This window comes from Centroberyx gerrardi, chromosome 13, assembly GCF_048128805.1.
Source record: "Centroberyx gerrardi isolate f3 chromosome 13, fCenGer3.hap1.cur.20231027, whole genome shotgun sequence".
NCBI lineage: Eukaryota > Metazoa > Chordata > Actinopteri > Beryciformes > Berycidae > Centroberyx > Centroberyx gerrardi.
The window spans coordinates 3,398,430-3,542,608 of NC_136009.1; the positions used below are offsets into that span (position 1 = coordinate 3,398,430).

The 144,179-nt window shown below is 39.7% G+C and overlaps 5 protein-coding genes across 9 annotated transcripts; 1 reads left to right on the forward strand and 4 right to left on the reverse strand.

Annotated features, from left to right (window-relative positions):
* Positions 1-9,751: 9,751 nt before the first annotated feature.
* ptbp2b (polypyrimidine tract binding protein 2b) lies at positions 9,752-42,007 on the reverse strand. Of its 4 annotated transcripts, none has more exons than XM_078287584.1 (18): positions 41,941-42,007; positions 40,000-40,021; positions 39,580-39,631; positions 36,308-36,471; positions 36,025-36,096; positions 35,839-35,910; positions 35,379-35,537; positions 34,693-34,803; positions 34,318-34,489; positions 27,507-27,619; positions 23,376-23,409; positions 21,397-21,489; positions 19,557-19,673; positions 18,807-18,906; positions 18,581-18,658; positions 16,244-17,333; positions 15,225-15,268; positions 9,752-9,955 (listed from the first exon to the last, which is right to left on the reverse strand). In XM_078287584.1, the coding sequence occupies exons 1-16, from the start codon at positions 41,946-41,948 to the stop codon at positions 17,204-17,206; spliced, it is 1,497 nt and encodes a 498-aa protein (XP_078143710.1). In that variant the 5' UTR covers positions 41,949-42,007; the 3' UTR covers positions 9,752-9,955; positions 15,225-15,268; positions 16,244-17,203. The 4 variants fall into 4 exon arrangements, with proteins under 4 accessions (XP_078143710.1, XP_078143711.1, XP_071771510.1 ...); XM_078287585.1 differs by having other exon boundaries at positions 9,752-9,984; XM_071915409.2 differs by lacking the exon at positions 15,225-15,268.
* A 695-nt stretch (positions 42,008-42,702) lies between these two features.
* dpydb (dihydropyrimidine dehydrogenase b) lies at positions 42,703-67,771 on the reverse strand. Of its 2 annotated transcripts, XR_013507107.1 has the most exons (26): positions 67,570-67,771; positions 65,202-65,312; positions 64,899-64,981; positions 63,119-63,206; positions 62,773-62,934; positions 60,875-61,071; positions 57,711-57,792; positions 56,997-57,084; positions 56,282-56,389; positions 55,724-55,893; positions 55,428-55,638; positions 54,487-54,671; positions 53,459-53,674; positions 49,884-50,048; positions 48,908-48,976; positions 48,692-48,775; positions 48,328-48,448; positions 47,869-47,988; positions 47,284-47,426; positions 45,915-45,969; positions 45,275-45,396; positions 44,884-45,033; positions 44,664-44,726; positions 44,130-44,207; positions 43,374-43,794; positions 42,703-43,342 (listed from the first exon to the last, which is right to left on the reverse strand). XR_013507107.1 is itself a non-coding variant. In XM_071915408.2 (25 exons), exons 1-25 carry the CDS (start codon positions 67,597-67,599, stop codon positions 43,630-43,632), a joined length of 3,066 nt encoding a protein of 1,021 aa, XP_071771509.1. In that variant the 5' UTR covers positions 67,600-67,771; the 3' UTR covers positions 42,703-43,629. The 2 variants fall into 2 exon arrangements, 1 of the variants encoding a protein (XP_071771509.1); XM_071915408.2 differs by having other exon boundaries at positions 42,703-43,794.
* Positions 67,772-69,171: 1,400 nt separating this feature from the next.
* rwdd3 (RWD domain containing 3) lies at positions 69,172-74,639 on the reverse strand. The gene is made up of 6 exons (XM_078287516.1): positions 74,483-74,639; positions 73,326-73,558; positions 72,195-72,200; positions 71,155-71,385; positions 70,187-70,305; positions 69,172-70,014 (listed from the first exon to the last, which is right to left on the reverse strand). The coding sequence occupies exons 1-6, from the start codon at positions 74,565-74,567 to the stop codon at positions 69,900-69,902; spliced, it is 789 nt and encodes a 262-aa protein (XP_078143642.1). The 5' UTR covers positions 74,568-74,639; the 3' UTR covers positions 69,172-69,899.
* Positions 74,640-75,348: 709 nt separating this feature from the next.
* LOC139924385 (holocytochrome c-type synthase-like) lies at positions 75,349-85,899 on the reverse strand. Its single transcript, XM_078287804.1, has 8 exons — positions 85,881-85,899; positions 85,327-85,422; positions 84,842-84,942; positions 84,423-84,533; positions 82,966-83,114; positions 78,441-78,560; positions 76,413-76,499; positions 75,349-76,205 (listed from the first exon to the last, which is right to left on the reverse strand). Exons 2-8 carry the CDS (start codon positions 85,415-85,417, stop codon positions 76,004-76,006), a joined length of 861 nt encoding a protein of 286 aa, XP_078143930.1. The 5' UTR covers positions 85,418-85,422; positions 85,881-85,899; the 3' UTR covers positions 75,349-76,003.
* A 21,923-nt stretch (positions 85,900-107,822) lies between these two features.
* LOC139924387 (tissue factor-like) lies at positions 107,823-114,888 on the forward strand. Its single transcript, XM_071915427.2, has 7 exons — positions 107,823-108,067; positions 108,954-109,068; positions 109,155-109,244; positions 110,202-110,302; positions 111,028-111,203; positions 113,214-113,379; positions 114,242-114,888. Exons 1-7 carry the CDS (start codon positions 108,001-108,003, stop codon positions 114,379-114,381), a joined length of 855 nt encoding a protein of 284 aa, XP_071771528.1. The 5' UTR covers positions 107,823-108,000; the 3' UTR covers positions 114,382-114,888.
* The last annotated feature ends 29,291 nt before the right edge of the window (positions 114,889-144,179 follow it).

The following is a 144,179-nucleotide window of genomic DNA, read 5'->3' on the forward strand; positions in this document are numbered from 1 at the left end:
ATGGTGGCACTATAACAAGCAACTTTACATTTTGGCCAATAACTTCTGAACCATGTGTCGTAGACTGGAAATTCTTGTGTCCATGGATTCTTTGGAAGATGCCGAGTCCAACCTATATATCACTTTCAATGTCCACCATATTCTATTGTCTGCCATTTTTAATTATTTAGGAAACACTTTTTTCACAACTCCTCCTAGGCCGTTCATCTGATTCACATGAAACTTGGTGTGGAGAATCTTGGGACGGTCCTCTTTCAAAGTTGTATAAAGGTTATTGATAGGTCAAATGGTTTGGCTTTTATCGATCAATACACTTTTAATGAAACACGGCCCAACGCTAAATTGGACATAACTCATTAACCGTTCATTTAATCAAGCCAAAATTTAAAACGCATGTTGAGGAGTGTTGCTTGAACACACCCACAAAAGCATTTTGAGCTCTACTGTGATCCCACAGTGTTGTCCTCCTAAACCGTACGTTACAGGAAAAAAACATGATTTTTGAAATCGTCATACCTGAATTAGTAGCCAAAAACATTATAATGATATCTTGAAAACTGAGCGTACGGTAGATGGAAATGTGCAGCTGCAAATAGTTTGATAAATTGACAATGTGATATGTTCAAGATAGATTGATCAATCTTCATCAAACTAAATACAAGATGTCTGTAAAGCCATGTGTAAATTGATTCATGTGGGGCACTAATACAGTTCTAATATTCTTTCTGAGGCTTTCAATATGGGTTGGACTAGCACCTATGATGAGTCGAGCAGCTTGGGGGATAAAGCGGTGGTAAAAGTTCACCATGCCGAGGAACTCCTGCAGGGACTTGATCGTGAGCGGGCGCGAGAAATTTGTGACGGCGTCCACCTTCGACGGGAGGGGGACTGCCCCGTCTTTGGTGATGCGGTGACCAAGGAAGTCGATGGTGGTCAGCCCGAACTGGCACTTGGCTGGGTTGACGATCAGCCCGTGCTGGCTGAGCCGCTTGAAGAGAGTCCAAAGGTGGGACAGGTGTTCCGCTTTGGAGGTGCTGGCGACGAGGATGTCGTCCAGATAGACAAAAAGGAAAGGCCGGTCCCGTAGCACCGAGTCCATGAGGCGCTGGAAGGTCTGTGCGGCGTTCTTAAGGCCGAACGGCATGCACAGGAACTCGAACAGTCCGAATGGGGTGATCACCGCCGTTTTGGGGACGTCCAGCGGGTGGACGGGCACCTGGTGGTATCCACGAACGAGGTCCACTTTGGAAAAGATTACTTTCCCCGCCAGGTGGGCGGAAAAGTCCTGGATGTGCGGAACCGGGTAGCGGTCCGGCGTCGACACATTGTTGAGACGGCGGTAATCGCCGCACGAGCGGCATCCGCCGTTGGGCTTCGGGGCGATGTGGAGGGGTGACCAGTGTAGAAGTGGCAGGAAGGTTGAGACAGACAACTTCTCTCGTTGACTACACCAACTCGTGTGTCATTTATTTTTTACCCACAGAGCAAGACAATTTACTTTGCGCTCAAAAACACAACATACGTCGAGCTGACGTCAGACTCAGAAAACCAGACTTTCTTAAAGGGACCGTGTCTCCTTAACCCTGAGACACACCATTGTACTCTGTATTCTTTAGTCAACTGGTCATCATTATCCATGCGCAGAGCTTTGCATTGGTATAACTTCATTTATAAATCCATTCTTGGACTGCTGCCCCTTTATTTATCCACTTATATGTCACGTAAACAGTGCTGCTATAGCCTGCGCTCCCAGGGCTTCATCACTCTCTCCATCCCCTCAGTCCGTACTGAATTTGGTAAAAAGGCCTTCTCCTACTCTGTCCCCTCAACCTGGAACACGCTACAGCAGGAACTGAAGCTGTCCAGCTTGATTCCCCTAGGGGATTTTAAACTACTTCTAAGAAATATGAAGAGAGCGTCTGTGGGGGTTTGCTCTTGTACATAGTGCCTAAAATCTGGCTACCACTTTGGCACTTTTGCACTCATCACTTTTATGATTGTGTTCTATCTTGTCTCTGTATTGAATGTCCTGTCTGTCTGTAACTTTGTGTTGTACTGCTGCTGTTGCCCGACCAGGTCTCTCTTGTGAATGAGACCCCGTGTCTCAATGAGATTACCTGTCTAAATAAAGGTTTAATAATAATAATAAAAGCACACAATATAACTGTGCGTGTTAAACATACCCAAACCACAGATTATGGTGAATAATGTCTATAGAGTCCGCCACACTCTAAACATAACCTTAATAAAGTGAAACAGCGTTAATGTTAGATATTAGGTACCTTTGTCCCATGTTAGCCCAGAGTCAGAGGCGGATATGCAAGAAGATGGCAAAATGATGACAAATGAAGAGGCAAAAACAATCGTTAGCTAATGTTAGTGTTCGCTAGCGTTAGCGATCGCGCTAGAACCTGTAAAACCTGTGTAACTGGGCTTGCTATAATGTTACTGTTGATATTTTTATTGATTCCAGTGTAATAGTGGCTCTGCTCTGGAATTGATAACTTGTAAAAATTGATATTTAAAAGTTTAAAATGTAGTGTTTAAAAATAAATTAGCTATTGATTATTGATGATTAGGATTATTTTTCTAAACGTTTTCCAACATTTTGTTTAAGAATGTGGTTATTATTGCATGTTTGTATGATTTGCATTACCAAATCTTGAATGTATTGTGAAGAAGCCCTGCACATCCAAGTAATTTAACTGTTTAACTAGACATGTGTAGTCTACTGAAATCGCATTTATACAGATTTTACTGTAAGGAAACATGAAAATAATAACCTATTTATGAGATAGAAATGAACCCAGCGTTCTAGTTAATATGAACCAACATTTGGATTGAATACTCAACCCATCTTGCTGTGTTAGATTAACCCAGCGTGTGTTCTGTCCAATAGTTACCAAGCGGTGTAGTTGGAAACTGCCCAAACTGGGTTGCTTTCAATTCAGCAGTTTGTGCAAATGTTAACAATAGCCTACTTTGGTTTTACACTGGTCTGTTTGGTCAAATCCAGTCGGTTTGAGAGCAGTCATATGATTTTCTTGCAGGAAGTGAACAATAAAATATAATTACTGTCATTGTACTTTTGTTTGTCTTTCCTTTGTCAAGTCATAGCAACAAATGTCTTACTAAACATTAGCAAATGTTTAATGAATGTTATTTGCTGCCACTTTAGATTGGGGGCTGCAAAACGTCTACAACTGTTTAACAGATTGTTAATAAATATTCTAACAAATATTTTTTAATAAATGAATAAAACCTGTGTAAATACTTTGTCGAGCATTTAGATATCTGTTGATTGTTCTTAATGATGAACAAATTATTTGTTCATCATTAAGAACAATAATGACTTCACATGCTCCCTAGGAAGTTACATGTAGCCTACACTACATTAGGTCATGTTTTACAAATGATGTATTAGCAAAGGTATTCTTGACTTAAGTACAAATTAAGTACAAAGATTTAACTAATGTTATTACTAATTATGTACTAACTTGTTATAAATGATTAAGATATAATTGATGAATCATTGATAATAATAAATTGATGATTAATTCCACATGAACTCATCATGAATTCATCAGTAATTCATTGTTTATAATGGGCTTATAAACATTCATTATTTTAAAGTGTTACCAAGAAAAGGAGACACAGTTAATCAAGCAACATAACTGCATTAGTAAGGTAGTTAAACTGTTTACAGATAGTCATGCTCCTGCAGGTGCTGTGGAAGGTGGGCTGGTGCAGACAGAAAAGCAGCCATCCTGTCTCTGATTTGATTTCCAGTTGTTTCCTGTCTGCCTGGTGCATCATGGTAAGGAACCTGGCGATCTCCATCAGGGTTGATGTTGTCACCTAGCTCCATGACATCATTGGTCTTGAGGTACAGATTGTGTAAGAAGGCATCACAAGCAATGATATCTGGGGCAAAGGCTGGACTGACCTCCAGTGCCTTGAAGAGTGTGGCCCTCCATCGTGTTTTCATAATCCCAAAAGCACGATCGACCACTGAACGAGCCCTTGAATAATAGTGACTGTAACGCTCCTGGCCCCGTCCTCATCGAGGGACCTTGTAGGGTGTGATTATGGTGATGTTTTTTTCCAGGCACGGATATCCACCATCTGCCAGAAGGAAAAAGCCGGATGGTGGATACAGTGCTTGGCTGAAGAAGGGGCTGTTCCTCAGGACCCTGGCATCGCGTACAGACCCTGGGTATCCCACAAAAATGTCAAGGAATATGCCTGTTGCATCACAGATGGCTTGCATTTGGATGAAAGGAAACAAATTGTAGTTGATGTAGTTGGTTTGATGCAGATTCCCTGGTGATTTGACGTGAATGTGACATCAATGAAGTGCACCAGCTGCATTGCTGAAGGCTGGACTTTGTGCAAGCTGGCAGAATCCTTGACTGATTTGTGCTAGTTCATCCTGAGTTGGCAGTGAAATCATAGTTTAGCTTTGCTTTGATCTCACCAGCTACCTGGTGCACAATGGACCTAGGAACCCCAAATGCACGAGACACCACTAAGAGAGAAAGCCCATGCCATATCACTTGATATCTGTTTGAAACAGACATATAAATGCCCAACCAAATCAATCTGTTTGTACAGCACATTCCATATAATAGAAAAATATATATATATTATATATTTCCTTTATTTAAACAGGTAAGTCCCATTGAGATTGAAATCTCGTTTTCAAGAGAGACCTGTGTACACAACAAGAAAACAAAACAAACAAAATTCTAGACAATGTATTTCCAGACAATCCACATGCAGACAAAATAAGAAAGTCTGCTAAGAAAAACAAGAGCAATCCCTATATAATGCATCACCCAGCAGCACCCTAAACGTCTCTAGGGAGACAAGTCGGTCCAATCTGAGTGAGTCTTGAAGCCTATTCCATCTATTAGGAGCGTAAAAGGTGAAAGCTGTCTTTCCTGACTGTGTTCATACGTGGAATGTCCAATCTAATGTATGCTTGCGAACGTGTATGATATCCTGTAGCACTGAAACTTAAAAGCGACGACAAATACAATGGTAGCTTGCCACGTAAGGCTTTGTAAATAAACAAAAGGTAGTGTTGTTCTCTTCGAGTGGTAAGAGATGGCCACCCTACTTTCTCATAGAGAATAAAATGATGTGTTCTAAGCATGTCACCTGTTATAAATCTAAGAGCACTGTGGTAAACAGTATCAAGGGGTTTGAGTGTATAAAAATATAGGCTATTTCAAAATGTATCACTGAATGACCTCTGCCCAAATGGTCAATGATAGTCTGTCCTTAAGCACTTTCTCCCTACTCTTCCACTTTATCAGGAAGTTGTTGTCTTTATTTATCCCTTTTGTTCTTCTGTCCTTGCGTTTATTGCCAAAAAATATTCACTCTCACACTCAATACTTTATTATATTATTTCATTTCATTATGTATGTACACTTGACACAACGTGCCAAGTGATTCAGAAAGTCTTCTCTGTGGAGTTTGTAAGTTCACCCTATGTTTGCAGTAGATAGTTATAAATCAGTTACCAGAGAATAGTACTGCAAGTTACCATTTTAACAAAATGCAATTTAATTGTAAAGCTTCTTCATTGGCTCCTCTGTTCAAGCAGATTCAGGGGCAAAAGATATTCTTGGACATTAGACCAACAAAGATCTCTAAAATGCATCAGCTTTTCAAGCCATGCACTTGTAACTAATCATAAGGTCTTATGTTTCTCATTTTTGGACAAATTACCATATTGTGCTTGGACCCCGCCAATTGCCGCATGCGGCTGTATTTCTTCTTCCTTTTGTTTTTCTTTCTTTCTTTTTCTCCGTGATAAGTGTATGCAGCGTACTTAAACCCTAAGTCCTACAGCAACCATATTTGGCAGGTGGGCTCCTATGCCCCCCCACTACTCAGGCAAGGCAGCCCACACACATTGGCCAGATGGTGGCGCTACAACAAGCAACTTTATGTTTTGGCTACAATTGCAAAATGTTAATATCTCATAATTGACTACATAGATTTTAATGAAATTTTGTTCTAGGATGATGTCCAAGTCGATCCATGAAATTTGGTAATGATTGATGAAAGTGGGTGTGGCTTATTGCATAATAACCAAATCTTCATAGGTATTAAAGTCAAAACTTCAAAAATTCATAAAAAATCTGCCGTATATCCTAGAGAGCTTAAATTTTCAGGACATATTGGCTGAAGTGAGATAAATCTTTCGTAAAGCGGTACCTACCCCCGATTCTGAAGTTTCCCCCCTCTGTTTATAGCAACAAGACTAGGTTGACCTAGTGCAAGCCGGGCCCTTAATGTCTCGCCTCCTCTTGGCTTTCGCACCCTAGTATAATACGTGTTCTGGTCTATAGGTAACGAGTATTGAAAACCCGTTAGCCACAGTGAAGTTACAGGTGTTTCTGTCAACATGGAGACTCGCCTCTTTGATCCACAGTAGATGTGGTGTTCAGAGTCTCCTACTGGTAAAGACATGAACAGCTTCACTTGGTGAACCACTAGCTCTCATATAAACAAGGCACAATAATGTCATGAAAGCGGCGTAAAAGAAACAGGTACCTCACCTCTTTTTAGCGCTGAGCGCTGTGAGCGCTGGACCTGTTCTCAAGTTGAAATAATTTAAACTTTGTCTGAAGCGCACCACTCATCAATGTCACTTCAGAGTTCTACCAATCAATGAGGATGAAGCAGGGGCGGGACCAAGAGCCGGCATCCTGACGTTTTGTAGCTAACGTTAGCTAGGCTAACGTTTATCATAGCAACACCACCCGGAGACATCCTCTCAGCGCTCCCCACTCCAGCACTCACCTGATGCTGCCAAAGTGCTCAGCACCAGTGCTTCAAGCACTCAAGAGGTCGCTTGGTGGACACGGCCCCTTAGTGATTCTGCCAGCTCCTCTCTCTTTTGCTGCAATTCATGAACCCAAAGCCTTCAGCTATGTTGTTAATAGCGCTCCGCCGCGGGCGCGTCATGGTCCACGTCATATTTGTGCTGCCTAACCGGAAGTCAGACAAGCACCTTGTGCCTTGGGCTTCGTGCCAATGTTGACAATGAATCACTCACCATATCCCAATATAAATGCCAACTCCAGCCCAGCAATTTTAATACCAGATGAGGTTCTCGGGGCAAAATTCACTGGTGAGGTTGAACTCCAAAGCACACTGCAACTAAAACGATGGTTACAGGGCCGTGGACTTCCGATGAAAGGGAAGAAAGATGAATTAATCCACAGGTTAGTTGAGCTGGCACAGCAGCTCACGGCACTAGCAAGATGTGCCATATTCACATCTCCACAGTACGATTTGGTGACAATATATAAAGGAGTAAGGTGAACTTGTTGGAGAGGAAAATGCCTTGTATTTCCATTTTTCATTTTTGTTTTTATGAAATGAAAATCAAATCACCATTCATTCTTCATTTAATTAATTTCTGTTTCTGAAAAGAAAATACAAAGACCAAAAAATACACGGTAACCAGTAAACTTTATTTCTGATAGAAAATATGTTCAAAGACCATTTTACTAATCCATCGTCCTGTCTGGAATAACTTCACCTTGCTATTCCTGCTGCGAAAGCTCCAACAAGTTCATCTTCCTCCAGGATTTGTATTTTAGCGCAAGTAAATAGGTTTAGGTAGGGTCTCTCTCTCTCTCTCTCTCGTCCGAAGTGCGCAAATGTTTCAGAGCGAAAGAGAAACAGCGCGCCCCTGTAACCATAGCAACTCACTCTCCCACTCCTGCTGTGACAGCACGAGGGGAGACGCTGCTGCGCCGACTCTCTGTGCAGCATGCATGGGAATAAATGACAATATGATAGAAAGTTATAGATTAAAATTTTCAAGCTTGAGTTTATCAAAATGCGGGACATACATTTTATGTATTTTTGTAGTGACTGAATTAATGAATGTTAAAAAGTCTTGCCATATGAGACTTAAATTATATTTGTAGGCTACTTTCAACCCTCATGTGGACGGCCGCAGGCTCGTGTCCACAGTAAGCACTTGTCCACCTCCCTCTTGGGTTTCGGGGAATTTATAAAGCTCACCGGCCATATGCGGTCGGTCCATATACCTAGTGTCACTGTTACACACTCCATAACAGCAGTGTTTTATTTACACCATGACTCCAAAAACAAAAATCTACTGTAGGAAACGAAAAATGACATAAGTGTGGGTTTTCCCAGTTTCTCATTGACTCCCTATATTGAGCGGGTGATTCTATGGCCCAATCCCAATGTCCGCACTCACAGACTCACAGACTTTGACGCGCGTTCCCGACAAGTCCACGAGGGTTCAGGACTGTCCCACTGTGAAATTGGTAAGTGCGAGAGGGCTCACTGGAGGACTTTATGAGCCCTTTATGACTTTGCCTGACTTTGCTTGAGGGAATTACCCACAGTTCATAGCGTTTGTGACGTTAATATTCATGTATGTGGAAAATTTCTGCCAATACACCCGATACAAAAGAAAAAAAAACATAATTAAGGAAAAAATAACCACAAAAAACAATTAACAAGAACTTAGAGAGAAACAGGCATGAAAGGATCAAACTACATGCAAGATACAGTTAAAAGAGAAAACATTGCAACATTAAAACAGAATAAACAGCTCATTTGAGAAAAAAGAAAGTTAAGTTTTCCTAAACGTTTAAGAAGGATGTTAGATGCTGCTAATATACGCAGCATGTAATATAGCCTTTCTTATGTGCTTATTTGTGCTCATTAAGCTTTATTAAAAGTACCTTTTGCTTTCAACGTACCTCCTACTGTTTCTTTTTCTTTTTTTTTTACATATTGTAATGATGTAGTGCAGGTTAACCTCTAGTAGAATGACACAGTATAAACTTTGCAATGTTACAAAACATATACCTAGGGCTATTTAACATTATTCATCAACATTTTTTTCATTTTAGCTTAATAATGGTGTTTAGACAAAAGCGCAAACAAAGAGTAAATTACAAATTGATTAATTGACGGGAGATAGTAACGTCTGACGTCGTCAAGGCAACACGTGATACCACAAAGTGCTGTCCCATTCCTCCTATACCATTTCGAGCCCTCATGACTTCTCGCACTCAGGCACTATAGCTGCACACAAAGGTGACATCAAATAAGTCTGTGAGGGCTCAGGGCTCAGTCCATAGGGGGGACATTGGGATTGGGCCTAAGTCTGACTTCCAGCTCGCGCACATTTTTGACGTCATAGCTGGTGTGCTAAAAATAGCTCCACGGCGGAGCGCTATTACGTTCGAGAGCAAGTATAATAAAAGCACGTCGGTAGTCATCATGCTCCATATTTTCTCTGAATATTCGGCACCGATGATATCATTGTAGTGTGAATGCTTGAGCATTGAAGTTATCTTTATAGTTGTCGCTCTAGGTGTGAATGAGCCTTAACAGTGCAAACAATGCGATATCACGTATGCCACCATAACTGTGCAGGTCTTGACGCCACTTCTCGCGCAACTTTCAACAATGGGTAGTCCGTTAGCTACTTTCACTCTTCTAGGTCGGTCCCAGGGGCCCGGCAAAAACTGACTGTGATCCCACAGCATTGTCCTCTTTTTTAAAGCAATTTTTTAAATTGTCATACCTTGATTAGTAAACGGCCAAAAAAATGTAATATCTTGGAAACTGAGTGTACGGTAGATTGAAATGTGCAGCTGCAAATAGATACATTGACAATGTGATATGTTCAAGATAGTTTGATCAATCTTAACTTCAATCAGGAGAGACTAGGATGAATGCTCGAATGAAAAACTTTATTCATGACATGAAACAAGATGTAAACTTTGGCATAAGCTCCATGGAGGAACTCCTCCCATTCGTGAAGTTAGGAGTACATCCGGGATAGACGTAGGAATTAGGATGTCCCCCCGGGGAGTTCCTCTGGAGCCTGGACATTGGTGGTGATGGGGTGGTGGAGGGACGAAGGTAAGCACAGCAACTGGAATGACAGCAGCATACGGCATAGATCTGAGAGAAGGGCAATAGCATAGAAGGTGACGTGTATATACTCCCGTCACTTAGACAATTGGCTCTTTGAAAAGGCTTTCTGAGGCTTTCAAAATGGGTTGGACTATCACCTGTGACCAATCACTTGTCCCTTTGTTTTGTTTCCCCACTGTGGCACAACAAAGTGGAAGTTGGCAGAGTGGTTAAGCTCAGGTTTTTGGACCACAAGGTTGTGAGATCAGGTCCCTCATCAACTGTGACCATTTTGAAGTTTCATGAAAAGTAAATCAACACTACGGCCCAATCCCAATGTCCCCCCTATGGACTAAGCAATGAGCCCCCACAGACTTAATTGATGTCACCTTTGTGCGCAGCTATAGTGCCTGAGTGCGAGAAGTCATGAGGGCTCGAAATGGTATATGAGGAATGGGACAGCACTTTGTGGTATCACGTGTTGCCTTGACGACGTCAGACGTTACTATCTCCTGTGAATTAATCAATTTGTAATTTACTCTGTTTGCGCTTTTGACAAAGCAGCATTATTAAGCTAAAATGAAAACAAATGTTGATGAATAATGTTAAATAGGTCTAACATTTAAAAGTTTATATACTGTGCTAATGGATATAGAAAATACTCTTCATTCTACTAGAGGTTAACCTGCACTACATCATTACAATATGTAAAAAAAGAAAACAAAAAAGAAACAGTTGGAGGCACCTTGCAAGCAAAGGGTACTTTTAATAAAGCTTAATGAGCACAAATAAGCACATAAGAAGGCAAAAGGCTATAATACATGCTGCTTATATTAGCAGCATCTAACATAATCTTCTTAAGCGTGTAGGAAAACAACCTTTTTTCTCAAATGATGTTTATTCTGTTTTAATGATGCAATATTTTATATTGGGTGTATTACCTGATATTTTCCCACATACATGAATATTAACGTCACAAACGCTATGAACTGTGAGTAATTCCTTCAAGCAAAGTCTACAGAATTGCAGACTTGCTGAAAGTCTGCATAAAGGGCTCATAAAGTCCGCCAGAGAGCTCTCGCACACTTACTGATTTCACAGCGGGACAGCCCTGAACCCTCGCAGACTCGTCGGGAATGCGCGTCAAAGTCTGTGAGTCTGTGAGTGAGGACATTGTGATTGGGCCTAAATCACACACTGCAGAAAACTCAAGCAGGTGTTTGGCATCATCTGTCAATGACAAAATACCTGATTGGCAACACTGGTTGGGGTGTGGCCAGACGTTTCAACCCAGAGAGAGCAGTGCAGCAGCAGTTTTCTGGCCCATGTGACTTACTATTATTTTATTAGTTAATGGAGAGCACTACAATGTTCTATAAAGTGATTAGCACTGTCAGTCATAGGCTGCAGTATCGCAATACTTCATACTTTAATTTCTACTCCATAATAGGTGTTTGGCTCAGTAGGTAAAATATCAGCTTTTCATGTGGATGATTGTGGATTCAAATCCAGGCTTGTCCTTTCCGAAGTCATTAGTCGTCAAGAACAAGGGGCATGTTTTCTAATAGAAAGTTTGGCCATTGTGAAAAACTTCAACAATGTGGTTGCAATGAAATGATGAACGGGCCAACACAAAAGCATATAGGGGAGAGCGGGGTGAGTTGAGCCAGTTTTTACTTGAGGCGTCTTTAAAGTGAGAGCATGACAGTAATGTCTCTAACTAAAATATGTACATATATTTCAGGATGTGGTGCATCCCTGGGAATAATCACTTTGGATCTAAAATAAACAGTTTTCAAAATATGACTTTCCAAAAAAAAGTGGTCTCTTGGCTCAACTTGCCCCCGATGAGGGGTATGTTGAGCCTAGGGAGAGGATAAGTTGAGCCACATGCGGGTAAATTGTGCCATTGATTATGTTGAAGTAAAACTGAACATTTTCACCTCATATAATGCTATATCAAAGCAAGACAAATTCAATACCAAATGACTTCTTAAAGGTTTTATTTAAAGTTTACAACTTCAAAGGCCAATTTTCTTCAACAAGGCCTATTTAAAATTTTCAGAACAAAATCAAGTTCAAAATGAAGAGCAAAATCGACTGCAATTCTCCTCACAGAACCGGGCTGCTACTCAACATCCCACTTGTCAATGCTGCAGGGGAATATGAACTTCTGCTCCCTTCTGGCTGTTCCACCGAGTTTTTGCAGTTTGGGTAGTTTCTTGAGCACATCACCTCTAGGGATGAGTCCTTCATCATTCTCTTTGAATGTGAAGGTGGGCTTTCCATCCACAGAACAGTGGACAGAACAGTTGAGCCACTGGCTCAACTTCCCCCAGGCCTTTTGGCTCAAATTACCCCACCCCTGCCATTTTAACAAACTTTTATTATCCAGCAGTTTAGAGCTAACGTCATGCTAACAGTATAGCCTCATATTGTAAGTTCCTAAAGCACTAACACGTGTGAGATTTTTTCAAACTTGTCTGTAATTGTTCAGACACAAGAATCATGACTCCTTGAACATAAAAAAATCACTTTCAATGGCAAAAAACAGTTTTTTGAACTTAAATGTGCTTACCACTTATTCCATGGGCCTCTCTCCATCACAGGGTGAGTAAAATGGATGACTCTTCAAAAATGTGTGGTCACATGACCAATTTTGTCTATGGTTGCCTAGAAACAAGGGGTGGCTCAACTTCCCCACAGGCTCAAATCACCCCGCTCTCCCCTACTAAGCCATAACTAATAGACTGCGTGTCCGATCTTCACAACTTGTCTATTTGTGTGTCTTTCTACCTTCTGTAATGTTTGTCTGTCTTTTCAAATTGTGCTTGGACCCCGCAATTGCCGCTTGCGGCTATATTTTATTATATCATTGTTTATCATACCATGTAGGCTACACAGTCTAGTATGTTTCTATTTTCACTGTTGAACTTTTAATTTACATACATTACTGTTTTTAACAGATTAAAACATCAATTACATGATGTTTAATGTTCTCTTCATTCTGCTGCTGCAGTACAAAATAGCTCTGTGCCACTAAAAACAAAACAAAAACTACTTTTTTTTTTTTTTACAGAATCCATTTTGCCATTTATGACTAAAACCACTTGAAGGGAGAACAAGATGCATTTATAACTTCTGAACTTGGAAGTAGGGGTTTACGAGGAGCACCCGAAGACAGCAAGAGATAAGTAAAAAATATTTTTTGGAGGCTGTACAAATTCAGATTTTGTGGCATAGATTTGATCTTGTGTCTGTTTAAACGGGGAGGAACACACTGCGTTCTCACAATCATCATTTGAAGATCAGTTCTGCAACAAGGTTAAAACTGGCTTGTGATCCTGTCTATATGGTCTGCATGTCCCGTCTGCTTTCATGTCTCATCAGAGAGGACAGCAGAACGACAGCAGGAATGAAGAGTAAAGAACAGAAAAGCTAAAGGAGGGAAGTGGAGAGAAAGAAAGAAGCGAGAGCAGAGAGAGGAGTGAACAGAGTGATAGAGAAGTTTATTGAAAGACAGATACAGATGAGAGCAGAGGTCTGACAATACACACACACACACACACACACACACACACAGACAGAAACCATCAAACATGGACTTGTCGGTAGAAAAGACATTTTTAATTTGTGCCAATCTGAACTCTTGTCACAAAAGAAACTGAAATCAAATAGAAAATATACAACAATGTCCCAAAAGAAAAAAATCAATCTCTGTAGCTGCAGTAAGAACCAGACGTGTGTAAAAATAAAAAGCTGTTTGGAGTTGTCCTCTGTTTGAAACAGCAACAGAGTTTTCTGTGCATCTGTACTTGGTAAATTATCTTATTTTATTAGAGAAACAGAGGACTGGGGTGAAGTGGATCATATCAATAAAGTTCAGAAATAGCAAAATAATCTGTTTCTACGGGGTTAAAATGCTGCACTCTACATGAGGAGATAAACGTTGCAAGTAAAATAATGTGTAGAAAAAAAATTCAATAGTAAAATCAGACTATAGACTAAAGGCACATGTACTTTGGTCCCAACAGGTCTCCTCTCTAAGCCAATCAGACACCAAGACCATAATCACATGTTCAAACCTTGTCCAAACATACGTCATTAGCATGCATTCTGTGTGTGTGTGTGTGTGTGTGTGTGTTTGCACACATTTGTGAGAGCAGTGGTTTTCAAAGACTGGGTAGGGATGCAAATGTGAATCATAGGAGGATTAAAATGCACCACCTACATATTTTCTTAAAGGAACCCCAACCTCGTATACTCTTACACTGATGTACATCATCAATCTGCGATGTTTAATGCATTCCAGGAGTTATTGTTGTAATTTACTTTTTTGGTGTACCCACTTTCCCCTCAACCTGTCTCTCTTCTAGCTCAGTTAGTGATTTCCTATGTTTCCCACAATGCCTTTCAACAAACCACAGAGAAGGAGCATGAACTTGTTTGCTTTAAATCAAAGGTGGGTGTATGGGTTTATAAATAGCTTGAAAGTGTGACCATTCAGCTGTGGGTTATATGTGTAGGTAGAGAGAGCATTAGCATTGGAAGAGCAAGAAAGCGCTATCAGTTGAGAAAAAGTCAAAGTGGACTGCGCGTTGTTCAAGTGACAAAAAAAAAACGCTGTTTTGTGGCTGCATTGTGTTATGGTCTATTGCTGCTGTTGATGCAGAAATTGGTCTCTCTGCCTCTTCTATTTCTCCCTGTATGATTGTTGAACGTCTCTTGGTGCAAAATGGCGGCTCTAGAAAGAAGCCCTCGCTCTTTGATTCTGAGGGACTGACACCAAAACCTGACTTTTACCGCTGATTCTTTAGATCGCTGAAATGTTTTCTACCATTAAACTCCATTGTAGCTGCTGGAAATATCTTTACTTGACATTACATCGTCTACATTTGACCAGTTACCTACAGGAATAAGAACAATACACCATCAAACAACAAAATGGACACAGAAATGCAAGGTGCCTCACCAATAGCTATTTTAGGGTGTTTTGGGGGGTGTATTTTTCCATTAAAGCTGCACTAGGTAATATTATATGTAAAATATATGTAAAAATTCAGCCCTCTTATCAGCCTAAATCACATAGTGGGGCTGCAACAGTGAAGAGTGTCCCATTCCCAGTAGTTGACATGCTGTAGATTCACCCTATTTATCCAAATGAAAGTTTGGTGTTAGTATGTTCACTGGTGGGAAATCTTCTTCATACGTGAAGTGGCGAAATGAAACTTAAGAGTAAAATCCAAAAGTGTTTCCTAAACAGCAGTGAGCAGGAAAGCTGGACTCACCAACAATGGCTGAACCTCTTCACCACCTCCACTCCCGCCACACCCTAAGAAGATGACATTTAGTTTACTGATATCACTTTACAGGATTTTCTGGGTAATGAAGTCTTCAAAATTAGTTACCTCTCGCTGCCATTTGGGGCTGCTGACATGCCAAGTTGCCTTGTGCCGCTTTAAATTGGCACATTTAAGAAAGCTATGTTAGGTTGTGCAAAGAAAAAAAAAACCCTGCAAAGTAACATAGGCTGGTAGGTTAGTAATCTAAAAAAACAGGATATTCCGTTACCTAACCTGCACAACTGTCAGCGAGTATCGGGTTTGATTTGTGTTAAAAATGTGGGTTCCCAGGAAAAGTCTGACCACCACTGCTCCACAGAGTGATAAACACCGGAATACAACATGAACATAAACAGTATCAACAGTGACAGAATATGCCTTGGCCCTGCCTTGTGCTGGGGCGATAAGCGAGGCACATTCTGACCTGAGGAGAGGACGGTGGGAATCCCAGTTCGACCTTAGGTGCCGGCACCGTCCTCTCCTTCTTTATCCTTGTAGCTTGGAGATAAGAAACATCCAAGTTCAGAGTTTTCTTGAACGCGCCATCGCGCTCCACTAAACAAGAAGTGATGACGAGGGAGTGAATCAACACAGTGAAACAAAAGGCGGGACCTATGTCGCACTGTGCAACAGACGTCGTCAAATGAGGGCTGTTGATGACTGCCTATCAAAAGGCTCTAAAGGAAAGACAGGGTCGCATAAGTGATGACAGTGGTGATAAGGGGGTGGGATTATGAGGAGAGACAGGTCGGTGGGGGGGTTAAATGGTGGCTCTCCAGGAGAATTAACAGCCTGGTTTTCTCCCGTGCCACACTTAATGCTCTTCATTATGCGAAGGTGCATCAGCGCATGAAAACACTTGGAAGGTTTCTAGAGGCTTGATGGCTGCTACTTTGATTCAGGGTGTCATTTTGGAAGAGTAGGAGTTCCTATGGGGTTTGTGTCAAATGTGAATTTTAACTGACCCTGGAATCTGCGTCCCAAGTAATAACGTTTCCATTTTGATCTGGTCCTCCACCAGTTTGGAAAGAATTTGTCGTTTTCTAGAAGAGACACAAAAGGTCATATAAACAACTGAGAATATGACTGCTACTAATCAAGTGAGCCCATGCACAAAGGTAAATCAACATGAAATTTTGGAGGGTGTTTGGAGAGTTAAAAAGTTAATTGGACTTCCTTGGATTTAAAGTAATAATCCGCAACATTTTCATATAAATAAATGTCCATTTTGCTCCTCTCTACATGATTGCTATAACACAATAGTGATTCAAGCTATAGCCAGTTCATGAAAGCTTTTACATTTGCTGTACTAAACATGGAAAAAATGGGAAAAATTCTCTGGCGCACAGGAAGTGATGCGTTTTCCATTTCAAGCAGCAGCAACAGCGGTTTGTTAAGAAACAAACAGAAGAAGAACTGGGTAGTTAGCATGAGCAGTGATAGCCACCATGGCTGAACAGACAAAGAAAAGAGAAACTCAAACTGCATCAACAGAAAATCCAAGGAAAGAAACGTCACAGTACTGGACATACTGTTTGATTGACAGGTGATCTCTGGGAAGTGCAGTGCAGAAACACCACAGCAATGAGACCTTAGCACCAAAGATGGAGACAAAATGAAAAAAAGGAAGAATCTCACGGATTACTACTTTAAGAGAGTCATATGGGTCATTTAGGATTCTGGGGAATTAGGATTTTCTTTTTGTAATATTTGAATTTGCAAAACCAAATTTGAATTTTGTACTTTCAATTTAAATGTTCAGACACTGAAGCAAGTTTCTGTAATAAAATATGGTTGTTTTGGACACTACAGTATTAACTTAAGGTGAGGGGATACAATAGGGGTTATGGAAGAAAATGGTAGATTTAGAAAAGGTAGTCACATCCTCCCATGTCATAGATTTTCAGAGGAGTTGGGTGTGAGGGTTAGATGGTAGACTTGGAAAAGGAAACTTTAAGATGGTGATTCCCTCCCATGTCATAGTTGTGAAGATCGATCAGGCCCTGGATCGCTTCCTCTACTGACGACATCTGGATCAACGCCATCTTGTGGTCTCTGGTGGAGGAAAGAGGAGGGAGAAAAAGTTGATCAAAGATTCAAAGAACCATTTTCTACTTGTCGACCTAATTATATGCAGCAACTTAACAGTGAAGCATCTGTCTATTCATGGGGCATTTCTCATAATAATCTGACTCATTTGAGAACTTACAGACTTATTTGACATGGCCGTCTTGTCTCAAACATGCATTACGTATTAGAACAAACAGACTTATCTTAGCATCAAGACAAAGTACTGGTTGGCCTCGTTGATAATTGATGAGCTATTATTTCCCTCAGTAAAAACATTTTTAGCCAAACACTTTGAATGAGGTAGATTTGAGAGAAATCAAATGGCAAGCTTCTTTCATACATCCAAGGTATCCAAGATATTTTGCACAAAATAATCAAGTCCAAGGTGTCTGCAAGTTTCATCCAGTTAAATTTCAGACTTGTTAAGACCTTGGTAACAAAACAACAGAAAAATGCACCTAAAAAAAACACCTTTGCAAGTGTAGTGTTTCTTTTGTTTGTTTTTTTGTAATTTTAATTATGGTTGCAGACAAGCACTATCTCTTATGCGGTCATGATTGTTTTGTGATTGTCCTATTTGTCTTGTCTGTACACAAATAAAGTAATTTGAATTGAATTAAGTTTGGGAGGAAAGAGATCAAATCTCTGGAAATTCAAACCATCACAAGGAATGACACGTCGCACACTCCTCCTAGTGAGTGACAGGAGGAGTGATTGGCAGGATGGAGTCACGCCTCCTGCCTCAGCCTTCTTCTCATTGGTCAGATGGGTTTCCACACACTTTTGAAATGAGAACAACAGAGTTTCTGTTTCTGAGACTCTGACATATTATCCTGCTCGTCTTTGGATACCAAACGTGGCGATTTGTTTTTATTATTTATAAATAAATGCAAATCCATAAAAGGTACCCTCTGCAGCTTTAAGTTTTGATTCATCACTTCCTGTGTGGAGAAGACTTCTTACTAGTGTCCATACTGGCAACAGAAATGTATTTGGTCAAACGGGGTGAATCTACAGTGTCTCAATTACTGGAGATGGGACGCTCTTCTCTGTCTCAACCCTACTTTGTGAGTTACACTGATAAAACGGGTTCAAGATCAGTTAAGGAATTGCGTTTAATGTCAAAGTGACAAAGACATTTTAAGACTTTTCAGGACCTGCAGACACCTTGGACTCACGGAGAACTGATTAACAGTCATATATACAGAGCTTCACGGCAAAGTCTTTCTTACTGGAAGAACTTGAAGGCCTTGACGGTTCCTCCGTTGTTAGAGAAGAGAAGACGTAGATCCTCCTCCGTTACTCCCTCCCTGGACATCCAAAGACAAACTATTATTATTGGCTTGAAGCAAAGCAGCAGGGAGCCGGAGAAATCTCTACACTAATAAAACAATATGCTTGACTGAGAGAAGAAAAGAAGAGACTTTATTTGTATAATACAGAGAATGTGTGACTTACGGTACATTAGAGAGGTGAAGCGTTGCTGAGGGAGGAAAGATGTTCTGAAAGTTCTTGGATCCTGGCTTCTTAAAGCGATGGAGTGGTGAGCCAGAGAAATCTATCCAATAATAACAAGAGCAAATTCCATACTGTAGCATCTTTAAACCATAGTATTAATGCAAATGTGTGAAAGTGATTAACAAAGTGATTTCAACAAATAAAAGTGAACATGTGCTAGATAAAATTATTTTAGTGCTAACATTTATGAACATGCTTTAATATGATTTTGCAGGTTTGAAAAAGCCAAATTCAAGACTTTAAGACCTTTTCAGTGCTACATGGAATTGAATTTTAGAACAATTTAACAACCAAAATAAAGAAACAAAGCTGGTAAAAAATATTTCTGATGAAAGCTGTGAAATTATAAATGGTCAGTATTAGAAAAAGGACAACAGGAAATTAATTGTTAAGGGACATGAAGTCCAACTGTGTTTAGCAAAGCAGATATTTTAATACTTTTTAGGGCCCTATATAGGATAAGATTTTTTAAGGATACTCTGGTCTTGCATTTCAAATACTGTAAATTATTAACATAACAATCTAACAGGCAACATCTAAACTTCAGTGCATCATACGTGATTTCAAAGATACCAAGTAGTTACCTTTAGGCAGGCACTGGTCCGGACATTTATGAAATTTCATAAAAGCCTTTACACAATATTATAGAAGCCTTTATAGTACTAGGTTATATAACAAATCCCGGCTTACCTTTAGTGAGAAGCTGGTCATCCAGTCCTTCTCTAGGCAGAGCAACAGTTTGGTGTTTAGACAGCGTCACTCTCATCACTTTCCCAAACACCTTCTGACCATTCAGATGGCTCATAGCTAGAGATGAGAGAGAGAGAGAGAGAGAGAGGGAGGTAGTGGCAGGTCAGAAGTCTACAAGCCCAACAACCACTGTCACAAAAACTGGATTTTTTGTTCTTGAATTTATAACTACACTATTATAAATTATATACTTAAGGTTAGACTGATTTATTGCATTGCCGATATATCTACCTTTCTTATGTTTGTTGGAGTAGAACATTAAAGACAGTTACACCCAAAGACATCATTCCTGTCACTTAAATTTTAAGTTGAATTGATTTCTTGATCCTGTAAACATGCGCTTAGGATTTGGAATCATGTCTCCACTTCTGTTAGTGTCATAGTTATGGCTCAAAAACAATAATCATCTAATATACCAGGACTCATATTCATCTAATATACCAGGACTCCCTGGAAAAAGAGATCCTGTATCTCAATGGGACCTTCCTGGCTAAATAAAGGATAAATAAAAAATAAAAAATATCAAAAATCCCAAATCACTGCCTCTGCCTTTGGTGGCCTCTCTGTCCATTAATAGGTTTTGAGATATCCTGCTGACAGACAGTGGCGATGCCTTGGAACCTTATAGGCTCCGCCAAGGAGGTTGCCATATGATGGAAGAGGTTAGCAGTGTTACCCGTTGTGATTAACACAGGCTGTCGACATATTTTGTAGGGATGTGCCAAAATATTGTATCGAATTCCGTGATACAAAAGAAATGCTGAAATGACTCGTGACCCTGTATTGCGCAATTAAATTACCATATGACTGAGATTTAAAGAGTAACTGAACCCCAAACCCAAATGGTGATGTCACCACCTGAAGGTGACATCACCTGTCACCAAAGACAAGCCAATAGCAGATAACCAGTTCAGCACCCTACTTTTCACCATTAGGCGTCAGGCTTTACCACAGATTTGGGTGTGGTTTAGTTACTCTTTGAAAATATATATAATTTGGATCATATGAACAATGCTGACTTGATTTAGTAGCCTACTTTTCATTGCTCATTGTACACACACGGCACTGTTCTTCTTTATAGCTACTGTTTCTAGGATAGCAAGTGTCGTATCATGCTACGTTCATGACAACTGGGAAACTTTACAAAGAAAAATCCATTTGAATGGCTCTCCAACTCAACTATTTAAAAAAAAAAAGTCAATTATGTGTTTATGTATTTTTTGTTCTTCATTCAACATAATTTTTCTAAAAAGGAGTACGATATAGTGAGAATATCGTATCGTGAGCTTGATATTGAGATATGTATCATATCGTGTGCTGAGTGTATCGTCTCACCCCTAATATTTAGCATAGAGTATTGCTCTGTGCTTCGTCAGACTTGAGATAGCCAAACCATTTCCATATGATAGAGGTTGTGTATGCTACTACTCTGTTGTGGTCGCTATCACTGTTGCTTTTCTTCTCCGGTCCACTAATTTTTATGTGTAGATCTACTTATCACCACTTATTGTATTATCTTCTCCGGTAACTCAACAAGCGAGGTCACTCTGTATGGTGCTGTTAGAGTGAGTAGGTGTGAACCTCAGCAACATGCAAACTTACTTTTTACATTTTTTCTTTTATGTGTCTAGATTGAGTAGATTGAGAAAAACAGATGCAGAAAATTATTTTTGTGCAAATAAATCCCAAAAGTTTATCATCGTCAATGTGGGAAATTTTATCATGATAATTATCAAGATCGTTTTATCGCCCATCTCTAACAGATACCGTCGTAACTCACCTAGCTGAGCCTGGTTGCCATCTGACAACTGGATCAGAGCGCTGTCCTTCTTGTTGTAGAGGATCTTCACCCTCTGGACATCACCATAGACTCCTGAAGATAGACAGAGACAGGGAGAGAGCGAGAGAGAGAGAGAGAGGCAGAGCAGGGTGGAGGAGGAGATGAGGAGGAGGACAGGACAGACAGAGCAGGAGAGATGGAGCCGACGAAGAAAAAAAGGAGAGGTGTGAAGGATGGAAGGAACAAAGTTAGTGCTGGAGAGACAAACGAAAAGAAAAGATGGAACCTTCCCATGTTACTTTTACTAGAAACTAAATCAGATTCTTCTATGTGGCCAAGTAGCTTTGTGTTGTGAGAAATTTTCAGATACCCTAGCTTTAGCTGAGACCTCAAACTGACCTCAAACTGGCTGACCTACTGACAAACTGAACGCCTGTCTGGCTGAGTGGTTGGTGTTTTGACTGCATGGCATTTCAGAAAGCCAAATTTACCATACTACCAAGAAATTAATTCAAAACAAATTCCAAAACCAAAATAAATAAACAATTTCTAATTCTGGTTGCACAGAATAATAAAAAGGGATACCAGGAAATTAATTGTTAAGGGGCATGAAGTCCAACTGAGTTTAGTAAAGCAGATAAGATGCATATTATACTACTTTTTCAAGGATCCATGGATACCCTGGACTGGTTAACAATCCGACTGGTCCACTAAATGACTAAAAAACGGACTAAATGACTGGCTGACCATCTGATTTGACTCTTGCTGACCTGACTAGTTTGTTGAATGACTGAGAGGCAAGTAACCCAAACTGTAAATATCTAACCATTTGAACTTGTCTATAAAATTAATAGGTGCACTTTGGCTGTAGTGGATATTTACAAGTCTAGAGAGAGAGATAGAAGGAGAAAGAGAAGATGTAGAGAGATATATAGAGAGCTAGAGTGAGTTTTTAACAGAATTCACTGAGTTTTTGGTAGATTGTCCTGTTGGCAAACATTGCTGTTAAGTAATGACAATGTAGACACCAAAATCATCCATGTGTCCCTAGTAGATCCAGTGATTAATGCTAATGCTTTAGCATACATTATGTCAAATGGTAGGAGGCCACTAGCACCATCTAAAAAGTGAGAAAATGGGAACTTGTAGCAGCTCTGAAGCCAAAGTGATCTTAATGATAGGCAACTAAGTCAGGCTGTTTTGTGTGGGAGATTGGTAAAATTTACACAAAGTATGATATAACAATAATGTACTGTTTTGAACTACCAGGGACTACTGCATCCATAGGAAGTGAAGGTGGTGGGCCATGGGAGACTGTGTACAGCTAAAAATCATTGTGCAGTGGATGAATACGTTGCTCATATGAAATAATTCCAAAAATAAAGTTGGCTACATCACTGATACTGACTTAATGACATTTCATTTAAAAACATGTATGAATCTGCAGGCCATATAATAAAAACCGCCGACAACTTTTTATTACTAAAAGCTCAGTCTTCATACTTTGGATAATGCTAGTGGCCCACTATCACTCAACATAGTGTATGCTAAAGTGTTAGCATGGAGCGTACTATAACTCAACATCGTGCATGTGAAAGTGTTAGCATGGAGCCTACTATCATTCAACATAGTGTATGCTAAAGTTTTAGCATGGAGCCTACTATCACTCAATATAGTGTATGCTAAAGTCTTAGCATAGACCAACAGAGCCAACGATCTAACAGGGACACCTGGATAATTTTGGTGTCTATGTCCTCATCACTTGATGGCCAGGTTCACCAACTGGACAATCTACCAAAAACTCAATGTATTCTTTTAAGGTAGAAACAGAGGTAGGTAGAGGTGTAAACCATGATAGAGAGAGGCATAGAGATAGACTGAGAGAGAAAGAAATAGAGGTACTGAGAGGTCGACGACACTGAAGAGAACTGGATAGACAGATAGAGGTAAATAGATAGAATAGTAGAGGTTGAACATACCGAAGAGGGTAAAGAGACTTTGAGGCGTGACCATCTTTAGAGAGAGAGACCGCAGAGCAGAGGAGGACAGGAAGAGGAGGAGGAGCAGAGGAGGAAGAGGAGGAGAGACGGAGGTAGAGATCAGACCGCCCAGCGACGGAGAGGGGAGGTGGTGGTTTCCATGACGATGGAGGGATGGAGCAAAGATGGAGGGTGTGGGGTGGGGTAGGGAGGGGTCAAAACGGCAAAGCCAAAGTCAGGTTAGACCAATCACATAACAGAGAAGGGAAGGAAAGAGGAGAGAAAAAAGGAAAGGAGCAAGGAGGGGAGAGGTAGAGGAGGGTTGGATGATATTGGGAAAGGTGTACCGACATTAAAGGATTGTATAGAGGGAGGGAGGGAGGAGTAGTAATGGAGATTGACAGGTGGAAAGGAAATAAATGGGAGAAGGGAGGAGCAGAGGAGGGAAGGAAGGGAGAAAGGAGGACAAAAACCAAAGCAGAGGTCAGTAAACAGAGCATCAGTGGAACATTAACGGAGTCTGAATGATCGTTGGTTCGATTCCCCCAACACACACACACACGCACACACACACACGCACACACACACACACACACACCTCCTCCAGTCCTGTTAACACACACACTCCCTGCTGGATGCATTTATCAATGAGGGAAGGATGGGAGGAGGGTAGAAAAGAAAAATATAAAGAATGACAGAGTAAAAAAAAAAAAGAAAAAAAAAGCAGGAAATAAATGAGTGAATAAAAGAGTGAGTGGTAATCAACCTCAAACCAGAAGGGGTGGTACCATGCAGCAGATGGCCAACCAGATCAGATGTAGCTTCTGCCCCGAGAAAATGATAGCAGGCGCTGGGTTAGAGACAGTTTATGGTCAGATGAGATAACTGTTGCCAAAATGACCACTCACTAATAGGCCAGTCAGACGTATGGATACAGATACTGAGCTGCTGTATTTAAACAACAGCCTAAGATGGGCCTGGACTTGAAATTTGACTGCTTTAATTCCAAAAAATTTACAAGAATTTCATTCTTGTCGGGGTGGAAAAGCCTCTGAAACAGAATTTAGACCTTCATGAGACACAAAAACTCAAAGCCCCAGATCATAATATCTTCATTCAGAATCCAATCAAAACGTTACACTAAAAGCAATTCAGGCTAGACAACCAGTGTAGTATTGATCAATTCTACAATAAATATATAATCAAACAAACTGCAATATATATCCATTATATCAGAGCTGGACGACACTGACTGTACGATTATTTAAAAGGTAAAATTCTACCCTTGGATACACTTGTACTGTCATACATCAATCTGCGATGATCAATACATTCCAGGAGTTATTTTGTGGTGAAGTGTTGTAATTTACTTTTGTGATGTACCCACTTTCCCTACCTGCCTCGTCTAATTCAACGTCAGTTAATGATTTTCTACGTTTCCCAGAATGACTTTCGACAACCCCCAGAGAAGGGATGTGAACTTATTGCTTTCGATCAAATGTGGGCATATGCGGGCACTTTAGGCATACATCACGTCCCTGCTTTTTTTGGGGGGGAAGACAAATGACAAGCGCGTAGATCGCAATACTAAATGACATTTTAAAATGCTGCCGTTGCAGTACAAGATCCGTGGACATATTGAAACTTCACTGTATGACATAAGGTCATACCATTATTCCACAACAAGCATCGCTGAGCATGTCCTTTCAGTCTCCTGGCAGAGGTGGTGCAAGATTTCCTACCTACGCACGTACATGACACATGTACTTCAATCTGCCGTCAGTCGATTTTGACAAAAATGTCGTCTTTGCAAAGACAATATGTTGGTTAAGGGGTGATTTCAACAAATCTACTCTGCTGAAACGGCAATGAAAAACTGTTGAACAAACGGTTCAAGCTTATTGACTCGATTGTTTCTCCGAGCGAGAACAAGCCATTGCCTAGAGCAACACCAGACTCTCTGAATCACTCGTCAAAATCTGAAAAGTGGGCGGGACACAATTCAGGAATCTGGAACCAGGCTAGGTCCAGAGTGACCGACAATAAAAAACAAAACTTCCCTCAGACTGGAGGGCAAATCGACACCCTTTTAGGACGTGAGTAACGCATTGATGCTTTTTTTTTTTTTTTTTTTACATTTTTAACGTGTATGCTATGCATTAGCCAATAAATAATAAAGGCTTTTTACTTTTTGTATGGGAAGAGTGCCTTGGATACACTTTTTCTGCCAGAACTAAGATCCATGTGTCTGGCTTGCTAGCCACTGGATGATACTGAGCATCCTCCCAAGGAGATGGAGGGGACTGCTGTGTGTTATTATGTGGCAGCCAGGATTCAGCTGTAGCAGCAAGAGATCACCACAAGGGGACAGAGCCGTGAAAACCACCACTACACTATGGAGTCCATCTCAAAGAGAGAGAGAGAGAGAGAGAGAGAGAGAGAGAGAGAGAGAGAGAGAGAGAGAGAGAGAGAGAGAGAGAGAGAGAGAGAGAGAGAGAGAGAGAGAGAGAGAGAGAGAGAGAGAGAGAGAGAGAGAGAGAGAGAGATGGAGATTAAACACAGAAATAGAAACAGACTACAGATAGGTCTAGAAATACAGACGATAGAATAGATTTGACAAATATAGATTAAATAGAAAGACGACAGAATATACACAGATTCAGAGATCTAAGGTAAAAAGGTGTAGAAACAGATGACCGTATGTAGAAAAACACAAGTCTACAAATACACATGACAGAATACACACAGGTCTGGGAATTTAGATCCAACATAGACATATAATGTGCTCTAACAGAAAGATGTAGAACAGAGATTAAAACAGAAGAGTTTAGGACCTGTGACAGTCCATGGACAACAGAAGGAGCATCTACACACACACACACACACACACCCACCCTAGGACAGGACAGGACAATTCAAAATGGTGACATTCATTTGCAAATGACAGAGCAATCAATCTCAGTTATATCTGACTATTCAAAATTTCAGTTTTGAAGAAAAGACAGTTGCTGAATTGAAAGCTGAACCCAGTCCTGACCACACACACCCTACATCCCCCTGGCTCTATCATGCATCCCAGGTGTTCAGATTGGATTTGGATTTGTTCGCCTCTGGATCCAACGAGCAAGCGCCCGCAAAGCAAAGAGGGAGCAGGGAGCACAGATAGCAACTTAAAACTTAGCTAGGACTATTGAAAATATACTAACTTATAAGAATGGATGGCCAGAATAACTACGGGTGGGAACAGGGAACTGCTGTCAGTTCAGTCTGATGCAACTATTAACAGTAATGACAATTGTGTTCCCCTGATGCTGAGAAAACCGCTTCCACCATTTTGAAAAATGAAAAGCACATCTAACAAGGAAATTTTGCACATGCTTGCCATCTTTCTATAGGATGCAAGTGCTCCAAAGGGAAAAGGGGCCAGGGTACGTTTCAGAAAGTCAATTTTAAGACTTTTTAAAATGGTACCTGGAGTTGAATTCAAGACCAATTTTAAAAAACAAAATAAAGAAACAAAGCTGTCAAAACCAGCCTTTGTCTGATTTTTCCTTTGCCTTTGTTTGATTGAACTTAGCTAATGAAAGTTGTTAAACTATAAATGGGCAGCATAGGGAAAAGGACACCAGGAAATCAAGTCCAATTGAGTTTAGTGAATTTAGCAGATAAGATGCACATTGTACTACTAATCCTGTTCTGTACTAATCCAGAAACCTGTCATCACATGGTGAAAAAATAAGACCTAATAGCCATATTTAAGACATTTAATATTTCTTAAAGCCTTAGATACAGCTTGGTTTTAGATGCCCTGTACATTTTATCCGGCTACATTTTATATTGAGACACCATCTGGATGTGAGATGCATGATAATGCCAGGTGTAAAGACTAAACACACACACACACACACACACACACACACACACACACACACACACACACACACACACACACACACACACCCGCTTCAGGTATTCACTTACTTCACTTTCCATTCAATAAATTCAAATGAAGCACAGTTTCTACTTACTTATTTGAACTGAGTGAATGTAAGTGAGTGGAGCCAAGACCTGAGACACTCACACACAGCTAGGTTATGGTTAGGGTTTTGGTTCTAGTTATGGTTAGTGTACCTCATCATTAAGGTTGGATGCCAGCAGGACTCCTGACACTCCGGACCCAGACAGAGCAACACGACCAGCAGCTGCCGCCGCCGCCGCCGCCGCACTCAGAGGACTGATGGCTCCTGTTAAGAAAGCATAAGATAATAAATACATCAGGATCAAATAAACAATACCACAACATAAATCTAGATTAGTTTACAAGGACAACACTCAGGACTGATGGCTTTTGTATCAATGTCAATAGGGCTGCAACAATTCATCAATACCACTGATTTCATAAATTGATTAGTTTTGCATATTCAACATCGCTGCACCAAGCCCAATCCAAAGTGTGTAAGAAGAAGAAAAAAAAAAACTCTGACTCATGCCGCGTTCAAGTCATATCAAAAGATGAGGAAGAACAAGATCTTGTTGCTACAACTTACAAGTGTTCACGCTTAACTCGTTGGAAGGCCCATATTCAAGATGCCGATCATAAAGTCAATTGTGGTGTTTCTTGTTATTATAAGGTATTTTACAATCAACCGATATTATCTTCTTCTCAAAGACCTCGAGAAGCAATTTGTACCTCAAATCCTCAAGTACATTAAATACCGTAAATCACAGCAGGAACTGGCGTGCATGAAAACTCGAACACACACACACACACACAAAAAAAAAACTCCCAATCACGCAAGCTGATGTGCTTGACACCATAGTAGTATGGCAAGTGTTATTTAAGCTAGGTTAGCCAACTAGCTAGAGAGTTGGCTAGCTTTTCGGCATCATTTTGCAAGGAAACCCTAAGCTATTGTGACTTTATCAACACACAAATTACCGTTTACAGACACAATGTTGAAAAAGACATATATATACTGACAGCGTCAACAAAAAGGGATCCAGAAGCTGCTTCAGTAATGAAAATGTCACCTACACAATAATGTACAAGCCACTCCTTAGGGCTCAGCAGCTTGATCGTGATAGTTCAGAACTGGACTGACAAATCAAACTCTTGTTAACTTCTTCTCATATATCCAAACCATGCATCCTATACTGCCTCAGAGTAATTTAGACCAGGTACTGTCCCAGCTGAATAAGAATGAGATGACATATAAAGACAACCTGGAAATAGGCAAGAGCCTGATGACTTTTTAGGAGTTTCAGATATCTATTAGTCATTGCACAGTGATAATTTGACGTTTCTTTCGAGAGAGGAAACGTTCCTAGATGGAATATTAGCATATTGTAATAGATATACAGTAAAGATTAGTTTTGTGTTTTTACATAAAGATACATTACTGATGGGGATATTATGCTTATCTAACGACATGATTCAATACGTGATATGGGCTTCCCAATTCGATACAACCACAATACGATGTAATAAATAAAAGTTCAATGACAACAAAGCACAACTGTGCAGACGTATGTTCATATCTGAGCCACAAATCTTTCTAGCAATGGCATTGGCTTGCTAGAATGTAAACAACAATTTTAAAGTGTCATGACAAAGTGCAAATAATATAATTTAGATGGAGAGCTTGTGAAATTGTGATGGGCAAGCCGTCTCATTTGTGATTACTACAGCAGAATGTTTGCCTGATGAAGGTCCGATGACCAAAACGTCGTATTAAATTATCATGCAAGTATAGACAGTGTGCGGGACTCTATTCCTTACTACAGCAGAATAAAATATTGGTAATATTGCGATTCATTTTTCTGCCCCCCAAATGTATTGTCACTTTTTTATATTGCAAAATATTGAATTTCGATATATCGTCCCATCCCTAATTACTAATAAGTGTGATGTGAAGGGAGTGGCCATGCTCAAACAACAAAACCAAGGCAATAAACATTAATACAACCAACAATAACTTCCCATTCACATAGAAAAACACTCATTCACTGCCTACTGCTCTCCTCCTGGAGATCTGAGTTTTTGCAATCACCAGTTGTTGTCTTTTTCAAGGCTTGCAAATTTGATCAATTACTGTTCTGTAAGTGCACAAAAGATCGCACCACAAAAAAAAAACATTCTTAACTAACTGCAATTTTTTTACGATTACCACTTTAATCAAAGCACTTCCAAAGAAGTAAACTCATTTGTCTCATTGAGATAATTATACATTTCATGCAACTTTGCACAGGAAACACAGCAAATTGTTTCATTGAAGTTATGGCTAAAACAAGTGTTTGTGGCCACAACAATCCCAAACTCCCAAGGCAAACCTGGAGTGTCTGTACTGGGGGAAATTACCACCAGCCACCAACCAAATGTTGGGAAATGTTTGATTGTGGCTGGTAAATTTATACACTCAAGAAACCAACAGGTTTACAGGCTATTTCAAGGCCTATGCAGGCACTGAATATTCATGAATTTGATCGTTTTCATGCCAAAAACAATCCAAAAATTCAAGTATTCAGTGTTTCCAAGAATTTGAGTCTTGTCAGGATGGAAAAGCCTCTGTGTTTAGACCATGGGACATACTGACGTTAATATGACTCACGGTATGCAACAGATTGAAGCGTACTTGTGGAATCCGATCAAAATGTTTCATTAGAATCAATCCAGGTGAAGGGCTTCCCATAGACAACCAGTGCAATATTGATCACCTATATAATAAATATGTAATCAAACAAACTGCGTCATATCCATCCTATCGGAGATGGGCGACACTGACTGGTCGATTATTAATGAAAGTATGTCGTAAACTAATATCAGCACAATATATTGACTAACCGTAGTATCAACCAACCTCTGAGGCTGGGTGATGGAAAGTTAGTTTCTAGCCCTGATGCATTCAGATAACAGCCATATCAGGACAAGACAAGAGACAGGACAGCAGCAGGACAGAAAAAGGCAGAGACAGAGTGAAGGGACAAAAAGAAACAAGAAAAAGGAAAGGATAGGTACCTCCACCCTGCGAGAGGGAGAGAGAAGACGAGTAACCTCCTCCACTAGAGTAGGAAGCTAGCGCTCCGGACGGGGTACCTATAAGACAATATAACAACTAGATTTATACCACAGAATGCTAATCTAAACTAGCTCCGAAAAGCACAAGTATCACAGGAAACCAAACCAGACTGAATGTTAAAACTTAAACAGTATGATGCTCGCAATCAAGATGGGACTAAATACTGTCAATACTTCAAATATCAGTCTAAACTACACTTATGTATGAAGCTGGTGTTATAGACTGGGTAGCAGAGAGACACTCATTTAAACCGAGTTCAACTAACCAACTGACTCTCTACAAACTACCAGCAAATTATCGGATTAGACTATGTAACAAGTAAAACTAGGTGATAATTGGACATAAATGCCCTAATGGGACCAAATCTAATGAAAACGTTAAGTGTTGTCATGTGGAGACCCATGATCCATATTGATTCCCAACACACAGTTTAAGAAACCAGGTACTGGACTATTTAACTAGAATAAAAGGTGTGGCTTCAATGTGAGGAGGAACACACAACCTGTTCACACTACTGACCCCAAACCTGAAAGAAGTGATCTGGACTGGACTGGACTGGACTGGGGTGGGACTTGGCCAGAGATAAACATTAAACAGTCCATTTCAGTTTTAAGTGGAAGCCATGTTACCTGCACAAAAATTGCACGGTAAATCTAGGCAAGCTGGTGTTCACCGCCTCAGCATGGCCATGTAAAGATCCAACACTTCCATCGGGCATTACAAGAAACTCTATATCTACATTTGCGCCACATTTGCTTGCCCATGCCCCGTTTTGTGCCATAAAGCAATCCAACAAATTTCCCACCAAATCCGACCTGGTGGCACATAATGTAAAATGCAGTGTTGAGGCTGGTAAAGGCTGCCAATCTTCTCAGTGATTGTCCACATTGTTTACGCTAATTATACTAATGTCTCAAAATTAATGTTGTAATGATTTATTGATAGCACCTTAAAGTTTAGTTTTGCCTACTCTCAGCCACCAGAATAGTAGTAGTCCCAATGGAAGAGCTAATATTAGCATTCTAAAACAATGTTTGAGAGATTAATTCTCTGCTTCTTCTTTGCCAACCTTGGATCACGCCTTTCAAGCAAGCTGTTCATCTCTGCCAGTTGTTTTTGATGCTGCTAGAAATATAATGGGTGTAACGATGAAGACGTGCAGAAACAAAGACAGTATGATCAAAGTCACCAATGCTTTTCTACCTGTGTAAATTGATGTCAGTAATGAGCTAAAGGCAGAAATATACCACTGCCATGCTTTCACAGGAGGAACCCATGCAAAACACTTGTTGGTTCTGTTCTGTAGTCATAGGGAAAACAGGCCTAATAGAGGCCAGTCCAGTCTAGATTGGTTTGGTTCATTTCTGTACTGTGAACAAGGAAATAAAGAAGAGAAAAAAATGGAAACACAGGTAGATAGAGATGAAGGGATGTAGAGGTAGCTAGGGGAAGAGAGAGAGAAGAGGGATGAAGGGATGAATAGAGGAATAGTACCCCAGAAAAAACAAATGATCCTCCTTGCCTTTGCCATGATTTCCAGCTGGTTAATCTGGCCTGGTTCTTATCATTTTTCTATTATACCATTACATTATGCTTCACATTATGACTAACCAGTTTATTGAGGTCTATACTAATTAACCCAGTACTAACTTACTGCTAACTGACCCAGTGGAGGAGGGAAGAGAGGGATAGAGAGGAAGCAAGGGAAGAATGGAGGGATAAAAGAATAGACAAGAGTTATATTTAGCTAATAAAGGAGAATAGCTGTTGTTGCCAGTCTCTCTATCTCAGGCTGGTAAATCAGGTTTTGTGTAATGTCTGCCCTTATTTTATTACACAGCTTTGTTGAATCCTCAATTCTGATTGGCCAATGAAGGCATTGTGTGGTCTGTTAATTCTGAATAATCAACCGCTGTTTCACATTTAATCACAGAACTTGAATGGATAGAATGGTCCTTACACTGTTTGCCATGGTAATTTGGCTAGTACAGCATAAAATGCAACTGTTATAATAGGGTTAGTTGCTATGGTGACAATGCAAGTCTGAGTATGAAGGCCGTAAAGTGTGTCACACTTGCTTGAGAACTGTGCAGATGAGTCTGAGTGCTTAGCAAACTGTCAAAACTCAACTGAAGCTGACGTTAGCGACAAGGTTAACGTAGCATTATCAGAGATTGTACTTCTCTCACTAGCTCTTCTTGTCAACATTAGCATATTAGCAATCCATGGCAGCAAGGAGACAGAAGCTCCTTTGTTCCTTGCTGCAAAACCTCTCGCCTCAGCGACTTGCCATCAGTCGGTTTATACGGAAGCTAGCCCAATGGTTCACATAAAAATGGCCACTGCTCCAACCATCCAGGAACATTGATTTGAATGGGAATGACCGTTCTATCCATTCAAGTTCTGTGCATCTAATCATATCAATCAGCAGTCAAGAAGTCCAGTCCATTTCTTTGATTTCTAATCAAATTAACTGGTGACACCTTGCGCCAAAACATTGTTATTAGTTGGTTAGTGCAGACAGTCCTGCTGGACTAGTTTGGAAGAAGTTTTAAATTACTTCAGCTTGTAATAAAATCATTTTAAATCAATATTTTGTGAGTTTGGTAAGTAGCTGCGTAACAAGCCGGATGATGTGTCTCGCTGTACATTAGGGCTGTCAAAATTGTCCAAAAATGACGTTCGATTATTCCTTCTAAAAAAACACATAGGTTCGAACCATTCGAATATCTATTTTTGCGCATTATGTCCATAAGAGGGCAAACCAATACAACGAGAGACATAACTACTTGTATAGGTATATTTATTTCAACATAAACATGTCTTTTAAAAGATCTACATACCTACACATTACAAAATAAACAAATAAAATAATGTCCTATACCGTAAAACTTCATTTAAAGACCGTAGATATCCGATTGCTCGGAGGGGGTTGTGAACTCTCTGCCATCATTACCACACGGTTGTTGTTGAATTATTCGGTCGTTTCAGCTTGACCTACATTTCATTTTCAATCAATGAAAGTGACGTTGTGTGACTTCTGTCCGTCATGCAGTGCATTCAGTGCAGCGGCCCAGGCCCACGCGAGAACTCGCGAGGCAGACAGCCGCGGTAGTGCTGCTTTTTTTTTTTTTTTCACAATCGAATATTAATTTTCACAATCGAGTGTCTGTTTTTTTTTACAATTCGATTATATAATCAAATTTAGAATATTCGTTGACAGCCCTACTGTACATTACGCCTTACATAATATAACATTACTGAAGTCTGTGCTACCTTACTGCTTACTGACCAAGTGACGGTGTAGGGTATCTGCAGGATTCAGCAAGCCAAATTTAAGACTTTGTAAGATCTTCATGCTACCTGTAATTAAATTTAAGACACTTAAAGCTTAAGCTGGCAAATCAGCCTATTTCTGATTCAACATATAGCTAATGAAAGTTCTGAAACCATAAGTGGGCAGTATAAGAAAAGCAACATTAGGAAATTAAATCTTGTGACCAACTGGAAGTGTCAGTAATGTGAAACAAAATAAGAAATTAAACCACTATTCACATCTTTTGGTGAAACTACATGACATTTGCCTTTTTTCTTTTGCCTTATTTTTCATCCCTGCTTTGACTAGATATACTGATCTAATTTCACATTTGCGTCAAGATGAAAATTAAAAAATAAACCAGTCATTACAAGATGAAAAAATTAAGATGTCTAAAAACTGTATTTAAGACATTTCAATACTTTTTAAATTATTAAAACATTTTTAATTATTTTAAAATTAAACACTTTTTCAGCTTGTCAAGGTACTGCAGATACCCTGGAGGGAGGAATGGATAGAGTGCTGGGTAGACAGATAATTGCATATTTACCCAGTAAAGAAGAATGATCCTTGTTGGCCGAGTCTCCGTCTCCAGCTGGCAGGTCAGGTCTGGTGTAATCTCGGCTCTTATCGTTGTTGTACTTGACGTTGAGGCTGACCAGTTTACTAAAGTCTATCCGCAGAGTACAGCACGAATTATAGATGTTCTGCCCATCCAGCGACTGGGGAGGAAGCAGCGAAAGAGGGAGAGAATCAAAATTGCGTTTTTAATATTGTTTTATGCAAAGAAACTTTAAATGGGAAAATGGTTCGATTTTTATTCACTCATATGAGTGTTGTGAAACAGTATAAGAGACTATAGGAAATTAATGTAATGTGGAAATGTGAAGGGTCATCAATACATTTCAGACGTATGTGATCCTACCAGTTTAGCTTGCTGTGCATTGACGGGGTCGCTGAACTGCAGCAGAGCCTGAAACTGGTTGTTCTTGGTGAAGGTTATAATCTTCATCACCGTCCCGAACTTACTGAAGATCTGTGAGGTTTGGTGAATAGAGACAGAAAGAGATAGAAACATATTAGTCAAGCTATATTTGGAAAATGGTTCACCAATCCTAACTTTAACATCATAAGACATAGCTACACAGAGAGGTGATGATGACGATGCCAAGCTTGCCTAAAATCTAGTTTTATTTGTTTTAATATGTATAAAACTGTTATAGTATATACACAATGTGACACGGTAGAGCATGAAGGTAAGAACTAGTGTTGTCACGATACCAGAATTTTGACCAATACTAAGTTTAATATCTAAAAATTGAATACTACTACTGCAAACAAGGAAAAACATCAAGCAATGCCACAGAACAACAGCCACTTGTGTTACCGCATTGACTTTGTAGCAACTTTTACACAGTGTTTATGTTGGTTTGTCGGCTCTGTAAGTGAATCAGTTCCATATTTGGCTCTTGGTACCAGTTTGTCAACCAGTTTAGGTGGACTGGGATCCAGGTCAAGACGTAGTGGACTGTTTGACTCGACTGTGGGACTACTTGAACCTACTTCTACCAATCTGATCGGTGGATTCAAATTAGGCGTTCCAAGTTTTACCTGTTGTAGCACGTCCAGTGTCACGGGATAGAACATGTTGTCGATTATAATGCGCAAGACGGGGCTGGGCGGTGGAGCTAAGTCCAGAACTCCAGGGTCGGAGGAGGGAGAGCTTCCATCCTGGACTGCTGACACTGCCTGCAGCACTGCCTGGGCCCTCTGGGAGGAGAGAGCAAACGCACCAAATGGATCATGGGAAAGGGCAAATGTTGACAAATGAGAGTGAGAACTTAAAATTCAGTTGTAAATTACTCTCAATGGGGAAAACCATAATCCCATAATCTAGATGCTGTTTCAGAGGATTTTCCAACCTGGCAATAGTCAAATTCTGGGTGAAACACTGAATACTTGAATTTTTTTTATTTTTTTTAAACATATCTGTTTTGGCCTTCAAAGCCCATATCAGTCTGACCCTTGTGTGGGGGGAAGGATAGTGTTTGGTGTACATCTGTGAATATACCTGGTTCAGAGCAGAGTCAGTCTTCAGTTCCTTATGGTTTGAGTACTGGATGAAGACAGGAGTGTTTCTGACCTGAGGGTTGAGATCCGTGTTCATTTCATGTCATATTTAACAAACGTGCAAATAGATTGTATAATTAGAATGTATAATATGAAATATAGAACATGAAACTGGGGTGTTTCGAACCTGGGGTGTGACAGCTGTGTAGTAGTTCACCATAGTAATGGCTGCTTCCTCCGTGCCCAACTCCAGAAACGCCTGCAACACAAAATATTCAACACTTCAAATTCCTCTATTCATCCCTTCATCCCTCTTTTTCTTAAATTTAGATCATTTAAGACTTTCTCAGACTTTTCAAGGACCCACAGATACCCCGATTAATATTACCAGTTGTTTTTTTCATTTTCACTCTAGCATATCGGCTGCCCCAGAAGCAGTCTTTTTTTTTTTTTTTTTTTTTTTTTTTTACCTGGTTCTTCCCCTTCAGCATCAGTATGTTGGTGACTTTTCCGAAGGGCAGCCCCAGAGCGATGACTTCAGTCTCTGACACTTCATTGGGAAGTTTCCTGATGTGAAGAACTCTGGAGGGAGGAGACTCGTCCAGGCGCTGTTTCTTACTGTCGCTGCCGTTCGCTGAACACACACACACACACACACACACATTAAAACCAGAGCTTGAAATTCCCACTCAACGGCTCATATTTTTATGGCGTGACTGTGAAATAGGGATGCACCGATCCGATACTGATATCGGATATCGGTCCGATACTGACTCAAATAGCTGGATCGGGTATCGGTGACAATGGGGCCGATCTATTCAATTCAATTCTATGTTTATGTCTACGTGCGCATACTACGTCATGCGTCAGCAGCGCGCCGGTAGACCCGGCCATTTGCCTTCGGTCCGTCCGGTGGCTCCTCCGGTCCAGCAGCTCCGGAGGATCCCGCCTGCCGCGCGCAGCGTCTCGCGCACTGAATTCTCGCTCGTGGGGCGCGAGCCTCCCGCAGCTAGCATCCAGGCTAACAAGCTAACCTGGCGCCCAACCCTCATAACAGAGCCGGGGTCGGGGTGAGCTGACCGGGGGTCGGGGTGAGCTGACCGGGGGTCGGTGCTGATGCTCGGTAGTTAAAAACACACCTGCATGAATACTTTGTCTCGGTTATATGTTTAAACTCTCCCGGGTCACCGCGCGGCCGAGCAGGCTGCCATTTAACCTGCGAGGTAAAGTAGTTTTCCACCAATTATACAATCGGCGCGTCCAGCCAGACTCCATTCATAAATCCAAGGTTTACGGGGACTCGGCTGTAGGTCAACGTTGTTTCCTGCCACAACACGATTTAAAGTGTTTTCCGTGTTCGTCAGGTACTGCTGCTCAATTCGGCCGACACATAGTCAGACTAACATACCTTGATTTTTTTTCTGAGGGCTGTTTCATAAAGCAAGATTACCAGTTAAGCCAGAGTTATTTCAGTAATTTAGGCTTATTCTGCATATTTTGAATGTTTTGTTTTTACCAAGTTACTTGTTTATACTACTTGTGTGAATTGTGATTTAATTTATCAAGTTTGTTTGCACTAGTTTGTGACTTAATTATGATGTTTACATTTTGTTCTCATTTGATGCAGTTGTATTGTTTTATACTGGAATTTTAATTCCTGACCAATTTGTTGCTGCATTTAAAAGGTTTACACTTGAATTGTAATTCCTGTTAATTTTGAAGATGTTTTACCAAGTTGCTGGAGCACGATTATTTATTATTTTAATAATAAATAGCAATTGAGTACATTTATATCTATGTATTTATTTGTTACATTTTGTTTTACAAAGTTAGGAAAGCAATGTTAAAGTCAAGCCTGATGTTGCTTTACACAAAAAAGAATGATCCCAGTCTCTTCCACACAGTGAGGCATAGCCTACAGTTTATTAAATAAACACTGGTATCGGATCGGTACTCGGTATCGGCCGATACCCAAAGCCCAGTTATCGGTATCGGTATCTGGACTGAAAAAGTTGGATCGGTGCATCCCTACTGTGAAATGTTTGCCTCCCATCTTAAAAATTAAATGACTCATCACTACATCTGTAAATTGGATACATTTGCAGAGGTGAATATTTTTTAACAATGCATGTCACTTTCTGTACATATGTATGGCCTTCTGTAAACCTTCTGAATATGACGCACATATTGAAAATCCTGTATACATGCTGTAAATTCACTTTTTTTTTTTAAATATTCGCATTTTTTCTCATTTCATACAGATCACAAGTATCTTTAGATTTTAATTTATCTTCATATATTAACATACATAGGGCTGTCACGGTGAAGGAATTTCCCCTGCGGTGATTTAGGGTGGCTCAACAGCGCGGTATGCGGTGTATGCGATAAGAAGTCGCCGGATGGCGTCACATGCTATTTTGCATATCAATATATAACTTACAGTCTCCGCTCGCAGCGGAGGGAGGGGGGCTACGCTGTGTGTGGGAAGCGCTGTGATCATCAGACCTCTCTGGATGACAAGCAAGTAGAGCAAACCGGCATCAGCCGTATCAATTTATTGCCAAATGCTTTGGGATTCAACACTTTAACATTGTTCCCCATGGTCAGAAAAAGTCGCCAGATTTGTCGCTAGTCGCTTTTCTGAAATAAAGTCGCCAGGGGGTTCTGAAAAGTCGCTAAATCTAGTGACAAAGTCGCCAAGTTGGACTGCGGTTACATGAGACATTTTTTTTAATTCTGAATGAAATCATTCTGAAGGAAGATTGCTACGCAAGTGTTTACATGAGCGCTAAATATAACGATCGCATTAAGATGTGTGTTTACATGCTCCACAGTATGTGATCAGAATAAAAGTTCCTGACATGCGCAAAAGACTGAATCCAGCACTCTAACATGGGCTTATGTTTTTAAAAGATGGACCTGCGTCGGTTATTTCTTTACTGCTGTTCTTTCTGATGAAGCAACAGTTTTATCAAAACATACGACTCGTGTCAGAAAAGACGTTTTGTTTTGCCCCCGCAATGATTGGGTGCATTTGTAATTTTCACCGCTGTAAACCGAAACTGGCCCGGAGAGGCGGAGTCAGGACTTGATATAAAAACGGGCTGCACCGCCTACATCAAGCCCGAGCGCCCCGGGGTTAATAACAAGCACATCCATTCGAATCCTCCCGGAAAAAAGGGTAACGTAATTGATGTGACTTACGTTAAATGCGCGAGCGTGTACAGAAAGGGGTGAGATAAAGAAAGTGATCGGAATGAGTGTTTACATGATGAAATTGTATCCATCGACCGGATTATGAAAGGGTTAAACCACCCCTCTCAAACAGAATTAAATTTCATTCGGATCGGCCAGTTTATTCTGATTGAGGCGTTTATATGAGGCATTTTTATTTTGATTGGGCTACTATTCTGATTAAAAGGCTCCATGTAAACGCTGTTGGTGGGAAACAATACACTCTTATTGTTTTCATTATGAATTTATTTAATATTCAGTACACACGCATTGAAGTGTAAAACAAGAAGTGCCTAGCCTCATTAAAAAAAGAAAAAACGTGAACATAGCGCGGTTGTGGCGGTTGCTTGCCATCCACCGCGGTTGGCTTGTCTATAGCGCGGTATTGCAATATTGCGGTTATTGTTACAGCCCTAAACATACGGTGCCCAATTTTGACATTTTTCCATTCATTTTTCTTTGAGTGTGTTCTACTTGACAATCCCATCCAGTTTAAAGCTGAACTCACCAGTCATGGAGTTGGGGCTGCTACTGTACATGTTGAGCTCATCTGAGCCTCTCTGAAAAACAAAACGCAAAAGGGACAAGACATTCAATGCTTTCATTCACTTCTCCTCATTTTTCACAAAATCTACAATTACATTGACATTTTACTACCAAACACCTATGAACCCGTATATATGGCTTCACAACACAGCAAGACAAAACACCTGACATGTTACCGTTCACCATAACATTTACGAACACTGGAAAACCAGGTCACAAACTAATTTAAATCACTTTTATGAGCTCACTTTTAGTTAACTGGGATTTCACCAATATGTTGTGGCACTTACGTCCAACACCTATCATATTGTTTCTACTATCATACTGGTTTCTGCTATCATACTGGTATTGTTATTGCCATGTAGAAGTTAAGACTGCTTACCTTCACACCGACCGCAACATCGCTGCCAATGGAAAGAATGAAGAAAAGAGAGGAAAGACAAGGAAAACAAAAGGAAATTATTATCCAAAGCAACTTACAACTGGGACATTTAAAATTCATGAGAAAAATTTAAATTGCAATACTGCCTAGTGCAAATTCTAAATTGCAAGGAACTGCCATTATTTTACTCAGATGTAAAAGTATTCTGGTACTGTACAGAATTTAGCCTAAATGTTGCAAATTATTACTTTATGTGAGGTACAGCATAATAAGTCAGCATTTATTTTGTAAATCCATTACTGCATAGGTGCAATTGTTGCTGCGACCTACTGAATAGCTGGCTTATTCATTATTCTTATTCGTGTTTATACAGCAGATTCTGTTATGTATTCAGTACAAACATCAGCAAGGGGAACTTCCAATGGGGAGGGGGGGTCCCAGGAGTTAGAATGGATCGTTAAATATATCATCTTAACATTTATAGAACTGAGATAAAAACAAGAGGCACTTGAGCTGAGCTGCCATAATCACAATAATATATTAAACATAACCAGTTATGCAAATGAGTGCACCAATTAAGATAATGAATTAATTAATAAAATAAAAATATTTCAACATTCTTTCTTTGGTTCTGAATGGGCTCCTTTCGCCTTCTGTAATTTTGATACATTTGCATCTAATCAAATATCTGCACAGTAATGAAGGCCATTTGCCGTTTTTCAATAAGGTTATTTTATTACTTTGTACCTACTGGTATGTGCCAATTATTTATTTAGTGACTGGATTGAATACAGTCACTAAATGATTGGCACCACCTGGAGAGAATGGCACCAACTGCCAGAGTTTTGAATTGCGTTTGACGCGACTGTCTTCCCATACGAGACTACAGAACGTATCCTCCATTAGCTAGCTAAAGCTGGCTTCTCCGTTTTCAACATTACGTTTACCCCGTTCACTTGCCGTTTGCGCATTTTCGTACGCCATGTATTATTTAACTTAAGTAACTGGTAAAGTCATCTGGCAGCTGCGCTCACGATAGCATGTAAGCTAAAAATTAGTGCGTTATAGCAGGCCGGCCGACAGGGGTAGCATGTAGCTTCAGAGTCAGACAAAAGAACCTTGCAACAGTTAGCAATGGCATTAACAAAAGAGGTGACAGATGGGCTGTGGATAAAGGCTTGGTTACCCGGCTGGCAACGACAACTCGTAAGACAGGTTTAGTAAGCTATTCAATAATCGACGTCATTTTATTATACAAGCACTCCGTTAAATTAATCTGAATTTAAAGCCTGCCGGACAGCAACCTGACTGCAGCTAACGTTTGCTAGCTCACGCAAACGCAGTGTCAACAACCCGGGTATGTTCTATTCGAGCGTATGGTGAGAAGGTTACGCCAAAAAAACTACAATTTAATGTTGCCTCCTATTTCTACAAACTTACACGTCGTGGAACAAAACGTAAGACCTTTAATGAATCGTTAACTGTAACTCTTAAATTCGGCATACATCAAATAAACCAAGCAGCATTTATTTCAAGAAAAGTTCAACTTTGAGAATTGGTCCTCCCGTCAACCCTACAATCGTCTTCGACCAAAATACACCGTGGAGGGTGGTAGCATGCAATGTGAACCAGTTATTAATATTGCATGGTGCATTATTATGATGCCGCACTTAGCAGAAGACCCTAACGATTCGTAAATGACTTAAGACATGTTCTGCCAGGTATGTGCGTTTACAGACAAGCAAGTCAACCCTTTCACTGCCAGATTTCTGAATGGAGTTTGACGTTATCTTCTCTCCATTACAAGGATCTCATTGGGGCTAGCATGAATCAACGATGAGCACGGCAGCCGGTCAAACGAGGTCTGTTAGCTAAAGCCTGATTATTTAACAGGCATACTTATGCCAAATGCACCCAGCAGCGTAATAAAATAGAATTTACCCGTCCATTGCAACTCTTTGTCCACTTCTGTCTCTGTTGTTATTTGAGCACAGTTCGCCTCGACAGTCTGAGCAAAATGGGCGGAACCTCTTTTCGTGTCGTTTTCTTCCACCTGGAATCCAACGTTAACATGCAATAGCGCCACCTACTGCTTCGGAGTGTGAACCGTAGACGATGGGCTACTGCATCAGCTGTTTCTTACATGAAATAAAACAAAACCCTTGATAACATCCATAGACAATTAATTCCAAAATGTTATTTAGCTTAAATTCATTTAACACCACGTTCACTCAACTCTGCTGTCATCATTCCTTTCTCTGAGACATCTTTCATCTTTTAATAACATGTTCACATTAACCTGTAGATTAGATTTGATTAGATTTTTGCTGCCCCACCTGCTATTATTGCATTTTGGTGCAGTTTTTTTTTTTAAAAACCTAGATTATTCTTCTTTGCCTGTCAGCATTTAATGTCTGTGTCTATAGTTAAGGTAGCCTTATAATCAGAAACATTGACAACTCGTGGATTATCACTGTAAGTAAATAAAAAGCTTTACTTGGTGACCATTCTTTCCTACACTTAAATTTCAGTGAACTTTACTCCTATTATAACTGTATTTATTCAAAATTGGCTGTGCTCTCGAAGTTCATTAAAGTTAATAATTCCTGGTTCATTGCTTGGGAAACCCGTTACTGTATCTGATTATTACAGAAATCACGTCAGTCCATTTGTCTTCCAGTGTAAAGGACACACAAGGCTTGCTGCATCAGAAAACCTTTATTTAAATCAGACCATAGAGATGCTTTGTCTTTCACAATAATAATGTAAATCGTGTACAGAGTGAGAACAAGGCAGAATCCACAATTAAAATCCCAATGTGAATCAGACCTACACTTACAGCTCTCAGAGAAAAGTCTGCTAATTTTATTTTGCAATTTTTTGATTAATTTTTACATGTGACTTTAATTTTGTCTTAATCTTTTGTTGAGCTTCCCATTCCATCCATTACGCTACTACCACATTTGTTGTAGATTTTGCTCCTAGTGACAAAATGGGGCAAACTTCTGGGAATATGTAGTGCTAAAGTTTGCGGCAAATATGCCACTGTTTTAACGAGTACAGTAAAACAGAACACTAATCACAGCTGTTCAAAACCATTATCTAACCATTATCTAACCTTCACAATTACAGAAACTTGTTTCAGTGATCGCATTAATCAACATTACTTTTATTGCAGAGCCAAACGAGAATCTGCAATCTGCTCTATCAGAGATTAAAGGTGCTATGTGTAGCATGTGTTTCTCAAAATTAAGACTACATTTCCCATAAACCCTGCCACTCCACCTCCCTGGCGTCGCTCCGTAAGATGAAGGATAAGAGACAATAACAGCCAATATTCATTCTGACCACGTAAGATAACATTTAGTTGAAACTATGCAGTTAGAAGAGTGGAACTGGGATACAGTTTGTGCAGTCCTGGCAAAGTAAAAAACATTTCACACAGTTTGCTCTGGAAGAACAGCGCCCTCTTCCTGTTTTGTGCCATAAAGCAATCCAGCAGATTTCCCTCCAAATCTGACCCAGATTTGGGTAATATTTAGCATCTGGAAACTGAGGTAAACTGTAATGCAGCATTAATCTGGACTAACATGTAACAACAGGTGAAGGGTTTTGATTGGACGGTTTCCTCTAGCAGACAGGGCCGATGGGCACGCCCCTCTTGGGTTCATAGGCCGTCGTCCTGGTAACCATCGTGATGCAGTCTATGATTGGACAGACGCTAAGGCACAGGGTGCAGCCGGTGCAGCTGTCAGTCACTAAAGGAAAGTGGGTCTCTGGATCGAAAGTTATAGCCTGGAAAGGACAGAGACCAAGTCACATTAGAGGACTGAGGTGGTGGAGATGGTAACAGAGAGCACACTAATTGTTCTAATAATTCTAATTCTAATAATAAGAACTATTATAAGCTTCTGAAACAGCATTCAGACCCTGGGACACTAAAAATATCATCATGATCATCATCAAAAATGTAAAGGGACCACAACATAAAAGGATAAGGCTGATACCAATATTTTTTTTTTTTTGACTGAGGCTGCTGATAGTCTGCTATGGTCTATGTTGTCACACTAATGAAGTCACAGACAGATATAGATAAATAGATAGATAGATGTATAGATAGATAGATGTACCTGGTATCCAGAGTCATTACAGGTCATGTAACATTTACCACAGTTGATACACATCTCCTCATCTATCAGAGCCTGGACCTGAGAACACAGAGGAAGGCCAAGGTTAGAATCGGTTTAAGTTTATTGAATTTTAAAGTAACAGTCTGTGACATTTTCATGTAAATAAATATCCAGTTTGCTACTCTTTATCTGATTGCTATAACACAGTAGCGATTCAACCTATAGTCAGTTCATGAAAGCTTTTCCATTTGCTGTTCTAAACAGCCGGTGTCTGGTAGCTCTTTCCTGGGAAAAATCCTCTGGCGTACAGAAAGTGATGTGTTTTATGTTTCCCGTTTGGAATAAATAGAAGAAGAACTGGGTAGTTAGCATGAGCAGTGATAGCCACCATGGCTGAACAGACAAAGGAAAGAGAAACTCATTAACAGAAAATCCAAGGGAAAAGACGTCACAGTACTGGACACTTAGAAGTCTGCTTCTATGACTTTTAGGCTACAAAATAAAAATACAAAAAAGAGAGAACGCCATCTGTACCTGCTCTTTGTTGTCAAGTTCCTGGTATGCTCCAATGTGGCGCAGCGCTCTGGCTATCACTTCCTACACACACAGGAAAACACATTTACTTAAGTAGTAAGTAAAGATAGTAGTAGTAGTAGTAGTAGAAGTAGTAAAGATACTTAACTCAACATCATGTAGCCTTTGGAACAATGACACTATATGAATCTGTGTGTGTGTGTGTGTGTGTGTGCCACACCTTGACGGCTGGAACAGGTTTCTTGGGCGTGCCGACCCTGGCGCCGTTGGCTTCCATGACATTGTTGTCGCCGGTGTCTCTCAGGAGTTTCTTGTACTTGGCGATGGCCTCCGTCTTCTCCTGGAGGAAGGGACCGAAGCTAGGGAGGCTCTACACACGCACACACACACACACACACACACACGCACATACATATGTACATAAAAGCATTAGTGCACACAAATTAATATTTTAGCAGTTGCACAAAAGGAAATAGTAGTAGTCGTAGTAGCAGTAGTAGTAGCAGTATTAGCATTAGTATTAGTAGTATTAGCATTAGCAGTAGTAGTAGCAGTATTAGCATTAGTATTAGTAGTATTAGCATTAGTAGTAGTAGTAGTAGTAGCAGTACCTTTCCCACTAGTTCCTCCAGTCTGGGAACTGGTTTTCCTTTCTGATGTTTCTCTGTTGGAGGAGACTGGCCATCCCAGCCGTTCAACTCCAGGCTCTTCAGATACAACAAGGCCTTCAGACCTGAACAGATAGATACATGATTAAAACTATTCATAATGACATTATCATTGTATATATCAATGATATTATCCATCGTATTACCCTTACAAGCTCTTTAAACAGAACAAAGCTTTAAGGTCTGGGCTCACAGGTTGATTTTTAGGTTAGGGTTAGGTTTAGGGTTGGGTTTAGGGTTTGGGTTATGGGTTATGCAGGGTTTAGGGCATGGAGAATGGGTTCCAACAATGACTTAAGATGTAGATAGATAGGGAGGGTTAGAAAGGCCTGTTTAGCTGAGCAGGTTGGTAGTTAGTAGTCTGTTAACTTTAGTGTACATTGTATAGTCTACTGATTGAATTTTGCCCAAACTTGTGGGAATGATGCATCTCACTGCTGTGTTCATGCGTTTTATTGGTCGATGTAAAAAAGACATGGTTCATCACTTTTCTTAAATCTATCTACCAAGTTTTGTGGTGATTGGACCGACAGTCATTGATTTAGACTTGGGTTTGTAGAAACACACATTGAGAGACACATACCCACGCAGTAATCCTCAATCACTGTGAAGTCCTGGTTCTGCACCGCACTACACACCTAGAGTAGAGAGACACAGAGACAGAATCAACACCAACCAATGAAAGACATCAGACTTGTTCAAAATCCTGACATCATTGTGCAGATATGACTAAATTGCTGTATATTTTTGTCCAAATTTTTGGTTCAAATTTCCATTTAATGGATGAATGAATGATGTTTGACATAATTGCATAATTCTTATTTATTCTAGCCGTGTTCAAGTCTCTGGTAATCAGAACCCCTTCTTTGTTCTTCTTTACCCTGTCACACTGATCAACTTCAACTGAATCATAACAATGTAGTACTAGTAGTAGTAGGGTTTGACTGATGTGATATGGGTCTTTGAAGGATGATATGAATGGCGATATTTTTGGTTTGAAGCAGCCAATAGCCAATATTTTTGAGCCAATACTCAATATCTTGAAATTTGACCATTTTGATTCCAATTTTTTGGTAAATTACAAGTATTCAGTGTTTCCAGCAGAATTTTATTTTTTCCCCCAGAATGTTACTACTACTACTAATTATAATAAAGCATATTCTACTATTGGAGTGGAATCCAATCAAAATGTCTCATTAGAATCAATTCAGGTAAAGGGCTTCACAGTGGTATTGAACAATTATAGAATATGTAATAAAACCAACTGCATCATATCAACACTGACTGGCTGATATCAGATTTTTAACAAAAGGCGAAGAATGGCCCCATGTATCGGCCAACCATTACAGTCTGACACTAATAATTTGTAATAGTAGCATTTTTAGTAGTAATCAGTCCCTCCAGGAACTTGCGATTTTGCGATCGCAATAATTAACGTAAATTCAAGAAATCTCCACAATATTTGCGAGAGCTTGCAGTTTTGCAAAATTGCTGCAACTTTTCCGCATGAAATGGCCAAATCAACAGACCGCTTGTGATTTGGACCAATTGTCGTATTCGGTGTCGTGGTAACTTACGTCATCGCAGCGCGCATTCGGGGGGAAGATGAACAAAACTCACCAAGAATCGAGGTGAGTGCAAAATTCAAGCTCTTGGAAGAGTTAATAGCTTAAACGGAGAGTGGGAGAGAATAGGGGGAGGCTGTGTGTGTGTGTGTGTGTGTGTGTGTGCGTGTGTGCGTGAGAGAGAGAGAGAGAGAGAACATTTTTTTTCCTTTGCTTGCAATTTTTCCCAATTCCCACAATTTTACCGCAAAAAGAGCACATAAAACCTCGCAAATTGTATCGCAATTTTTGAGAATAGCCGCAGCAAAATCAAGCATTTTTGGCCACAATAATCACAAAAAAACTCTGCGAAATCCTGGTGGGACTGAATAGCAGTATTTTTGTTACCTGTAAAACTGAGGCTCCAGCATGGAGGAACTGTAGTCCGGTCTCTGCTGAGTCGATGCCCCCAGTGGCCAGAATAGGAAAACCAGGCAGCGCTCTGCCGATGGCCGACACTGCTTTAAGAGCAATGGGTCTGATGGCATTACCTGCATAGATAAATAATATTGTTATTTTTATCAGTGGTATGGGAGAAGTAGTAGTAGCAGCACAGAACTTGAATCGATTGAACGGTCTTTCCCATTAAAATCAACGTAAAATCAATTGTATTCACCTGGCATCCCAGGTGAATGCAATTGACTGACTGGATGGATGGATAGTGGGGATGCACAGATTTACAGTGGATAACAAAAGGCTACACAACCTTTAAAAATGTGTACTTTTTATTGCCTTGGGGCCTGAAATGAAAATCAATCACAGAACAAGTTGGATAATCAAGTCATTTTGCTTTGATTTCTGACTTGTTACAAATGGCTCTTAGAATGAGATTTCAGGACTGGGTGAATTCTCCAATAAATGAAGCGTGTGTGTGTGTGTGTGTGTGTGTGTGTGTGTGTGTGTGTGTGTGTGTGTGTGTGTGTGTGTACTGACCAGACACCCCTCCGTACGTGGTGCGTTTGCCCTTTCCCACGCCCGGCCAGGGGGAGCCGTCGGCCTTCAATCCCATCATGCCTGACACCGTGTTGGTGGCTGTTACTCCATCTGCCCCGCCTACAATACAAGACAACAACAACAACAACCACCTCATCAGGAACAATAACAGCCACACCATCAGCAACAACAACAGCAACAACAACATCTGTGACAAAAACAACAACATCAGGCACAAGCACAACAACATCAGCAAAAACAACATCAGTGTGGTGTGGTTTCAAAACTGGCTTAGAACTGGGTGAAATTCTCGATGTATTTTAAGTAAAGAATTAGGGTACAAATCATTGGTTGCATTTTTGTCCCAACATGACAGATAATGAAAATGATAGAATTGATAGAGAGGAAAAGGGAAAGAAAGGGGAGGCGTACAGTAATGTCAAGAGGAAGTGTGTTTACCTTCATAAGCAGCCGTGGCGATGTCGACGATGTTGGTGACGTTTGGTGTCAGTTTGGCAAAGAACGGGATGGAAGTGGCTGCGCGCACCCAGCGACAGATGTTACGCACCAACTCTGGGTCCTAATGACACACACACACACACACACACACACACACACACACACGCACAACATTTAGCATATTAAATTGTGTACTTTTATGAGACTGTAATAAGGTTCCAACTGAGAGTAGTTTTCCCAGATATTAACCTCCATAGCTCATTACTGCCAGTAAACTGTACATGTTACCTCTGTGCATATATATGGATGTATTTATGTATCTTTGTGTGTGTGTGTGTGTGTGTGTGTGTGTGTGTGTGTGTACCTGTCCACAGGCCAGTCCCATGCCTCTCTCTCCCATCCCATGGGGACAAGACAGATTCAGCTCCAATGCATCTGCTCCCGATTCCTAAACACACACGTTTTTTTTTCCATTATTTCTTCCCCAAAAAGCAGAATTTTAACCTCTGTATATATGAGGTTATATCACCAGTGATGTTTATGAAGTGTGTGTGTATGGTTGAGGTTATGCTGTTCTCACCTCAGCCATCTTGGCTAGTTCTGTCCAGTCAGCGTTGTTGTAAGCACACATTATACTGGAGATCACCACCTGACAGATAGACAGTGAGACACAGTGTGGGGAGGTAGAGGGGGGGCATCAAGGTTAAACTATTGCTCTTTTTTCCTAACTTTTTGTTCCCCACAAGGAAAGCCAGAGGTGGGATGATGAATTGGTCTCCACCCGTCCTTCATCCATCACAAATAATATCTGACTCAGACAATACTGATTTTAACTTATGAGAATGATGCATCTCACCACTGGGTTCCAGCATTTTCAACATTACACTGTCTGGACAAAGGAGACACTACAATTACAGGTCAAAATAAAAACAAATTTTAATAACCATACACATCTCACACAAGGCTTTTTCATTTATTTACTGATTGGCCCAGGGGGTGACTGCATAATTTGTACAACCAGCCAATAGGGGGCGCCACAAATACCAAAAACAAACTTCTTATGAAAACAAGCACAAAGAAGCAAGAACATACATTGAGAAAGAGTCTTTGACCCCTTTCACATTTGTAGAACTGGTTACTGATTGGCCCAAAGGGGGACTGTATCATTGGCAGGGAACAACATGTTTACTATTGCCTTGTTTATCATTAATGATAATGGCCAGCGGCTGCAAGGTGGACGGAAAGCATCAAAGTTCAACTTTAACAGGTGACGTGAACTACATTTTTTGTGAGCTGACCAATCATAACAAAGAAGAGGCGGGGTTTGACACTATGTAGGCAGCTAACTGGCTCCCCCGGCTCCTTCACCAAAAGTAGCAGGCAGTCTTCTCTGCCACAAACCCAAAACAGTGGTAAATGCAACATGTATGTATGTATCTGTTGATCATTTATGAAACCTACATCTACATCTTCAAAATGTTGCACACCGTCAACAGCTGAGTACAGCATCTGACACGCTTTGTCATAGACCAGAATAGACCAGATGTATAACTTACATTGTTGGGGAAGTCCTTCTTGAGCTCAGCGACTGACTGACACCAGTAGGCCGCCGTTTTCTCACTGATGAGTTCAATGTTGAGGAACGAGCCCTGGCCCGGTCCAAACACGTGACCTGAGGTGGTGCCGCGCACAATACGAGGAGACACATTGGTCACCAGGTCCTGCAGAGAGACAGATGTATAGAGGGCTTTCAGGTGATGTGGCTCTCTGGCGGCCATATTGGAGGTCAACAACTCTTGCCAACAATGGCTGTGTACAGCCGATTGCTTTTCTAACCTTATGACTTGGCTGCCTGAACAGTATGGAATACACATGGTTAATGTCTGTGCTGTTTTTGACTGGGAATAAATATATAGGATCATTTTTGTGTTTAGACAATGTCAGCTTGTTAGCTAGCTAACCACAGTATCTGGTCAGCTCACATTCTTGTTGTAAACATATCTGATTTGCACACTAGCTAACAATACGTAGCTACTAGCGAGTAGCGGCTAGCAGTTGCATGTTATAATAATAATAATAATAATAAGAAGAAACTTTATAGCACTTATCTAAAATAATTTACTTTTTTTTTATTTAAGTGCTTTATAGAAAGACATAAAGACAGGAATAGTAAAATACATAATACATACATAACATACTTGAATTGAAAGTTTACAAGTTAATTTATGTGTCGAGTGAATTTTATGACACTTGGCCCACATTAAAAATACATAAGAGTCTTTTCTTCACATAGTTTCAAAACATAGTTGTAGATATGTTGTCTGGTTTGGCAATGTATCTCTTGTCCAATTAATTGACTAAACCCTGAGGTATGGCAAAGATGTGGCTACATCTGATAGCATTTGCCAAGAAAACTTGCTTTTATGTCCACTTTGTTCTAGGGCTGCAGCTATCGATTATTTTAGTAATCGAGTATTCTACCGATTATCCCATCGATTAATCGAGTAATCGGATAAGAAATACTTTTGCTTTATTAAAGAGCAATAGTAAATATACAAAAGAGAAAAGCTGTCCGCACGAAGCTGTCCATACGACACTGTGATTTACTGAAAACGAGGTGAAATAATAATTATTATTGATATTTATTACTAGGCCTAAATATCATACAAGTTCATAAGACTGGCTAATGTACATTTATTTACTATGTTGAAGGGTTGCCCTACACCTGCTGACCCTACTCACTGCAATCAAACTAAACTGAATATACCTGCTGTATTGGACTGGTGCATTTTAGGCTCCAATTGCTACTTACACCACCTGATATTTTGCTTTCTGGGGTATTTTATGCATCACTGTGAGGGGAGTAGGTGTGTGTGTGTGTGGGTGTGTGTGTGTGTGTGTGTGTGTGTGTGTGTGTGTGTATGTGTGTGACTATCATAATAATAACATGAATGAAGCTCAGGCTTTCACAAATTGACTGCAGCATTTTATTTTCTGTGGTTATTTTCTTGAGCAAAACTTAGCTAACTTAGGGACATCATAACTAGCCACCATATTGATTTACGTTCTTAACTAGCCATTACATATAGCCATAATTAACGTGCATTCTTTACTAGCCTTCATCTCATCCCGTTTTAATATTAAGTGCTGACTCCGCCCACCCGGCCAGTTTCGGCGTACGCCGGTAGCAATTACAAGTGGACCCTATCCTACAGTCCCTGCTCTCAGCGGAGGGAGGGAGCTACACTGTGTGTGGGAAGCGCTGTGACCGTCAGACCTCTCTGGATTAGACAAGCAAGTAGAGAAAACCGGCATCAGCCGAACCAATTTATTGCCAAATGCTTTGGGATTCAACACATTAACATTGCTTCCCATGGTCAGAAAAAGTCGGCAGATTTGTCGCTAGTCGCTTTTGAGAAATAAAGTCGCCAGGGGGGTCTGAAAAGTCGCTAAGTCTAGCGACAAAGTCGCCAAGTTGGCAACACTGGATCCGAAACTTTGGATACTTTCTGTCGTTTTCTCTGGCCTGTCTCTTCTCTTCGCCCCTCGCTATTTTCTCTCTCTTTCTCCAGCGCGTTGTGCAACAGTAATAATCATCCGTGCGAATCACTGAGTGTGTATATAGTTATATGGATTAAACGAAGCTTCGATGCAAAGAATTTGCATCGATGATTTTTAGTAATCGAGTTACTCAAGTTTCTCGAGGAATCGTTTCAGCCCTACTTTGTTCCCACCATTCCGGGAACAAAATGGAGCAATGACCAGGGTTGGGGAGTAACGGAATACATGTAACGGCGTTACGTATTTAAAATACAAAATATGAGTAACTGTATTCCGTTACAGTTACAGTTTAAATTGGTGGTATTCTGAATACAGTTACTGTCTTTAAAAATAGATTACTTGAAGGGATTACTTTATTTGTTTGTTTTGTTTTATTTGCTCTAAAATTCATATGAGGCACGCATTTCCCATAAACAGATTTAAAAAATGTGCAACAATTTGTGCGCGCGCAGTGCACCTGGCACACACCACAAGACAATGGCAATGTCGGAGGAGACACACAGCCAGGACACTCTCAGGAATGCGTTTTTGACATGGAAATATAAAGAACATTTTACTTAGAAACATGGTCAAGACGGTCGCAACATTACGGTGCAGTGCAAGCTTTGTTTGCCATCAACCAAGCTGCTAATTTGAAGAAGCACCTTGAGGTAAGTTCTTTTTTTTGTCATGCTAATTTACTCGTTAGTTTGGCTAACTAGTTGCAGGACAAAACATACCACATTTGTGTTTACATACTTGCATAACTTTTCCTCTGAAGACAGTAATAAGGTCATTCCTAAGCAAGTGTTAACTACATTCAGAGTGACCCAGACAAATGGGCTCAGCAAGACGATTTTGAAGTATTCCAAAAGTAATCCAAAGTATTTAGAATACGTTACTTAACTTGAGTAATCTAATGGAATACGTTACAAATTACATTTTAGGGCATGTATTCAGTAATCTGTAGTGGAATACGTTTTAAAAGTAACCCTCCCAAGACTGGCAATGACTGATCATCAGAGAAATATTATTTGGTCAATGTGATAAATTATTAAATGGAAGGACTGTCTAGCAACTGAAATACTGAACGAATTGAGCAAATCGTACGTATCATGCTTGCGCTATGAAGTAGCATGTTGCTTGGGTGTCAGGTAATGACAACAATGAATGAATGAGCAAGGAAGTTTGGGAATTGGTGAGTTTGTTGTGACTGACTGGTTGATTAAGCCCATTTTTGGAGAGTAGCCAGCCAGCATGTCATTGCCATCACTTCGAACTGTACAGAGCGCAGTCCAATCTGCCAATTTGAAATTTTGATTCAGTTTTGTTTGTGAACCAATTTACCAATCCAATTTAAAGTATTTACATGAATGATTGATACATGTATCAGCCCATCAGTGCCACACCTTACCATACCCAACTGACCGTGTGACCAATGTAAACAGCCTAACCAGTGCAAATCCCCCACTTGTTTCCACATTTGTGCAAACAGGTGTATGTATGTGTGCATAGGCATGCCTAGGTATGCCTGCATGTGTGTGTGTGTGTGTGTGTGTGTGTGTGTGTGTGTGTGTGTGTGTGTGTGTACCTTGTCCAGTCCAAATGTCTTGGTCAGAGCAAAGCCCCATCCCTGTTCAAATGCTCTTCTGATCATAGCCGTGCTGGTGGTGGGAGGGGCGGACGCCAGGCCAAACGGGTTGGGAAACTTTATCCCACAAACCTCGACGCTGATGTCCACCTGATCTATAGCACTGTAAAACAATGGCAGCTTGGGAACTGAGTCCACCGTCTGTCCATACAGGGACTAGAGGAGGAAAGAGGAGAGGGGACAGATATTGAACTTATGTTTCTTGAAGTTCATTTCATCCAAAACATTGATTCATTAATCTTTGGATGTTTTCATACAGAAAACAATTCAACTTTAGTTCACTGTCCCAATACTTACACTTCCCCAATTGTTTGGCTTTAAAAAGGCCAACTTAAAGGTGCTATGTGTAGCATTTTTAAACATAAATATATAATTGTCAAATTAATTGTGATGCCTTGGTATGATTACTGTAAACACATGGGACCACGGTGGAGACGATTGGTAGCCTCTATCTCACATCAGTGGTTTCTCAATATTAAGACTACATTTCCCATAAACCCTGTTGCTTCCTATTGCAAAGAAGATGTTGCTTCTTCGGTCAAAGGCTCTTTGTTGGCTCTTTGTCTTTACTGAAGAGAATAAACATGTTGGAAGTGATTTTTCCATCGGCCTTTCACTCCCTCAACCATCTGCCGTTGCCAGAAACTCTGAAAGCTTTAGCTCTGTTTGCTCTGGAAGAACAGCGTCCTCTTCCTGTCTTGTGCCGTAAAGCAATCCATTCCCGCCAAATCCAACCCAGTGGCACACAAATCTTCTTGTCATTGGTTTTGCTTGTTCATAGTAATTATACTAATATCTCAAAATGAATGTGGTAATGATTTTTTGATGTTAAAATGCTATACGTTTTAGCTCACTGACCCAATACTTAAGCTTTAAAAAGACCAACTTTAACTCACTGTTGCAGTACTCAAGCATTAAAAAGACCCACTTTCATTCAATGTCCCAAAACTTTGGCTATCCAGATTTACCTGTATGTATCTGTGAATATGCCAGGAGGCCTGTTTGCCATCATTAACTGATTCCACAGTGGTGTTAGCCAGACCAGCAATGTCTCCTCCTGCAAACACCCAGGGTTCACTGGTCTGCATGGTGTCTGTGTTCACTTCTGGAGTACCCCAGCGGGTCAGCTTTATAGGAGCCATGGCCTCAGTCACTATAAACAGACAACACATGGATCAGGTTAAAGTTAATGTAGAAATACAAGGCAGCAGTAAACATGTCGTCCCACACCAACAATGCAGTCACCCTCTGGACCAATCAATAACGTCCTACAAACGTGAAAAAGTTTGTTAGGTAACAATGCAAATACATTTTGTACAGCAGTTTGCATTGTCTGCCCATCCTTTCTTTTTGGCAATTGTGGAGCCCCCTATTTTCAAGAAACTAAAAATAGTGGAAAATCCAATATGGCGTGCATTGATGGTTCTGTGGGCAAATTTGTAGAGCAAGGATAGCTGGATATGTGAACCAAAAATGTCGGAATGCAGTGGTAGATGCATAATTTCCCCAAGTTTAATCAAAAGCTCATCAGTGGTATCTGAGATATCACATGAGAGACAGACAAACAAATGAGTGGACACTGATTGGCTTTTCCACCCTGACAAGAAAAAAAAACTATTATGGGGACTTTTTTGGCAAGAAAATTATCAAATTTAAACATACTAAATATCGGCAGCTTCAATCAAACAAGCACAGATCCTGTGCAGAAGCGCAGGCTCCATGCAAACCGTCCATGAGTGAGTGAGTGAGTGACCTGATGTTGCCACTTTCTGCTCCCGGCTGCATAGCGCGCCGTGGGAAAAAAATTGGTATCGGCCTTCAAACATCCATATCAGGTGAACCCAAATAGACAGCTAGACAGGTAGATTGTTAGTCCGTTAGCCCGCTAGTCAGTTAATTAGTTAATTACCTTGCGGCTCGTTAAGCATGGAACCAAAGGCACTGATGATGTAATCGGCCTTCAGCCTAACGATTTGCTCCTCGTCTTCCAGCCAATCCCCTTCCTCGGTCTGCTCGGTGCGACAGAACTGTAAGGCGGCGATGCGGCCATTCTTCATGATGACCTCACGAGGAGACAAGAAGGGCAGGAACTCACACTGCTCCTCCTTAGCCAGCTCCATCTGACAGAAGACGATTGATTTATCTATCCATCCATCTTTCTATATATCCATCCATCCATCTATCCATCCACCCCTCCCTCCGTACCTCCTCAGGAACAGCCCTGATGTTGGTGAATCCCTTCCTGAAGCAGACGAAGACTCTTCTGGCTCCGCAGCGAAGAGCCGAGGTCGCACAGTCGAACGCAGTGTCACCGGCCCCCAATACTATCACCACCCCACTCAGCACGGGCAGGGACGAACGACACCGGCACATACCTAGAGAGAGAGAGAGAGAGAGAGAGAGAGTCAGAGAGAGAGAGAGAGAGAGAGAGAGAGGGAGAGCGATTTGACTGAGGGTGGCAGGTTGGGGCATTTTTGCCATTCTCTGATTTTCTACCTGTAATTGGGAGAAATTATGTGAATGCACCTTTAACAAGTCAAAACTAGTTGTGTATGTGTATGTGTGTATCAACTTAGTTACATTATTACATTACTGTTTATCAGAGACAATATTTCCAAAGCAATTTACAAAATGTAATTGTTTTCTTACAATTTTTCAAAAACCAACCACGTTTAGGTAGAAAGTTGTTAGAGTTTATGGGTACATATTTGTGTGTGTGTGCGTGTGTGTGAGTGAGTGTGTGTGTGTGTGTGAGAGTGTTACCTGGTTTGCTGGCAGCCGCCACCATGGGCAGAAAGTCTTTGGAGGTAAAGAAGCCTTGTTCCATGGTTAAACCCTGGAAGATTTTAGCTCTGTTGGCCTGAGGGAGACCTGGATACACACACACACACACACAAAGAGAGTGAGAGAGAGAGAGAGAGAGAGAGAGAGAGAGAGAGAGAGAGAGAGATGAGAGAGAAGGAGTTCTACAATTATTTGGACAGATTATGATTATTCATTGAGCAGTCTTCTGTTGTATGCTGTCACATTCATTATGTGCAATGACTTCTAAAAATTAGAAACCCATAATCATTAGACTGTTGACATTGTATTGTCAAGTCCTTCCCAGCCTTTTTGCATTGCATTATACCTCTAAGCAGGGATGTAGTGGAGGGTAAATCCATTTCGACTCAGTTTGAGAAGAAAGATAGAAGAAAGATAGGGAGTTAGGGAAATGAGTCAGGAGAGAAAAACCTCAAAGCTGTTGTCGTGTGGAAACCTAGTAACTCTAATTTTGGTGTTTTTCATGTTTTAACTGAAGGATTACATCATTCCTCCATGGTTGGAGAAAATTCAATGATCCTTGGTGCCAATGAAACCCCAATGGTTAACTAGGATAAAAATGCATGGCCGTCAAGCTAAAAACAAGGCCTGACACACAAAGTTGACATGTTGGAGAGGCAAGGTTTTTCACTTTTGATTGACAAGTGGCACTGACCTATCCCGATGAAGACAGCCTTGAATCCATCTTCTTTCAGGGACTTCATTGTCATGTCGTTAACGCCTAGACCCTTCTCACACACCACCTGGCTCACACACACACACACGCACACACACGGAAAGCATGTTTAAACAGGGCTGTGTAGGTGAGCTCTTAATACAATATTATTGTGATTCTTATTATTCTGCAATATCCTCAATATGATGAAACAACACTGCAATACTATGATTCTTCCTTTTTTGATTTTCTTTCATTTGATCACAACAGCAACAAAAATGCCTGAATCAATAAACATATCAGTAAAAAGCCACAAATGAATTTCTAAATAAAATTCAAAGGCGTTTAGCAGAATTTATTTACTTGTTTTGGTGGAAAACTTTTAATCACCTGTTCAATATTTACTATTAATTTTGGTGTAACATCGGTCTATCATCTAAACAATTAATCAAAAAATGTCCCTCAAATATGGAACTCAAAATAAATCTGACAGGTACCCATTAGGCTGCTACTACCATTAGTCACCAAAAGAATGCAATAATATAAAAATAACCAACATAAAACGTAATAATGTATACGTTATCTGCCAAAAGATTGTTATGTAATGTATTCCAGCATTTTACAACTTTATGGACACTTCATTACATTTTTTACATGTTTTTTTTTTTATAAAATATGCTCTGCTGTGACATTATGAGCTGCTACAGCCATTACCTTGACTCCCAGGTCCTTCATAAGGTCGGTTTCGAACTGGACGACCTCATGGGGAAGCCGGAACTGAGGGATTTCTGATGTGCTGCAGGGAAGCAGATGAGTAAAACATTGCTTTAGAAATGGTATCATGACAAAGGTATGGGCAATGTTATGAGCATCATTATCAAAACATTTAGATAGGATATGATATTATACAATATGATATGACATGATGAGATATTAAATAATATGATGTGATATATCATATGATGTGATATATGATATGACATGATCTGATACAATATGATACTATACAATATATGATATGATATGATATATGATACAGTATGATCGCGTGATGTGATGCAATGCAATACAATACAATATACTACGATACGATATGATAGGCTACAATATGATTCGATGCAATACAACACGATACATTCTGATGCAATACACTACTATACTATACGATACGATACGATACATTCCGATGCAATGCAGTACGATACGATACGATACAATTAGGGCTGCACGATATATCGTTTCAGCATCGACATCGCGATGTGCGCATGCGCAATAGTCACATCACAGGACGTGCGATGTCAAGTAAGGCAAATTAACTCAAACACGTCATGCTACAACTTTTTTGCTGCTTGATACAAAAGGAAAACTCACATGGTTCTCATTTTCCATGACTAATCTACAAGAGAAGTCGGTCTGATATAACATAATTTACTCCGATTTAAGGGTTTGTTGTAAGAGTAGCGTATGTTACCTTTCCAGCTGTCGCGGCTCTGAACCGTAGTTGGGAAGCCTCTGGTGTTGTGCTAGCCTACTTTAGCTTAGCCTGGCTCGTAGCTGGTAACAAGCTTTTTACTAAGAGTCCGGACCAACTCTGCAGTGGAGAACTGGCACTTTATTTCAGTATAGCAGCGAACATAATGCACGGCCTCTCGGTGACGTTCTAAGCTCTTTTCTGCTAACTATGGTAACTTTACTCACTTAGCATCCTGCAAGTCCCTCTGGCTGCGGCTAAAAAAAACACACTCACTTCCTACTACGTCACCCGCGCAGGTTACCCACAAGGCCACCTTCTTAAAGGGGCAAGGCTTGATAGAGCTATTCAAGTCATTTGGTGAAAATTCCTGTATTTTTTCATATTGCAATATATATCGCAGAAAAAAAAAAATTGCAATGTCAGTTTTTTCCAATATCGTGCAGCCCTAGATACAATACAATACAATACGATACATTCCGATGCAATGCACTACGATACGATACGATACAATACAATACGATACATTCCGATGCAATACACTACGATACGATACTATACGATAAGATACGATACGATACATTCCGATGCAATACACTACGATACGATACTATACGATAAGATACGATACGATACATTCCAATGCAATGCACTACTATACGATACGATATGATACAATGCAATACAATACGATACATTCCGATGCAATACACTACGATATGATACGATACGATACAATACAATACATTCCGATGCAATACACTACGATACGATACGATAAGATACGATACGATACGATACGATAAGATAAGATACGATACGATACAATATGATACATTCCGATGCAATGCACTACGATACGATACAATACAATATGATACAATACGATACGATACAATACAATACGATACACTATGATACGATACAGTATGTATCAATATGATTCAATGGGCTGCAGCTATCGATTATTTTAGTAATCGAGTATTCTACCGATTATCCCATCGATTAATCGAGTAATCGGATAAGAAATACTTTTGCTTTATTAAAGAGCAATAGTAAATATACAAAAGAGAAAAGCTGTCCGCACGAAGCTGTCCATACGACACTGTGATTTACTGAAAACGAGGTGAAATAATAATTATTATTGATATTTATTACTAGGCCTAAATATCATACAAGTTCATAAGACTGGCTAATGTACATTTATTTACTATGTTGAAGGGTTGCCCTACACCTGCTGACCCTACTCACTGCAATCAAACTAAACTGAATATACCTGCTGTATTGGACTGGTGCATTTTAGGCTCCAATTGCTACTTACACCACCTGATATTTTGCTTTCTGGGGTATTTTATGCATCACTGTGAGGGGAGTAGGTGTGTGTGTGTGTGTGTGTGTGTGTGTGTGTGTGTGTGTGTGTGTGTATGTGTGTGACTATCATAATAATAACATGAATGAAGCTCAGGCTTTCACAAATTGACTGCAGCATTTTATTTTCTGTGGTTATTTTCTTGAGCAAAACTTAGCTAACTTAGGGACATCATAACTAGCCACCATATTGATTTACGTTCTTAACTAGCCATTACATATAGCCATAATTAACGTGCATTCTTTACTAGCCTTCATCTCATCCCGTTTTAATATTAAGTGCTGACTCCGCCCACCCGGCCAGTTTCGGCGTACGCCGGTAGCAATTACAAGTGGACCCTATCCTACAGTCCCTGCTCTCAGCGGAGGGAGGGAGCTACACTGTGTGTGGGAAGCGCTGTGACCGTCAGACCTCTCTGGATTAGACAAGCAAGTAGAGAAAACCGGCATCAGCCGAACCAATTTATTGCCAAATGCTTTGGGATTCAACACATTAACATTGCTTCCCATGGTCAGAAAAAGTCGGCAGATTTGTCGCTAGTCGCTTTTGAGAAATAAAGTCGCCAGGGGGGTCTGAAAAGTCGCTAAGTCTAGCGACAAAGTCGCCAAGTTGGCAACACTGGATCCGAAACTTTGGACACTTTCTGTCGTTTTCTCTGGCCTGTCTCTTCTCTTCGCCCCTCGCTATTTTCTCTCTCTTTCTCCAGCGCGTTGTGCAACAGTAATAATCATCCGTGCGAAACACTGAGTGTGTATATAGTTATATGGATTAAACGAAGCTTCGATGCAAAGAATTTGCATCGATGATTTTTAGTAATCGAGTTACTCGAGTTTCTCGAGGAATCGTTTCAGCCCTAATTCAATGCAATACAATATAATGCAATATGTCACGATATGATATGATTATGATTTGATACAATATGATATGATACGGTGTATAACACATTATGATACAATATGATACAGTGCAATACAATATATGATATATGATAACCCACTGTTATTGACATTATACCAGTAATTAAAAAAAATATATTACCTCAGCCCTCCAATGTACTTCTGTTTCTCAAAGATGGTGATGTCATCGTATCCGAGGCGGGCCAGGAAAGAAGCGCAGCTGATTGACGCAGGGCCGCAGCCAATCAGAGCGATAGGGGCATGGTAAGACTCTGGCATCTCATTGGCTGGTGGGAGCTCAGGGTTCCTGATCTGAGGGATGCCCATCTTACTAAACACCTGAGAAAGAAACATACACGTTTGAATTACTATACTTGTGACCTTTTAGAGACCTTTTATTGAGTACATTCTTTTCCTAACGCCTACCCTAACCTAACTACATGCCTAACCTTAACCCTTAACCTAAACTAAACTTTATCCTAATTCTAATCTTAACCCTAAACCCATCCTAATCCTAAACTAACCTTTAAGGAACTATACCAAGTTTCTGGCACACTGTCCCATTGGTCAACTTAGCCGTTAAGTGATGAGAACATAGATACTGTATGCATACACAGTCTATGTGCATATGTTAAGTGATATTAGGACACTAGCATTATGTCAAAAGAAGAAAATGATCATTTGTAGCAGTTCTAAAGCTAAACAGTAAGCAACCTGACATGATATGCAGCTAAGTCTGGCTGCTTTGTGTTGGAGACTGGTCAAATTGACTGTTTTGAACTACCTGGGGCTACTTTTCCTGTTTCTATAGGAAATAAAGGTGGTGAGCGATGGGTGACTGTGTACAACTAAGAATCACTGTGCAGTGGATGAATTCATGGTTGCTCACCTGAAATTGTAAAAATAAACCTGGCTACATCAGCTATATTGAGTCAATTATATTTAATTTCAACAATTTCTGAATCTACAGGCCATATAATAAAAAAACTCAACTTTTTATTTCTACGAGGTCATAGTCCTAATACTTTGGATAATGATCAAAGACATGTATGTCAGGGTTAATACTCCTGTCAGTGCCCCTGACCAAGGCACTGGCAAAAGAACTGGAGTTGGTTGCCCACTGCTCCTAGTGTGTGTATAGGATGGGTCAAATGCAGAGGACAAATTTCCCCATGGGGATAATAAAGTATACAAATACAAATACAAAATAATGCTAGTGGCTTAATAGCACAAAAATAGTGTATGCTTAACTGTTAGCCTGGAGCCTACTAGCCTATCACTCAGAATAGTGTATGCTAAAGTGTTAGCCTGGAGCATACTGTCGCTCAACATAGTGTATGCTTACTGTTAGCCTGGAGCATACTGTCGCTCAACATAGTGTATGCTTACTGTTAGCCTGGAGCGTACTATCACACAGAATAGCGTATGCTAAAGTGTTAGCATGGAGTCTACTATCACTCAACATTAGAGATGGGACGACATATCGAAATTCAATAGGCCATATGGTAATACAAAAATGTGACAATACGTATCGTGGGGCAGAAAATTGCAATATTAGCTTCATTTTATTCTGCTGTAGTAATCACAAATGAGACGACTTACCCATCAAAATTTCACATGCTCTCCAATCAAATTATATTATTTGCTCTTTGTAATGACATTTTGAAATTGTTGTTTACATTCGAGTGAGCCAATGCCATTGCTAGAAAGATTTGTGTCTCAGAAATAAACATAATTCTGCACAGTCATGCTTTGTTGTCATTGAACTTTTATTTATTACATCGTATTGTGGTTGTATTGAATCGTGAACTCAATATCGCGTATTGAATTGTATCATGAGATAAGTGTATCGTATCGTCCCATCCCTACCTGTAACTGAGTAGTGTGGGTTGGTTGGTGGATTATAAACTCTGCTTTATATATATTATAAACTTACGCTTTTCTACACAAATGCTCAAATAAGACCATGTCAATGCCATTTCCTTGTGTGTTATATGTGTCTGGTAGACTACTAGACAGATGGACAGATAAATACTGTACCTCGGTGGCAAACTGTTGTAACCCCCCTATGTTAATGGGTCCTTCCTCAGAGGCGTACAGGTTGCAGCCCCCCACACACAGCTCTGAGGTGGGACAAACCATTCCACAGGTCAGACCCAGGGGGTTGTCAGATAGGATGGCTCGCGCTGCCCCATAGTAGTTCTGGTTAACACACACACACACACACACACACATAGAAGAGAATGCATTGTGTACTAGCATGTATGTTACCTAGCTTTACAATTCACTGAATGTGATGTGTGATTTATTGCAGTACAGAACTTTTCTAAAACCTCAGCATCACAACACTGGCATTCGGTGTATGTGTGTGTATATTTTACAGTACCTTACTGGAGATACTAGTAATGAATGACTTGATATCCAGGTTAGTAGGACAGCTCTTCTGGCAGGGAGCATCGGCACATTTTAGACACCTAGGCACAGATTTTATTGTAAATGTAACATTCATTTGATGGTTTGACCAAGCACAGCCATTGAAATGAAAAATCCAACAATGTACAAAAGCAAAACCACGATTAAAATCACATAAAAAGTCACATAATTGAAGTGCAAAGTCAAACTTTTCTATGTGTGTACTCAGAAAGCAGTAGTCAAAGTTCTAAATCATTGCAATCATTATAATACTGTATTTTATTGTTATATTAAATAACCTATTGGTCAACTGGAGACAGAATACAAAATAATTTCTGATGAATAATTAACTGCATGAACTTTACCAGAACAGCATGTTTTAATAGATAAGGCTACAGACTATATCCTTAATAAAAATTTGTTGCAATAAAACTTTGTGAAAAGTCAATTTTGTCTTAAGCGGCCCATATTTTATTTTTTTAATTTTATTTGTTTATTTGACAGGGACAATGCTCAATAAATACATTGTGCCAGATATAGCTGTAAGCTAATTTCCATCCGTAGTCCCTGGGCGGAAGGCAACAGTAGACAATGTGGGAGCTGTGCGGTCGTCAGTCGCACACCAAAAACTATTTAAAAGACACAATGAAATTACAATCTAGAATGTAAACATTATAAAAAAAAACCCAAAAAAAACACAGAATCAAATAAATTAGATAAAACATTTCGATCACATACATCATCAATCCATTTCATACCACACACACTCACCCGCACACACACACACACACACACACACACACACAAGCAATAAGTAGAAATCATATCATTGCATGGGGTCATTACATACAGTAACTAATGGCCGCAGGACTGTTTTCCTTTCAACCATTTTTTAATACAAAATTTAAAGTTCCTAAACACACTGCACTCTCTGGTACTAGTCGGCAAGGTGTTCCACAGCTCGGATGCTTTAACTGAGAAAGCCGTCCTGCTAAACTTTGTGGACCGAAATTTTACATAACAGTCTCCTCTTGCGGAGGATCTTGTTGATATTGTACCAGTGTTAGAATGTGTTACAAATTGTTTAAGCGGTGATGGGGCAAGGCCATGGAAGATCTTGTATAGTAAACAGACATTAGCCATAAACAGAAAATTGTCAAATGTCAATAGATTATACTTACTGATAATATTGCAATGATGATAGGAATTGGGTTTTTTGTCCAGTACCTTCAATGCCTGTTTATAGAGTTTATGAAGTGGTTGCATAGTTGTATAACTTGCCTGAAACCAAGTTGTGACACAGTAGGAAAGTTGGGATAGTATCATAGAGTGCATATACAGTTTTGCTGCATCTGTACTTAGTTGGTTGCGGATAAATTTGAACTGAGCTAAGTTGTGTTTGACAGTCCCTATAATTTTTTTATATGTTTTTTAAAGGTTAAGTTACTATCAATAATGACACCTAGATATTTAAAGTGGTGGACAACTTCCACCCGCTGTCCTTTCACTATAATGTCAGGTAATGTAATTACAATTTATGACCATTGTTTTTATATGGAAAACATGCTGCTACACTGATGCCATATTTCTAATGTAATACCCTATAGAGAGGTCAAGCCTCTTCTCCACCAGGGGGCAGCATAATGGCACATGGTTTGATTATAGCGAATTATGTTTCAAGATACTATCCAGGATGTGGTATTAAGGTAAAAAAAATATCCACAATACTGTGCACTGTTCATTCTCTCTCTCACCTCAGCGCTTCTCGTAGAGCTCCGCGCTCGCTCAGCGTTGTGTGTTTGATATCATCAAAGTTGTTCTCCAACTTCACACAAGACTGAAAGAAAGAAATAGAGGAGGGAGGAGAAAGATGAAGAGGAAGAGGAGGCAGAAATGAAGGGAAACGGAGTGAAGAGGACAGGAAGGGAAGAAGGGGGAGATGAGGATGGTGTAAAGGAGAGTTCAATAGATGAATGCTCTAACTTGACAAAAGCCAGCAGCAACAAAAGCCAAGTGTGTGTGTGTGTGTGTGTGTGTGTGTGTGTTACGTGTCTTACGTCACAGCCCTTCTCGGGGTTCCTCTTCCAGTGTTTTTTTTCTTTCTTCTTGGCTGCTGTGGAGACGATCTGGGCGTGAGTCTTCACTCTGGGATTTAGAGCCAGGATGCTCTATATAAAAATGAAGTTAAATAGATTAGCAGATAAATGACAACAGAACAGGACAGTATAGGACAGGACAAGACAGATCGGGACAGTATAGGATAGAACAGTACAGGACAGGGGGATAGGACAGGACAGAACAAAAATTAGATATACCACTAGGGGACTAGGGGCTCATCTGACCAGTTTGCTAATAAGTGAAATTCAATATATCGCAATACAAAAATGTGACAATATGTATCGTGGGGCAGAATTAAGCTCTCCATCCAAATTATATTATTTGCACTTTGTAATGACATTTTTAAATTGTTTACATTCTAGCAAGCCAATGTGCTAGAAAGATTTGTGGCTCAGAAATAAACATAATTCTGCTGTCAGACTTTGTTGTTATTGCGGTTGTATCGAATCGTGAATGAGATAAGCATATTGTCCCATCCCTAGAGGAACCTGTTGCTTTTCACCTACTAACAGGTTAACTGTTATCTCTCTCTCTATAACATACAGGCTAGCATACACACACGCACACACATACGGGTCTGCTGACAAAAACATGCTATGATGTTATGGAACATTCTAGGAAGTGCGGTTGTTTGCGGTTGGGGTCAAGGTGATAAGATACCGACTGGCTGCCAGGTCAATGTGCTGAGCTGATGTGACCTGTAGTATGAAAACATATCAGTGGTGGAAGAAACTTACAAATGCTTCACTTGTGTAAAAAAGATAATGTAAGATAATGTTGTATTTGCAGGAAATGTAGTGATGACTGATAGAAATGTCCCTTTAAATCCACTGAAAATGTAAAAAAAAATAGTTACTGTAATAAATAACATCATATTGTTACATTAACCTGTGATTACTACTTCAAAAGTGTCTGATGAGAGTCTGGTGCCTCTTCAGTATTTGTATATAGAAGAAAAAACACTTCCTGGATTGATTAGAGTGAAAGTGAATTCATTCAAGCCCTAAATTAAACCCACAGAGAATAAGTTCATATGGCCAATTAAAAACAGCAGCTTTCCCATTGGTAGTTTATAGGCAAGTACTTTACACCTATTCAACCATATTTGTGGGTAACATGTAACTGAGAACATCTCAACAGAAAATTAAACAGATTACCAAGACTTTAGCTCTAATGCTGCAATAATCAGCAATAAATTATGTTGCACCAAATGTTAAACCTAGTTTAAGGATAAACTAGTTTAAATATAAACCTTCTTTTACATCTCAGTTTAGTTTGTACTTTAAACCTAGATTAACTTAAATCCTCCTTTAAGTTAACCTGGAGTTAAATTTTAACTCCAACTTTAAACTAACAGTTGATGAGATATAACTTTCGTAATGGCAGCTTTGAGGTAATAATCTTGGTTTAAATCATACATCTTAGATTTACTAAACTACGGTTAAATTTTACACAGCACAGCTTTGGTTAATTTGAAATCTAGGTTTACTTATTTTAAATGTAGTTGTACTAAATTGTGATTCTCATTAACCTAAGCCTGCAATGCTTGATGTAAGCTGTGAGGATGTTTACTGCATAGCAAGCATAAACTGAAGTTTTGGATTCTAAATGTCATGATTTGTTTTATGCTGGTATTTGGCTTCAAATTAAAACTGCCTCACTTATCAAATGGTATGTCGTTGCAGATAAAATGCATTAATCAGCTGCAGATAGTGGCATGGGATGTTCATTCACAACCATTCAAACAGAATTAAAAAATAAGGACCCTTGACAGGATCCTAGGGGGACCTCAGAAAAATGAAAGATAGTTACATTTCACTATTACTGTTATTTCATTCACTAGAAGTTAATATAATGGGAGAAAGCAAATATCAACACTTATGTCATTTCTTTCTGAGTAAGATCTAACAGCCAAATCCCTCTCAGAGAGGAGTTAAGAGATAAACTATGACCTCCAGTTGGTGAAGACTTTCAGAAAAACATTCGTTTTTGCTTTTTCTCCTTAAAAGAACCCACCTTCATGTAACTTACATTAATTTGATGCGACTTACTATGATGTATACTATGAATTTATGTCATAAACTAAATCATATCAGCTTAAAAAGGAGGTATAGTCCTCAAGTAAAAAGGTGGGTGCATTGACTTTAGGTGCGTTCACCCTCCACTACACCCTTTAGAAACTAATTGCATTACCATCAGAACCATCAGATACTTCCCTTCGTATAGGCTTCTTAGTTACCTGCAGATACACTGTAGGGTAACTTTGGCTGTCCTGCTAAAAGTTAGACAGGAAACACAAAAAGTTACCTCGATGTCAGGAAGATCTTTACTCAACATGATGCTCCTGTCTGGTTCTGCAGGGTAAAAGGTTTCGGACAGTTTCCGATGAGCTTCTGCAGCTTCAAAGGAGGTTTCTGGATTAGAGGTCCGAAGCACTGTCCGGGACGGCTCCGCACCCAAGTGGAAATATCACGCCGACGGCTGACTGATCTTATGAGGCCCGGTCCAACCAGTTCTCTCGTCTCTCTGACTGTTATCTGTCGGTAAGATATGCAGATAGAGCTGATAGTACTGTTTGAGGGTTGAAGTTCACTGGCGTTGGGGAACGGGGAGGCCGCTGGGCGCACGTGGGTGAATCAAACACTGACCATGGTTAACTTTTAGGTCCAAACTCCACTGTTCACTCTCATAGGGAGAGTAAACAGTGGTGCCGTGGACAGATTTTAACCAGGGGGGCTGATACGCCAAGAATTCTAAAGGAAGTTAATTCACTAAACCCAGCAGCAGATATTACTATTTGGTCAATTTGATAGACTAGTCCATGCCCGGGGATGCGCGCGCCACAACTACATGCAGACTTCCGGGGATGCGCGTGCCACAACTCCGCGCAGACTTGCCAAAAAGGCGCATAAACATCGTAAATTTGGGAAAATGGAAAAATCCGCTCCATCAGTCCCTGCCTATGCCAGTGCTCAATGCCCATGTGCAGTTTCAGATTGATTGGCCAACCCGTTGAGGAGCAAAATGGATGCGGACAGACGGACGGACGGACAGAGTATTCCTCATTCTATAGTAGGACTATAGTAGGATGGACCATTTAGAGGGAACATTGGCCCTGAATGCTCCCTGATATGTTTTAGATACTGCTTCCAGTCAGGCTCCTAGCAATTCTTTCTTGATCTTTGCAAGAATTAATGTTACTTTCAGTGGAAATTGTTATTTATTTTTTCTACCTTAAAGTCTATCTTCTACTGCTTTGAAGACTTTTGCTCATTGTTTTAAAGCATTGTATGACAGTTTTGTAGTATAGTGCTATAGGCAGTAAATAAAAAGTAAATAAAAAGGGAGGTAAACTATGACCTGTTGGTGATGATTAAGGCAAACAACCACCAACATGAACAAAATCATTTCATAAAAACATTCGGGTTTTTTTCCTCCTTAAAAGACCCTATCCTTACTTCCTTACTTTGTCAGCACCTTTTAAAAGTTTTTATACAATCAATACTCAAACATTTCAATATAATATGAAGCAATAGTGAAACAGCTGTGTACAAATCCAACATACACACTGCTTGGTGTGAATTCCCATCTTTTAGCATGAATTATTAGCTTCCTACTTCCCAAATTCTGACGTCAACAACAACAAAATACCTGTAGTCAAGTAGCTAATAATAATTTACTTGTAGAACACTTTTCAAAACTAAGTTGCAAACTGCTACACACAGTCATTGATACATTCAAATTATTAAAAGAAAAAAATAACAAAAGAACTGGGTAATGCTTTGTTTTCCGGATCTGCAATTTTCTAATAATTTCCTAGAAAGGAACTTTAAAATTAGGAATTAGAGGAAGGAATTCAACACATAACTATATTATATAATTATAGGAATAATGACAGAGGTTACCAAATAAAGGTTTGAATGAATGAATGAATGAGTTTAGTAGTTTATAGTTTTGCAGTTCTTTCCAGAAAACTCTTTTAGAAATGTACAGTATTTTATTGACTCACCAGACTGACCACTTCTATTTTCTATAGAACTCCTTCTTCAGGGTGTAGCCCTCAGCACATAGATTCCCCTTTGGTGCTACGCGTGGGTTGTAACCCAGTTCTATTTTAACATGCACAAGCTTTGTCTATGTTTTTAAGAATTTCACCATGAAATAGCCATCTGAATAAAGGCTTTTAAACTTTTTGCCAGAAGAGTGCCTTGGAAGTGTCAAGTTACTGTCTGGAGCAAATTGTAGAATGTCAAGTTTCACTTCCTCTTTCACAACAGCCGGTTCCAGCCCTTTGATTGGTGTGTGTGTGTAGTGTGCGTGTGTGTGTGAGTTCAAATCCAGCCGTGACAGGACCCAGCTTGCTGGAGGCTTGGTTTGTTGCCATGTTTGTTTTGCTGAAAAACATGAACTCAAATGTATCACTCACTAAGTCCTAAACTTAGTGAATCAATCAGTCATGGCATCTTGACAAACTCAAACGAGTTCAAACACGTCAATGCTTCCAAGTCGTTGCATTGAACCATCCGATCTTTCCGACAGGGTTTTTCGTAGGACCTGAACGCACCGTTACAGATAGAAGCATTTAGCAGCAATAGCTCCTGAAAAGCTTTATTTCAGCCCGTCAGTAAACCAGTCAGTCAGTCGGTTAGCGATGGCAGTATCCGCTGGTAAAGCTCAGTCATGTTGATGTCCTGGAAGGCTGCTTTCAGCTCTGATACTGACTGGTACTCCTTCACTAGAAAACCTGGTGGACTGACAGAGAGACATGGAGAGATAGAGACAGAGAGAGAGCGAGACAGAGAGACAGAGAGACCATAAGAAATGCAGTATTACCATAGTGTGATCCAAGATTGATGATTAAACCAGGTTCACAATACTGTTTTTCTGCTACATCTACTCAGTGTCATGTGTCTGTGATCCATACCCATGTTTAGAGGAGGATGATGAGGGGGTTTCACTGAGAATCTTCATCATCCTCTCTTTGCACTTTCTGCCTGAAGAATCAACATCCACCTTCACTGTCTTCAGGAGGTGGCAGAACTCCTGAACAGAGACATTATTAGAGGTAGAAGAATCAGCACCCACTACAGACAGAAAAATGTACTACAGTTATGAGATTACGCATTGATATCTAGTTTTTAAGAACTGAGAGAGATTTGAAATCAATGTAAATAAACAAAGCTGTCCGAACCAGCCTATTTCTGGTTGAGCAAAACAGAAATAGAACAGAACAGAAAGTTGTGAATGGGCAGAACAAGAAAAGGGACACCAAGAAATTAAAGTTAAAGCAACATTCCACTTAGTTTTAACATGGGGGTTATTTGGCACTTGACCGCCATGAAAACCAGAATATAAACTAATCACCAAGATCAGATGCAGCTGGAAGAGTTTGTAGTGTTCAGATCTTTGCTTCCAATTCATTTGAATGAGGCCACGAAAATAGCCTGAGAAATTATTTAACACGTTGGTGAACAGATTCAACAACAGATCCTGCTGCTGTGATTTTCAATTGACTGTGGGTCCAACGTTTTAGAACATAAAACATAAAAATTAGCATTTTTCTTGATAGAAGAGAACACAGCGGAGGGATACCATTTAGGAGAGATAGTTCCTGTTTGGGAGACCGGATCTACTTTTATTTTTAAATACAAATTTTAGTGTAAAGCAAGAATAGAAATGCAAAATGACGACCGACCAATCACTGCTTTGTTGTCTTAAAAGCAGGATCTGTTGTTTTCAGGATATTTTCGTGGCCTCATTCAAACGCTACAAACTTGTCCCAACCTGTCACTACATGGTGAAAAAAACCTCAATAATCTTAAATTTAAATACAAAAATAAGCACTATCTGAATTATTTCCTGTGAAGCAGTGTCATACACACAGGCCCGTACCTTGATGTTAGGTCTGGCTCCCTGGAGGAGAACCAGTATGGGTCGTCCCAGTAATAACCTCCCAGTTAGCTGCAGCTGCTGGGTCCAGCGCTCCAGCAGCTTGACGTAGCGGTTTCTAGATCGGATGTGGTCCAACAGCAGCACTGCAGTCCACTCCTCCTCCTCCTCCTCTTCTCCTCCCTCCTTCACCTCCTCCTCACCTCCTCTCTCCTCCTCTGTCACCTCCCCAGACTCCTATTGTGAATAAGAAAACACATTCTGCACATTGTGTGTATATATATATATGTTATAAATTCACATCATTGTTTTCTTTATATTCCGATATAGTATCTCATGGTATATTTTCATATCGTCCATATTTTTCATAATTTTCTTCGTCTCAGTATTTTCTACTGCTTTAATTTTGCACACCCTCATAACGATGTAACTTGGACTGCAACTAACGATTATTTTCATTATCGATTAATCAATTGATTCTTTTCATTATCGATTAATCATATAGTCTATAAAATGTAAAAAATAATGACAAATGCCCATCACAAGTTACCAGAGCCCAAATTGATTCTTCAAATTTCTTAGTCTATAACCAGCAGCTAGCAAGTATTGATTTTATAATGATATGAAACAGAGAAAAGCAGCAAATCTTAGCATTTGTGAACCTGTAACCAGCAAATGTTTGGTATTTTTACTTGATAAAAAACGATTCGTTGATTATCAAAATTATAATCGATAAATTTTCTGTCGATCAACTAATCAATTGACTGATTTCAGCGCTAGATGTAACCAATTTACTCACCCTGTAACCATGTAACGCTACACAGAAAACCTAACAAACAAACAAAATGCCTGGCATCCTACCTGTCTGTATACAAGTCAACTCTGTGTCGCTTCTGAGCCTTTCGTCTCCTCCAGAGGGCGCCAGCGAGGAAAAGCAGCGCTGATATTCACTGTGTTTTTGATCTAGTCGTGTCTGCTGCATGTTTAGCTTCGCTGTACTTTATTTTCTTACTGCTTTCCTCCATTGTTGTTGTTGTTGTGACCTCCTGCTCTGTGGCTGCTATAGCCTCACCTTGATAGATACAGTCGGCACAGGAGGAAAACGTCATTTCCGTCAGCCGACGTGGGGGAAAACAAATCACTGGGAAGTACTGGGGATCTTGGCAGCGCGCTATGAAAATATTCTTTAGTTTTGCCTTTTCTAAAGTCTAAAAACAAAGAAGGTTGCCGAAAAGTTGCTGTGTCGTGCACTGCACGGCAAATAAACATAAAAAATCCTGAACTTAAATTCTATGTGATTCCGAGAGCGTACACACCTGTGAACACACGCCATGTAGTAGTGAGAAGACAGGCAATAATAGCAAAGGAAATGCACCCTCCTATAACATATTTATTTGTCATGGGCCAGCAATGTGTTCTGTAAATGCATTAACAAGATTGCAATCAAATTTGCTTTATTGGCATGGCTGCATAAATTCACAATATTAGCCATAACCATGGAAAGAATAACTATCACCACACAAGGCATGACGAGGTTTGTTCCTGGCAATCACACTAGCATTTTATACAGGAAATGCAATTTTCTAGTTGTAAATCTAAAATTCCAATGTGCTAGCTTACCGGGCAATTCAGTAAGGTAGCAGAAAATGTCCAGGAATGACACATCTGGCCATTGTGTAGGATCATTCCTCCATTCTTTCATGGAGTAAGGACAAGTTTTGCGATATATCTAGCCAAGTCCTTTTGACCTAGCCCTTCCATACAACTTTTTATTCTTTTCCATTATTTGATCAGTAGTTTTCGCATTTTACAATGTCAGATTTGGCGCTTATACCATTAGTTTCAATTGGGGGGGACCCGTTGTTTTCCCCCACGATGACGCAACGCCGACTGTATCTATAGCCAAAACTAGCTCACAGCTGGCCACGCCCACAGCAAATGGTATATACCCTGGTATATATGAAGTGTCCCAACATCATTGAAAAGACTATTTCAGGCAAATGAGGGATTTAGGAATGAACACACAGACTGATAATGTAGAATATATCCTATTTATTTATTGTTATTTTAATGTGAAAAAAGTTGCATATTGCCACTTTAATTACATGTTACTAGCCGAAATACTCTGGGTACCTGTGGTAAAGTTACAGCTCATTAGTTAGTTAGTTATTTACCTGTAACCAGACAACCAACTGATGCACCATCGGTTCCTGTTGTAAGGCTGCAGCTTGATCCAGCAGCTTCAGTCTGATGTTATGACACTGACCTCTGGATAGACCGGGGGAGGAGACGGAGATGTCAGGGGGGCAAGAGGGGTAGCCGGGGGGCAGACGGAACAACAGACTGACCTCCACCCCTCTGTCTCCTCCAACAGCGGTCTTGATCTGGACCACTAACCCATCCTCTGCTACAAGACAAACAGACTGATGTTACAACAGTCCTATGGCATTTACAGACAGCATGTGGTATGGATGTGGACACACCAGTCCTCCCAATATGGACTGACTGTATGCAACAAAATTGCAAAGAGACAGTATTAGATACTGGACTATAGTGCAAAGTTATATTGGACTTAATATTCACTTTACAGGCAAAATAAACATATATTCATTGTGACATTAGTCACAGAAGTGCGGTAAACTCTACTCCCACCCGGGCGGACCTAGGTTATAGATCAAACGCACCAAAAGCTTCAGCTAGCCGGTCGTTCTAAAATGTGACGTATTCGCCAAACATTATTCAAAAATGTGTCAATTTAGTGATTCCTTGATCGACAAAAGCTACACAGCTCGTAGAAACATGACTAAAGACATTGATTAAATCGTTAAGATCTACCAGTAAATTCAGCATACATCTGATCCTCAACGCAGCGCTTATTAAAATTAAACTTCAACTATTGATTCACACCGCTCTATTACCTTCCACTTCATTTCTGTGGAAGAAGATTGTGGGAACCAAACCTAAACGGTGAAATTTGATTGAAAATAGTACTGCTTAGTGGATCAAATGTAATTGAAGAGTGGCAACTAGTCACAAGACAGTAAAAGTCTTAAGTCATTTTTATTCATTATGTAACGTTTTGCATTTAGAAAGGCATCATTACACTGCCAGATTTTTAATGGAATTCGGTGCAATCTTCTCTCCATACAATAACTACACATATCGAGGCAACTAGCTCTACGCCATAAAACACGGGAGCGAAAAGTTTCTTGTCAGTTGTGACTAATGGTTTATAAAGCTTATATTTATGTTCACACAATTCGCTGTACGTTTATGAGTCTTTGCCACAATGGTAGCGAAGACTTAGCGTTAAGTAATAAAACCTTCCTACCGGACTGTTGTATCAGCTGGAACTCTCCCTCTCCGCAGTAAATGGAGGATAAAACTGAAACCTCCTCTAAAGCCGCTTCAGACATTCTTTATGAACCAACATTATACTGTTACCCACTCTACTGTAGCTTTAAACAAATGACATTTCACTTCTTTCAACTTTCTGTCATTAATGCATTTCATAAGTAACGTGTGCTGTCGTTGACACGTCCGACTAGCTTCGCGTATGGCGCATATTAGTTCCGCTGGACAGTTTCTCCTCTTTCTGTAGGCTATTTATAGACTTTATTCCTCTATGTGGAAACATAGAGCGTGTGCTTTGAGTGGTTTCCTGCCTAATTTATCCATTATCTTCCATAGTAAAATCAGAGCAGTGGCCAAATATTACCATATTAATCAAATAAAAAAACAATTTCTGAAGCAAGATTCAGCCCATCAACACCGTGAAATGTATTATAGAAACCTGATCTCAGATGATATAGCCAAAAAGACAGAATTAGTACAATCTTGAAAAGAAACATCTATTCAAAACCCCAGACAAAGTCTGAGTATTACACACTGAGACAAGGCAATGATAACTTTGCTATCGATCTGCCTCACCCTTGAAATACATGGATATGCTTTTCTGAACTGTGTATAGAAACTCAAGAAACTACTACAACTAAGACAGAAGTTAAATCCTTCAATTCAGTGAGTGGATTTTATTCAAAAGTGTTGCCATTTAATTCATAGTAAGAAATAATCGAGAACGGATGCTCCAGAGTAAATAAATTACATTTTAAGCTGAAAGTGAATTCCGGCCCAGCTACAAGCCAACCATGAAATGATCCTAACATCAATAAACCACTCAGACACCAGAGACGCCAAAATAAATATATTTAATTACTGGAAGCATCATAGCATCACTATCATAGTTAACAACACTCTTTACAGTAAAGAATAATGTGCAATCTGACACTAAAAGCAGCTCTTTCTGTGTGTGTGTGTGTGTGTGTGTGTGTGTGTGTGTGTGTGTGAGTGAGAGTGAGTGTGTGTCTGTGTGTGTCCAGACTCGAAGGTGGTGCAGGTCCTCCTTCATTCCCACCTATCCCATCGCTTCTATGTGAAAACATTGAGGCGACTGGAACTATTTGAAACCTTCGGTGAATCCATTTTTACTTTCTGGATCCAATTTTATTCAATATTAGTGAAGACTGCGTATTGGCTGGAGTTTATTTTGCCAATTAATATTATCTTATTTACCATTTTACAGAGAAGCTTTGGGAACTACTGGGACATTAATGATTTCTATGGCAGAATACTGGAAAGCTGAAACGGCTGTCACATCTACCCAATGATGAAATAATAAAGAACAAATGATTGGTCACTAAGAGATGAATTACAGTTTCTATTTACATGTGGAGCGGATTGAACTGAAAGTGAAATCGACCCAAGGCCTCGTTAGGGGATTAAGAGGAATCCCGCCCAATTAAGAATTCGTACATGTTATTGTGGATGTACAGTAGGCGTGAAAGGTCAAGCGTTAATGTGTCCACCGCCACCAGGCCACTTTCATTCTGTCCCAGACGGCCCCGAGCGAGTCCAGAGCCGGCCGGACGTCCAGTATGGTGTTGTTCTGGTTCCGCTGGTCCAGCGAACCGGCGTCGTAGTAATCTATGACGTAACGCACGTCGGTTCCACAGCGGTTCACGATCCAGTCGTGCCGGTCAAATGGAAGCTCGTAGCTAGAGACGGGACACACACACACACACACACACACACACACATCACATTATAGAGGCTTTGAAGTTGCGTCACAAATTTCTTAGCGATCATGTCTGGCTCCATCATGGAGGTCCAGTGAAGAACTGTCTGTTGTCTAAATATATATCTATTTAATCCTGTTGACATGGGCAAGTTGCACACACACACACACACACAGCCATTCTCACCCCATCCAGTGTCTGAGTCTTGCTCTGGGCGTCAGCTCTTTGGCTTTTCCTCCAAAACGTACCAGAGATGGACCGCATGGACATTCACTTTAGATGAAAACATATATTTTATTATTACATTATATTACTTTCTTTCATTTTATTCTATTTCTGGACACAAAATGTATAAATACAGAAGTGCTAGTCAGTTCTTTGGCCTTTCCCGCCAAAACCAGACCAGAGAGAGACAACACTGACAGACCCTAAGTGGAATTTTTCCTTGAATCAATCACTAAAAATCCAGCTTTTAAAGCAACATAGTAATGACAGGATGCTCTGATAACTGAGTTCTTTACATTGAAATGATAAACGTCTTTGTTTCTGTATCAGTTAACATCTAGAGGTCGACCGATAGTGGGTTTTTAAAGGCCAATATAATAATGATAGTTTGGAGCAGGAAAAAGCCGATAGCCGATTAATCGGCCAATATCCATCCCCCCCCCCCCCACGCCCCCACCCAGTGAAAAAAATTTTGATACTGTCGGAAATGAACAATCTTTGACTTGAGAAACTGCATAACTGTTGAACTGAACATCTAAGTCAAAGTAATAAATACCTAAATAAATAAATAAATAAATCTGGATCACTGAACATCAAACTCAAAGTAATAAATACCTAAATAAATCTGGATCACTGAAGTTCAGTGATCCAGATTTATTTATTTAGATTTATTTATTTATTAGTAATTAGGCCTATATTTGGGGAAAAAATGCAAAAACACTATATAATTCAGCAGACACAACTCAAGTAGCATCAAAGAAGCTACCATAATAATCTTATTTAAAAAGTGAATTACCCTTTTATCACCGCGATATCAGTCGGAGTTTGTGGTGTTGTCATGCATGACATGCTTTGCTTCCACAGTAACGTTAGCCTGGTCGGCTACTTTTGCATACGCCGTTTTTAATAAACCAGTTTTTTGTCACTCCGAATTTAATCATTATTAAGAGAATATCCTGAAATTTCATGGATTACATCGTTGGAATATGTTCTACAATGGGCGATGTGCTGTTCTGTGGTTTATCACTGGCCAGGAAGGATTACTTCTGTTGCGCGTCCCGTTACATTGTTAAATGCCACTCTTACAAACCATTAATGTTCGTGCATATTCCCGGGGTAAGGAGGATCCTAAAGTGTGCGATTTCGTTTCATGAATGGATAGTTACGTGGCTGGATTATTTGGAAGAGAGAATGCCAAATTGGTAAGTAAAGTAAAAGTTGAATGGTTTCTTTTCCTCCCTGTCTGCCTGTCTTGTATCGTGAACAAGGAGCTGATAGTGTTGCGTTATATATTCGAGAGATAACTTTTGTGGAGAGAAATCAACTGAAAACGGGTCAGATATGACTTGAATGCTACTTGTCAGCCTTGCTGTAAAGTCAGCTGTTCCAATGTTTACCCCGGGACCGCAAGGTTTAGCCCACATTTTCTAACCCTAACCCTAATGCGTTGAAGGTTTTCTCATGGAGTGGAGAATTGCTTTCTGAAAAAAATGTCTCTGATGTCTGTCGCACATTTATGGCTTTCATGCTTTCGGTAGAGCAGCAGTTATCTTCAGTCTAATGCATTAATAATGCCATACTATAACCAACAACCTTATCATGCTCATAATTTACGAATAAAGCTGTCTTAAAGTTAACTTTCATTTAAATATACATTATCTCAGGTACACAATGACATTACCTTGACTTTGTGTATGGAGCCTCCATGCAAAACGGTGATGTACGTCCCCGCGTGACCGGTGGAGGCTGCGCAGCCATCGGCCACTATCGGAGCCAAGTTCCGCCGATAACGATAGTTTGTAAAACGTCCTATCGGCGCCGATTAATCGGCCAAACGATTAATCGGTCGACCTCTATTAACGTCACAGTAATAATCTGCAAGTACTGATTAATTTCTGTTTAGGAGCCCATACCAAAATTAGACAAATACAAAAGTGTGCAGTGATGTATCCTGTGTGTGTGTGTGTGTGTATGTGTGTGTATACAGACCTCTTATGCAGTGCCTCCCATCTCAGTATTTCCTGCCAGGCGGCCTCGTTGTTGTAGTTGTGGATGCTGATAATGTGGCTCATGTCTTTTTGATTCAGGTCTCCCTCTCTCCAACGCCATCTAGACAGACAAGAGAAGACTCATTAAATACACACACACACGGTTGTGTTACCATACTTGTGAGGACTATATTCAATCCCTGACCTCAGACCCCAACCTAAACTTAATCTTGATTATAACCTTAACCCAGAACCCAAGTCCTAACCCTAAACTAACTTCAACATTAAAGGAATACACTTTTTTCCTGCAGTTATGTGATGAGAACATAGACACCAAAATCACCCATGTGTCCCCGGTAGATCATTAGCTCCAGTGCTCCATGCTAACACTTTAGCATACACTATGTTGAAAAAACTGTGAAACTGTTTAGTGTTCCTGTTTTTGTTACATTTGCTTGCTATGCTTTCCCACTCCTTCCACTACTGAGCAAAGCATGGACACTGAGCTAACAGCAGCACTGTAGCTAGCAAGCTAGATCAGTAGCAAGTTTACCAGGACCCCAAAATGGTTACCTCAAACATGACAGTTAATTTGCGCCGACACCACCCCTGTGTGTACATCAGTGGAACTAAGCGAAAACATGAAGCCACAGATGTGCGACGTCTCCCTGCAGCCTTTAGACAAACTTATGCAGCTGATTCAGGCAACTGACATCACCATAGCAATGCTTATAGCCGCGAATATGACAGCAAACTCCGTGGTAGAGAACGCAGGGTTCAAGACCATGCTGAAAGTGCTTGAGCCATGTTATAATATTCCCTCTCGTCCACATTTTAGCCAGCTTTGGGCACTGTCGTCGTAAGTTTACGTTGCTGAAGAGTAACTAAACACCAAAGCTAAATCTGTGCAAAGCCTGACATCTAAAAGGTAAAACGCATGCTACTGAAATTGCCATTTGCTATTGTCACCTTCTACAGAGTGCAACAGGTTGTGGCATCACCTGGCACCAAAGATCAGCCAATAGCAGATGGCAATTTCAGTAGCATGCTTTTTGCCATTAGATGTCAGGCATTTAATTTTTCTTACTGTATTGAAATAAACAAAACCATAACACCACCATACTGTATTGAACTGAAAAGTGAGTTTTGTGAACTGTTACACCCCTACTGGTTTATCTTAACATAAACATTGACGAGCTTCTACGTAACTGATCTTATGTGTGAATTAGGGCTGCACGATATTGGAAAAAACTGACATTGTGATATCTTTTTTTTCGTGTTATTCATGTACAGATATACAATTATCAATCATAATTTTCATCATTTGGGTACTTTAAAAGTCTATCCTCTTCTAACAAAACAAACCCCCCTCCTACTTCTACCACACTTGGTTCAGCCCTCTGTCACCCCTCCAGAAATCAGCTTGGAGAACAGGTGGAGAGGTATTTGGGAAAAACAACACATTTCTTAATAAACTTTACAAATGGACTTGTGTGTCGCAGTTGTGTTATTTACATGTAATCTACCATTTCTAATGATGTTCAAATGTATGCTTAATCTGCGTGGTGGAAGATAAACAGGCCTCCCAGCGCGGCTGAGGATGGTAAAACTCTCAAACTCAAGCAACAAACAGATTTATCTATATGCCGGCAAGATGTAAGTACAGATAGATCTGGATACTGCAAGTTTTGTGTTTGTGTTGTGTGTGTTAAGCGTTTCTTACATTAGGGCACGGACCAGCCCCGTGACAGTAACTTTTTAACTTTTAACCAGCACCGGGACAAGGTGCCGCTGATAACGGGAATACACGCACTCAAAAGCCGCCCCGCGTAACTGAACGCCTGCCTCTAGCATCCAGGCGACATTATCTGTGAGTAGCCGTGTCGCGTGCATGTTTACAGGCAGGTGATACACAGACTCTGCATGCACAGCGATCAGTTCGCTATGTGCTCTGGTGAAGGGGTGCATTTGATCAGTTTGTCAAACAACCAAAACAGGCAGCGCTCATTTTCAGGTTGTGGTAGGCGACTAGTGGGGCCTGCTTTGGTTGTTTGATAAATTGATGAAGTGCACCCCTTCACCAGAGCACATTGGGAACTGATCAAACTCCGTGTACCCAAGAACCCTTAAATCGGACTAAATTATGTAATATCAGAAGGAGTTTTCTTGTAGATTAGTCATGGAAAATGAGAACCTTGCGAGTTTTCCTTTTGTATCAAGCAGCAAAAAAGTTGTAGCATGACATGTTTGAGTTAATTTGCCTTACTTGACATCGTGCGTCCTGCAATGTGACTATTGCACATGCGCACATCGCGATGTCAATGCTGAAACGATATATCGTGCAGCCCTAGTGTGAATGCAATGAAGCAACAACTCATCCCCCGATTCAGACCAAACCAAACAGGGGCACTCGAGTCACATGACTTGACTCGAGTCGCAAATTTGAGGACTTGAGACTTGCTTGACTAACACTGATAAAAGACTCGACTTGACTTTGACTTGGTATTCATGACTTGAGACTTGATTTAGACTTGAGACAGATGACGAAAGGACTTGACTTTTTTTTTTTATCAAATATTTGCATTTTTCTAGATATTGAGAAGTTATGTTTTGTTTTTGAAACATGATTGGGTGACTTTTAGTGCAGTGCGCGCAACCCAGGCTTAAAAGACAGTGTCTAGCAGGACCTAGAAAACAATGCAAGACAGGATCGAGCTGAAAGCGTGTTGAAAGGACTCTCCCAGGAAGGATTTTCTCTCGAGCCTTATATTACCAGACCGTTTCTGATTCAGACAAGACAGCTTATGAATTGACAGCTTTTCAAGACAGAGCTTCATCATTCTGTTCGCGGTCCCTCACTAGTTCAAAGTCAATGTAACTCAACCACAGCAGAAAGGTCTCTCCCTCTCTCTAATCAACTGTGTGACAAATGCAATCCTGCAAGATCAGGCAAACAAGATGGTATTTTTCCTTGATGAGGATTAAAATTTCAGTGTTCTAAATTAATGGATGTATTAGTCTACACAATCCACAGCAGAAAATAGTAATCATCAGATAGAATACTATGTTTCATTTTCGTGCAATTTGAACAATTGCCTATACAGTAGGTACTCGCGTGTGCTGCATAATCTAACTATCTAACTATAAAGCAAGAAATCTCTGTCTGTGAGTGAGTGAGTGAGTGAGTGTGTGTGTGTGTGTGTGTGTGTGTGTGTCCTTCGCATATCTCAAGAACCGTTTGTCCAATTGACTTCACACTTGGCGGGTGTATTGCTGGGGACCCAAGGACGTGCAGTGTCGGATTTGGTGCAATTTGGACACGCGACACGTTCAATATTACTAAACTTTGAATAAACAAGCGGATAGCGCTCTGTGCAGCAGCGGGGCTCAAGCAGTACGGGCACACGCGGTTCTCGAGAAAGCTGCAAGCAGCAATCGGCCCGTTCCGGACAGGCACATTTTGAACGGGCACTGTACTAGTAAATACAAAGTGGGAAACTCTTGCGGGTATAATAATCTATTTCAACATTCAAAGGGTCTTAGATAAAGATTTCAAAACTGCCATGATCATCCAGACATGCTAGTCACCCTCCACACCTAATATCAGTCATTTCAACTCTTCTATTTTAACGTCACTCACTATCCTCTATGTTGAAAACTGTCAATGGAAGGCCTAATTAAAGGAAAAATGACAAAATGCTTAGAGATGAAATAGCATACCAATATTATATGCTATCATATATGTCTGTTTTAATTTATCTGTAATAGGTGATTTTAAAATGTCAGTAGTGTAACCTAATGTAACCAGAGCAGCCTATATTTTTAGGAAGGAAGTTGAAAAGAAAAACATACCTGCAGCTCACAAATGTAGCAGTAACTAGTGATTGATGGACACACTATATTACAGTCATATTTCCATTAAGTTAGTGAAGACCAACAACTACCAGACATTTACAGTATCTATACCAATTGGTCCCATCATCATGTTTTGTCTGAGAAAACAATCTATTTCATTTTATCAACAAAACTATTTTGTTAAATATTTTTTGCCCATACTAATATAAAAGTAGTACTGATAATTTTTTTAACAACATGTATTTTGCACTCAAAAGAGTATTGATAAGTATTGGTATCGATAAGCAGTATCAATAGTGGTATTGGTATTAATAAAATCCTAACCATACCCATCCCTAGTTGTAGAGACTAACTAACTAACTAACTAACTAACTAACTGGTGCAGTTTTCTCATGACACGGCTCGCCATTGTACCCCTTTCTCTCTTGTTTTAAGCACTTCTTTCATGGTGACTTGACTTGTGACTTGCTTGACCTGAGCAATGACTTGACTTGTCTTGCTTGACGTTTAGCTTGACTTGCTTGAGTCTAAACACAGTGACTTGGGACTTGCTTGAGACTTGAAGGTTAAGACTTGAGACTTGCTTGTGACTTACTCCCACCTCTGCCAAACAGTACTAAAGTTTGAAAATGCCCTAAGACCTTTGACTTCGAGTTGTCGGTCGTACTCACCCTTTCTTCAGCATGGCGTTCCAGAACATTTGTTCAGACGGATAAACCCAGTTCTGCTCCGACCCGGCTCTCGGTATCCCAGACTCCTGCCTGTTCAGAGACAGGGAGAAGGGTTGGCCTGGCGATGGCTGCTGATTGGGTGGTGGCATCTGCAGAGAAGTGGGCGTGACAATTAGTTGATAGGTCAATGTTTTGATAGGTCAATGTTTTGAATCATGTTCCATCGTGGAGAGTATGCAAGAGTATGTTTGTATTGCAACCAAACACTACAGCAGCTGATTTCACTGAGTAGTTCCTCCTCTCTGGTTCAGAGTGTATTAAACAGTGAAATCAGCTGCTGTAGTGTTTGGTTGGAATGGAAACCTGCAGTTCTCTCCCATGGACCATGGTTGAGAACCATCTGTCACTTCATACAAGTCAAATACATTCCTCACTGGAAGGTCATTGAGATACGGTATCTAAGTGCTAGGAACACCAACTTTTAGCTGATGTTGATATTGGCCGTGGAGACTTGACAGGGCTAGAGCAAAAACATTTATCAGAGCCCTATGCTGCATTCACATCATATGGGAAAGATGGTAAACAGTGCTTCCACCTAGAAAACACTGTTCACCTCCGCTGTCAACTGGTAAATACTACTTGGGAACATGGGAATATGGCGATGGACCTCAATTTCTCCAACTTCATGAACTCAAATGAACTTCAGATAAAGGCAACAAAATGAACAATTTCAGTCATTTTGCGATCGTACCTCTTGAAATACAATGACAGGACATGACTACTTGCTGGGTTTTTGGTTTGCGGTTGGCATTACAATGTTTGGTTTGCTAACATAACAAACGCAGTGTATTGCTCACTAAGTGCATGTGTGTTTAGTGTGAAAAAGCTTATCAGGAGTAAAGTCTATAGAAATCTTCAATCATGGAGTCTTAACTGCTTGGATGAATGGAACACTTGAACACTTCCAAGTTGTAAACTTTAACTGTCCAGTCATGCTGTTGGTTTTTCCCATATGAGGTGAATGCAGCACTATATAGATAGAGTTTAGACTTTGCAGTGGTCCAGGGGCAGCCATGTTAACCACAGTGGGTATAATTATATTTTTACAGTCAACACTGGAGAGGACTTTTAAGGGCAAGGAGACTTTCAGGAAGTGCAACAGTAGAATAATTCACTGTGATATAAGCCATAAGAGACTTAACAATAAAATGCTAAAAACTAGGTGTGTTGGGCTGATTCTTGCTGTTTGTCGTGGGTGTGTGTTTATGTATTGTGTGTGTATGCTGGTATCTGTGTATATTTGTTATGCGTGTATGTAGTTTTACTATACTATCCTGATTAATGTTTGCTAGTGTGCACTTGTCTGTTTGGGTTGATGTATGACATTGTGTACTTACCTGAGTGTGTGTTATATGTGTGTGTGTGTATGTGTGTGTTACGTGAGTGTTAAGTTTTACCATATTGTCAGGGTTGATGTCCATTGGGGTGTATTTGTCTCTATTAGCAGCCTTCATGGGACATTCGACAAACTCATAGGCTCTCTCCTGGTGGGTCGGGACCGACGGACTCTGGAACCAATAAAAAAAAAAATATATATATATATAAATAATGATGGTATAATTAACTTAATTTACAGCGCTCATGAAAAACCCCAAAGTGACAAAATGATTTTCAGTAAACAGAGGACTAGGACATAAAGACATGGGGGCAATAAGAGCAAAAAGTTAAAATTAAAAATAATTTTATTTATTATTCTCACTTTCAGTGGAGAGTTTTAGTGTCCCATGGTCCAAATGCTGTTTGAAAAACCATATCTGTTGAGCCCCAATTCTAACAGAACGGAAACTAAGAGCAGAAAGACCTGGACAAGACTTACACTGGAGGAGGAGCTTGCAACAGGGGAGGCCGCTGCTGATTGGTGCATGGGACATTCCGCTGCTTTTGGTTGGTGCATGGGACATTCTGATGGAGGAGCACCTGGCAAGTCAAACACACACACTGGTGAGATCTACATGGTGCCTGGTAAGGGTGGCTGAGAGGTCTAACTGAGCGTTCACACCGTAAGCAACACGATCACCAAGTCACCAGAAGTCCATTCATTTCCTACAGAGCTGAGCAACCAGGGAAACTTGGCTGATGTGTAGACGCACGGTAAGGCGCTGGTCTCTGAATGTAGCTGTGGGTTAGAATTCAACCTTGCAGAGCTCTCTGGGGTCTAGTAAAAGATAAAGTAACTAGTAACTGCAGGTGACACACACACACACACAAGGAGAGGAGAAGGCAGGAGTAGAGAGGGTGAAAGAGAGGAGAAGGTAGGAGGAGAGAGGTGGAGATGAGGAGATTTGAAGAGAGTTGACATACTGGTGCGTTTGGCCTCCTGGTGCATGATGGGACATCCCTGGGCTGGGGCTATGAGACCCTCTGCTGCTACGGTGGGAACTGACGCTGCCATTGTATCTGAAAATAAATAAACAAATAAATAAGAATAAGAATGGCCTCAAGGTTAGAGAAGGTTGGAGAGGCAGCCAGTAGGTCACCAGTAGAAGATAGTGGTTACTGGGTGTCCTTCTAAAAGTTAACACCTTATTGAAATAAGTGCTGCTAGTTGGATTATATATGCCGAATTGAAGATAGACCACTAACTATTCAGAAAAGGTCATACGTCATAGTTTGTCGTGACGCTATCTCCATACACGACACGGGCACGTTTCGGGGATAACGTTAACGTAAATTACTACAGGGTGTAGCTTGATGACAGTTCCTGACACCAATATTAAGCTAGGCAGGGTTGACAATAACGTCGCTGCTTGTTGGCCAACTAGTTAACCTATTCAATTGCTGTTCCTACGGTCACATATATAAATATTATCCTCTTATATCCACCTAGTAATTAATTTATCATTTTAGCATCTCACCTGCCCCGTCCGTCCGTCCGTCCGCTCCAGCTCCAATGTCGTGACCAGTGGCAAGTTAGCAGAATAAAATATAAAACTTCCGTATGTTTTTCAAAATAAAATCCTTATTGAGGAACAAATAAGTTGCAATGTTTTTTGCGTAAACTCAAACTAGCAAAGTAAAGGGAAAGAATGTATTTAAGAAGTAACGTGCAGTTACTAAATGAAAGTACAGTTGTTATTTTGTCCAAAGTGTCCTTTTGACGGCGCATACTCGTAGTCATATAGCGTACAGTGCTTCGTGCTTTTATTTTGAATGTAAAAACCCCTTTGTTCCGATGTTATTTTGTCTCGCTTGATTTGCAGCTGTGAGGAAACACCGGTTACCCACAATACATTGCACAGTGCTAGTTGTTGTGGCTACGTCACGCGGACTGCGTTTCATTCAAATCCCAGGGTGCGCCGGTTGGATTGCAGTGAATCCTAGAATATCGGAATAGACAACCAACAGAGGACTAGGAAAAAAATAAGAGTTAGGTTCAATTTACTTTGATATATCATATATCATTTATAATTTATAATTCTTAAGTCCAGTTCATAAGTGGTCAGGAGCATCAATTCACTAAACTATGGCAAAGTCCCTGCATCTAATTACCAAAGTCTAAACTCTAGTCTAGGTACCAGAGGATGGCAGTATAGGACTGCCACAGAGAGGGGCCAAACAAGGAGTGTTCCCCTCTTATACATGCTGGCATATACAGAAGACCACAGTCAAACAGGTATTTACTGCAAATGTAGTCATCATAACAAATAAGTTGTTCATTTATTTAGTCTTCAAATCTGAATTTTCTTAAAAATAAAGAAACTCAGTGAAGCAGATTTATCCAGTTGTCTCATGTTACTTGATTATAATAATGCTAAAAGCCGCATGAGTTATAGTGGAAACAAGTGAAATGTCTCACCAGATTGTAATGCTTTTCACTTTGTTCTAGAAATATGAAAATGTAAGAATTTTAGAATTACTTAAAGCTGGAATTGCTTGTAAGGACAGATTTTTTTTGCAACATAAAAATACTAGTGACAGTGAAAACTTACACATAATTTCAGGTACATAAACATAAAAAATGTCCTGCTGATGCAAAGTATTATTTTTTTATTATCAGCTATAGAATTTTATCGTCATTATTTTTAGAATAATTAACTCACAGGATACAATGTGTGTATTAATTTTAAGCGTCTATTAAATTTGTCTTACTGAACTATATCTTATAAGGCATTTCACAAACACAAGCTACATTCCTGTGAATAAAGCGGTGGGATACCATGTAGCACAAGATGAAATCATTTCATCAGTATTTATTTAAAATTTCCAACACTGACAAAAATGCTTGGGATCAGTTTAAAAAAACAATGGTAATTGCTAGTGAACGAATTATGAATAGCCCTCAGTTGTCATGATCTCCTTCCATGATATCCCCAAGGTTATATTTTATCATGCAGTGTTTTGAAAGTCACTGAATAATATGATGCAATATCAACAAGCTTGTCAGCACCTACCAACTGTTTTGCTTGGGCTATGGCACAAAGTGTCTATTCAGATCCAAGCTGTGGAGTTGGACCTGAAACTACTCCAGACTTAAAGGTGCTAGTGTTTCACCATCAATAAATCATTGGCACATTCATTTTGACATATTAGTGTAATTACCGTAAACAAACAACGCCATTGACACCAGTCAATGTAAAGTGTCACCAGTCACCTGCTGTATTGCTTTATGCCACAAAACAGCATTTAGACCATAATGGGACACTAAAACCCTCCAATGAAACCCATAATATTATTAACAATTACTAGCATACATATTAGTATTGATGCATACTTGTGGAATCTGATCAAAATGTCTAATTAGAATCAGTTCAGATTAATAGACGAGAGACAATCAATGTAGTATTGATAAATTCTACAATAAATATACAGTATATTCAAACATATCAATATCTGATTTTAATTAAAAGCTACATCGGCTCCATATATTGGTCTAACACTAGACAGGATTTATGGAGTTTAAGTATTAAAAGAGTAGAGTTGGACCGGAGCGGAATGCTGTTGGTTTATTGTGTAACTCACGGATCAAGTGTCACACGGTCTAAAAGCCTTTTCAGAGGCCTGTCCACCCTGCTAAGACAAATGTCTAAGTAACATAACCATAACACATAATGTTATTCTTATATTTTGGAACAGATGTCGGGTGTTTGAGTTGGAACAGAGGAGCGAAGCTGTCATAACATCCTTTGTGCCCAGGGAGCGGGTTACTATCAGGCCGTCCAATAGGACAGGGTTTGTTGTTTGTGTATTTGTGGTAAATGGGGCTTTTTTTCCCATAAGGGTTAATAGAAGCTCAGGGTTAATATCTCAAGCATGGTCAGTTTTGTGTCTATATCCATTGAAAGCACATTCTCTTTTTTAAGATTAGATAGGATGAAGCTTCATTGATCCCTGCAGCAGCAAGTAGTCGGATTCGGAGGGAAAAAAGAAAAAAACAGAATATAAGCGTAAAAATTGAATATAAAATAAGCAATAAAAACAGTAATAAAATAGAATCTAAACAGTTGTGGGTTTATACGCAAGCCGACAATTTAAACACATGCTAAGTAGACAGTTAAATTGGAAAAGTATGTGAAAGAGTATGGATTATGTACAGTTATTACTTTCAGTATCGATTGCTTACATAAATATGGATTACTAAATATGAAAGTATGTATAAACATGGCATGATAAAAATATCAATATGGAAACAGTATCAAATGGTGGAACCATTATGAACAAGTATCATCAGTGTAAGAAGTATGAGTCATGGAAAACTGAAGAAGATCAAATAAACAAACAGAAGCACTGTATGTGTAAATGTGTATCAAAGTGCATTGTAAAAAACTATACCCTCATCAAATGTATTCACTTTTCAGATGCAGATAGCACATGTGCAGAATGTGCTGATTTTAATGATGTGCATTACTAGCTGTTCAGCTATTCTGGCTAACAAGAAAGAGAGAAAATAGCTGGGCTAAGTCGTATATGTGTCAAGTGTCAGTTTCTGTCTCTATATTTCAAAACCCTTCTTTTCATTAGGCTACTTGATTTAAAGTGGTAATCTGCAAGATTTTTGTTTTTTTGTTTTGTCTCCATCTTTGGCACTAAGCCAAAGATGAAGATGTTGTCTTTCTGCACTGCACTTCCCACAGATCACCTGTCAATCAAACAGTGAGTCCAGTACTTCTTCCTTGGAGTTTCAGTTGATGAAGTTTGAGTTTCTGTAGGTGGCGCTCTTTTCTTTGTCTGTTCAGCCATGGTGGCTATCGCTGCTCATGCTAACTACCCAATTCTTCTTCTATTTATTCCAAACAAAAAAGAAAAGTAAAATGCGTCACTTCCTGTGCCAGAGGATATTTCCCAAGAAAGAGCTACCAGACTTTAGAACAGCAAATGGAAAAGCTCTTATGAACTGGAGGGCTTTTAGCTTATGTGTTTTAGCTGATGCTTTGCTAAATGAGCCTGCTGGCTAGTTAGCTAGCTAATAGTTTGTTCAGGTTAACTGAGCTGATCTTCTCAAGCTACAACTCAGAGTGTTTTGGAGTAGAGACTAGGGCTAAAGACAAGACAGTTTACTGTGTCACAGTAACCTACATTTGGAAACAAATCCACCTTATCACACTATTCACTTTAACTGAGAACGTTACTGAATGGATCTTCAGCCACACCACAACAAGCTTTTTCAGCTAGCTCTCTGTTTCTAGCTTGTTTGTTATAGATTTAGACATTATTACCTAACAGCCAATTCTCCACTGGACCTCCATGATGGGATGCTGGGCGATTTGAAAATGTCACAGATTATTGTTACTGTTTCATGTTCCATATGTCAAATACAACCCAGTGCAACTGATCATCAGGCGCACCTTCCACTACAGCTTGTTTGAATACGATACAGGCCAACACAAGGAACTTCTCCAGCTCTCTTGTGAAGCATTAGCAATGAAGACCCTGAAGGCTGAGGGTAAGCTGGAAATAAATATCATGACTCAGAGTCTGGGCTGTTGTAGAACAAAATGTTTTTGTTTGTTGCTACAGTGAGTGCTTATTGTCTCTCCGGACAAGAGCGTCAGCTAAATCCCTAAATTGTAAATTGTTAGATATGTAGAATGGAGCAGAATGTGGTCAGCTTATTCTATCCAAGGGGGATTTTAAAAGTCTACCGCAGTCCTTAAAAACTGAGGCTTGCAGCTATTGTACTTGAGAATGTATAATGTGTAATTTGTTGTATTGTGGTTTTGTATTGTATTTTATGTTGTAATATCTGCTTGTTGCTCTCTTGGCCAGAGCACCCTTGCAAAGGATGGACATCTCAATGGGACTTACCTGGTTAGATAAAGGATAAATCAATAAAATAAAAAAAATATCCTGGAGGGTTAAATAAGGTTTCAGTGGGCCTCCATGTTATTGGTTCTGGAGGTCTGGTGAGAGTGCAACAGGATTTTGTTGGTTTGTTGGGCATTCATTTATTCTATTCTATTCTATTCTATTCTAGTCTATTCTATCTATACTACTACTACTACTACTACTGCTACTGCTGCTATTACTATTACTATTATTATTCTATTCAGATTCTATAGCAAGTATAGTTTGGGTGTAACCAAATTTTGTTTGTTTACTTTCTGGAAAGTCATTAATTTATTCAGGTTTACGACAATGGAACAATAATACCAATAGAATAGAATAGAAAAGAATAGTCAGATACCCAACTCAAGAACCTGACTGTTACAGAACAGCAATCACTTCATACTTCAGTGAAAAACTTGGATAATGTTAATAATCTATAATAAAATCAGCCACATAATATATTGTTTTGACATACCAATAATCAGGCATAAATCAATTAATTTAACCTAGAACCCTGATAACATCTATAATAATAATAATTTTAAAAAAAAAGTGATTATGGGCTCAGCGGTAACACTGAAGTATTACATTGCACCCTTGTATTATGGCCTTATACAGTAGTTACCAAAGCATGTGTACTGACAAGTTTTCTCCAAGGAATTAGTCAGTTTATTAAGGATCAAGGTTATGGAATACATGGTTTTATTCTAAAGTGAAGGGTAGGGGTTATTATAAAGTTATTTAATCAAGGGTTATTGCTAGTGGGCTATGGAACAAAAGGTTGTTTCTCAAAGTCAGGGTTATGGTTCACAGTGTTGATGTTTGTTTTGAAGGTTGAATGTTTACTGCTGTTTATTCTGGAGTGAATTACACTGTAATGGACCAGAGTGAGTGTAATGATGATGAGTCAGCTGGGAGTCGGGCCGTCTGGATTGGTATCCCGCTAACGCAATGTTAGCAATATGTTAGCGTAGTGTTGGTGAAGGCTATAATGGACCGGAGTGACCTGCAATGATGAACCTGGTGTGTCTGGGTTCATATCAGGAGGTCTGGGTAAAGGTCAGGAGAATGGACTGGACCGAAGTGACGTAGAATGACGAGACTGCTGGGAGTTTGACTCTGGATTCATGTCAGGTTAGTAACAGAGTGACAGGGTCTCCTTAGGAATGTTCGCAGAATGACCTAAAATGATCAGTCTGCTTCGTTCCCATACAGCGGTACTATTCTATCCCGGACCAGCCCAGTACACACACAGCAAAATCACTAACAGCAGGCTAGAAAGATCACACAAAATGGTTCCAGAAGGGTTCCTTGCAGAGGGGTGTGGTTCTACCAAAAATTCTTTCCTGCTAGTTTTGTTTTTCACTTGGAAAAACCCTTTTATGGAAGGAAAGGGTTCTTGGTAGACTTTTGCTGGGAAAAGAGTTCTAGTTAGAGCTACAAAGGGACACTGGAGAACCCATTATGGTTCTAAATAGCACCTTTTTTCTAAGAGCTTAGGCAAAGGGAGTACAGGCCTGAGTGAGGTCATGTTCATCTGATGGAGTCATGAGATGGTTTCTAATTACTCTGTGTGTGTGTGTGTGTGTGTGTGTGTGTGTGTGTGTGTGTGTGTGTGTGTAGCCAGTTTCTGGACTAAAAGCAAAGGTTACCATCTAACATGCTGAAAAGAAAACTAAAGAATAGAGCAACAGAATGGAACAGATTGGACAGAATAGAGTATGAATTTAAATAGGTTAGAATAGAATAGAGCTGATGTGATGAGACAGACATTTAAGAAGAACATGAATGGGAAAGTCAAACATGACGAAATCTGAGCTGAGGCTCATTTCCAGGGCAAAAAGCATTTACTACGACTTTCTATGGGCTCAGCAAGTGTGTGTGCATGTGTGTGTGTGCGTGTGTGAGAGTGTTCTGTGGCGGAGGAAACAAGGGTGTTAAGGCAATCGTTTCCTACCAAGTCTATGTTCAATAATCCCCATAACATTAACATTACTCCCCATTATAATTGGATTTACGTAATACCTATAACTAGTCATAGAGATAGGGTGTTTGGACTGGAATGTAGAGGTTTCAGGTTATTACTGATTAGAAGCTTATGCCATGAAAATGCCAGAGACCTAGGACTGGGGAGTAAATGTTTACATGCAATGGGATTCCAAAAACTCTCTTGAAGCAGAGATACATTAGCGATTATTCAGCAAGTAGCCTGAGTTAGAAGTATGTGTGAAAGGCAAAAAATGGGTCAAGGGCAAAAACGTTTGGGTGCGGCATCTGTTTCACTTTCCATTCAACAGTTAGAAGTTCATGAGACGCCATGCTGAGCCTCTCCATGCACCGCGCTTCCAGGAAATTGCCATTCCGTACATGAATATGAGAGATATTATTTTCCGCACCTCAAGATAAGGGAGTGATTCGGCTGAAATAAGTGAATTATTATTCAGAAGAAGCGTGAGTTTCTCCAGACTTGCTGTCATACTTCCTGGAATCTGCTGTTTCTTGCATAATAGGCCAGACTGGGGCCCCCCGGTTAAATCCCACTGGGGTACTGGTTCAGCACAGCACAGAATGAGTGTGTGGCGCCTCTTTATGTGATCTGAGGTGTTAAACCCACATGCCCTAAAAGTGTTCTAGAGTGATGGTCTTGAGCAACTTGTTGACTTTGTTGCTAGATTTAGCGACTGCTGACTTTATTTCTCGAAAGTAACTAGCGTCAAATCAGGTTATTTTTTTGGACCATTAGGGAAAAATGTTAATGTGTTGATTCCAAATGCGTTAGGGGACAAATCTGTACAGCTGATGCCAATTTGCGCTACTTTCTTGTCTAATCCAAATAGGTCTGATGAGCACAGCGCTTCCCATACACAGTGGAATCCCTTCCGTCTGTTCAGAGCGGGGGACAAATAAGCTTGACTTACTGAGCAGCCAATAGATACCCTCCTTGAAAGAGAGTTGGCAGTAAGCCTAGTGGTCAGTGCATTTCAACTTTGTATAGAGGCTTTGCAGTTGCATCAGACATTTCCCAGCAACCACAGCTGGCACCATCATTGAGGTGTACTGGAGAACTGGCTGTGTGCAAGTATAATGACTATTTGTAACAAGAGAGATAGCTACCTAATAAAATTGTTGTGGTGTCGGTGTAGATCCATTCAGTAACATTCTAGTGAATAGTCTGATAAGGTGGATTTGTTTCCAAAAGTAGTTTACTGTGACACAGTAAACTGTCTTGTCTTTAGTCTGTACTCCAAAACACTCTGAGTTGTAGCTTGAGAAGAGTCAGCTGAGTTAACCTGAACAAACTGTTAGCTAGCTAACTAGCCAGCAGGCTCATTTAGCAAAGCAAGTGCATGTTAACATGCAGCTACAAGCCACTGCTAACACTAGCTTCTACTATGCATTTGCTGGTGTGTAGATGTGTTCACAGTATGACATTTAGCTGACCAGATACTATGGTTAGCTAGCTAACAAGCTGGCATTATCTAAACACAAAATCAATCAGATATATCATTAATGAGATGATAAGCTAACCAGGGCCGGAATTAGGTTGTGAGTTATGCAGTGTTGTGCAGTGTTGAACACTGCATAACTCACAACCTAATTCCTCCAACCTGCCCTCCAACACTGCCCCCCGTTATCAGAATATCACACCAACTCCCCCACCCTACACACACACACACACACACACACAAATACAAAAACACAAACCACACTTGCTTTAGTTAGAACAAACATCTTTTAATAAACAAGTAGCTTCCACAGAAGGAGTTACAGAACACTTTTAAAGAACACTTTTAAGAACACACGTATTGTAATAATAAATAAATAAAATAAAATAATTGACAAAATAAAAACAAATAAAAACTATTATATGCAAAAAAAAAAGAACAATTAGAATTTCTGTTTATGAACACACATATTGTAATAATAAATAAATAAAATGAAAATAAAAAAAAAAAATAAAAATAAATAAATAAACTATTATATACAAAAAAAAGGGCATTAGGGCATCGGCCATTGGCTCGTCAGGTGCTTCATAAGAGAACTGCCTCTTGGTTGACCTCAGCCTCTTCTCCTTGAGGACAGCATCCACATCCATGTCCTCACACATGTCTTTGGCACAGATCTGAGCAGAGGCAAATCCAGTGACTCTGTAGTCTTCCAGGGTGGCCTTTGTCTTTCTCAGGAGGTCAACTGCGATGTCAAGTTGCATTGACACAGACTGCATGACCTTACTGACCTGTTTGACTTTGCTGAGGATGTCGTACCACACCACAGTGCAAATGGAGAAGCGGTAGGACCCCACCTCCTCAGCCAAAGATGTGCCTCTGTTTTGATCATCACATCAGTGGCCTTGTTGAGGGATGAGGGATGACAAACTCTCGCCAGTTGATTCCTCAGCGACAAGGAACCCCATGAAGTGTTCTGTAACTTGTGGCGTCTCCTCCATTGTAACAATCCTTAAGATAACTGATAATTGCTCTGTGTGGCTAATGTCAGGTGTGCAGTCCAGAATGATGGAATAATATTTAGCCTTCTAAATTTCTTCAATCATGTGGGCACTGATTCTCTCACTGATACAGTCAATGAGTTCATTTTGAATAGTTTTTCCGAGATATGAGATATGGCTTGCACCCCTTTCGACTTTAGCAACGTGTCTTTCATTACAGGGTCGAACATTGCCATCAGCTCCACTTCTTGAAGGAAGTTGCCATTGTTTGGTTTGTTGAGTGTGTTGGATGTTCCCCTAAGGCCCATGTTTCTCTCAGCTAATGACTGAATGATGGCGACCAACCTGGTTAACACCTCACGCCATCTCTTCCTTTCTGTGTCTATAAGTGTCATCTCAATCCTATCAATAGTTTGCCCCTTTTCTAAGCGAAACTCTAACTCTTTCCATGATGCCATGTGTTTAGTATGTTCTGGAGTGTTCTCGTGTGTTTTCAGTAATTGGTGGCAATTTTTCCAGTCATTTAGTCCTGCACTGATTAATTTGTATTCTTTCTGGGAGAACAGCTTGCAGCAAAAACAGTAAAGGCTGTCGTTTTTCTGTGAGTACATTAGCCAGCTTCTCTTGATTCTTTCCCCATTTACCAGTTTTCTATAAAAGTTGTGGTGGTGGCAGCTTCTCCCATCCTCTCTTTTCGGAAAAATGAAGTGTGGTTTTACCTGATAGGGTCCTCTGCTTACAAACTCTGTTCTGACCTTATCAGACATGGATGGCCAGTCGGCAGGGTCAATAGCTGCTGCCTTTGTGGGCTCACATGCTGCAGACTGTGCTGTCGTAGATAAGGTCTCTCCAACTGCAGATTGTGTAGGTACACTTGAGACACGCCTTCTTGACGAGTTTTCACCTGCAGGCACAGTGAAACATGCATGGATACAGTTAGACACCCACTATGAGTGTTTGTGTGTGTGTTTGTGTGTTGTACATTTAACATATACATTATTAGTAATATTATTAGTAATAGAAGTGCTATTGTAATGTGCAATAATAAACTGGACTCACTTGCTGCAGACTGTGCTGTAGTACATGAGGTTGATGTCTCTCCTGCAGATTGTGTAGCAGGTACACTTGGGACAGGTAGTGTAGATGACGAGTTTTCACCTGCAGGCACAGTCAAACATGCATGGATACAGTTAGACACCCACTATGAGTGTGTGTGTGTGTGTGTGTGTGTAGGATGGGGGAGTTAGACATATAACTTAATGGCAATAAAAGTGCTACTGTATGGTACTGCACTGTACTGTACTAGTCTGCAACACTAGAAAACTGTGGTACTGTGCTGGGAAGCTTCCAGGTGTGAATGTGTGTATGAACTACCCCCCACCCTAATAAACTCAACAGGCAAAACTTGACTGAACTCACCTGCTACAGGCAGTGATGCTGTAGACTGAGTAGCAGAGTCCTCAGGTTGTGCAGTGGTGGGATTACCCAGATATTGTACCTGGAAATTATACAGATAATAATGTAGGTATCTATCTGCAATAATACTGAGCAGCCTGACTAGTTTTGACTAGCTGACATAATTTCCTGTGGCCAACTATGCAAAATACATTTTTAGAAGTGATAACCTAGCTCATTAATGATTTAGCAGACTTATTCTGTGTCCATTACCATTTGTAAATTGCAGATGGAACAAAATAGATAGCTTTAATATCAGTGAGGTAGTTAGCTATCTAGCTAGCTAGATGACGACAGGTAAAGCAGCTCATCTGCCAGCTCCCATCATGATACTATATCAGCTGCTATCGTTAGCTAACGTTAGCTAGCTAGCTGGCTAGCTTTAAACCTTTGCTTGAAAAATGTCAATAAACACAAACAGTCATCAGACATACCTCTGTTTTCCTGCCGTTATTCCTCCTGCATTTTTTTTCGCCTTTTCCAGTGTGCTCCAGAAGGCTTTTTGTTGGGGTCGCCCCTCTTCATGTTGTCGATTAGTAACTTAACGATATTTAAATTCCCTACTTGTTCTAGCCGCGAGCGCGTCACACGCGACAACACAAATGGAAGAAACCAAAGAAAACATGATAGAGGGGCGCAGTGTTGGGGGCGCCCCTACGTTTTATTTTTCATATTCTCATTCTCAAAACATATGAATCCTGATCTGGGGGGCGCCTAAAAAAAAATATATATATATATATAAATAAATAAACTTTCTGGCTTGCGCCCCCTGCGCTCTCTCTACAGTTTAGCGCCCTAGGCGAACGTCTATAACGCCAATGCTTAGGGCTGGCTCTGAAGCTTGTAAATACAGCACAGAAATTAACCATGTCTATTAAATTCTGTTGAGATGGCCAAGTTGTACATTTAGAAATGCAATCAACTGTTCATAGCAACTATTGCCCAAGAGCTGAGGACCTCCAATATGGCCACCAAAGAGTAGGCTATTGGGTTAGGTTTTGATAAGCGGCTCTAAGCTATACTGTTTTCAGGCAAAAGAATTCTAGCTACCAGAATTGTAGCTTATATTACCTTATGCTTATTATCTCTGAAGTGCAAACTGAATCACTGATTCTCTGCAGCCTTAAAATGGGTCACAAACTCTCTGGAGACAAGGTTCTGACACTGAAGGCCAGGCAATATGTGAAACAGGGGTGGGGTGTGAGAAATTTGTCAAAATCATTGTGGATAACAATGAGCAGAGCATCGGGAGAAAATACAGTTGGTCATAGTCATAATTTTCCATCTCCTTTGCCTTTGTAAGAGGTTCTTTCCATAACTGTGAGCAGAGCCTTTGTGCCTTGGGCCGATAGAAACACTTTGTTGATCGTTGCGGGATTCCTCACTGATCCAAAACAGCTGTCAGCCTTGCTTGTTTACAACAAAGCTAAAACTAATTCCGGTAAAGTAATCATCGCAATTTCAGGTTCAGCTTGTTCACAAGTGCTTCTAAGTTCTAGTGCATCTCTATGATGATACAGCTGTAACTCCACTTGGTTCCATAGCAATCTGAGGAGGTAGAGGAAACGGAAAAGTAAACAAAGGTCTCAATTATCAAACCGTCATTGAATCACCATCCTTGCGCAACAGAGCTTCCAGTGTGGGGGTGTACAACTATACAATTTTGCAGCAAAAACAAAATTGTATAGTTGTACAATTTTTCTGTACAATTTTTTTGTATTGAATGCTATTGGAAAATGATTTTGACTGGTTTATGAAATTAAAACCATAATCTGTTCAAATTCTTCTGGCTTGAAATCAAAGACAATGAAGAAAAATGTGACTCTTTAACTGTACATCCCCTTTAACCTCATAGTGATGCTGTCATCTAGCCAAAGCCGGAGCTCATTGTTGCTCCCTACAGCTACTAAAGTGAACAAGCTTCTCTTCTATGTATTACTTATATCACTCAGTAATGTGGAAAACATAGTCTGAGGTCCCGAGAGCTATTTTTGCTGACTGTCTGTAAAGTTTGGACACAGATGGGGAAGAAAGCTAAACTCATTGAATAACTTGCAGACCAGAAGACCAGAAACTTCAGAAACTGGTTACGCAATACAACATATGTCTATTGGAAATTATCAATGCTTTGATTAGGTTGAATGTTTTAGTACCATGCCACTGTTTCTCCTTTCTATGTCTCTCTCTCTTTTGCTGATTTTTTGGGATGAGATTTTTGATCTCAGCAGCATCCACCTGGTTAAACAAAGATATTAAAGAAAATACTAAAAACAAAGTGTAACCAACATTGACCTAGTTTGTCCTGGTTGTCAATGCTTTCTTTTTTCCTGCACACATTATTATCATTAACACGACAAAACTGCATCCAAATGTGGCCTGTAAATCAAAGATTTAAGTTTGGCCATAAAATCTCAGTCAGATTCCTTACTGATCTGAAGCAGCTGTCACTGGGTTTCAGGGTGGCTGCAGTATTTCAATGGAGTTAAAGGCACAATCCACCCAAAAACAGAAGTCTCATATGTTATTCCTATGGAATATAGGGTTGGATTGATATAGGTTTTTGAAGGCTGATAGCAATATTTTTGAATTGAAGCGGCTGATAGCTGCTATTTTTTTTGCTAATATTCAGTATCAATTCAGTGTCAAATGTAATGTATTCCGTGTTTTCCCCAGATTTTCCATCAAGGCCGTCATGGGACCCTCAAACTCTCCATTGAAAGCCACACTAATGAAATAGTTTTAGGTGGGTTAGCAGCTCCTTAAGGCAGGGTGAGGCAGGTTTCATACGCATACATACATTTTAGGTGGATTTGCCCTCTTTAGCAGTAAAGCCAGAACTAGAGATCCCCATTGTTATTATAATTATTATAGTTTCACAATTGCTGTAAGGTCTGGTCTAAGGTCAAAATATCTGCTGTAAGTTATGCCTGGCTGCTTTCACCTTTAAATGTCTAAACCGCTAATTGTATCTCGCTAGCTGCTCTTCACTTTATAGTCTTATGCTGGAGGATTGTACTTCCTTAGGACAAAAATCACCCTACCATGTATGTCCTGTGCTGCTTTCTACTTGATTACTAACTGCATCTTTCACAATCTGATCACTAACTACAGTATTTGTAGTTGCCTTTAAAGGGGTAAACTGTGACCTCCAGTCAGTGATCATTGGCAAACAACAACAATATGAACAAAAAACAATTATCTTCTCACAAAAGCATTCTCTTCATATAACTAACATCAATTTGACAATTTAATACTACTTACTAAGATGTATACTATGTTATACAGATTCATGTCAACCTACATCCCAGGTTCACACCCTCACTCACTTGATTCTCTTGTTGTGGCTGTGCTGTGATATGATGTTTTAATACACACACATATCTGACCACTAATTAGATATTTTATGCTGTGACAGTAGCTGAAGGCTGAAAAATGACTCTGCCGGTGTCATGAAGACATGCAAATGTGAAGGATTAACGTCATGGTCCACAGGTCCTTAAAAAGTCAAAAAAAGTCTTAAATTATCTAAACTTTAGGCCTTAAAAAGCATTAGAATGTCTTAATACAGTAATTAAAAGTCCAATCTTTTTTCGGGATGTGATGATGTTTTTAATTTTTATTTGAATCAAATGCTGTGTAGTTTCACCAAAAGATGTAAATAGGACCAGCAGTAGTGTTGGTTTGATTTTCGTAGGTTGTATTACATTACTGCACTAACAGCTGGTCACAGTAAGTTTGACCCACATGCATGTTTACTCTTTGATTAATTCAGAACAGGGTTAATACAACATGACAAACATGGTGGACTTAATGTCTCTAAACATTTAATTTCCTGGTGTCCTTTTCCTTATTCTGCCCATTTATAGTTTCAGAAGTTTCATTAGCTATGTTCAGTTGGAAATAGGGTGGTTTTGCCAAAGTTTTGTCTTTCATTCTGGTTGTTAAATTGTTCTTAGATTGAGTACCACCTACCAGTAAAAAGGTCTTAAAAAATCTTAGATTTGGCTGCAACCTGCAGATAAGCTGAACATGTGCTACAGGGCTATAAAGCTTGTCTTACACCATGTTTACACAGAAACACAGAATGATTTTAACCCTTGCTGGCCAACATGCGGTCCTAACTTTATATCATTTATCTGGCTAAACAGGGAAAACATTAGGTTTCTCCCTGTTTGGACTGACTTGAGAAGATCAGATGTGGACTGTGAAGAGTTAAAAACCAAGCCTTAGAGCACTGAGCTGCAGAGAAAACAGATTCACAGGAAGGGTTGGTGACAGCGGTTTGTGCATACCAATGTACCGTCTGCAGTATCCACAGACAAGACAGACACAGATATGATGCTATAAGACTGCTGCGGCCTGAAAAACTCATAACCATACTTATGGAGTTTCTGGAAAACAGACTTTTTGTAGATGATATTATCATACTTTATTATAACATTTTCCTGTGACAGCAGTGACAATGATTCAGCGTCTTTTTGATTTGAAATTAATGGAGTTCTGGTGATCGTGTTGCTTGCAGTGTGAACCCACAGTTAAGTTTACATGATGTGTAGGTTCAGCATCAACCCTAACGAGCACACAGTTTTCACTATATGATATTATGGCACAGTAAAAATGCATATGAAAACAGCTTTGGAAACTGTTTGAGCTGATATCAGAAAGTTACTTAGGTCCTGATTTCACATCATGATGCAGGCAGCAGCTATGGACGACTGCAGACGTTGTCTCAACTGTCATTTTGGTGCTGTATTTACATGAGTTTTCAATGTCGGCCATCGTACCAATATCTGTTCAACATCTAAATGCTTGCTGGGAAAGATTGCAGTCTGCACTTTGACCTAATTGTTTTCATGTCATTTTGCATCCAAAGTGATAAAATTCTGGAACCAAAACTTTGAACTATGAGTTGCTGTTCAAATCGTCTTGGTACCCTGAAATGTGACCATGTCCATGGCCTAAAGGGTCTAGTTTTGTTTTTTTTTTGTCAGATTTGATGTATGATTCTATATCCTATATTACAAGCACAGAGCCACAACATAACATAATGTGTTGCTGCTGAAATTCCTCTGGAGTTCACTGTTTCTGTGCCAATGTGACCTCTACAGCTGCAACCAATCAGAATCACTCTGGGGTAGGAAGCAGCTCTGAGCTGATTGGTGGAAGCCTCTTCTTATGGAGTCGCAGCGGCCAATCCCTGAGGACCTCTTCTCCAGGTGTCTGTGAAACTGCCTGCCTTTTGTGTGTGTGTGTGTGTGTGTGTGTGTGTGTGTGTGTGTGTGTGTGTGTGTGTATGTTCTGTGTTTTTGACAGTCTTGTAGAAACCTAGAAAAGTGGTTGTTTTATTTTGGGATTTAAAGTAATTATCCACTGCATTTTCATATAAATGTTTTTCTTCTCTCTATCACTGATGCAACACAACAGTGATTCAACCTATATCCAGTTCATGAGAGCTTTTCCATTGTCTGTTCTAAACGTCCGGTGTCTGGTAGCTTTCCTGGGAAAAATCCTCTGCCGCACAGGAAGTGATGCGTTTTACGTTTACGGTTTGTTTGGAGTAAACAGAAGAAGAAGAACTGGGTAGTTAGCATGAGCAGCGATAGCCACCATGGCTGAACAGACAAAGAAAAGAGCGCCACCTACAGAAACTCAAACTGCATCAACAGAAAATCCAAGCTCCGCCCACACTGTTTGATTGACAGGTGATCTCTGGGAAGTAGAAACGCCACAGCAATGAATGCTGAGCACCAAACATGGAGACAAAATCAGATAAACAAGGAGCTCGAGGATTACCACTTTAAGGATAAAGTTTGAGGTTGGGTTTAAAAGTTAGGGCATGAATGTGATCAATGGAATGCATTTACAGGTATAGTCATACAAACATGCAGTGTGTGTCTGTGGCTGTGTGTTTATGTGTTTCTGCGTGTGTATTTGTGTGTTTAATGAGTGCAGGCCATAAGTGAGGTCATAATACCGAGGTTACGCAAGTACGCAAGATGGTTTATAATTGCTGCCAGGATGTTTCCCCCAAATGCCAGAAATTGCTGCGATGTTCCCACACAGTCCCTCTGTGTCTCCACTACATCCATGTAACTGGGTCCCAGATGTTTACTGCATTACTCAAAATGCCATAACCTAAAATAGATGGAAGTCTACGGCTGTTTTCAAATGTCAACTGGGTACATGTATTTTCTTTTTTTCTTTGACTTTTCCCTCTCGTCTCCACTCCCACATTCCTTGGCTTCTCTCTCTCTTCTCTCCTGTCTCTGGGGATTAATAGAGGAGCTGGATATGTCATATGCACTGACAGGGCAACAAGATGATTTTAACACCCATACTGAAACAAATTGTTATACCGAACCAAATTTTACAGAAGCAACAAAATACAGTTTAAAACTGATACACATTGGTACAAAGAGGCTTCATAATTACCCCTGATGTACAGTGTAATTAACAGCCTCACAAACTATAATAACAATAATAATAATAATGATAATAATAATGATACTACTACTACTAATAATAATAATAATGATAATCATTTAAAAATAGGAACCACAAAAGTGAGATTAACAGCCCCACAAACTGTAATAATAATAATAATAATAATAATAATAATAATAATAATAATAATAATAATAAGAAGAAGAGTTTAAAAATAGGAACCACAAAAGAAGAAATAGGAACCACAAAAGAAGAAACTGTAAAAATGCATTTAACAGAATGAAACTCCTAAACATTCTTACATGATAGACAAGGGGAGCTTTGAATTTCAGAATATGATTAAAAGTCTGTCTTTTTCAACTACAGTCTCATTCAGTTCAGACAATGAACAAACATTTTGATAACCATATTCAATATACATTCAAAGAGCAAATGATGGTTTTGTAAATATAGTTTCTGATGTTTTCAATACTATAATATGTTTAGTTGATATGTGTGAATGAAAATATGGATTACAGCATTATGAAGGTGTGGAAAATAACAGCAATAAAACTTAAGACAAAGAAATGAATCCAGAAGATGTATATGAAAATGGACCAAACATATGAAATATATGCAGTATGAAATAAGTGGCAAAATTCTTAAAAATATCAACACATATGCAATATATAACAAATGAGAAAGATATGAAAATATGAAGAAAACAAATATGTGAATTTACAATACTGAGTGAAAATTACGCTGCGTGTGTATATGTATGTGTATGTGTGTGTGAGTTTAAACATATTGTTCCTGTTTAGTCACTATAGTATCCTGTTTCTTTAGAATTTGATGAATGTTGGGCTTTACTCATTTTCTCAACAATATGTGTGATTTCCAGTATCTTACTCAGTTGAGGTGTTGCCGGTGCTATAACCATATATGGTCATGATGATGGAAAGCTCTTTTCGAGAGTCTGTTCTTTCATGCACATTCAGTAGAGAGAGCAAATTGTTCATTTCAATTCAATTTAGTTGGAGTCGTAGGTTCAACATGCCTCTCATCTCATCTCATCAGCTGGGGGTTGCCCACATGCAGGTGTATCTTTGTGCTTTATATAGATGTCAGGTAGCCATGCCTTATTCTCTCACATGGCCGGTTCTTTTCCTATATGTATAGGTGTGGAATATTCAGTCCTTTTGCACTGCCTGAGGAACACCTGTTTGGTTGAAACCCGTTGTGTGCATTTTTCCTGCATACATCAGTTTGTTCTGTTCCCTGAATAGAGGCTTTAAAGTCTCCCAAGTCTCTTCACAAATCTCCCAGCAACCACAGCTGGCACCATCTTGGAGGTCTATTGGAGAATTGCAAAATAATAGCTAAATATATAACAACCAGGCTAGAAAAAGATCCCTGAAAACATATCTGTGGGTATAGGTTCTTCAGTAACGTTGCAAAGTAAAAGTGATTAGTCTGAGGTAGATCTGTTTCCAAAACATGTAGCTTGAGAAGCGTCAGTTCAGTTAACCTGAATAAGCACTTGGTTTTTGCTTTTATTAGCTAGCTAACTTATATGCAATTTTAGCTCCTGTGCAAATCAAATGCATTGTTAACCAGACAGTGATGGACAGCTGATGAGATACTGGTTAGCTAGCTCTCAAGCTGACATTATCTTAACGCAAATTCGATCAGCTGTATCAAAATGATCAAAAGAAGCACAGAGATTAACCATGTCTATTCAATACTGCAACGGTAGAATAATACGTTTAGAAATACAATCAGCTATTTTCGTCCATTGTTGTCTAAGAGGTGAGGACCTCAGGTGCATTACATCACCTGAATACTCCCAGACAGCCCTAACAACGATGCTGTGGATGCTGTGGAACGATAAAAATTTTACTAGGGTGGAGCATATGGCACTGGTGCTCACTTGTTAAGTGCCGTAGGAACCACAAGGGAATTGCTACAGTTAGCTAGCTAGCAAAACAAAACTGACATGATACCGGTGTGAGCTATGGCCGAGCATGAGCCCTAGCCTATGTGGCTTCTAAATGAAAATTGCCTTGATTAATCCCTAGTGTGGACAGTCACTTCCCTAATAGTTTGCTAGGATTGCTACAATAACAATACAATAACTCAAATTGACTCAGCGAAGTAGCATATAGCTAAGCTAAGGATGAAAACATGCTCTATCTGGGCAGAAAAACAAACCAAAAGTGCTTGTGCTAGAATCTTATTTTAAAATCAGAGCCAATCAGTGCTCAGCAAGGTCTTGTTAGCTCACGTTTTATAACGAGAATTTCTTCAAAACTCTGCTACTTGAACCAGAGGTATATGCAAGACTAAGCCCAGTGTTGCCAACTCTTTTCCAAGGAAAGTAGCTGTTGGCTGCTCAAAAAGTCGCTAGAAGTAGCAAGAGTTGCCCTCATGCTAATTTGCATATCAATGTATAACCTACCCTACTAACACAGAGTCGTTGCAAGAACGTCGCTGCAATGTAATTTTTGCAACATTATACGTTGCTGGAACGTCACATGTAATGTTGTAGCAACCTACAAAGTGAAATTCCAGAGTGTCGTCGCCAGCACGTCATTTTAAACGTCGCCAGTACGTTGTCCCAATGTTTCCAGCACTTTTTTGGAGATGTTGTGACAACGTCACTTTATATTGCTCGGATATCGTATGCAATGTTGTGTAGACTTTTCAGTTACATCCTTACATCCATGTCTTTCTCACCTACTGAAGTGCTGTAACTCCTAATATAACCTTTATAACAAAATGAGGATAAACTACTAACATACTGTAACATTGTGACGTAACAGGGGGAAACTGCAATAAATCATATTTCCAGGTGTTAATCCAGCATTAATTTATGCAACAAATTCTTTGTCAATACAAAATAGAGAAGAGCATTGGACACACTGCTCAAAAGTTATTTTTCAACCAATTGGAACTGAATATGTTGCTCTTTCCACAGCCTATTATGAAAAACCACCCATACTCACTTACACTAAGCAGTGTAAGCACTGAGTCAATGTAAACATTGACTCAGTGTTTCTTAACTGATACTCAAAATTTATTATAAACTAGGCATGGATAAGGTTTACATATAATGCAGAGGCAAAGCATGTATCTCAATAATCACATTTCCAGCCTATCGTGCAGACAGCGGGCAGTTACCGGTGGCTCTGCCGCACATGATGTTGATGTTCTTGGTTTTTACTGGGACTCAGACGCAACAAATAGCTATGCATGCAACACTAGTCACTGTCATCTGCATTTCCAGTCTGTGGTTCCACTGCTCTTCGTGCTGCATCAGCCTAAGGAATTACATTTCGAAGAAAAATACATGGCACCATTATACAACTACCGTTACACAAAAAGCACTGCTTCAGCAACAGTCATAGGGAGGCGGTGGTGGCGTTTATGAATGAGAGATGTTGACGTTTTATGAATGAAACATGGCTGTAAACGGCAGCCATGTTTGGGCAAAGGGCCTATTGTTTACCTTCGTAGTCCAATTCTCAAAAAAAAAAGCTTGTAACGCTTGTCAAGGTTCGTCCTCTCTGTAATTGAAAACTGCTCCACCAAAAGAAAGATGTCTCTTGTTGAATATCTGGTATCCAGTGAGGATGAAAATACTCCAGGTGTGCCTTCCATGGACATAGACTATCATTCTCATTCATAAAGGCTGCCACCAAAAAGCACTGCTTCAGCCCGTGTTAGCAAACGTTTATAACATTATCTGATCCATGTCAAAATGGCAAAACAACCGAAAACGTTGCTTTAACTAAGACATTAAATTGACTAAAACTTTTGACCGCAATAAATATAAGACATTTCCTTACCTTGAATGGTGCACAATCCAAGAACGAACAAAATCCAACAGGAACGAGGCTTCCAAACAAAGAAAAAATTCAGCAAGAATCGTTTTCAGAAGAAATCAAGCATGTCTGAGGCGTTTTACAGTCAGTTATTAGCTACAGTAATTTGTAAATGGTGGACCCAATGGCGCTTGTCACGTATGTTACAGCGTCATCGCTACGAGGTCTGCAATTGGTCAGTTTTCAATTCAAACCCCGTGACATATAAACCACATAAATAAAATAACTTCAAGATTTCCTTTCAAATTCTACATTGAGTGTAATGTTAGTACCAAAACGGAATTTATCAATAAAAATAAATACATCATGTATGTTGTTATATTGGAATTCAGGTAAATCATGTTTAGAAATATAATCTGTCCCAGTTACATTTACACTAACATTCTAACATGTCAACAAAGAACATAATACGTTATATTAACAACGTTGCACAGACGTCGTGAAATGACCTACAATACACATGAAATTAATAACGTTGCAACAATGTTACAACAACGTCCTATTGTAAAGTACAATATATGCCATGTTGACAATGTTGCACAGACGTCGCAAAACAACGTAAAACTTCCATTGTATTCTGACATATCAACAGTGTTGCAGATATTGTAAAGGATAGGTTCGCTGGTTTATTATGACATTTCAACAAAGTTGCATAGACTTTGTACAACGACCTAGAATACCCGGTAAATTGTAACGTTTTAGCGACATTGCAGCAACGTTATTATATAAAGTCCAGGAAACGTCATGCAGACAACGTTGAACAGACGTTGTAAAACTACCTTAAAGTACCTGTTGCGTTGTTTAGCAACGTAACTGATAGTAACGTTGTAAGTGTAATGTTGCAGTAACGTCGTTCCAACGTCATAAATGAAACATAACAATCACAACGTTGCAGGGACATACTGTGTTTGTAGGGTACAGCCCCCGCTTTCAGCGGAGGAAGGGGGGCTACGCTGTGTGTGGGAAACACTGTGATCATCAGACTACACTGGATTAGACAAGCAAGTAGAGCAATCCTGCATCAACTGTGCCAATTTATTGCCAAATGCTTTGAGATTCAACACAAACACCATGGTCAGAGAAAGTCGCCAGATTTGTTGCTAGTCGCATTTGAGAAATAAAGTCGCCAGGGGGGTCTGAAAAGTCGCCAAATCTAGTGACAAAGTCACCAAATTGGCAACAGTGAGAAAGCCCCCTATAGAAGTAAAAGGATAAGTTCAAAAGGAGCAAATCGTTGTAGGATCCACCATCACCAGAGGGGCGGGATCATCGACCGTAGAAAAGTCCGTCCAACTCCCCATCATCTTCAGTCTGAACGGTCTCCGTCCCGTTGATAAAAACCAAGCCCACTCCTCAGCCTGACAAACTCAGCCATACCACTTTGAACCTGGACGAAAATCTCATCTAAAGTAGCTTTTCTCTCGCTCGACTTGTTTAAAAGACGTCAAGGAAGGAAGGACGGACTATTTTTTGGTGTTTATTAAGTTTAATAGCAGTGCTGATATGGCCTTTCTGAAGACTGCGCTTTATCTGGGATTCTGCCTGTCCGTCTGGGTGATGACTACAGCAGGTAAAACCACATAATCAAGATAGATAGATAGATAGATAGATAGATAGATAGTGGTATTTTTTTTTACCTTTTTGTTGTTGTTTCGTGGTATCGTATTACTACAATAACCCTATAAATATTCCTATAGTGCTCAATAGTGAGTTTATAGTGAATATAGTGAATTTATCACACTTTATGATGTTTTTATCTCCTATGATATCACTATAATATTTCTATAGGGTAGTATATAATTTATAGCTTTACTATGATAATTGTAGGCTATAACATCCTTTTAAAATGTATTATAAGATTACCATAGTTCCTATTATTATTATTATTATTGGTATTATTGTTGTTGTTACTATAGGCATATTCAATTAAATTAAGTGATTGATTATTGCTGAGCCTATTATGTCGCTGGTTTTAAAATTATTACTTAGATAAACTTTTTCAAAGTTTTCCACTTAAGTATGAAGTGGCTGCTGCTCTGTAACAGTCTGTTCTTTTGGCTCAGACTCTTGGCTTGGGTTTCTGTCAAAATCTGACTTTGATTGGGGTTTGTTCATGTGAAAAAAGCAGAGCTGGATGTTTTAGTCTCTTTCTCCCCTTCTTTTCTATCTCTAACATGATGGTTACTTTTTGACCAAATCACAAAGTTATCAGTTATCAGGTATCAGTTTTGGGAGATAAACTCCAGAATAAAGGGAAGAGAAAGGAAGTGTAGGAGTGAATTTATAAAATACTAAACAACATTGACAAACCAGGAAGGGAGAACAGTTTTAGGTGACAGAAGCGCTTCGACTTAGTTATGGAAAGTCAAGGAATAGTCATTGAACTTTTGCTATGGTTAGGGTTAGTGATGATGATGTGATGATGATGATTTGATGCATTGCTCATGTTGTCCTAGATGGGGACTTTGTACCCAAAGCGGAGAATGTGCATTGGGTGTCTTTCGACTTCAAAACCATCCTCAACTGGACTTCCACACCAAGTCACTCCACATACACCGTCATGTTCTCTGAGTGAGTGCACACACACACACACACACACACACACTCAAACATATCATACTGTACTGTGCGTTTTATTGTATTGTACTGTATTGTAGGCTTGCTGATAACTGGAAGGAGAGTCGTGGCTGCATCCGAATATCAGAGTCAGAATGTGATATGACCAATGACCTCTTACCTCTGGACAGGTGGGAACAGAGCTCTATTCTATTCTATTCTATTCTATTCTATTTTATTCTATGGTTAAATGCTCAACACAACATACCATTCAAAAAACAGGGTTCAAAATATATGGTGAGTCATCTAAATTTCACACCACTCCATTATTGGTCTTCCATTGTGGAGACTGATTACTGAGCTGAGCAGGGAAATAGAAGAAAGTGTCAGGAAAATGCTGATATGTGCTTCATCTGTTGAAATTGTTCATGTGTATGGAGGGAATTGTGCAACTTTTTCTTTTTCTTTTTAAATTATACTTCAGCACTGACATTCTCTGATTGATTCTGTGTTTAGATAATGTCAGCTTGTTAGCTAGCTAAACATAGCATCTGATATAACCATCATTTTCTTGTTCTTAGCACATCTGTTTTGCGCACTAGCTAATGTATCTAGTAGCAGCTAGCGTTAGCATGTTCACATTAACATCAGTGTGTTTGCAGGTTGGTTAGCTAGCTAGCTAACAGTTTGTTCAGGTTAACTGAGCTGACTCTTCTCAAGCTACAACTCAGAGTGTTTTGGAGTAGAGACTAGAGCTAAAGACAAGACAGTTTACTGTGTCACAGTAACCTACATTTGGAAACAAATCCACCTCATCACACTATTCACTTTTACTGAGAACGTTACTGAATGGATCTACAGCCACACCACAACAAGCTTTTCCTCAGGTATCTCTCTGTTTCTAGCTTGGTTGTATATTTAGCCAAAAGCAAAAGCCTCTATTCATTCTGTTATTTGTTAACAGGCAGTGCAACTTTCTCATACCAGGTTTTTCAGTGTTTAAACTAAAAAACTAAATGAAAAACAGGGTAGAAAGTATTAATTCATCACTTCATCCTCTGTGCATTGATTAGACTGAGTTGATTAAAGTGAATTGAGCCCACATCTGTGGATTATTTATTATATATTTGTGAATTCCTATTGGACAGGACCTACACTGCTGACATCCAATCAGACCCTGCTGGGATGGACTACGACCTGGAGGAGTTGCCTCACACATATTCCCCAAACTTCAACCCTTTTAAAGAGAGTAGGTACTCACATACACACACACACACACACACACACTTTGCCACCACGCATGAATCCTCATAGAGATCGTAGATACGCACACACACACACAGACAACACATAAACACACCTAAATGCACACACATACAACACTAACAACACACACACACACACACACACACACACACACATTCTGTCATCACACATCAACCTTTAATACAGATTGGACATAAAAACTTGGTCAGAGCATCATGAGTTTGATTTCTATAATCAGTTTCAACTTCAATAAATTCAATTATTCCATACAAATTCAGAAAATAGAATTCTGGTGGAACAAATCTCATCACTTTCAATCTAAGTAATTTACACAAACACAAGATCTCAAGTCAAGACTTTAGAAACCTTTTCAAGTCATCAAAGTCAAGTCCCAAGTCACCAGAACCCAAGTCAAGTCAAGTCTCAAGTCTTCTCTTCATGCATCAAGTCAAGTCTCAAGCTATTGAAACTGTGACTCGAGTCCAAGTCATGTGACTTGAGTCCCCACCTCTGGTACCAACTAATGGTCACACAACTGTGATGAAGACTTATACATGTTAGAAACAACACATGATATATTAAAGGGACATTAAGTAATCTATGGCCTTTCTCTATTGGCGACCAGTAGCTCATAATATCACACTAACCCTATCAGTAAGTTTTAGGAATAAACCCTTACTGATTCCTGTTAATTTCTCTCTTGTTCAGGTCAGATCGGTGCTCCATCCTTCACAGTGGAGACTGCCGAGGATAACGTAACTGTCCGCATCACCGATCCTCTCACTAGTATCTATAAAGACAAAAAGCTGCTTACTGTCAGAGACGTTCTCCAACATGAACTCAAGTACAAGATCAACTACCACAAGGCTGGAAGTACTGGGAAGGTATTCTGTCACGCAAACACTAACTCTCACAAATGAACACTAACCCTACATTAAAGCAATGTTCCACTTAGTTTTAACATGACCATGAGTATTTCTTACGCAGGTGAAATAGTTCAAGTGATGTTGACCTTAGGTAGTACCTTAGGTTGTGTAGCTTCCTCCATGATAACACCCCAAAATCTGCGATTCTCTGTTATCTGTTGCCCGGTAGTGGAGATTGGAGAATTGTGTTTTTCTCTCTCTCCATTCACTGGCATTATATGACGGAACAGGTCTGAAAATCACACTTCTAGCACAGTCCTGTCACTGAATTGTGGTTAAGTGAATCACTTTCTTTATGTTTACTAAACCTTTCAGTTTGAACAAGTGTAACACTGAAATACGGTCGAAGGAAACTTATGCAGATGGAATGAAGAAAGTAGTATGTTTGCCAATAATTGTAAATAGGCAGAGACTCTGTTTTTTTATATATTGTCAGAATCTGCTTTGTTTGCGTTCGTTTATGTGCTAAAAGTGTGATTGTCAGACCTGTTTTGCCATACAGTGGCAGTGAATGGAGAGATTTAAAAACACAGTTCTCCAATCTCCTCTACCGGAGCAACAGATAACAGAGAATCAACGATTTTGGTGTTATATCCAGGAAGCTACATAACCCAAGGTACTACCAAAGTCCAACATCACTTTAAAGATATTTGGGCACAGAGCCATAGACTATCTTATGAACAACACATAGTTTGAACTGGCCAGCTCTATGCTGCACCCTGAGCCAATTTACCTTCGTAAAAAGAGAGGAGTATAAAGTGAAGAAGTTCTGGACGTTTCAAGATAAGTTTGAACCATTTGTTCTGGGATGTTTGCAATCTGCTTTTCAGTGCTTTCTGGGCACTGGTGAACCATGAGTTGCAGGCATAATGAAAGTAGTTTGCATTAGGGCCCCTGCCAAAGTTTTTAAGGCTTGAGTAACCAAGAATTTGGAAACTCATGAAAACAAACCTTTGATTAATCTTGGCAAGTACTTGAGACATACTTTCACCAGAGAGACTTTCTTTAAGAACACAGCCTACAAGAAACCTTTCTCCTAAACCAGGGAATTTCTGAATCCCCTGTAAACCTAACTTTGATAAAAGTAGCAATAACATTAACAGATCAATATATACATTTCTCACCTCATAAAAAACGTTTTTAAACCATTTTCACAGTTGTCTTTGCTGTTGCATTGTGTAAATCCATTCGACAGCACTGTGTTTGTGCTAGTAGTTGTATTTTCCCCTCACTTGAATATCAGGTAATACGCATGATAGACTCTGCTGTACTTCTACCAAATGCAGACCGATTTTTCTTTTATTTAACTAGTTCATTCCCATTGTGATAAAAAAAATCTATTTTCTAGGGAGACCTGGCCAAGAAAGCAGCATCAAGTCAAAGTTTAAAATTTTGTTTAAAATGTCAAATTTTTAAATTCAGTAGTTTAAATGGTAATTATCAAATCATGATGTCAAACGAAAAGCAATTCTGAACAAAACAGAAGATATTTAGATTATCCAACTAGCAACGAATAAACCTACAACCTTGATGGTAATATTGGAAATCATGTATAGAAAGCATTACCTGTGTAAATTTAATTTATTTATATATACATAGATACCTAGCCAGCAGTTGACAGACAGCAATATGGAGGAGGAGGTCAATTTCAACGTCAACCCAAACAAACACAAAGTTTTCACATTGCGATATTATGGCACGGTTAAAAATCATATTAAAACAGCTTTGGAAACTGTTTGAGCTGATATCAGAAAGATATTTAGCTCCTGATTTCACATCATGATGCAGGCAGCAGCTATGGACGACTGCAAACGTTGTCTCAAATTTCATGTTGGCACTACATTTACATGGGTCTTCAGTGCTGGTGCAGCCAGCCGTATCAACATCTATTCAACATCTAAACATTCACTGGGTAAAGATAGATAGCTGATTGATTGACATTTGATTTTTAATATTCTTTCCCAATAGAAAGAGACCATATCTGACTCCAGCATAGCTGAGTTGTTAAAGCTGGATGCAGGACAGAGCTACTGCTTCAAGGTGGCGGCCTTCATCCCCTCCAGACCCAAAGCGACCCAGCTGGGCGCCTGGAGCAAGCAGCAGTGTACACAGGCACAAAGGAGCTTCCTGCAAGGTGTGTACACTCTACATCTGCATATACCATAGAGGCTATGTAGTATCGCCATATAGAGAGGCTATGAAGGTAAATTTTGGTCATTATTAGGCAAGAGCAAATTAAACTTTAAAGCTGCAATAAGCAATATCAAACCTTATAACCAATCCTGAAACTAACGTGTGCTATGTGGACATTTCATTGAGACATAATGGTATAAACCAATATCCACACAAACTTGCTACCTGCCTCTTCACGTGTTATTGTGGGACATGTGACCTTCAGTGGGAGAAAGTTCTGTCAAAGTGAGACTGGTAACTGGCGACACTTCTCAGTATTTGTCCTTCCATTTGTCCTTCGTAGGCCTCCGTAGTGCAGTGGCTTTGCTGTGTGTTATTTACAAATGTGTTGCGGTTTCTGTCGCCCTCTAGTGGTCCGAAAAAATGCTTATTGCAGCCTTAATGATCCTTGTGGGGAAATTGTTGAAGTCGTTGCAGCAGCAACTAGTATTAGACAGGGATGTAGTGCAGGGTAAACCCAGCAAAACTCAGTTTACTTAACTTTTTAGGCTGACACAAAACTGATGTAACTCAGTTGCTTGAGCTAAGAGTGCAGATTTTTCATCTGTTCACTAAGAAGTTCGTGCAAATCAAGTTGTGACATGAACAAGCCCTTGAAAAGCCCCTTTAAAACTGTATGGAAGGGTGGAAAATCCCCGTAAACAGCATTAAGACCACCATGGGACACTGAAACCCATTGAAACCGTCTCCACATATATACCCGACCTCACTGTTATGCAGAAGCATCTTCATACCAGCACTTTGTTCATTAAAATCCATAAACCGATTAATGAATCAATCATTGTGCTCCCCTCAACCCCCAGAGCTGAGTGTCGGAGCGCTGGTCGGCGGGCTCTTCGTCCTGCTCATACTCATCATCATCATCGTCACGGTGACAGTCCTCTGCTGCACACGCTGCCGAAGACCAAGAAACAAGACCCTCCAAACGCAAGCAACAGCCTAAGATGTGTGTGTGCGTGTATATGTGTGTGTATCTGAAGTACAGGGAGCAGGTCTCCCATTAGTTTTCTATCTCTAGTCTAGTTCTGTCAGAAACTCATAAACAAGCTTTTAAATGGGATTCTGTTCTATCCATTGTATGTTTATAGATGAAATTTCTACGTTAAGTTTGTTCTATCCGCTGTGTTGATGGTACATTTATTTTGTATATTTGTTATTTATTTTCATTGTTTCCCTGGGGCTTTACACCCTTGCTCAGCAGTTTATAGGAATTGTAAACATTAGACTCCAAAGCATCTATTCATTACCATTATGGAATTCGCAAATGCTGATTTATTCTTCTATTGAACTTCTGAGTAACTTGTAAATTGTAAATTGCTTAAATCATATATTCCCTCATTCAGTGGTTCCTCTCCATCCCCTGATAGCCGTTATGTCTTTTATTACTTTTACCTTTCTTAAAATTTTGTTGATCAAAAGGATGGAAAAGCAATAAAATGTAAAAATGAAAGTGTTGTTTTTTTTGTATCTGAAGGTTTGAAGAGTGGAAACTAAATCCCCCAAAAATCACATTTTGACACTATCTTAAAATCATTCTAGTGGCTGTAATATCTACCATGACGACTGAAAATTCACCATCATATACAGTATAACCTATTGGAACGATCTACCGGGGACACGTGGATGACTCTTTGGTGTCTATGTTCTCATCACTTAACAGGGAACTTGACCAAAAACCTGTATTCGCTTCTTTTTTCCAGTTCAAGGTGAATTAGGCTACAATAAAAATACCTCACTGGCCTTCACTCTGCTTCCCACTAATGGCTAATGTTCAGTCCTGTGCCCCCACCTAGTGGACCACTAGCCAGGCATATTCAATCAAAATGCCTCCTCCACTGCCAAACCAGAAAAACAGCCTCTGAAGTATGTTGACATATGGAAGAGCTGGACCTCAGTCCCAACCAAGACTTGTTCTGATTATTTATCCTTTAGAACTAAACCAAAACATGCTGAATTCACTGCAGTCAGAACAGCAGAGTCACTCTCCAGCTCTGGTAACAAGAATGTTTTGAAGGCACAAAGGCTCTCCTGATTCTTGGTTGCTTATGATTTTGGTGATCTAGGAATTGAGGCCTATTCTGCTGTTGCACAGTGTTGTTCATTGCAAGTTGCTCTGGATAAGGGCAACAGCTAAATATCTAAAATTTCAATATTTGTTTAGGATGCCACACATAGTCCTCCACATGTTCACTGATACAGACTCCTCTGCCTTTTGGATATGGAAGACAGTAGTGAACGTTCACTGATACAGACTCTTATTTTGGATATGGAAGACAGTAGTGAACATTCATTAATCCAGACTCTTCTTTATTTTGGATATGAAAGACAGTAGTGAACGTTCACTAATAGACTTCCTGATTTTGGATATGGAAGACAGTAGTGAACGTTCACTGATACAGACTCTTATTTTGGATATGGAAGACAGTAGTGAACGTTCACTAATACAGACTCTTCTGCCTTTTGGATATGGAAGACAGTAGTGAACGTTCACTAATACAGACTCTTCTGCCTTTTGGATATGGAAGACAGTAGTGAACGTTCACTGATACAGACTCTTATTTTGGATATGGAAGACAGTAGTGAACATTCATTAATCCAGACTCTTTTTTATTTTGGATATGAAAGACAGTAGTGAATGTTCACTAATAGACTTCTTGATTTTGGATATGGAAGACAGTAGTGAACGTTCACTGATACAGACTCTTATTTTGGATATGGAAGACAGTAGTGAACGTTCATTAATCCAGACTCTTTTTTATTTTGGATATGGAAGACAGTAGTGAACATTCATTAATCCAGACTCTTCTTGATTTTGGATATGGAACACAGTAGTGAACGTTCACTAACACAAACCTTTGAATGTGGAGATTCAGTTTTATTTCCCTTAAAAAGAGTATGATTTCTTAAATGAAGACAAATTAAACAACATGGTTGAATTATATATTAGTTATATTTCTTTATTGTTCCAACACAGAACATCACATTTAGACAACAATACGTACATCACACACAAAGTTATTATTATCATCACAACCAAACCATGGCTTTACCATGGCAACCATGGCAGCACACAAAAGTTGTCTTTAATATAATTTCACCCCACCATGGCTTTTAAAGTGCATACATCTGTATCATAGAAAACACACACACACTGCCAAAAATGAGAAGCTTCATAAGCAATTTTATCTTGAATTTTACTGCACTGGCAACTTTGAAACAAGAGAAATGTTCCGAAACTAAATCTGCCAGTACAGAAAAATGATTTTACTTGAATCTGAATAAAAGATCAAATTGCTTGCCAATCTTGCCATTTTTACAGTGCATAGAATCAGACATGTTTGTTGTGCTACATGTATCTATGTACAGTGAGAAATGGAGCTGGCAGGCAGTGAGACCACAGCAAAAAACTGTCCAACATAACAAGTGTTTTAGTCTTCAGATGTTATTTGTAGTCTTTTCTAGAAAATGAAGTGAAATCTGACATATTATGGAATAATTTAAAGTCATAATCTGTGGCATTTTCAAATAAATATATGTCAATTTTTCGCACTCTCCCCCATGCCCATTGCTATAACACAACAGTGATTCAACCTATATCCAGTTCATGAAAGTTTTACCATTCCATTGCAGCCCTGTCTGGTAGCTCTTTCCTGGGAAAAATCCTCTGGTACACAGGAAGTGATGTGTTTCACATTTCTGATTTGTGTGGAATAAACAGAAGAAGAGCTGGGTAGTTAGCATGAGCAGTGATAGCCACCATGGCTGAACAGACAAAGAAAAGAGAAACTCAAACTGCATCAACAGAAAATCCAAGGAAAGACGTCACAGTACTGGACACACTGTTTGATTGACAGGTGATCTCTGGGAAGAGCAGTGGAGAAACACCACAGCAATGAGCGCTTAGCACCAAAGATAAAAAAAAGCAACCAAAATAATAATAATAGTAATAATATATAATAAAATATATAATAAAATAATTTGAGGAACAAGGGACATTATTTGATCACCACAAATGGAAACTTGACAAGTGGAATGACTCGCCTTGTCTGAAGGTAAATAGAAGACTATTTGAATTTTGAGTAAAACACATGTTAGGAGGGATTTTTTCTTTTTTTGCAGTGACAGAGAATGAGTATGATTATTAAGACAGTTTCAGGACTGGGCTTTGTTCACTTTACACTGAGTCAATTCAAAATGTAAAGAGAAACGGGAAAAACATTTGCTAATGACAGAGCATTCATTCTCATTATCAGCAGGACGCAACAACCGTCTCCTAATCCACAAACAGACAGAATTGAAAGTGAACTGAAGCCAGCCCTGGAAGACACAGCATTCACCAAGTCCTTATGGCTCTAACAGTATTGATTACTTACTCATCACTAGTATTGTTTTATTGTATAGACTTCTTTAACACTATTCTATTATTGCAACTTCTGTCGGTGTCAGAGTTTTACATAGGAACAGAAACTTCTGATTTTTTTTTAGAATGACATTGTCCTTCTGTTTACAGCAGCACTGCCAGCCAATCAGATTCCCCTTAGATCACTCTCAACAGCCAATCAGATATCATAAGGCTGGCATTCTGAGTACACCAGCTCATATTGCCTCCTATTTAGTAAGCATGTCAAGTATTAAGTATACTAGTTTAGACCATTTTTAGGTTTAATACCAGTAAGGTAAGTAGTACTATTTAGCATGCATTATGTACTGTATATTCATATTCCATATGTAGTGTGTATAGTCCTAAACCATATATATATTCCTAGTGCATACTATTCAGTACGCAGTAGGGAAGTATGACCCTTCAGCTGGTGAGTTTGATTCACAGCCTGACAGTTCTCTTCCTTACTTTCCATCAGTGCACCCAGATGGGAAATGCTGATCAAAATGTTCCCATTGTGTAAATTCAGCGGCAGTGGAAAGTGTTTTGATCAAAGTGACAGGGAAAGACGGGGTGAAGAAGACGGCAGGGAGAGGAAAGATTAGAGGAGAGTTGAATAGAAGAGGGGTAAGAGGAAAGAGGAAACCACGCAGGATGATATTGTATATCAAAGTCAGTTTGGTCTGGAGAGAAGTGGGATCACAGTTAAAGTCAGAGGGTTTGCCAATATATATTTTTATAAAAAATCTAATATCAGCCACCTCTAATATGATGGATATGATGTTGGTTTGGTTACGTATTTATTGTAGAATTTATGTCATACCCAACCAGGGAAGTCCAAATCAGTGTCGAAGCAAGTCAGCCAGTTAGTTAGTCTGATAGTCAGGCAGTTAAGCAGTCAGTCGGTCAGTCAGTAGACCAGTCAGTCATTAGTCTGATTAGTCGGTGTGCTTCATAGAAACTTGAAACTTTGAAGAACACATATTTTGATCGTTGTGATTCAGATAAGATTTTCTCGTGGCTTTGCAAACAGGGAATCTGACTTTTAACTCAGACACTGGCAGCCTGACAATAACTAACAACTTCATTCATCTTGTGTATTATGAATATAATCTCGCTGGCTCTAGGGAAGCTTCAAATGTCTCGGTTATATTGCGTTCTGTTACACTTCATGATGAATTACAAACTTGACCCATTGTATAAGTGAGTGAGCAAGTTTCAATGCTTCTATACACAAAATACCATTGAAAACTGATAGGGTGAGATATTTCTATGAAAAATGTATATTATTCTTAGCAGATTTAAAGTTAATTTCATACACTGAGCAAGATACTAACCTTCTGTAAGCGTGAAATATTCTTTATCACAAAGAGAGGACAAATAGAAATTTCAGGCAATAAAGCTGACAACATAAACTACTTATGTGATTGTTTATTTCCGCATACTAGGTTTATTATAGTTTGGGATTTTTCATTAGTTTGTATTTTTAGATAGTTTAAATTTTTTTATTTCCATTTAAGTTTAGTTTTAGTTAGTTTTCATTATGGGTTTGGTTGTTTAGTTTTATTTATTTATTCATTCATTTATTTATTTATCTATTTATTCATTTGTTTTTACAAATGATTCTTTTTTTTGTTCGTTTTAGTTAGTTGTAGTTAGTTTTTTAGTAGTTTTAGTTTACTTTTTATTTAGTTTCAGTTTTTGTATTTTTGGTAGGAGTGGTAAAGGTATAATGAAAGAAGTGCAGAACAGGTATTTTGTATATGTGCAACAGGTATAAATTCAAACAATAAATCATAAATTATTTATAATTAGTATTCAGTAAAAATATCAAATATCATCAAAATTCATTCTTTTTTTTACCCTGCACATCAAAAAACAATAAAAAGACAGAACTCACCAATATTTGTACTTATATAATATAGTTTTAGTTCAGTTTTAGTTTTAGTTTTGTTTTTATTTTTATTTCAGTTTACGACACATTTTTTTTAACACTTAGTTTTCATTTTAGCTTTAGTTTACCACATCAACCTTGCCACATACATTTTTATTTTAACACATGTATTTATATGTGGTTAATCTAAATCTGGATAAAATGTGAATGCCCATATTAACGCCATGAAAGGTCTCAAAGTGTTAAAAAACTGATTCCATGTGATTTCTCCCTGTTTTGAAAGCCAGGAGGTCAGATCTGTGTCCCTAACAGTCCGTTCACACTGCCATCAATGTAGTTGATGGGTTGACCACTTACGATACATGGCGGGTGGTGCTGGAGTTCCCAACTTTGGTGTCGTGTAGCAACAAAGTTTTGATTAGGATAACATCCCACAGAGAAATATAATTAACTATACATTCTCATGCTAATTTTGTAATGTATAGCTGTAGACTATTTTGTTTTGCTGTCAAAGAATAACTACACACCGTATTGTTATCCGAATTCGATAGGCTCCGGTAATCACATAGTAAATTGTAGCTCCAAATACATTATTTCCCTCCTAAAAATAGTACACAAGAACTTAGCATTGGCACCAACAATGGAAGCCACTGATATCCACTGGTTAAAGTGTTTTATTCCTGTACTCCTTTAAGTAATAATTACATGGGAAAAGCCTGGATTGCAGTGATCAACTTCTCATCATCCATTTTTTTGTCATGAGGCGGAACCAAGCGGAACATTTATTTACGGAATTGTCGTCACATCTGTAGGAAAAAGAATAGGCACAGAAATCTGATTGGCTGTTGATGGACAGTGACCGCCAAAATTCAGCTTTGGTCAACGGCTGGAATGTCAGCTGAGTCTGTCAGGTTGATCGGCTCAGTAGAGACAGAATGGACTTCCAGTGAGTGGTTGATCGAGCTGACGGCAGTCTGAACGCACCCTTGCAGTCGTTAAGTTTGCTATTTAGTTTTGTTATGGAAATGTTTTAGTGATTTTTGCAACTTGCCATGACCACACAAGTTCACAAAGTGCAAAAACCACGGAATGCTCACCATCACAAGGTTCACAGTGTTGTCATGCAACCATAGCAAAGTTGTCAATGAGGTAGGCGTGAACTGAGAGTCGCTATTGATTCAAATGTCTCTTCAGTGCCTGCTATTTTCTGTTCCTGTGTAAAGGTAGCCAGTCATCTGTGTGTGTGTATATATATGTATTCATCATTTGCATCGGCATACCAATATTCTATGATACATTCTTATATTTCTTTGTATTTGTAAACAGCATAAAGGATTGGTTACATGGTATTAATGTGCACTGCTTCGTTTACCCCAGGCAGTTAGACAAAACTGATTAGTTATATGGTATTTTTATGTGCATTGTTTCTTTTACCAGGCAGTAGTTTTTCTGTTTACTACACTCCGTAAAAGATGTGTTGAGATAAAATAGGATGTATTATCCACAATTAAACATTTTGAAAATTGACACATTTGTTAACAGCAACACATTGCTACTGCATTTTGAGCCATATTTCAATACATGTGTTTGTGTGCAATTGTGGTCAATACACCCCGAGTTATTTTCAGCACAACTGTTTTTTGAGAGTGTGTCTGTGCCTTTAGAAAGCAGATGGAACATGTTTCACTTCATGCAATTTGATCTGATGCCATTTCAACCAACAGGACTAGCTACACACACCCAGTGGCCGATATAGACAGAGTTTGGGCATAGCAGTTTTCAGTGGCACCCATGTTAACTCCACAGTGCCACTCCATGGCCTGTGTTAAAGGTGCTACGGGTATCATTTTTAAACATCAATATATCATTGTCAAATTAATCAAGGTAACTTGGCATAATGTGTAGAGGCTGCCAAACTGGTAATATGGTAATTAGTAATGTCTCAAAATTAATGTGGTAATGTTTATTGATGATAAAATGCTAAACATAGCACCTTTAAGTAACTGGTGATTCAAAATATCGGGCATTTTACCATGGTGATGTTATGGATGACAATGATGCATATTTGTAGCCAACACTTCTTAGTTGTAGAGAAGAGGCAGCAACATGGCACTCATTGTACAACCCGACCAAACTCTCTCTATGGCTCTGACCTAATCTATACCTAGAACTACTAACTAACTAGATAATCTCAAAACCACAATAGACTGTCTAGAGTAGATAATTTATATACACGTTATCTGTGAGACAATGTCCACTTCCATGGCTTCCAACACCAAGTTCAAATCAAAATAAGGGAGATTATTTTCCCTTTGGACCAAGTCGCTCGGGTCAAAACCCACTGAGAAGGATGTAAATCCTTGAGCTTTAACTTCACATAACAGAAACTCATAGGAGATAAGAGTGTTGGCAGCTATGTACTTGATCGTAAATAAATAGTAGATAAATAAATATCAAATCGAACCTTTATCGTCAACTCACAGGCTTCACCTGGGGTACAACCACTGGGTAATGACTTCTTTTAAGACCATTTTCTGGGAATGTTGTTCAGTGTTTTTCCAGCAGAGAGACAGCTGTCGATCTTCATCATTTCCTAATCCGAAGGTCTATAAATTACTCAAGACTAGACAAAAACTATGAACCAATCACGTTTCCTTAACAACAGTGCATTCATTCGGTGACCATGGGACCAGAACTCTGTGGACCAAACTGGTGGAGTTTGCTGGTCCTGTCCAACACTGATCCCACGGTACCTGGTAATTTATAGACCTTGCGTAGTTCTCATTTTTCCTTCCTGACTTTAACCTTTTCCCATTAACCTCCTAACATAAAAGCCTCTAGCACTTAAACTATGATTATTACCATAACTAACCACATCAGAAGAACTTCTCCACATCCTCTGTTTTATCTTCCCTCCTTCAATGCATCATCCTTTGTCTTCTTTTCACCCTCATATCCTCTCATCCATTACTTATCCTCTCCTCTTCCTCCTCTGTGTCTCTCGTGTTGCCCCTGTTGTCATGGGAACCCCAGTAGGGATGTTGGTTGTTGTCATGGTGACCCCAGATGGGTGTTGGTCGGTGAGAGGTCAGAGGTCACTTCAGGTCAATGCCCTGAGTCTGGGACTGAGCCTTCTCCTTGGCCTAAAAGAGAGAACAGGCAAAATCTGTTTTCAATATGACACAATCAAGATGATAAAAGTGATAAAAATGTCAAACTGTGGAACATCACACATGCATATCACTTTATGATAATTGATAAGTGTTTTCTGTGTTTGGTCTGTGCCTGCAAAACCACTTGTCCTGACACACACTCCTCATGATGTTATAAACCAGTAAAGCGATCACATGACCACCTCATGTATACTAGGTGGTTTAGCTGTTTGCTGAGGTCAGAAAAGTCAGGACAAATGAGACCTAAGGTAGCAAGTCAATACGTAACACTGTATAATTCAGCCATTTTGTCTTGGTGCATCTTGTTTGATCACTTTAAGAAATCACAGCAGGTAAATTCATACTGTTTTATGCAAAACCAAAGTTTTTTTCTGCATTTCTATCCACCATAGAAATTGAAAGGTCAGTCACACTCCATGACTAATGCTGCATTCACATCCCATGGGAAAGATGGTCAATACAAGCTAATTGAAAATACCATTCACATCTGGTAAATACTACTAGACAAAATACTAATAGAAAACATCCTTCACTTCAACTTTCAGGTAGTAAGTACTACTGGAAAATGGCGTTCACATGTTGACATAAGCTTTAAACTGGTAAATATTATTTGGGAACTTGGTGATGGACCCTGATTTCTCTGACTTCCTGAATTCTTATGTCATCACCAATGAAATGCCTGTGTGGTCAAGTGTAGGAATGATTTATTTTATTTCAAATAAAACAAACAAAATTACCAATTTTCATCATGTCATTTTGTGATCACATCTCTGGGTGCTACTCAGCAGTGGTAAACTCAGATGATTTCATAAGAATGCATGATGCATGTGAGTGAAGGTCTCCCACTTACCCTGAGTGAGGGCCGAGGTGGCCTTACTGGTCTGACTGGTCGTACTGGCTCTGCTACGGGGTTACCCTGACTGCTGTCCAGGGGCTCTAGATCGTCAGCCACATCAGGACAGCCGACGTAGCCTCCAGCCCCAAACACTGAACCCAGATCACCTTCTAACAAGTTCTGACTGGCGGGAACATTGAATGTAGCTAGGTCCTGGTTGACAGACATGTTGAGTGTGGCCAGGTCTTGGCCGGCGACCATGTTGAGAGGGTCAGCAGTATTGGTGTTGTTGGTAGTGTTGGTAGTACAGATACTGGTGTTACTGAGTTCCAGGCCCAGCAGGTCCATGGTGGCTGGACAGTTAGAGACATCTGATGCCAGGTCGCTGGCTGAGCTGTTATTGGTGGGATTAACGCTGAGCTCTTGTTCCAGGACACAACGGTTGTTGTTGTTCGCTTCAGGGATAACTTCCTTGCTCCACAAGTCCAGCACTTCCTGGTTGTCATGGCTACCTAAATCTAGAACTTCCTGATTTTCATTGCTACAGAAATCCAGTAGTTCCTGGTTGCCTTGGTTACCTAAATCCAGCACTTCCTGATTTTTATGGTAGGAGAAATCCAGTAGTTCCTGGTGCCCATGGCTGCGGGGTTCCAGCACTTCCTGGTTATCATAGTTACAAGGTTCCAGTTGTTCCTGGTTGTTATGGTTCTGGGATTCCAGCAATTCCTGATTGCTATAGCAACTGGGTTCCAGCACTTCCTGGTTATTGTCGCTACAGAGTTCCACTACTTCCTGTTTCTCATTGCCAAATAAGTCTAGAACTTCCTTGTTGTCATGACTACAAGGTTCCATCACTTCCCGGTTTCCATTGCTACAGAAATCCAGCAGTTCCTGGTTGTTGCGGCTACAGGGTTCTGGCACTTCCTGGTTGTCATGGGTACAAGGTTCCAGTACTTCCTGGTTACTAAAGTTACAGGGTTCTACTTGCTCATGCTTGTCATAGGTACAAAGATCCATCACGTCCTGGTTGTCATGGCCACCGATGTCCAGTACTTCCTGGTTCTCTTCCTCAGGGCTAAGCTTGAAGCCATAGGGGTCAAAGACATCTTGATGTACCACCTGGGAGGAAGTGAGGTCAAACCTGTAGGGATCAAAGTCGGGCTGAGAAGAGGAGGGCTCAGGGTCAAAGCTCAGATCAGGGTCATTGGGTTCTGGGCTCAGTTCTGCTTCATCAGGGTCTAAGAGGTTGTGACTGGAATGTTCTGGACTTAGTTTGAACCCGTATGGGTCGGAGAAGGCTTGGCTGGCTGGTTCATAGCTCAACTCATAACTCAACTCTCTATTTTGTTCAGAGTTGGTCTGGACCAGGGGGTTCTGGGAATCCAGTGAGTTTTGGGGAGTCACTGCATTTTGAGGTTCCCCTTCGATGGTGCTGTCCCACTCTGCTCCCTGACAGGAGGTGACCTCACGGGGGAGGGTTTGCTCTGTGGCGTCAAGTTCGGTCCAATCTGGTTCTGACATGGCTGGTTCAAATCCAACATCTGGATGGGTCTGGAGCTCAGAGACAGTATGAGCCAAACCAGAACCCAGACCTAGGAGTAGAAAGCAAGGAGGGGTCAGACTATTAGGTGTAGAAAACAAGGAGGGTTAACTGCTAGCAGTGGAAAAAAGGAGTGATGATGTTAGGAACAGAAAACAAGGAGGGGTCAGACTGTTAGGAGAAAAAATAAATATGGGGTCAGATTGGTAGGAGTAGAAAACAAAGTGGGGTCAGACTGCTAGGAATTTAAAATAAGGAGGGGTCAGACTGCTGGGAATTGAAAATAAGGAGGGGTCAGACTGCTGGGAATTGAAAATAAGGAGGGGTCACTGCCAGGAGTAGAAAACAAGGACGGGTCAGACTGCTGGGAATTGAAAAGAAGGAGGGGTCACTGCCAGGAATAGAAAACAAGGACGGGTCAGACTATAAGGAGTAGAAAACAAAGATGGGTCAGAGTGATAGGAGTAGAAAACAATTTGGGGTCAGACTGCTACGAGTACAAAACAAGGAAGGGTCAGACTGCCAGGAGTAGAAAACAAGGAGAGAACAAGCAGCAACACAATCACAAGTGGGGTGAAGCAACATCAAAACACTAGGAACATAAATTAAGGAGGGGCCATCATGATAACAACTGCTTTGGAATGTAAATAAATTCATGGGAACTGAATCATGACATAATAGGTATTTGTCAGTCAGCTAGCTAGCTGATATTCATTACAGACACTGAGAGAATGTTAATGCTGGGTACATAGGGGGCCACAGACTGCTCTTTATATAACCTGGCAACCTGGATAATATACATAAACATTCCCAAATTCAGACATGGATAAGATGAAACTTTGATGATCTCCAGAGAGAAACTGTGTCACTGCAGCAGCAAAAGTAATAGGATACAGCTATTACAAATGTTTTTTTTAAAATATATTCCAATGAATTAATGAAAAGTATGCAAAAAGAGTTATAACATTGTGAGGGTGTGCAAAAGAACAGCAATCAAAAATACTGAGACAAAGAAAAAAATAAAAATATATATTTTTTTCTTTTGAAAATTACTGTACAATTCAGGGTTTCAATTACCTTGTTCCGGCCCTGCCGCCTCAGTGGCGCCCTCTCCAGCTAGAGACCCCATACTGAGTTCTTCTATGTCGGACGGAGGGGAGATGGCGCCCAGGTCCAGCTCATAACCATTAGGGTCTGACTCCACGGAATACTGTCCCTGTGACCTCCAGCCCTGGCTGGGCTCCGGCCCCAGGTCCTCCGACGAACTGTGGATGGGCTTGAATCCTCGCGTGTAATCGGCCGCGGTGGCGTCCGCCACGATGGCGTCCAGGTCCTCTCGACTGTAGCTGATCTCGATGTCGCTGTCTTCGTTGGGGAACTCGGACTCGAAGCACTGAGTTCCCGTCGAGGCTTTGTTCTCGGCGCAGGATAGGCTGGTGTCCGCCTCGTCGCCGACATTTACCGCCCCCTCATCGGCACCGACGCCCGCCTCTGGGAACAAAATGTCCGCCGCAAAGGGGTCGGTGCCTTTGAACGGGTCGGCAGCAAATACATCTGGTAAACAGACCAATTAATGAAGATATATTTAAAAACGTGCCAATTATTTCTTCCTTCATACTTCTAATAATTCTGTATTTTTAAAACTATTGTTGTTTTATTAGATGTAAAATGGGTCAGCAGCAAATACACCTGCTAAACAGGCCAATTAGAAACAGTTGATGATTAGAAACAAGCCATTTCTAGAAACTAATTACACCTGTTGTGGCAACAACAGATGGAAACCTTGCATCTGAAAAGTTAACTTTCAGGAATATTTTATTTGTATTTTTGAAACCATACAGTTAGAGTTTCATGGTTCCTCAAGCATTGGAACTCACCCAGACCAATGAAACCTTTAATCCAAGAAAAAAACAAAACAAAATTGGAGTTCAGAGGGTGTCAAGCGACAGCAGCATTGCAAGTAAAAAACCCGACCAATCGTACACTTTGTCTCTGTAAACCTACCAATAAGATCTCTAGGACAAGAAGACCCTCAACTCCTCTGAAAGATTAAAGCAAGTATTTATTCTTACTACTACTACTCACCAGAGGAGTCCGTCTTAGGGAACAGGTCTTCATTAAAAAGATCATCTGCAAATCAGGAGGGAAAACAGCACAATCTCAAACGAGCGCTGGTTCAATGTCAGCCAACTGAGTCGTTTATTCGCTCAAAATTTGACTCTGAATTTTGACCTTTGAATTGTCAACCTTGGTAAAAGTAAAGTATCTACTTCAGTGCATGAAAAGTCTTTGCATTTCATTACCAAAACATTTATGATATCTGTAAATGCAGTTCAGGTGCAAAAATGTGAAGTTATTGTACATTTCTAAAGACGTGATGTTCAGTCTAGTGCTGAAACAATTAGTTTATAAATCGATTAGTCGTTCGGCAGAAAATTAATCAATTATAATTTTTTCTATTTCATGTCATTATAAAATTTATATTTTGGGGTTTTCTTTGCTGCTTTTCGGACTATGTAAGCAATTTTATGAATCACTTTGGGCTCTGGTAACTTGTAATGGACATTTGTCATGATTTTTGACATTTTATAGACTAAATGATTAATCGATTAATAGATAAAATAATCTATAGATTAATGATAATGGAAATAATCGTTAGTTGCAGCCCTAGTTCAGTCTGACTGTGGTTGAGGTTGAATGTTGGATACATACGTTCAGTCTGACAGTGGACGAAGGGGTCGGCTTGGTAGAAGTCCAGTTGGCTGATAGGGTTTGGGTTACTGGTCAACTCTTCCTCTTTTTCCCCTTGGCTCTCCCTCTTCTCCTCCTCTGTGTCATCCTCTACTTCGGATGTGTCTATCTGTGGGAGAGGAAAAAGAGAGGACAGCGTTTACATCACCAACCAAGCTGGAAATGTGTTTTTTTCCCTTTCGCTTTCCTGTTTTTTTGGACTCAGTTTTCACTTTGCTTTCCTGTTATTTTGGACTCAGTTTTCACTTTTGTTGTTTGTTGCCAATTCCAGTCTTCACCTGAGATGACAGTTAAATCCTTTGGGATTTTTACTTCATTTACAAAATAATTTCTGGGCAAATGAAAAAAACTAGTAATAGATTGCTTGTTTAATCAGATTCATGAAGTAGGTTATGTGTTTAATTATTCAGCCAACCAACCAACCAGCATCGTATGTAAGGAATATTTCTTCATAGAATGTTTTTATTCATCATGCAATACATGCCATCAAGGCATGCTTTTATACATTATGGGAAGTGTGATATGGCAATCAGTCTACCTTTGGTGTGCTGCTAGAACTGTCCTCTGCTTCTTCTCTGGTGTCTGTTAGATTATTGCAGAAGGAAGAACCACTGGCCCTCTGGTAGAGAGACACACAGAGTCACAGAGAGAGAAAGAAAGAGAGAGAGAGAGAGAGTTGCAAGATCAAATGCTATCTAATAATGTTTAGGAATAGATGAGAGGATGCCATTTGATTAGATGAACACTACATCTTTGAAATTAGCTGTGCAATGACCTGTTTTTCCCATAATTGTCTATAGAATAAAGAAGTGCGGGTAAACTTGTCATTTAATAAAAATGAAGTATTCATACTACAACTCAAAATGTAGTATTCATACTGTATTGTACTTGGTCAGTAAACAGCTACTCCAGTGAAACTGCTCAGTGGCTTGCAGGACAAGCTGCTCCCAGTTACCCTTGCTGCCTCTGAAAATACTACCCCAAGCTGTATCAAGTTGTGACAGTTATTACCAAGGCAGCAGCTCGGATAGTAACATACTCAAAAATGGATTGTCAGGATACTCTTGGATGGGCAACAAATGAGACGAGGTGCATAGTACATAAGAAGTGATGTGCACAGCAATTTGTGTTTTAGCAAGGGAAAGAGAAATCCAATATTAAAGGTGCTACATGTCTCATTTTAACATCAATAAAGTATTAGCACATTAATTTTGAGACAGTATAATTAGTGTAAACAAACAAGACTATCAGTGAGAAGATTGGCAGTCTCTATTAGTCTCTACACTGTATTTTACATTGTGTGTCACCAGTAGGATTAGGCGGGAAATGCGTAATGTTTAAAAATACCACATATAGCACCTTTAACATGTATACAAGAAATACATTTTAATGCCAGGGGCTGTAATCCAGCTACAGGACAGGATACAGGACGCATGTTAATGCCAGGTTGGAAGGAGGTCTAAAAGAGAAAATCTTCGACCAAACTGACATAGTGCTTTAAGAGTGTATCATTACTGCGGTGTACCATTATCAGATCGGCATAGGCAGGCAGTGATTGGCTCCTTCCCCATGGCCTCACAGGAAGCGGCTCATCGTCGATGGTGTCCGCTGGAGACGTTGACTCCTCCAGCTGGCTCTCTGGAGTTACTGCACCTCCTGACAGAGAGCACAGCGTGTGCTCCTCCTAGAGGGAGGTGAGGAGAGAGGAAGAGACCAGTGTGGGGTCATTTTTCCTAGTAACGAGTTGTGTAACAAACTAATATTTTAATTTCAGTGATAATATTACAGTTACCAATCAAAAACATGATTTGTTACTTTTGTTAACACCTCCTTTAAATATGAGATTGAAGTTTAATTATCAAAAAAACGGATTATCCCCATCCTTCGATTTGTTTTCCTCATAATTAGTCGTCCTCGCTCACTGAGCTATCTTGGGTGATAAATGGTAGAGAAGTTGACTTTCTCTGGGTGGAAGTATTCCCAATATTTTGATGAGAAATGGTACAAAAGTTGACTTTCTCAGGGTGGAAGTATGACCAATACTTCCACCAATAATTCCATATCCAGTAAAAGGATGACAAGAACATCGGACATCACCACTCTTTGGTTTCTGATCATTTACAGGAGAGGGAACTGACTTATTCTGATTTTGTGAAGGGAAGAGAGGAAGGGATTGCCAATTTTGGGTGTGTAATGGAAAAGTAAAGTACAGAAACAAGTAATGAGTAAAATGTTATTTTTTTTCAAGTGACAAATCCAACATAGGCGGAGCCCAACATTTACTACACTTCTTTTTAGGGTCTGCTCTTCCTATCACACACACAAACGCACTCCTTCCCCTACCTGTAGGATCTCCTCATAGGACTGTCTGATGGAGTCTTGCAGAGGAGTGTTCCTCTCGCCGGCCTCCTCCACCTTCCTCTTGGCCTGTTTCACCTCGTCTCTCAGCTTCCTCAGCCTCCACCTGGCCCTCGCGAGCTCCCGCTCATACTCCTCCACCTGGCTCTCCCTCTGCACCTCCTCCGCCTGGAGAGACAAGATCTGGAAAAAAAGAAGAAGAGGAAGGAATTAGACAGTCAGTCAGCCAGTCAGTCGGTTATAGTTCCAAACAAAATGTAAGCGAATCAAATCAAAATCAGGACTGTACATGTGCTAGGTTTAATATTGCGATACTGTCCCGCCAAAATATCGCAATATACGATATTATCGCCGTTCGCGAGGCTGGGGGGGGGGGGGGGGGTATTTTATTTGATTTCTTCTAAACTACATCAAATTTCTAGGTTATTAATAATAATTAATAGCCTAGAAATTGCCAGTTATTAGGAGAAATTGCCAACAATTCAAGCATTGGGGAAAAAATGGCCATTTGCTACCACTAGTGGATTAGTTTTATAAGTTTATAAATTTGCACAATTGTGATCTAAGCAACACATGGTGCGGCGCCTGGGTGGGGTGGGTAACAGCGGGAGCGATATTCTATATTGCAGAAAATATTGGAATATTCACAAAATATCGCGATATTCACAAAATATCGGCCCAAGCCTAACATGTACAATTGAATGCCTTGAACATTTTCAGAATTGGAGCCTTCACAAAAATGGTTCCAATTGGTACCAGCTTGTACCAGTGCAGCCTTTTCCTTTAGTCCCTTTACTTTCTCATGTCTTTGTCTATTCAGTTAGTTATTTAGTCAGTTAGCCAGTTAGTTCATTACCTGTTGACTCTCTTCGCAGCAGAGCTGTCTGGTCGACTTTATTTGCTGCACCAGCGTCTCTTTGTGTTTCTCTAATTTATCCAGAGTCTCCTCCAGTTCCTTGCGATCTGACTGCTGCTCCTGCAGCTCCAAGTTCTCCACCGCCACTGCATTCTCCAGCTCCTACACACACACACACACACCCACACCCACACACATACGCAGATACGCCTGTTACAGAATTAAGCATAATTCAAACCCTTCTCTTTAAAATCAAAAAGCATGCATATGAATGTACAAACACACACAGAAACACACACACACACAGATCATCGCTGTTGCAGGTGAGAAGTCGGGGTGCAATAAGCCACTGTGGATGAAAACATAATTGGAGATAAAATAATTTGTATTCATATGGCTGGCTTGTAAAGAGCAACAGCAATACCTTTTCACAAAGTCAAAATTTGTCACCAGAATGCTCCTTTAATGGTAGACAACTGTTAAAAATTCAAGTGGGATATAGAGATGACCACCTCCCAGAACAGCACACCACACTATCATAAACCATGGGTTAGGCTCAAGATGTGCTGGACAGGCCATTCAGATTAGGATGTGTTTTAGGAAAGTTCGACCATGGCACAGACCATAGCAACAAACCATCACAGAAGAATTAGTATAATAATCATTGGCTGGTTAGTTGCTGCATTCTCTCCATTTTGCCTTAGGGGGTATAAAACACACAGGGGAAGTGGCTGCACTGTGCTGCCAATTGATTAAATACCCATTACTGTATAATAGCTGAACCACAATACTTATGGTTTATATTCTCAGCTTTAGCACAAAGTGGGCTATTTTTAGCTGGGATGTCAACACGTCCAGCTGTCAGACAGCATATTGGGAAGACATCTTGGGAGGCATTCACTGCACAAATGATATATCGCTGTTGCCATGTGAAATAATACTAAATCCAATTTTGTTGATTTTCACGTTTTCTTTTCAGTTGAAGGACGCTCCGCTATGGATTGAGAAATTCTGCAACCCTTGGGCTTATGAAACCCTTTCAAAGCCCATTGGATAAAACTCAAAGATACATAATTTGTCAAGCTAAGAACAAGGCTATTGTTCTTGACAACGCAACATTGAAACCAATCTGCGCTTGTAAAGCAATCTTAGTGAACCAAGGTCTGAATAGGAGGGTCCACATTCTGAGCATTTTACCATTAACTATGCGATCATTCTTCCAATAGACATGAATGTGATGATAAAGAATCACTTTGACGTTGAGATGATGAAATAAATAAGTTGTGATCTCAACTACACAGCAACATTTTTTGATTTTTCAGTGACCATTGTTTGGAGTTGGCTGGTCAAAACTATGTAAAGTGTTCAATTTGATGGGTGTAGTGGCATAGTGTTGATTTTTACACAATTTTACTGTGTATTGTTCGACCAATATGGGTTTTTGAAGGCTGATACAGATTTAGATTGAAGTTGCCCATAGCCGATGTTTAGTGTCAATATTCAATTTCTTTAAATTTGACAATTTCCGTGCCAAAAAATTCCCCAAAAATTTGAATTTCCAAATTCAACAAGGATTCCAAAAAATTAACAAATATTCTGTGTTCCCCCCCAGAATTGTATTTTTCTCAGGGTGGAAAAGCCTCTGAAACAGCATTTAGACTATGGGACACTAAAACTCTTTATTGAAACCCAGGATAATAACAATAATAATCCAAATGTCTTATCAGAATCAATTCAGGTTAAGTATAGTTTAACAATAAAAATGAATAAACTATACAAACACTATAAAATAATAAGAATTAATAACTTAATGGGCTTAATGGGTGACTGCGGTATTCCCCTTTAATCCCATCCATCACTGTGACATCACATGAGAGCATCATGGGAACTGAAGGCCGGAGGAGTCCCAAACTGGAACCACTACAGCCACCCCCCCTCCCCCCATCCCACCCCCAAACACACACACACACACACACACACACAGATGATTTATGTCCACATATTCACAGAAAAGGACATTTAAGATGCAAAAACACACACTTTCTCTCTCTTACACATGAGCACTGACATATAAACACAGTCACGCAACATCACAAATACACACACACGCAAATGCACGCACACACACCAGCGCTAGGTGCTGCGGTCGTCTTACTCTGATCTCGGTCGCCTTGGTAAGGACTCGCTCGTCCGTTTCCGCGACGCCCGTGTCCCTGGGAGACGACCAGCACAGAAGACAGGAGTGTTTAAGGATGGAGGAGAGCGAGCACTCGTTCATCCAGCCGGCTTTCCCCCCATCCTGCCCTCCCTCCCGCGATCCCTCCGTCTTTTCCTGCTGCACGGCCGCTGCCTCCTCCATTATTACTCCCCTCTCTCTATCTGCCGCTACACTGCAGAGGAGGAGCTGCCTCTGTGTGTGTGTGTGTGTGTGTGTGTGTGTGAAAGATGGATGGAGGCAGAATGCACCATGTGGGGATGTAGAAGAGAGAGAGGAGGGGGAGAGGATGAGTCAGACAGAGAGAGAGAGAGAGAGTGAGTGAGAGAGAGAGCTTCTCCATCCGTAGGACAGCTCAGTTCCTCTCCTCTTGTCTCCTCCCTTCTTTTCACTCCTCCTCTTTCCATTTCCCCCCCCCCTCCTGTCATCACATGGCGGCTCTCCCCTCCTATTTTTCTCCCTCTCCTCCTCTTTACCTCCCACCTCCATCACTGGCCGCCGCAGTATGCATCAGTTCACACACACACACACCCACACACAGCGAGAGCAGTGACCGAGCCATTCATAAAATTCCCAGAGAACCCAGCAGCAGTAGCTTTCTGCAGGCAAACAATTACCGATCAACCAATAATCATTCGCAGATGTATTTCTTATATATATGTATACTGTATATGTAAAAGGAATCATTACTTATTACCAATATTACTAATACATCAGGCTCGTTTCTCCTTCAATCATCAATGGTCATGATTTTGCCATGATTTTACCATAGTTACTAGGGATGGGACGATATATCAAAATCCAATACATCGCAATACAAAAATGTGACAATACGTATCGTGGGGCAGAAAAATGAATTGTGATATTGGCAACATTTTATTCTGCTGTAGTAATCACAAATGAGATGGCTTGACCATCACAGTTTCACAAAATCTCCATCCAAATTATATTATTGTCACTTTGTAATGACATTTATAAATTGTTGCTTACGTTCTAGAAAGCCAATGGCATTGCTAGAAATATTTGTGACTCAGAAATAAACATAATTCTGCAGTCAGACTTTGTTGTCATTGAACTTTTATTTATCACATCATATCATGGTTGTATCAAATCGTGAACCTCATATCGCATATCGAATCGTATCGTGAGATAACCATATCGTCCCATCCTTAATAGTTACTACTTATCACTAAAGGATTTATACTATGCTTGGGCTGATATTTGATAATATTGAATGTTGCGATATTTTGTGTGGTATCTTTTTTTCTGTGGTGAAATACTAAATGAAATAAAATACAAAATAAAATAAAAAAACCCAGAAAAAAAAACCTTTTTTTAAAATTCCGGGTTTAATATCAGCGATATATATATATATATATATATATATATATATATATATATATATATATATATATCATATATCGCGATATTTTGGCGGGACAGCATCGCGATATTAAATTTCGGAGAACGCCCAAGCCTAATCTATACATTATAATTATTATATCCATTGATAACACTAGTTGAAAAGACAACAGTACCTTCAATAGAGTTTTAACAGGGTATGTACAGGTTTCAGAAAGCTAAATTTAAGGTTTTTGCAGACTTTGATGGTACATTAATGGTATATTAATAAATGCTAGTGGTCATGGAATTGAATTTAAGAATTTAACAAATATAAAAGAAAAAAAAGAAACACAAAGCTGCCAAAACCGGCCTATTTCTGACTGAACAAAGTTGTGAAGCTATTAAAGGCCAGTTTAAGAAAATCGATACCAGGAAATTAACTGTTTACAGACATGATGTCCAATCGTGTTTATTAAAGCAAATGCAATGAAAGCAGGACATGCTGTATTATTAACCCTGTTCCACTTTACAAACCTGCCCACACACACACACACACACACATTTTTACTACATAACTATACTTTTTTGTGGGTGTGTTTATGACCACCTCTCACAAAATTAGAAATCTGATTAGTTATGACAGCTGTCGCTGTGCATTTGAAGTCCAGTTAGTCTTATTCCAGTTTGACACTTAGATACAGTAGGCTATCTATCAATAAATCATTAATCATATAGTCATACATGATTTCTTTCTGTGATTTTGAATACAAGCCTGTAAATCTGCAATCAGTGCTAACTCTATCACTGCTACTGATAGTTTAGATAGGCAGTGATAGTTTACATCTAACCTTTATATCTAAGATTACTATATGATTTACATAGGCCTATCTATATCTAAGAGTTTGCTTTAAATGCATCTACTTCTTACACATATCTAAGATTGCTAGATTTATTGCAAACCCCCGATTAGCATCCAAAAGAGCCTTTCTTTTCTGTTTTGTTTCCTTTTTATTCTATTGATATTTATTTTCCTTGGTTTTTGTCTACTCTAATTTTAATTAATGCAATGATACAAAAAAAAGGTCATGAAACTTCATGGATTACAGTAATTTTACAACAGCTGGCTTAGACTGCTTTTATAAAACGTTAGTAAAAAAAAAAGGACATAGCCTAACTGTTAAATGTTATTATTCCACAGAGGAATGTGATTCCTGAACAATAGCTATAAGTGGTTGCTAGTACATAAATGTAGCAGTATGAGTGAGTTTTGGTTAGTGAATTAATATGTAAATGAACTGTTATTAATATTTAAATGAACTGTTATGAGCTGTGTGTTTACGTTATAATATTATATCTTTAATGTTTAAATGAACTGTTATGTGGTCACAGGTGTGTGTTTATATATTATGATATTACATCATTAATACTTAAATTAACTCTTTTGCGGTCACAGGTGTGTGTTTATAGTGTAGGCTATTTTACAACGGCTTCCAACATAACTCAGCCAATCAGAACTAAGGACCGGAAATGTCCCTAATATAGCCTAATCATTGTTTGGCCAGAGCCCGGATGAATGCTGCGTTCTGATTGGCTGGAGTTGACAGCTCAGGTACAATCTCAAAAATCGCCGTCCGGAATTTAAAGGCTATTTACCTTTCAAATATTCACTTGCATAGCCTATAGCCTAATGGCTAGTGTACACCTAGTTTCAAGTTGCCTTAAAAATAGCCTACTCATGCAAAGGATTGAGGCGAGCAAGACTCTTTTCTGAGTTCAGGCACTAGGAATGGTTTAGCTCCGATATGTGCAGTTCTGTCGTAAAGACATATCCTTCCGCCAAACTCAATTCAAACATCTGGCAATGTAATGCTGCCCTGTTGTTTATCAGCAAAAGTACCAAGGCTCCATCCTAAAATATGACTCAAGACCTTTACTGAACCATTAGGAGCCACCAAGCAGCATTTATTTCAATAAAATTTCAACTTTTATAATTGGCTAGCCTATATTGGTTATTTCCACAATCTTCTTCCATCAAAAATACACCGTATTGGGCGGGGGAGCTGTATTAAATCAATTCTAAAAGTTGAGGTTCTATTTAAGTAGAGTGCTGCTTGGGGGATTATCTATATGACGCATTTACCAGAAGACCATAAAGATTAGTATCAGGTCTTAAGTCATGTTCTATGCGGTATGAACCTTTGCCAATAAATAAGGCAATGTAAAATTTGCAGATTTTTGAGCGGAGTTTGGCGAACCGTTCTCTCCATACAATAAGCTAGCCAAAAAACATTGCTTAAGTAAATGGGTTTTGATGCCTTCTGTCCCCCCTGAGCAATCCGGACTGGTCAGTCCCATGACTGACAGAGAAAGGAATAAGTAGCCTAATCAATGTCGCTGGGGATATTTAGCTAACGGGGATTTTACCGACCCTTCATCTCCCGGGTTTCTCGCTCTCGGTGTCCTCAGACAGTCCAGAATAAAACGCATCATTACTGCAGTGCTTGCGCTCTCATCCTCTGGCCGTCGCTTCCGTTACCGCCAGGTCTCGTGCAGCTGCAGTCCCGGTACAGGTAGGCTAGATAAACAGACAGATAAACGGACAGGCCTCCCGACCGAGACAACAGCAGCTTCCCTCCGTTAAAAAAGAGAGCCGGTAACCACTTCAGACAACTGGACTGGACGCCCGCTTCACTCTCACAGATCTCAACCCTTCTTCTTCCTGCAGCTCAGCTGCAGTACCACTGTCAGCTGCACACAATAAACAACAGGGCTTCCGGTCAATTTTCAAAATAAAACCATCATTAACGAACGTGTAGGAGAGTTTTTAAGTACCGTAATACAAAGTACAAAAGTGAAAATAAAGACTAGCCTAAATATAAGAGGAATCTTTAGTAGATCAAAATACAATCGTTGCTTTTGCAAAAGGTTGTTTATACAGCATATTAATTGCCATAATGAGTCAACCAGAATAATGCATTGTGCTTGCCACCTATGTTAGGCTGTCACAGGTCATAAAGACTCCAAATTTATACCAGAACATGTGCAAGGATGTCTACTAGTCAATTTCGGCGCACATCACACAAGTCATCAAATATAATTTTTTATAGCTTTAATTGTTCTGGCACTACTATTCAAAAATAGACAAATCCTATGCTTTTATTTTGAAGGAGAAATCGCATTGTTTCCGGTATTTTTCCATCTCTCTTTGGCTGGCTTGATGCAGCTCTCGCACTGCTCCTCTGCAGCATCCTTGTACAGAGGCTGCTGTTTGTCACGTGAGGAGCCGGTTGGCACGGGAGAGAGGCTCGAGGCATCGCTGTGACAGAGCAGGGGTCAATTCAATCAAACACTACAACTACTACTATACTAGGCTACTACCAGTACTACTACTACCGCTACTAGCCTACTACTACCACTAGCCTACTACCACTACTACCACTGCTACTACTACTACCACTACTACTAGGCTACTACTACTGCTGCTATTAGGACTACTACTACCGCTACTCCTAGCCTACTGCTACTACTACCACTACTACTACTACTACTACTACTACTACTACTACTGCTGCTATTACTACTACAGCTACTACTACCACTACTACTACTACTGGAATAATATACAATGCACTCATTCAAATGCAGTACAATGGTGGCCTAATGGCAATAGAGCTTCTTATCAGAGAATCACCAGCTCAAATCTCTGGAGTGGCTGGGGGAAGTGAGCACTTTCTCCTTGTTCTACAACAACCAAGAACCCTTGAGCAAGGCAGCAGTAGAGGACCACAGCTGTACTGGACAGCTCGCTGGGGTCCATATGTGAAAGACTGACCTGGTTAAATAAGAATGTCTCCTTAGTTTGCTTGGTAAAATAAGGGTTAGAAAAACTTTCCTGTAGGAATGGTTTTATTTGTACATGGCTATCATAGAGAACATCAGGCTGCTCAAAACCCCATAGAACAATTTCACAAAAAAATACCAAATCATCCATATTAATAAATGCTAGTGTTCATAAGAATGTTTCTTCACAAAAACATTCCTAAATATGTGGGACAAATTAAATAGTAAAATTGTAGTATTGTATTATTGTAGGTCTAACCCACAAGCAATCTTTCATTGTAGTGGCAAACGAATTGAAAAAGTACTCAAAACAAACAAAAACAAAACAAAAACCTTTTGTGGTATATTTAACAATATTGCACCATTCAGTTTCTGCTACAATTCAAGCTCAAACGATTTATTAATTTAAATCATACTAAATGAATACGGTCACCATTAAAGCCAGTAGCTCCACAGACAGTAACACCCCAGAATGTGAAAGTATGTGGAAAGTAGAAATTCTTCAGCATAAGTTTGATTTCTTGGGAATGAATAATGCTAAAAATGCTAAAAACACAATTCAAGTGATTTTGAAAAAGTGTATAGGAGTTATGTACTTTTTCCTGTTTAATTTCAATCAAATCATGGGACAAATTTTGATACCTTTTTTTTTTGTACTGATGTTTTTTCAAAGTAATTTATTAAATGTGTAAATAATATTTGTAACATGCTTTGTTGAATATTTCCCCCCCAAAAGGTTTGTTTGTATAGTTTCATTGGCTTTAGACATGCAGTTTTCCATGCTGGCCTTGAAAAGACTGAAATATATTTAAAAATAATACATTTATACGTTTTTTTTTTTGTTCCTCAGTCTACAGTTTTATGTGAATTATCATCAGGTTTTTCACACTTTATATGGTTACATAATCAAAGAATGACCCCTTATTTTCCTTCTCTACTTGCATCTGATGTGTCTCCTGTCGTAGTAAAAATAGTAGTAGTAAAAATCTTCACACTGTATTTTCTGTACCTAGAAATTCTCTATTATTGATGATACATTAATATGAGGGAATCAGGAATGTCTTTTTAACTTGTTCTTCTGCTGTACGCCTCTCTTTCACTTGTTAGTTGTTCTGTTTTTAACTTGACCACCATGTATTTATGAGTTTATCCAGTGGGTTTTGAAAAGTTTAAATATGAAAATCACCAAAATTGGGGTCACAGTATATTCCATGTGACAACACTGTGTGGTCCAGTTTGCCATAATACAAATATATAAATAAATGCATAAATAATCTTTTAATCTTTTACATGTTATCCATCTTTTTATCCCAACCTGGTACATTTGTGTGGTGCTTTACTTTGCACCATCATGTTTTGCATGTAAAAAAATAAAATCATGAGTGTCAGATAATATTAATTTCATAAACCCATCATCCGCTTGTGCAGGGAGATACATGGGATATGTGAGGAAGCACGGTGACACAGTTAGCCAGATAATTGTGAAAGAGACATTTTGGAGGTAGATTTGTAAAACTAGGGTATGTTATGGAACATGATCTGGCTGACTGTAATCCTGCCTGCTGGAATAGCCCAACAGGATGCCTGTGAATTCAGTATTTCATGAGATGTGAGGGCCCCATCTAGTGAACACTGTCTCTTATTACACTGATGCTTCATTTAGCTTAGCTTCATTTAGCTTCATTTAGTTTATGCCGTTATACCAGTGATGTAAGGGTGAATAAAAAGTTGGGTAAACTGGGTGTAAGTGGGTTTACTCACTGATAAAGCAATTGTCAAAGGTGTTAAAACCCTTTATACTGTTGGAATAAAGAATATAACATGATGGAGCAGGGAGTGGAACCCATTTCTTAAACAGTAGCCTAGTATTACACTACCTTAACCTCAAGAAACTGGGGTATTCTGATAGGTTATGAAATAAAAACTGAATTCCAGACAGGGAATTATAGTAGCCACTATTTATTTATTGCCTGCACTTATTCACTTTTTATATTTTGGTGGTTTTACAATTTCATTTTGAACTACTTCAATAGGTAGCTTCAACTTGAACAATTTTGCACTGATTTTAACAAAATGTCTAAGAAATTACTGCCAGCAGAGATTGTATTTGAGTTGCATAAACTTGAATTTCTTATGTTAAAAAAAAAAAAAAAAAAAGGATTTCTTGAATAAGGCACAATTTAAAATTGAATCCAATGGCTTGAAATTTGAATGTGATTTTTATTAAATGTAATTTAACCTAATTTAAAATTTGGTTTTCCCAAATTCAAATGAACTTTTCTTAATCCAGATTCAGTTTCCTGAGACACACAAGGGATTCTTGTTCCCTGAGGGCCGATTGGAAGGCTCCACCTCCTCCAAGGCTGCCAACAGTCATTGCATTCATTTTCAAATTGCACTTTACAAATAGAATGTTTGAATTAATTTATGAAACAAATCCTTTTATTGAATTCAACAGTTCAATATGTGCATGACAAACTGAAATTCATGCAATTCAGATATAATCTCTGCTGGCACTAATCTCTTTCCATAGTGTGCTATTACATGGTCACAGCTTCTATCTGTGACATCTAATGAGAGTAAAAGATATGTCTGAGGTCCAACTTTTTCACTTTATTCTACCAACAGAGTTGATGTTAGACCAGCTAACTGTCCAGTTTTCAACCTGTTACACGACCACAAGAATATCTACATAACAAGACACATAGAGAAACATACAGTGAAGTAGCTACAGCAACTAAAATCTACAGACATAAACTCCATTCCTGCTTGCATAATTTTGTTGTGGGCAGAGCCAGTGATTAAATGAATTTGGCTTGAACCTCTCTTATTCCTTGGTATCATTTGCTATCAAGCATCACAGACCTGCCAGGTTGGTAAACATGAGCATTCTGTGTGCAGTTTACTGATGCCACCTTAAAGGATTTCTGGGTACTGCGGTTGACATTGTTCAAACAGTTGCCTCGTGCTGCTATTTGGAGCCTAAAACGTGCAACGTTGCCTAGTGCAGTTTTTAGATCTGCTAGCATAGAACCACATGCATAAATATATTGCAATAACATCACCCTGTATATATCTAGGATCATGTTACTTAATATTGGCCATGGAGTAACACTGTGGCAGTCACTGAACACTGCCAAGTCCAAATCTGTTCAATCAATGGCTCTGATTGTGGGTACCGAAGGTTGTTAGAACTTTCAGTTCAGCTTAATTTGCTCCCCACTTGAAAAGCTCAGGAAGAGTAATACAATCCAAGGAAGTGCAACTCCTTGAGATTAGCATTACACAAATACAACATGTACAGATCAGGGCTTGGGGTTTGATTCCTGCAATCGGCACCCACATTAAAACGCATGCATTCATGGTACTGTGAGTCGCTCTGGATAAAAGCATCCAACAAAGGGTATATACAAGATAACAGTGACTTAGGTCATTTCTTAGAGTTCACAACACAATTTTCATGATGAGTGATGTTACATGTTTAAATATTAGATGTATCTCTCAATTTTGATGCTAGAATCAACATAGTCCATAAATTCAGGGGTACAGGGTTATGTCTGAACAATGAAGGGCTGTGAATGAATAGGACAATAACATCTCAAATGGGACAAGAAAGTGACCCATTCCCTGTCCTGCCAGAACAAGAAGGTCCAACAGGCAACAAACAGGGAAACCCAACTCCTCCGTAATCCATAACTCATAATCAAAAGCGTCCTTGCATCCTTCATTCGAGGTATAGTTCTGCTTCCTGGTGTTTGAGGGAAAAGCTCCAGCTGCTTTCAATCAAAGATGAGGTACCCACCATGGCCCTGATGTAAAATTCCATGACTTTTGCATGAAGTCGGAGTGCTTCCGGAGAGCAAAAGATTAGATTCCTTCCTGGTTTGTTAATGTTGTTTTTCAGTCTGATTTCCTCTCCAGTTGGGCAAATAACCACCCTCTAATACAGTGAATGTGTGAAACAAGTTGTTCAAACATTCTGCTACATTCCCGTAAAGTCACCCATTTGTAAAATTCCCTGATATTTCTTGACTTTCCCCGAGACTTTATCGAGTTCCCAAAGTCTCTCTGTTTGGAATTCACCTCCGTAAATTCCATGATATTCCAGGAATTCCACGACTAGTGGGAACCCTGTAAAGAACTGCATAAATGAATTAATTGGCAGGAAGGATTGCCCACCCAAGCAACTATCTTCTTCCAGAAACGTACCTCTGGGAGATTGCAAAGACCATTGCAAACAAAGACCACCCATCACCATAAGAGAGCTAAACCCTACTCAAGCCATCCCACAACTCTAACCCCTTACCATTTAGTTTTACATAAACTTGCACTACGTACAATATCTGCACAATGCTGTGTACTTCAGACTTTACACACTATGGCACTTCGTAGCCTCAGGTTCTCCAATGCTCATAATTTATTTCATCCATCCTATTCTATACAGTGTAACTTTCTCATGGTATGCTGGACCAATTCACTACTGGTCACGCATTACACTTCCCTCTACAGCTGTATCCATAATGTGTGCATGTTGTTTGTACATATAGCTACTGAATGGCAAATGTATAGAGGGATTTTGGGTGATGTAACGCACCCTCTGGTGGTATTGGAGGTCCAGCTCTTGGGCAATAGTGGCTGTGAACAGCTGATTGCATTTCTAAACTTATGAATTGAATAGACATGGTTACTTTATTTGTGGTTATATCAATACATCTGATTTCATTTTGTGCTTAGATAATTTAAGCTTGCTAGCTAGCTAACCATAGTATCAGCTAACCACTTCTTGTTGTAAACACATATGATTTGCGCACTAGCCAACGCATTTAGTAGAAGCTAGTGTTAGTGACTTGTAGTCGCATGTTAACATTAACATTGGTTGCTTTAGCCTGCTGGCTAGTTAGCAAGCTAACATAGCCAAAATAACAACTGTTTGTTCAGGTTAATTGAGTTGACTCTTCTCAAGCTAGAAACATATCTACCTTATCAGACTATTCACTTTTACTAATAACATTAATGAATGGATCTACAGCCACAACACAACAATCTTTTTCAGCTAGCTCTCTTTTTCTAGCTTGGTTGTTATATATTTAGCCATTACCTGCACATAGACAGTTCTCCACTGGACCTCCACGATTGTGCAAGACATGATTGCTTGGAGATTTGTGACACAGCTGCAATATGTATTGTATTGCAATATGTACAGCAATATGTATAGTCTACTGTGCAACATGTGTGGCAGTATGTACTGTATAACTGTAAGTTGTCGGTGTCTGCATCACTGTCACCAAGACAAATCCCTGTACTTTTATTCTGACCATTATTTGCTCACGTATGATAGGCTATATAACCCTGGTCCCATGAAAGACGAGACTACAATACAATGCAGGGGGAAGAGTAGGGGGAAGAGTAGGGGGAATGTGTGTTCGCAGACTAATGTACTGAAGTCTACACACACTCACACTCAGTGGGTAATAATAAGTCCTTTGAACCATGGGAAGTCATGCCCTGCCACTTTCACATATCACTGAGTTAGGAGTTCTGAAGCCCTACATTC

Coding starts and splice junctions, on each gene's coding strand:
- LOC139924385 (XM_078287804.1), bottom strand. CDS start 85,417: ATGGCAGCGTCAGTTCCCACCGTAGCAGCAGAGGGTCTCATAGCCCCA. Junction 84,534..84,841: donor TTGCAAGCTCCTCCTCCAGT/GTAAGTCTTGTC, acceptor TATTGGTTCCAG/AGTCCGTCGGTCCCGACCCA. Junction 78,561..82,965: donor AACGCCATGCTGAAGAAAGG/GTGAGTACGACC, acceptor TTGTCTGTCTAG/ATGGCGTTGGAGAGAGGGAG.
- dpydb (XM_071915408.2), bottom strand. CDS start 67,599: ATGTTGAGTAAAGATCTTCCTGACATCGAG. Junction 53,675..54,486: donor ATATTCACAGATACATACAG/GTAAATCTGGAT, acceptor TTCCTCCTCTAG/TCCCTGTATGGACAGACGGT. Junction 48,776..48,907: donor AACTAGCCAAGATGGCTGAG/GTGAGAACAGCA, acceptor GTGTGTGTTTAG/GAATCGGGAGCAGATGCATT.
- ptbp2b (XM_071915409.2), bottom strand. Junction 36,472..39,579: donor CAGCCCCAACTCCATGACTG/GTGAGTTCAGCT, acceptor GTGTGTGTTCAG/CGAACGGCAGCGACAGTAAG. Junction 35,911..36,024: donor ACACAGCTGTCACACCCCAG/GTTCGAAACACC, acceptor CTCAACCCTCAG/GTCAGAAACACTCCTGTCTT.
- LOC139924387 (XM_071915427.2), top strand. CDS start 108,001: ATGGCCTTTCTGAAGACTGCGCTTTATCTGGGATTCTGCCTGTCCGTC. Junction 108,068..108,953: donor CTGGGTGATGACTACAGCAG/GTAAAACCACAT, acceptor ATGTTGTCCTAG/ATGGGGACTTTGTACCCAAA. Junction 109,245..110,201: donor GACCTCTTACCTCTGGACAG/GTGGGAACAGAG, acceptor CCTATTGGACAG/GACCTACACTGCTGACATCC.
- rwdd3 (XM_078287516.1), bottom strand. CDS start 74,567: ATGTCTGAAGCGGCTTTAGAGGAGGTTTCAGTTTTATCCTCCATTTAC. Junction 73,559..74,482: donor CCAGCTGATACAACAGTCCG/GTAGGAAGGTTT, acceptor TTTGTCTTGTAG/CAGAGGATGGGTTAGTGGTC. Junction 70,306..71,154: donor GAGCCAGACCTAACATCAAG/GTACGGGCCTGT, acceptor GTCTCTGTTCAG/GAGTTCTGCCACCTCCTGAA.